This window comes from Dipodomys spectabilis, unplaced genomic scaffold (assembly GCF_019054845.1).
Source record: "Dipodomys spectabilis isolate Male_0828 unplaced genomic scaffold, ASM1905484v1 ptg000054l, whole genome shotgun sequence".
In the NCBI taxonomy this organism is placed as follows: domain Eukaryota; kingdom Metazoa; phylum Chordata; class Mammalia; order Rodentia; family Heteromyidae; genus Dipodomys; species Dipodomys spectabilis.
This window is the reverse complement of record NW_024870731.1, coordinates 30,508,263-30,652,441: the sequence shown is the minus strand read 5'-3', so window position 1 is coordinate 30,652,441 and position 144,179 is coordinate 30,508,263. Positions and strand designations below refer to the sequence as shown.

General features: G+C 37.7%; 1 protein-coding gene across 1 annotated transcript; it reads left to right on the top strand.

The window, feature by feature from the left end:
- Positions 1 to 46,209: 46,209 nt before the first annotated feature.
- Positions 46,210 to 138,356, top strand: Mdfic2 (MyoD family inhibitor domain containing 2). The gene is made up of 4 exons (XM_042680267.1): positions 46,210 to 46,381; positions 46,942 to 47,029; positions 128,317 to 128,538; positions 138,086 to 138,356. Exons 2-4 carry the CDS (start codon positions 46,942 to 46,944, stop codon positions 138,343 to 138,345), a joined length of 570 nt encoding a protein of 189 aa, XP_042536201.1. The 5' UTR covers positions 46,210 to 46,381; the 3' UTR covers positions 138,346 to 138,356.
- Positions 138,357 to 144,179: the final 5,823 nt, after the last annotated feature.

Genomic DNA, 144,179 nt, shown 5'->3' with positions numbered 1-144,179 from the left:
TTTTTCCAAGTCTTTCCATTTCCTAACAAATGGGGCAATGTCATTCTTTCTGATGGAGGCATAGAATTCCATTGAGTATATATACCACATTTTCTTCATCTATTCATCTACTGAGGGGCATCTGGGTTGGTTCCATATCTTAGCTATGGTAAATAATGCTGCAATAAACAGCTGTGCTGGTAGCTTTAGTATGATCTTCTTTTTGATTTTCTGGTAAATGTTTCTGCCATCTTAAGTTGCTTTTGCTCTGATGTCATTGTCCTCATTCAGTTACTGATCATTGTTTTTGGATTTTTAGCAAGAGATGAAACAGATACTTACATTCATCTTTCCCCCAGTTTCTTCCTTCCCATTTTTTTTCCTGAAATTCATTTTAGTAAGGATTTACAACAATTACTCTACAGAGATTTCTGCACTCCAATCACAAAAGCCATCCACACGATGATATCCAATGATTAGATATCAGTCTTAAGTGGCAAAACTTGGCACAATTGATGACTCTTCTCTTTGAATGAATTTCTTCTCTTGGCTTTCAGATAAATCTATTAGCCTTCTCAAGGACTGGGCCTCAAATACCTCAGCATGCCACATATGATCCATTTAATTGGTCAAAGCAAGTCACAAAAACAGCATAGCTTGCACTGTGTGAGTGGACAGAGAAGGAAGGAACTTTTGGCCACCGTCAACGAAGACAGCAAAATAGATCTAAAAAAAAATCTACAGAAATTAGACACGTAGAAGAAAAGAAGGGGACAGGAGTCAAGAGAACTATGTGTCATTTAGAGAAAATAGTCATAATTTAGTACAGCATGTTTCTATAGAGTATTCAGGTCATCTATTCTTCTTTTTGACAGTTTGTGATCATTCTTCCTCCTCATGTTCTTCCTTCCTAAGAAGGTATGTTTGCTATTTCCTAGGCTTTTCCCAAATGGTTCAAGATAGTATCTTGCTCAGCTCCAGGCATCATGTTAAAATTCAAAGCAAGAAGTTGAACCTAGGGAATAAATTGAACATGAGGAATGGCACAAGGCATGACTGTTTCCTTATAATACTACAATTATCTTTCATTCATACATCAAGATCAGTAGTTAGGCCAATATCAAGTCATGTGACTTTTATTAATAAAAAGGACATTGTAAAATGGGCATATAGATTTTTCTAGTTGTTAGAACAATTTAGACCATAATTTAGAAATAAATATCAGTTGAGAAGAGTGTTGGACTATTTAAATCTATAGTACTTACTATTTATTTACATTTCAAAAAGAAAAATTCAAAGACTTTTTAAAAAAAATCTAAAACAAATGTTTTTTTTGCAGTATTGGGGGATTTGCATTTAAGGCTTCATGTTTTTAAGCAGGCACTCTACCACTTGAGACACTCTGCCTATTTGTTTTCACATGGATAATGTTCAAGATAGATCTCACTTTATGCCCAGGGCAGCCTGAACTACAGGCTTCCTATTTGTGCTTTGCTTTGTTGTTAGGAATGTAGGCACAGACTGCTGTCTCCAGGTTTCAGTTTCTCAAGTAGTTGGGGACAATAGGTATGCCCAGACAATAATTAAGAAGGACTCTCCCAATTTTCATGTCCACAATGGCCTTAAACTGTAATTCTCGTTTCTACCTCCCAAGAAGCTAGGATTATAGGCTTGAGCTGGCACACTTGGCTATAAAGAAGCATGTTTGAGAGCATATGTTGGGAAACTTTGTAAAGAACCAGATAGTATGTATTTTAGGCTTTAAAGCCTATATCGTCTTTGTGGAAATTACTCTGTTCTGCCATTATAATACAAAAGTAGTCATGGGTCTTATGCAAATTATAGTGGGGGCCCTGATGATGATTGCAATAAAACTTTATTTACAAAGACAAATGATGGGCCTAAGATAACTGACAGTTTTCAGTTTTCTTAACCTGTTTTAGAAAGATAACTTCTGAAATAAAAAAAAAAAAACACATTAAGGGAAACAAAGGAGGAGGCAACAATGCTTGATAAGAAATGTACTCATTACCTTGTCCATGTAATTGTAACCCCTCTGTATGGTATTTTCACAATTAAAAGAAAGCGTTTAATTTATATATCTCCTTATACACCAACATGTCTATTCAAATCATTTGCACAGCCACCAAGAACCAAATTTCTCATTTGTAGACCAATAAGTTTAAAGAAAAAAAAGCATTCAGGGGTAACAATGTACGACAAGTAATGTACTCATTGCCTTACTCATGTAACTATAACCTCTGTGTACAGCATCTTTACAATAAAAAAACGAAAAAAAAAAAGCATTCATTAGGCTATTGTAATAAAAGTTACAGGCAAAACCAAAACAAACAAGAAGAACCAAACCCATCAAAACAAGATCAAATGTAGCAAATGCTATCAGGATTCCATTATAGAAATAAAATATATTTGTATAATGTATTTCAGTCATTTTCTGCAATAAAATTTCACATAAGCCATTCAAGCAACTTCTAGTTCTTAATGACAGTAATTCATTTGAGAGGTAGAGTGGAGCATTTACTAAAGTTCCCCTTGGACTATCACAAAAGCATTCAAACAAACATAGCCTGAAGACAAAAAGGAATGTATCCATAAGGGCTGCGGACTCGAAAACATCACTTTAAAATAATTCTAACACTAGTTTGAAGTTCTTTATGTGACCTGATTGTTACATTTTGCCCTCAGAAATTCAGAAACTCTTAACTCCAACTCAACAGAATTTTTCCCAAGTATGGTATCATCATAATAGATGAAAATGAAAACGATTCCAAAAATAACTTCAAGTTAATTGTGCAGGTGAGAAAATAATTCCACCCACACATCAGCCAGTGCCAAACTGTCTGTGTGAAAAAAATAAAATAAAACTCTAGAAGAGTGCAACCAAGCCCAAGTTAATGGAGGATTAAAAAAAAGAAAGAAAGAAAAGGAAAAGCCTAGACCACAATATATTTAAATCCCTACTTTAGCATCAGAAACACTATCGTATCAAGCATTCTATAAATCAGGGTCTCACTGTCAAGTATCCTAGCAGAAATTTCTTTATAAAGAACAAAATGATTTCTACACTATCGCCTGTCCAATAGATGATCTCTAGTTTTTCCATATATGGTAGCTAACTTTCACGATTTTATTTTGTCTTATTTCACCTTCTACAGTGTAATGGTAATGCCTTAAAACTTCAAGAGTTATAAAACTTACCATGCCAACAGGAGCTCTTTCGGTGATCTCATGAGACCAACTTCTGGACAAAGTTCTATAATCTCTACTATTTCCTCTCCTTGCCACATCCCCCTACTTGTTTCCAGAAAATCTATAATATGTAATGATTTAGAATTAATACCCTAATTCCCCAGATCTTTTAATGAATTCACTTACACTTGGGGATCGGACCAAGGCATCTGTTCATGAATAGTGGAATGATTACCAAGTCCGGATGGAGAAGGCACGCTGCCATTTTTTCCTGAAATACATCCCAGCTGAGAAATCAACTGCCTCATGCCTGGATTTTCTTGTGTGTCAATTTTTTTCCCCACTAAATATAAAACTCTTTTGGACATTTCTTTCCAAGATACCTCTCTTTGCACTGTTATATGTGTTATCTGATAGAGAAAAGGAATCAATTGATAAAACTTCCCTCCTGCATCTATACCAGAACTTTCCAGGCAAAATTAGCATCTGATTCAATTAATATCCATTGTGGCTCCAAATTTCAGAAATCATTTTTTAATTACATTGGGCATAAATGACACCTCCTAATCTTCCATCTGCCAAAAATTTAACACGAGATGAATCATGGTCTAATCCCTCTAGTTGAAAGGGGGGAAATCAGAGGGTAATATACAATCTCGAATTCATTGGTTCATTCTACACTTATCAAAGATTCTATGCGTTAACGTTTGAGTGGCTTTCATTTTCAGTTGATAACGCTTCAAACCTGACTTAAAATTCTATTCATAAAGACCAAATCGTCGATGTGAAGGTTTTTTTGCAACCAGTGCCACAGAGAATCTCTCCAGAGAATAATATTGGTCACGAACCCAAGTTCCCCTTTGAAATCAGAAAGCCAGGCAGTGCTGTTGACTTTGAGATGGTCACCATTGTGTGCCAAGGACCTTGACAATCAGTGATGCTTCTGCCGTTGTACGCCTGGCTTGGATGGAAATTCCTGACCCTGTGGCAGAACACTGAACCTCACACACACTGCCCAGGCTGTGTTCAAACCTCCTGCCAACAGTATTTTGCTACTCTGCTCCCTCAGCGAAGAGGCAAGCAGCCAACATGATTGCCCACAGAGAAGAACTTTCCTAGAACTTGCTGACCTGTCACCCTGAGTTGTGAGGCTTGTTCAAAAGCCTACCTCTTCTGACCTTGGCATTACTCTACACATTCAAAGCTCAAGATGGAAAACATTTTTGGAAAAGAGACTATTAATGATGCTCTCCCAGCATGACTAGATACTTCTTACACCTTTACCACTACCCACAGGAAGTTTCTGAAACACATACTGTGAGTCCTGCCACTATGTAAATAAATATGACATGGCTGTCTTTTAGAAGCTTAACATCAGTAACATAAATCAATAAGGAAACAGAAAATGGAGTTATTGCTATTCATTATGAAGGGAGTCTTTTTTGATATCTATCAGGTAGATCATACAAATAGTCAAAATTTTCACCATTGAACAAATCATTGACACCACATAATCACAGCTATCTACCAGAAGAACTCAGAGGACAATAGTATCTCCCTTTATTTTCCTATGGTGCCTAATACAGTGCTACATGCAACTTGATATTTACTTGTATATGGAGTGATTGGAGTTAAGTCTGATCTGTGAATAACTTTTCACACCAGCTAATTTCCCAGGAATCTGTCCATCTATCCAACAATTAACTACTCTTAGGTTAATGGCTGTGCCCAATTGATGTCTTGGATTTCATCAACATATCCATAATGATTATAAGGAAGTATTAACATGAGCACTTCTTACCTGCCAGGTCTTTGGCTAAGGGTGGTAAGAACGTTTTCTCTGTTAATCTTCTCAACCAATGAACAAGGAGTGGGACCCAGCTCTTCTTTCCTCTAAACCACTTTGCCTATTAAAGTACATAGATGGAGATTTTACTTGGAAAGAGTTGGATGCCTTCTAGGTTGGAAAAGTCTGCCATTTTAATCAGTTAATTCCTTCCATTGATGCCTCAAATCTCTCCCTAGGTGTTAGGCCCTTGCCACAGATAGCTATCATCCTTCACTGAAAAAGAAATAAAATTGAAAAGTCAGTTTCTCACCCAACCCACATTTCAGAAGTGTTCAATAAACACAAGTGACCTACTTAGCGGCGTCCATGGATGGAGGAAATTTCCCCATTGTCATAGATGCTCCATCAGATGGCCTTTGCCTAGAAGAAAAAAAAGTACTAATTTCTAGCATTCTTACTAGAAAATCTGAGATCTACTACTTCTATATGACAGGGAGAAGAATTCGTGCCCTTCATGTTTCTCATTTGACCTGCTGATTGACGTGCTGTGCCTTTCGTTTAGAATTTCGGCTGTTTCTCCCATCTAGTCAGAGGTACAAGGACTGCTTCCTGCCAGTGGGAGTGGACATGGATTTACAATAATTTGTGCCTCAAGTCCTTTGCTTCGCCCTTTACTTCTCAAGATGCAATGTGAGAGCCAGCTGCCTGGATTTATGTCTAGAGGAGATCAAAACGATTTGATCTTCTCAAGATCAAAATGAAATCACCTCAACTAGTGAAGACATAGCCTAAGGTTATCAGATTGACCCATATTTATCTCTCTGATTCCAAGGAGATGAACACCAAAGGGCTCATATTACAATAAATATACAGACTGTAATCAAGCTTTGATGATTTGGCATCATTTGATTCTCTCACTCTCTTTTTTTTTCCCCCCAGAAGGTTGTAAAAGGTGTGCTGGCCACTGTCAGATCATTTTCATTTTCCATTAAGAAAAAGAAATCCCAATGTGTTTTATTAAAATTTTTCATCATGCATATTACACTGCAATTCCTATTTTTTTAACTGAAAAGGATTGATTAAATCAGCAGGCAGCAACCGAATCGTGTTTAAGACTCAGTGTGACTGGAGTAGATTATTTTTTTTCCCTATTTCCCCCCCCCCCCGAATCTGTGGGCATGACTGGCTTTTTGTTCCTTTATTTCGTGGGACTCAAGCAGGGCAGCTTTAACCAATGGTTTTGTTGGTCACTTTGCTCCCTACCAAGGCCATGTTGTGTGAAAAAGAAATCAAAATACCTCAAATTACTTTGCTTAATAAAAATTGACAGGTAGTATTGAAGCAAGAAAAACAAATGGTCAGAGGCAGAGAACTCAGAGCCCAAAGTATGCCTGGCTGCTGTACTGTTGGGTACATTTTATAGGCTCGTTGTAACTTGCAACAAAGTTAAAATAATAACGCTTTAGTAGTAATAATACCTTACATATTGAGAATGCTTTTCATCTCCCGTTAGCCTAAGGCTTTTTGCAGACTATATATAGATACTGCTCCAACTTCCAGTGAAATCCAGCTAGCTTTGGGGTGGGACCACTCATCCTCTCGCTGCCAGCTCTATTACACAACAGTTTTCAGGAGGGAAAATGAAGAATAATTTCTCCTGTTGAAACTGCAGGAGGAATTTCTGAGTGGGAAGAATGTAATTTCTAAGTTAGAATTGGCACTGACACTAGGACTTAACACCCCAATTCATACAGAAAGTAGGCGTGGGGACTTCAAAGAACATGAGGGGTCACGGCCATAGTTTTAGTCCTCAAATGATTAATTACAGCATTTATGAAAATGAAAGCTATTTCCCAATATGACTTCTTGCTTTTACCTGTTCAGCTTAAGAGGACCAAAAGGATTTTTTTCCACCTTTTAAAGTGAAAATAATTGTAAAAATATAGCTATACTTTCAATCGTGCAAGTGGACAACAAAGGGAACAAATGTATTTTCAATTTTCCTAGGCATAGTGGAGAGACTATATTTGTCGTCTAACCGTCTATCATTTGTATCTGTTTTCTTATATAGGATTAAAGAATCATCAAAGCAAATCTATGACCTATTAATGTTTTCCTGGTTCAGAGTACCAGATTGTTCTGACTTTCATTAACCAACTCATTAATTAATCTAACCAACATTAACTAAATGCCAACAGCACCCTCCAGTTGTGGCAGCCAGAAATGATCTCCAGACATTGAAAAATGCCACATGAGAGGCCAACTTGCTCCCAGTTGACAATGACGGATACTTGACAGATCATTTTCTCTGGGTTATGAAGTAAACACATGATTGGTTAGAACTCTAAAAAAAAGCATATGCCAAAATAAAGGAAGGGAGAAGAAATGTCTATATTAAAATAAAATCTTGGCTGGCTGCTGGTAGCTCATAGCCGTAATCCTAACTACTTAGAAGGTGGAGATCTGAGGATTATGGTTCTAAGACAGCTCAGGCAGGAAAAATCAGTGTGCTGTTGACTCTGAATTAACCAACAAAAACCTGGAAGTAGAGGTGTGGCTCAAGCAGCAGAGAACCGGCATTGAATGGAAAAAGCCAAGTGAAAGTGTGAGGCTCTGAGTTCATCCCCAGTAGAAACACAAACATCAACCAACGATTAAAAAATGAAATTTCAGATAACTTTTTTATTATTTAAGTATCCAGACACATACAAAAACATAAAGAAAAAAATGAACTTTACATGCCTATCCTTGTGAATGAAGATTATTTATGTCTTCCATATATGTTGCATATATCACTTTTTAATAGAGAAGCCCTAAGCACCATGATATTTCTCCCTGTATATTCAGGATATAACTCGGAAAAGAACACATTGCCAGCCACAGAACCAATGTAATATTTAAACAATCCATGTTAGGATCATTTTATATGGTCCATAGTCACATTTCCCTAGCTGTTCCTTAGACAGTCTTGTGTGCCATTTGACTTGTATCTCTTCACCCTTACTGCTTGCAATGTGCCCTTGACATCATGACACTTGGTTTGAGTGGGTTCAACTTAGTTCATGCACAAAATGTACTATTGTCTCTCATTAGGAGATACATAAAATCTGGCTGTCCTCCTTGGTATATTGTTCTAGGACTCACCTGCCAGGCATGTGAATTTATGGGGTGGTAACTCAGCAGTTCTAGTATGCCCCTTTATTAACTTTGGGGAGATTCTTTGGCAGTCAGCAAATATGTAGATTTTTAAAAATTACCTCTTATCAGCACAAACTCATGATCATTAAATGAAGTGGGGTTCTAAGACTTGCTGTTTGTTTCAATGGGTAATCAGTTAGAGAATAATATTTGGGAAAAAAACACTTTTCTACCACCAAGTTCAAGTTCCATCCTTATTATATTTGAATTTTCTTAGCAAACAGCTTTGTTTGCTGCTTCCTAGGACAATGCTTTTTATCTTATTGATCATGGTCGTCATTTAACAGATTTTAATTTAAAGAAATGAATGCTTTTTGAGATTTTTTTTCTTCTCAATGTAATTTTTAGCTTGTTTGAACCTTTATTATTCCACATGGGCATTAAGATCATTCTACCTTTTCCTTGAATTAAAAATGAAAATTTCAGAATTACTAATTGAGATGGTAGTTTGTTCATATATTAAATTGTGGGTGCTTGACATTGGTCTGGTACATTTTGTTATCCAAGAGTGATACACCTTTGCATTTTGTGAACTACTTTTATGTACTACAAGATTCAACAAAGATATGAAATTATTAGAAAGGTATTTGTGGTGATTTTTAAATGACATTAGAAACATTTACTATTCAGCCAAGGGGAAAAAAACCTACAGAAATAAGACCCTATGGATAATATGATGTTGATTAAATTAAATTGAACAGAAAATAACTGACAGGAAATATACTATCACATTAACAATGTGATGTATCTGCCATGGAAAGTTTACAGATACTCTTTATTTGCCATCTTTTATATTGCAGAGCTTTCAGATTGTTAATATTAGGCTGGACACAGAACCTGACTGTGGATGGAAAAAGAATATAGACTCTCCAATTTTGCCTCTGAAAGAAGTAGTGAGATCGGAATCCTCGAACCAGCAGTGAAACACAAGTGACACCTATAGCTGTGTGCCAAAGTCCCATTCTGTCACAGAAGGACCTATAAAAATCCTCCCGTGACAAGGTGTCTGAAGGATTCAGTCAAATTACATAGCACTGCTATATGTGTAGAACGATTCTTTCCTTATAAAACAGAAACTCTAAAATAAGCATGCCAGTTCAGTCTTCCAACATAAGCATTATGTTGGAGTTCATGGGAAGTAATCACAATTAGTGTATGCGGGCATTTATAGCTTCATTCCAACATATAATAAATGCTTTGTGTGGAAAAATTTTGAAAGCACTTTGCCTGAAAGCACCAACTAGTCAAAAAATGAACGGGAGACAATGCTTAGTTAACTCAAAGAAAATTCCTGTGAATTCTCTAGCAAGTATTTGGATGAAGGCTAAATTGTCAATTGAAAATTGTTACCCCTGAACAAACCCTATCAACATGTTCTTGGTTGTCTCATCTTTCAATGTATGTCTTCTTTTGACTCGTTTGAAGAATAACAATGAAAGATTGAAACATTAGGAACTCAATAAACGCAGGTAAGAACTTTCTACTATGAAAATGTCTTCCTAAGCCAGCATTTCCATCCCACTGTCTTCTCCTGGAAATCATAGAACAAGATGAAGACAGAAATTCTTTTTTTTTTTTTTTTTTACAAATTCTATGAGCTCCATTTACATGAAGCTAAGATAGAGATCATATCCACAGGCATGTCTATGAGTTGCCCCAAATAATTCACAAGAGGAAGAAGTGAAGAGAATTAAACAGTGAGATCTATGTGAGGGACCAGGACTCATGCACACTAGTTACAGTCAGCAGTACCGTACTTTCTGAAGGTGAGAACCTTACTGTGTGGTGAGGAAAAATCAAATCCTGGATTAGCAATAAGGGGACAGAAAGGGAACTAGACGGGACTGGCAATAAAATTATTTAAGTTTGCTTTGTTCCAAAGAAGCAGATGAAGTGGGTCTATGCTAATAACCACAGCGATAGACCACAGTTGCATGAATGGTGCATTTGTTCCTGCAGTAGCAGAGAAGGAAAGGTCTTCAAGCTCTTAATGTGAGGGACTGCCCTGACCCCCCTCCCCTCTCAGCTTACACCAGCAGTAATCTCCCCCAAATGGGCATCTCATTCAATATAAGAATCTGAAACAGTGCCGCACATATACATAACATGAAAACTAGTAGCAAAACACAACAATATTGTATAATGGATTAAAAATCCTCATATCATAAGACATTGTCTTGAAGCAGAAAAACATGACAACCCAAACATCATTAAATGTTTAAAACCTGTGATAAAACTTTTATGAAGATCACAAGAGAAAATGCCAAAACACATGCACAAAGGTAAGAATATTTAGTAACAAATGTGGCAATGTAGGAGAGATATTAGGTGATTTATTTCACAAAAAAAGGAAATAAAATATAAGATGCCTGGATTGCACAAAAAATACCATAGAAGAATGATGAACAAGGGGCTGGGAAGGTGGCTCAGTGGTAGAGCGCTTGCCTTGCATGCCTGAGGCCCTGGGTTCCATTCCTCAGCACCACATAAGCAAAAAGAAAAAAGCCGGATGTGGCGCTGTGGCTCAAGTGGTAGAGCACTAGCCTTGAGCTGAAGAGCTGAGGGATAGCGCCCAGGCCCAGAGTTCAGGCCCCACGACTGGATCCAAAAAAATAAAATAAAATAAAAAGAATGATGAAAAAATTTTCAAAACAGAAAAAGAACAAGAGAAAAATGCTGGAGTATCAGTAAGGAAGGAAGAAAACAGATTAAAAATATATGTAAAGAAACAATTGCATGAAAGCAAAAACATTTGAATACTTGTCTTGGGGTTCATTTCACCTAACATCAACTTATTTGACCTTTTCTGCTTGTCTCAGACATATACTAGTTATTGCAAATGAGGAAAACCATGGGACCTATGTTCCTTTGGGCCTGGCTTACTTCACTTAATATAATTTTTTCCAAGTCTTTCCATTTCCTAACAAATGGGGCAATGTCATTCTTTCTGATGAAGGCATAGAATTCCATTGTGTATATATACCACATTTACAAGATGATTTCTTTGTTGCTTTGTATGTCCCTCCCCCACGGTATAACCCCTGCTTTCATTGTATTTGATGTTGGTATAATTTGTGGAGGGGAAGGGAAAAAACAAATCGTTTAAATAGGGATACAGGTGGACCCATTGCAACGTGATGTGCAAATCGTTATGTTAAAAACAAACTTTACAACTTTGAGGTAGGGGGAGATGGGAGTTAATGGGAAGGGGAAACAGAGGAGGAGGCAACAATGCTTGATAAGAAATGTACTCATTATCTTGCCCATGTAATTGTAACCCCTCTGTACGGTATTTTCACAATAAAAAAATTTAAAAAATAAAAAATATATGTAAAGAGAATACATTTTCTCATCACTTTCTAAAATATGTTAGCTGAACTCTGACAACATTGTTGATTATGGTTTGTGTAGGAATAGAAAGGCTTATGAGAAAATTATAAATTTAGGAGAATAAAGATTAATGGTATGTTAGAGTTCTACATTTTACTTGGATTAGAAAACTGATAACACTGGTAGATTGTTACATGTTATACAAATAAAATATAATGTATCAAACAACTGCAAAAATAATCAAATAAAGAAACACTAGATAAATAAAAAATATAAATTTAACTTCTTTAAAATTAAAGACTCCTATTTTGCAAGAGATCCTGCAAAACAGATAAAAAGAAAAGCTACAGAATGAGAGAATATTTGCAAACCATATGTTCTACAAAGTACTGGTGTCTAAACTGTGCAAGAGAATTGTCAAAACTCCATGTTGAAAAATAAAACCACTCGAATCTATCCACTAACAGGTTGAAGAATTAAATTTATAGATGGGTGCTGGTGGCTCATGCCTATAACCCTGCTTACTCAGGAAGCTGAGCTCTGGAGGATTGAGGTTAGAGGCCAGCCAGGCAGAAAAATCCCTGGCATACCATCATCAAAAATAACCAGCAAAAAGCCAGACAGGAGGTATGGCTCTAGCTTGAGAGTGACAGACAAGCAAGCCTAGCTCAGCAAGTAAGCTGAGCAAGCATTGAGGTCTTGAGGTTAAAAAAAAAACACCTCAATAATCTCTCAGAAAAGTAGGTATAGAATGAAACTTCTGTAATCATATTTTTAAAAAATCTACAAAAATCCTATATTTAATATAATTCTCAATTTTGATTCTCCCTTTCCTTACATTAGAAACTGGAAGGAGATATCATGTCTTACCAATCTTATTCATCAACACACTTGAAGTTCTAGATAATGCAATATGACAAGAAAAAAATATATACAAAGGGCTATAATTTGGGAAGAAAAATAAAAATTGTTTTTTTAAAATTTGACATGGTGGATTATATTGCCAATCACAAAGAATCACTGACAACAATAGCTGTTTTGAAATGATTTAGAACACATGGAGGTTTCTTTTCATATTCTAGAACTTCTTGATTTTCTTGAACTCCTACCTATGGCCTTCCATAAAGCTGACATCACAGAGTTGCACCAGCATACCTGGATTATTTGTTGGGATGGAGTTCTTGTTCATTTTTTGCCCAAGCTTGCACCAAGCCACAATCCTTCTAGTCTCATTCTCTCTCTCTCTCTCTCTCTCTCTCTCCCTCCCCCTCTCTTTCTCCCCCCTCTCTGTCTCTGTCTCTGTCTCTCTCTAGGATACATGTATTAAAATGACACAAAATATCAGTTTTTTTAAAAATTCATAAATTACATGTTAATGATGATCACTTAATAAGATGCTCTCAAACTATGCTGGTGACATTGCAAATCAAAATTACTTGGAAAGTTATGCAACAAATGTTAACAAACTTGTACTAAGACCTTAAATAATGTTCCTTCACAAATAAATGTTCATATACATGGTCCCAGTAATTCTTCTGCCAATCTTCAGGATGATAAGACCACGTTTGAACATGTGATACTACATTCATAGCTTAAATGGTACATAGTTTAACAGTTTAAGCCTCCTACTTCTATGATGTAATGTCAGGAAAAAACATAGAAAATAATGTAGGTAACATATCAAGACTATACCAAACATACGCATATTTACTTTGTGACTTCTGATACATAAATACAACATATATACATATATTATATTACAATACTTTATATGCTAAATTGTATAATGTTTACTAAAAGCTCAGCATTTTTTATATAAAACTCCCCAAATGTCTCTTAATCTAGACAAATAATAGAGATGAAGGGAGGAAAGAGAGAGAGGAAAGGTAGAGAAAGACAGACACCCAAAGAGAGATTTATGTAAGTTGATTAAATGCTTACAATTTAGAAACACATAAAATGATAGCTGACTACATACTTTGACTTTGATAAAATGTCTATGGCTTACATGGGTTTTGTTTCTTTTTATTGTTATTCCAGAGCAGAGGCCGCAGACTGGGAGCAGTTCTGCTAACTGGTCAACTAGGTGAGTTCTACTGGCATTCTACATTTGCCATGTGCTCTCCTTTCTCATTTTACTCCTATTTTTTTCTTTCAGTCTATTATTTTATTCTTCCAGTCTCCTTCATCATAGTCTGTTGCTTATCCCTGCTTCCCATAGACCCCCTGAATAAGAATTACATGGAGGTCGATGTCAACCACAGAGGCTGGACCACAGACCAAGCCCTATCAGTATCAGGGGACCTGCGTTTGACAGGTCTCCTGGGTGATTATTATTCATTCCTCTGGGAACCATTGTTGAGCCCCACACATAAAGCTTGCTGCTATGGTAGCCTAGAAGGAAAAGATCATGGACAAAAGAAGTAGATCATTTCTGGGTCCTCAAAATTCTATGGATCAGAGTACACATATGGGGGTAGAAATGGAGCTCTTTAGGCATAACTTGTGATTAAAAAGCAATTGAGGGATTTAGAGAAATGATCCGTGTGTGTGTGTGTGTGTGTGTGTGTGTGTGTGTGTGTGTGTAGGCATGTGTGGCCAAATATCCCTTGTTTTGCCAATTCTAGGAATTTTCAAACTGTATCATGTAGGTGGTCTTTTCCCTTTCCACCTTCTCTCCATTCAAGCAGATTAGCTTTCTGCCTTGACTTGTCTGACATTTAGAATTCCATGAAGGATTTCATCTAATAAACTGGTCTGCTTCTCAAGGGAAAGCATTTGAAAAACAATTGGTATAATTCTCCCATGAATCTGTTAAACCAAATCACCAGTGCAAAGAAAGACAGGGTCAAAGACATTCTAAGGACTCCATAAGGAAAGAAATGACGATCCTTCTCTTGACATTGAATGGTTACCTACCACTTCAACTTTCACCTAAAATTCCTAAATTGATGACTGCTTCTGGTTGTGAAAGTAAAGAACATCTTAGGTTTTATTTATTGGGTCAATATTTTCCAGCTCTTGATTTTGAACTTTATCTAGTATGTTAGTTGATTTCTAATTTTTCTATGGTGCAATAAAAAAAATCTGCATTTCTATTCACTAAGAATTATTTCCCCATGGGAACATTCTCTGCCATTTTCAATCATGTTCAAAGAATCCTTCCATTTTGTGACCCTATTTTATAGACATTTAACACAGGATCACACATGTATGATCATTTCCATATCTTCCCTAGACAATGGTCAAAGTGTAAACACTAATCTCAGGAAGCCCAGGCTTAACAAGTATATTCAAATCATTACACGAATCTAATTACAAAGCCAAAGATTCAGTCCTCTGCTCTAGCTAATTCTATGGTATATTCAAAACATCTTAGTAGAGTGTTACCCATTTTAAATATAGCTTTTATTTTTGGCTTTATTTTTCTGGCTTTTTGATCTTCAGTTGTTTTTTTTTTGGAGTGGGGAGGGTAAAACTGTTAAAAGAATGATGTTACCTGCTTCTGAGTTCATGTTGAGAAAGGCACTATATTGAGGTGCAGTTTGAAACGTGACAGCATATGTAAATGTGTTGGTGACTAAAAATACATGGATAAATGATGCATGACATCCACAGAGTATGCACAACTTTGTATTTATATAGTACCTACATGTAGACATTAGGATTCTATTTATGCATTTGCCAAGAAAGGGAAAAGTGTCTACATATGTCTCGTAAATATGGATCCGGGCTCATGCCCAATGCAGATGCTGCAGAGATGCGCAAGTGGGGACAGGGGCTGCCGCTCTGGGAGCAAGCTGTCTATCAGATCATTTCCCCAGAATAGGTTTCTGGAAACATGAACAAAGATGATGGCCTATAGACAAAAACAGCAAAAAGAAAATGTATCAAATACAAGGAAGATTCCTTTTCTGTGGAGCTTCAGAAGTCCTTCCCTGTAATTTTTGGAAAATTAGGAATCTAGAAATGTCATGTGTGGCTACTGTTACTAAGCCAGTAGGCTAATAGAACCCAGCAAACCCATTTTCCCAGCACCCAAAGAGATCAGAGTTTACTGCACCTTGTTTATAACCACCATAATGATTCATGAGGGAACTGCAGTGGCTCACAAAGAAAGAAAGAGCGTATCACTGATGCAATATGTGTTTAAGGGCTTTGACCTTAGAACCACAAAATCCAGGATCAGAGTCTAGGTGTTAGTACTTTGGGACTGTAAATCCAGGTTTCCAATCCAAGTTCACTTATCTCTAATATAGGAATGAGTGAGTTTCTCCCTACTATAGAGTTAAGCACAATTAAATGGTAGAATTCTGCTAACATAATCAGAACAGCAATGGGACATCATAAAATGCAAACATAGTGGATATTCATTCTGTTATGCTTTTACTAATATTTCTTTGAGTAAAGTAGGACTTATTTTTTCACTTGGGATGACATTTTATATATATATATATATTTACAATATATTTGAATATTCCTACTCTAAGATATGAATATATAATTCCCAAACAGATTAGTGCATACAACTTTTAAAGTAATTTGATTTCTTATAAGTTTTATATTTATATTATAAAGTTTTAGCATATTTGATTCTGTGAAGGGTTAGTTATTATATCTCATTCAAAACATCAGTGGTTCAGTCTTTCATCTCATGACAGTCAAAAGCTAAATCAAATTTCATGTGTATCTGCCAGCTGTAAGTTCAAATTTTCTTTGCAAATTAATACCCTAATGTGCTAGATGTGTATTCTGGGGGTACCAGAATGTAGTGCAAATAGCCTCATTTAATGAAGAAATTTCTAAAAGCCTATTACTTTCCCTTTGGTGACTGAATTTAAAATATATAACTGTCCTTATCGAAGTTGGAAAAATGACTTACTTGCATAGTTATCAGTTTTTATTGCAAAAGAATTAATGTCCATAGCCACTTAATTAGCATTGTTTCTAAGAAGGTCCTGTCCTTATTGTATACTTAAGTCATAATGTTCCACAGTGCAGAATCCGTGTCTTGAATTTGGAAAACTTGGCTCTTTGTAAACTCGACTTAAAATCTAATCCATATAAAGGACATAAAAGGAACAAAATAGTGTGGGGAGATTAGTTTTTTGTTCCTTTCTATTAAGTCTTTGACTTTGCTTCATCCTCTCTTCTCCTTCCTTTCCTTCCCTGATAATCTCCTTGTTCATTTTTTAAAATGTGAACAATGACATAAAAGAGAGATGGGGGGAAATAATAGTGAATATACCAGGAGAAATTGGTTTTGCTTACTACCTCACATCCCCACATTGAAGGATTTTATAGTTAAAAATATTTTACCACCATCTGTTCAAGACTCAGCTCCTACAGCCAGTTCATCAGCAACTCCACCTCTTATGGTTGATCTTTAGTCATCTAACTTACGAAGCTTTACAGAAATATACAGTATATGCTAAGCCCATCCCTTATTAAGTATTACATGCTAGAATCATTGTTCTCTTAAATGACACAAGAAATCTAACTCTATTAAGGAGAAAACAGCATTATCTCTCTATCAGAAATTAATAATAAATGAACCATCTAAGTATTTCCCACAAGTAAATGGATATTCTTTAACATGGTAGCCTTGCTTACTGAACAGAGAAAAGGCTCACCATCATTTTAAATAATAGTGATATAATTTTAATAAGGTTGCATTTTTTATTAGGTGCATTTAAGCACTCTTTCTGATCTCTCGTATTATACTCAGCCGTTAAGCAGCTTTTTTGTGGAGCTTTTGTAACCACCTCATTTAACATTAGGTATATCTTTTAGTTTAATTAAAGCATTTCTCTCTTTCAGTAATAGTCGATTGTTTTCAGTTCACCCATTATATATAATTGTTTTCTTTGATCCATTCAAAACCTGGCTATTTTTCATGGCTAATTAAATCAACACTTGACCACTGCATTTAATGCTTAACTCAGTTTTATTTCTAATCTTGCCTACCTGGGCTTCCACACATAATACATCTTGAAAAGACTGCTTACTTTATTAAGTTACATACCACCTACACCTTGTTCTTGTAGTAGAGTCAATGTGTATATTTCAAGAATTCCAGCAGAGGGCAGTCAAGCAAGAATAATCATTCCTATAAGAGGAGAAATTGATGATGATGTTCCCTGATATTTTTTTTTCAAATCAGAATAACATTAGTGTGTGTGTGCGCGCTCTCTCGTGTGTGTGTGTGTATGTGTGTGTGTGTGTGTGTGTGTGTGTGTGTTGGAGATTGAGCATTGGGGGTGGGTGGAACAAATCTATCCTTGATGAGCCAACTGATTTCTCACTTAACCTCTCTCACAGCTGAATAAGAGCCACTGTGAGCACAAGATAAGAGACAAGATATTTTCAAAACACTCCTAGTATTAAAACCAAAGCCATAAATTCTGTTATAAAAACTGACATCTTTATCACTCTCGATGTTGGCTTCTTTTATATTTTATGGATTTTATGAATAAGTTCACATCGTTGAGGAAAATAATCAAACTTTTGAAGAATGCTACCACTTACCCAAACATTGTTAAACAGATTTTAATTTAAAAATAATCCTATAAACAAAACCAAACTGGTCTCAGTTTTCATAGGGGAAAAAATATGAGGAGATCTATTCTATGAAAGAGAGAGGAGATGGAGTTTCCAAAATGAATACCAGATTGTAGGAAGGTGAGGTATTCTTGGGGGGGGGGGGGGATGAAGCCAAGAGGAAGAGAGTAGACAAATGAAGAGGAGAAATGTTGGAAAATGCAGTCATACTCTTTAACGTATATATGTGAAAATGGAGCTAGGTAAATTGAGGGGAAGGGTGGGTTGTGAGAAACAGGGGAGAACAATGAAAGGGGTGACACCGGTCAAGATGCATTGTAGTCAGAAACTGACATGTAGAATTGAAAGCCCTTTGTATACCTATTTAATAAAAAGTACATATATTAACTCATGTCATCATAAGAATAAAGCTATGATATATTAAAACAACAACAACCCAAAGAAAGACGGAATTTTTCATCCCTAGAGCACATTGTCTAAACAATAATCAACTCTCTCTACCATTTCTAATGACTCTCAGATACTTGCCATCTGATTCTTTCTTTCCAGAAAGGCCTTCCACCGTCTGTGACCAGAAACATTGACTAGATTGACTGTCTAGGAATATGGATATTCCATTCCTTTACCTCTGGTGTGCTGGCTAATGTTCAACTGTCCACAGGGAAGGAAACCTAACTCACAGCTTGTGCCAATTTCCAGAAGTATAAACATTCACACTATGATTTCAAACTAGCAATGTGAAGTCAGTGAACTTCATGGGAGAGAGACACACTGTGACACATTAGTAGCTGATGTTTCCCAGCCCCTGGCTACAGAAGACATAAACAACATCAAGGGTAAAATGCAGGGAAAACACAGAAGGTTCTGTTCTGAGTATTTATTTCTGACTAAATGTCATTGATTTAGCTGTGCATTTGCATAATTTAAATTTTGATGATGGCTATCAAAGTACTGAGCCTTTGACCATGAGCTTTTGGTGTTTCATAGGAAGTGACTTCAGCACACCATAAATACAATAGACTGATAGAACACACTCTGGAAGAGAAGCAAGACAGGGAAGGCCTGGATGTCAAGAGTAAGAATCAATGATCTTTTCATTGAGGATATTTCATCATCCTTTACACTTGAGTTTTCTAAGCACAGAAAATTGTATCATGTTAATGAATTGTTCTCTCACTTGCAAAATTAATTTTTCTCCTATTAGGCTCATGCTTTCCTAGTTAATCATTGATGTGCCATTCTCATTCTTTCATCTGCCCAATCTGTAAACCTCGATTCGCATATAACTTGAGAAAAATCAATCCAGCATATTTTCTTGGTGGTAGTGGAGTTTCAACTCAGGGCTTTGAGCTTGGTAGGTAAGTACTCTACAATTTGAGCCATACTACACTCCTCTACTCTTTTTTGCTTTTCTTATTTTTCAAATAAGGTCCTGTGCTTACATCCAGGCCAGCCTAACCTGTGAATCCAGCTTTTGTTGGTTGAGATGAGGTCTCATGGATATTTGGGCCCAGTCTTTGATTTCCATCCCTCTACTCTCTGCCTTCCAGATGTGAGGCATCAGGCCCAGCTGAGAATTCACCTTTTTAAATAAATAATGGTATTTAAAAAGAAAATACATTTATTCATATAGGGCAAATCATTATCATTTAAAAGAAATAGGCATTGCCTTTATATACAAATGATAAAAAGAAAATATTAGAAAATATCTGTGAGACATTATAGCTTACTGAAACATTTATAGCTTTGGTCAGCTCACTTTTTGTCAAAGAAGTCCTGGAGCAGATTTTGAAAAAGGATTGAAAACCTATGCTCTCCCGTTAAGCATTTCTACTTGACATACTCCAAGAAATTGAGACTGAATTAAAGAGATTTCCTGGGCTGGGAAGGTGACTCAGTGGTACAGCGCTTGCCTTGCATGCATGAGGCCCTGGGTTCGATTCCTCAGCACCACATAAGCAAAAAGAAAAAAGCCGGAAGTGGTGCTGTGGCTCAAGTGGTAGAGCGCTAGCCTTGAGCTGAAGAGCTGAGGGACAGCGCCCAGGCCCATGACTGGACCCAAAAATAAACAAATAAATAGACTTCCTGGGCCCGAGTGTGTAGTAGAACTTTCCTAAAACATCAAGGCTCAGGTTTCCATATGTAATATGCATAGATGACAGATAGATAGACAAAAACACAGGCAAGCAGGCAGCCAGGTAGATAGATGATAGACTGACAGACTGGTTGAATGACAGATTGATATATGGTAGATGGACAGACGAGAGAGAGAGAGAGAGAGAGAGAGATGAAGAAATAGAGACAATAGGCAGATAGATATAAATAAAAGGGGATACCCTCATGCTCAATGTTTGTTTTTGTGCTGGTCCTGGGCTTTGACACAGGTCCGGGCCCTCTTCCTGAGCTTCTTTTGTTCAAGGCTAGTGCTCTACCACTTGCACCAGAGCTCCACATCCAGCTTTTGGGGATAGTTTAGTAGAGATAATAGTCAAAGGACTGCCTGGGCTGGTTTCACACCACAATCCTCGGGTCTCACACTCCTGAGTAGCTAGGATTATAGGCGTCAGTCACTGGTGCCTAGCAATTCAATGTTGTTATTGTTGGTTTTTAATTTTTCTGCCCACAACCTTGTACATAAAATTCTTCAGTGTACACTCTGAAATTACCTTGCCTTTTATTTGAAATGAACATGCCTAGCTTTTACTAGCACAGCTATCCTACTAGGCACCCAGATTATGAGCTCTATCTACTGCGAAAAGCAGATGTTTTACTTTGGTCTTCATCAGTTTCTTATTTAGCAGTTAGGAAGATAAGCACCAAGTTCAAACCCCAGTACTACCAAAAACTATATATACATATATATCATATATAAACATACATATATAGATAAATCATATACATACACATATATATTATGCATTATATATTCTGTTTGCATATTATCAAGCTATTTGGTTGTACTTAGCAGAAAGGAACAGAGAAAATAAGCATTACCCCACCTTTCTGGAAACAGAAGTACTTAACACTTTGTTTTGAAACCTTCTCACTCTCTACCTGGAATACCAGATTCTCTGGCTTTTCTGCTACACACCCTAATTGAGAAGCCCGTTCTTCCCAAATTGCTTATCACTAAAGTAGCCTACACTATCCAGGCTCTTATCCATAATGGGTTTTCTCCATCCCCCATTATCATCATGCTCATTCTTAAGAGTCCTTCCCTTTGTTTTTGGATTAGAGGAATTGTTGATCTGAACAGAATCTGGTTAATGTTCCCATGTTTTTCACTTTTAGAGAGGGAAAATTTCCTCTCTAAAACACAGGAAAAAGGAAATTTTCCCTGTGTAATTTAAATCTGACCATGTGAGTATGCTTTCATAATGTAGCCTAAGTAAAAGGGCTATTGCAAATTATTCACAATACTTTACCCAGGTTATCATTTGGGTATCTAATAGAAGTGCTACTCGAGTCTTATTTCTGACCTTTTACCCCGTTGAGATCATCTCCACTCTAGGGGTTGTCTTGACTCTCCCTTGTGCTTGACATCTTCACTGGACTTATCATTCAAGTCTCAACTCAATGTCATGCCTCAAGAATGCTGTTTTTGTCCTTCCATGGATTCTTGTTTCCTCTGTCCAACAAGATTTCCTTGATATTTGACTATCTTATTAATTCATTTGCGTACTTTATATGCAATTTCTTTGTTCTCCCCTTAGGACATTAGTTTGATGAGAAAGAGGTAAGTGTGAGTGAGTAAATGAATGGATGAATGAATTATGATTGTGACATATATCAAAACCAGTCATATTTATAACCTGAAACTTTGAATTTGGGTGTGAAAATGTTGAAAAATGACATGGAATTGTCTTTCTGACTCAGTTCTTAGCTCATTGTATCAAAATGGGTTCATGATAGTTCCAATGCAAAAATCTATTTAAATACGCAGTAAAGAAAATAAATTTGTATCAGAGACATCAATACTAACTTCAGAAAATAATGAAAAATAGGGGAATCCCTGAACAATTTTAGAAAGTCTTAAGATAAAGCTTTTATATATTGTATTCAAGACAGAAATACCCGAAAATAATTATTCTTTAGAATTTCAATATAGCTGGCAACTTCAGTAAAGAAAATGATAGTTTTGAAGGTTAGATTGTATCATTGATACAGAATATTTGGAAGGTCAAAAAGATCCAGAAAACAGAAGTGTACAGTATTGGGGATATTAACTATAAAGAGCTCTGTGGAGATTTTAATCACCTAGAGATTTCCTTTTGTCCTTGTGGGATAACTTTGCTTCAGGATGTCTGGCACTGTTTTTTTTTTATTTTTTAACTTTAATTTTATTTTCATAATTTGGGTTCTAGTGTGTCACCAACATTCATGCGCAAGTTCAACTATCCAAAAAAGAAAAAAAGAAATTAAGGTGCAAGTTTTCCATAGACCTTCTAATAGAAGAGTGCCGTGAGAATTCAGTGAAACAATCATGTTCATAAAATAATGTGTTTCTCAGTGGCATTTGTTCCCAATACCCTTCCCTTTTAGTATGTGTGTTGGGGTGCAGGAGAGGAAGATGTGTTTGCTGAGGCAATTGCCCATTATTGTTGAATGGCCTAGCCATCCCCCGAGAAAACTCATGCATAATTTGTTTGTGCATAATATACTGTCTGCAGTACTGAGCAGAGGGGAAAACACTTGGGGCTTCTTGCTCCTGTTCTTTCTTCTATTTGAACTGACCTCTTCTTCCACCCAGCCTCCACCCTCATCTCCATGTGGTCCAATCCAACCATCTTTCAAACTCAAGTGCTTTAATAACCCTTGCAGAAAGTGATGTTTCTTCCTCTCAACAATCCCTCACTTTATTGATCCTCTCATTAGACAGAAAATAAAATACTTAGAACACATTTTATCTCGTTAGGATATAACTGTCATGGGGTGAACAGCTAATGGGTTACTGGCCTCCTGACACTCTTTTTGAAAACTGCTCTTTCTCTCTCTCTCTGTCTTTCTCTCTCACTCTCTCTTCTCTCTCTCCGACTCATTCCACCCTCTCATCTCTCATGTACATGACGCATGCAGAAGCAAATATACTCTAGCAGCAATCAGGAGAGGATCTCCTAGCGAGCCATAGCACCTCATGGAGTAAACTTGTATAGGGTGGACATAGGGCTTACGCTAAGGTAACAGGACATGAAATGAAGGTGTGTGTGTGTGTGTGTGTGTGTGTGTGTGTGTGTGTGTGCTGGGACAGGGGTAAAGGATTAACCATGTTCCAATCTCTCTCTCCATGTGGTTTAGACAGCAAGACCTAGTACTGAAAGTGAGTAATATTACTCATCAACACCCAACTTTCTCATGTCTGCCACTTTCTCGGAAAAAGGCAACACTGCTCATGATAACCAGGAAGATCCCCCATGACTAAAGGCTGCTACCTCTCTTCATTCTCTCATCATGTCGGCTTTCATGCTGTTCTGCAATACTCCAGAATGCTCTACATTGAGCTGAATGTTTATGCTCTACCACCCCGGATTCACCTGTTGAAACACATTCTGTAATGTAATATGATATTTAGTGGTCAGGCCTTTGGGAGGTTGTTAGTCTTAAATAAAGCCAATAGGATGGATGCACTAAGACAGGATGAAGGCTCTAATAAGGAGTTGAGAAACCACAGCTAGCTCTCTCCACCATGTGAGGATACAATATAAAGTCAGTCATCTGCAGATTAGGAAGCAGGTGTACCATGACCCCAAATACTCTGCCCTTGGGATTAGTATCTGTTATTTAGTCTCTTAGCCTGTAATAATTTATGGTTTTCTACAGCAGCTCAAATGCTCTCAAATAGGACCTTGGTCCTGAGTGGTTTTTTTTCTTTCCATGACTCCTCTCGCCCAATGCTGGTATGACCAACGTTCTCACTTTGAGTTTTTCAGCAAGTATCTATTCTGACATTCTGTTTAAACTTGTAACCTCCCTCCTCCTCAAGCTGTTTATTTTTTATCTTACCTGCATCACTTCATAATATTTTTCCTGTTTATAAATTAAACTTCTTCCTTCACTTAAGCTACTTCCTAAAAATTGTTATAGCTTGAACTAAGACACCATTTAATAAATTCAAGAAGGCAAAAGCCAGGTTCATTCATTTGCACATTGGAACCATCCTCTCTTGCTTTGTCATACTGCCTTACATACAATGCACATTTATCTTAAATGATTGAATGCAACTGTGTTTAGATAAAATCTGACTTACTGAGGTTTTTGCTCCATGGTAAAACATATTATTGCATGACCACTGCATACGGTTATAAAATTGCACTGATGATGTATTTATTCACCTGTTGTTTTATGCCACTGGTTGTTAAATTGATTCCTGTATATGCAGGTCATTGTTTGTGTATCTTATTTGTCAGGTTACGATCATCTAATCACCCAATTCCTCTGGTGGGTGGTGACATCTAGTTCTCTTCTGCTAAGATCTACAATCAGTGTATGATCAAAGTGCAATCAGCACATGTCTGGCACAGCAGTGGTGCATTAATTTCCTTGCAAGGTTTGTTTTCAGAATTCTGGAAAGGAGTCAATGACTCAAAAGTAATGCAGAACACAAGAGAGAGGACATTTCAGCCCTCATGAAGGGATGTTCAACAATACAACAATTACCCATACTACACTGATAATGCCCACAGAGACCCTTAGAAGTCCCTACTGAGAATTTCAGAATTAAAAATTACATTACAAAAAAACAGCTTCTGGAACATGAGCACTAGTGGTACAGGGGAAGGCAAACATGGTCCAAAGACTTTATGGAGAGGTGTGAAAAGGGAACAATGAAACCACCATAAATGGAAACTTACAGTTTAAAAATTGAACGATAGTGTGTGTGCTGTAGTGTGAGTCTGTATGCAAGACCTGGTCCCCAGTTTAGTGTTCTGGGGACCTCCTTTTAGGAGGTTTTAGGAACTTCTAATAAGAGTTTCTTAGGTCATTGAGAGTGTGCCCTTGAAGGGGATTAGGGGGCCCCATTCCATTGTCTCTTTTCTCCTTGGCCTTGAGTGGCTTTGTTCTGTCCCATACTTCTGCCACACTGCTCTGCTTCACTATAGACCCAAGGCAACCTGGCCCACCAACCATGATCTGAAACCTCTGGGAGTGAGAGGGGAATAGGTCTCTTCTCATCCCAGGTATTTGTTAGGGTGACAGCAGAGTATCCAACTTCAAAAATAACACAGGAGGTTGGAGAATCAAAGGAAGCAATCCCAAGTTGGAAGAAAACTAGCTGCCCATGTACAGTGACTTTATTGAATTGGATAAGGAAGGAAAAGGTCTCACTTAAATAACTGGAAATTTCTGGAACCTGTAAGGTGAAAAGCCACAGAGGAATTGCCTAAGAAGCACCAAAGTATACTTGACAAAGATGTTTGCTCTGGGAATATGAGTTTTCATTTCTGAAAGAATTCTATGTGTACCCAAGTGGAGCATTGTATGAGTGGGTGCCACGGGAAGGTTTCTCCTGGTGGAGTGGGGGAGAGGCTTAGCTCACTGAGGGGAGGCCGTTAGTATGATCCAATTAGGAATGGATTAGAGATGATGACCTCAGGATGAACTCCTGTCTCATTTAGTAGAGACATAGGTTGTGACAGGTAGAACTATTTAACATGTGAAACTATTTATCAATATACGTATACACATGAGTTGTGTTTACACACATTTTTTCTGCACAGTCAACTGGGAAGGTCTAGAACCAATGACATCCTAGAAGGCGATGTAACAAACACAGCAACCAGACTGTGGCTTTTGCTATCAGAGGAACTGGAGATCCTTGGAGAAATGACTTGAGGCTTAGAATAGTAAACATAGGAAATTAGCCCTGCTGTTCAAAGGAAGTACTCAAACCCACCACATCATAATGGAGCTGTGTAGAAAAAACATGGTAGTCAACTTGGAAGTTCCCAATGGCCTAAGAACAATATAGACAAGAAACAAAGTTGTATTAGATGGTAAAGCATAATGCTGACATCACTGGGCCCATAGAAGTAAATAAAGGGATACATGCACAAGTGAGTGAGAAGAAGCAAGGTCTAAAAGCAGAGAAAAAATTTAAAAATTTTATTTAGATAATTTTTGGCCCCTTAAGTGTAAGGCATAGTGACTTCCTTCCAAAGAGTGCAGTCTGGAAAGGCAGAAAGAAGAAAAATTCACAGCAGAAATTCAGTGAGCATTACCTTATCCAGGTGTTTACCATCAACATTGATAAACCACATATCCAGTGCATATTCCTGGATAGCATGAGGGGATACCAATTGATTTGTGTGGCTTCCTTCCCTGAGACTTATAAATCAAACCCACTCAGGAGAAAAATATCAGAGAAATCCAAAATATATCTAACCAGTGCTCCTTAAGTCATCAGAGTCATTGAAAGCAATGGAAGTTTGAGATCTAGTCGAGGGGCCTGAGGAGACAAGCTACCGGTGGTCATATAGTATCTTAGATGGAATCCTGGAACAGGAAAAGTGAAGGTATACAAGCTGGAGAAATCTGGGCCAGATGCAGTCGAGCTCACTTCTCTAATCCTAGCAGAAGAGCAGGTAGAGATCTACAGGAAGACTTCATCTCAAAAACAAGCCAGTGAATGGATCACACATGTTATCTCAGATAGAAGGGAGACGTAGTAGGAAAATCACTATCTGAGGTTATCTTCAGGACAAAAAAAATCTACCAAAACCCCATAAAACTCTATTCAAAATACTATTAACTAAAGCAAAAATAAAGAAAAGAAAAGAAAAGCTAGAGGTTGAGATCTTTGGAAGAGCACCTGCATAGTATACATGAGACTCTGATTTCTAGCCCAAAAGCAAGCAAGCAGGAAAGGAAGGAAGGAAAGAAGAAAAGAAAAAGGAAAGAAAGAGAAAGGAAATGATAAGGAAAGGAAATAGAAAGAAATGAATAGAACAGGAAAGGAAGGAACTTAAAGAAATCTGATTAAAATAGGAACTATAGTTAATCATGATGAGCCATATTGATTAACTGTGAGAAAAGGATAAACAAATAATTATAAAATATGAAAGATAACAATAATGGACAATATTAGTTTGCAATGATGAAAACACCACAGTACTATGAATGATAGAAGAAACTCTGTGGATATCTAGGAGTCCTTTCTGTCTTCCTTTGTTTTTTTTTTTTCCTGTAAATCGAACATAATCCTAAAATAAAAAGTTTATTTATAAAAAGTAATGAGAAGTTGGCTTCCAGTCCAAATCTGCCTTCCTTAAAAGAGTAACATCTCCACATGTATATTTCCTGGCACTTGCAAGTATTTAGAGCATCTTATACTCACTAGTAACTTTCCTGACCCCTAATAGCTTGCATCCTAATATAGATAAGCCAGCCCCCTCCTTAGTCTTCCCTGTCTCAATTCAGACACTGGCTTAAGGCAAGGGAAAGGAAGAGCATTAGCTCATAGAAAGTTATGCTGGAAATGGCAGAGCCACTCATAATGACCTCTTGCCTTTCTGAATAGCACTCCTTATTGGGCACATCCTTCTGCTAAGATAATGTTTCTGGCTATATACTCTCAGTAGGAGGCTTCAGTTTAGTACTTCTGAGCTGCTTGCAATTCCTTTGGAAAATTTATTGACCATTAATCAATTTGGTGAAAGCAAAGTGGCATTTTATTCCTTGGAAGTTAATCAGACACTGAGAAAATTACTTTGGAGGCAGGTGCCTGTAGCTCACACCTATAATCCTAGCTACTCAGGAGACTGAGATCTGAGGATCGAGGTTCAGAGCCATCTCAGGCAGGAAAGTCCATGAGATTCTTATCTCCAATTAACCACCAGAAAACCAGAAGTGATGCTGTGGCTCAAGTGGTAGAGAGCTAGCCTTGAGCTGAAGAGCCCAGGGACAGCGCCCAAACCCAGAGTTCAAGCCCCATGACCAACAATGACAACAAAAAAGAAAAAAGAAAACGAAAAAAGGCTTTGGGAAGAGATTACTGTATATCCAACTATGCCGGTGGGCTTCCCTCACTAGATGGTAAGCCAAAATTGGCAATCAATTATTCATGAACACTAAGCTACCTGAGCAGTTAGGCTAAGCTGTACATAATCTCCACCTTTTGCCCTTATTAATCAGCAGCATCAAACATCACAGCAGTTGTTTACTGAGGCTATGGAAGATCCCAGTCTCCTGAGGTTTCCTTCTGTGACTGTCAGGTGACCCTTCTGCAGTTTTTGCAAAGAAAACTATGAAAGGTCCATTCTGTCACCATTATTTAACATCTGCCACAAACAAACTGACCGCGAGCACCCAATGGTTAATAGCGGTTTACATGGAGAAATGACATCGGCAGAATAAAAAGAAAATGCCTATTAAAGGCTGTATGTCTAGCAACACTTTGTTACTCCAGCTGTAAAAAACATTCATATTTTTGCCATTAATAATCCAATAAGAAATCGGTTTTAAGATAGGGACAAGGATGGTCTTACAGCAGGTTCTGCTGACAGCTATACAAAATATAGCCATATCTCCACATCTGTAGATTACATGTGGACCACCAATCAAATATGCTTGAAGAAAATCCTTTATGTGTAATGCACATGCATGGGTCTTCTTTTTCACCTTTATTCCCTAAATAGCAAAGAACGACTTACATAGCACTTATGATTGCATCATGTATGATAAACAACCTTAAAGTATAGAAAAGGACATACCCAAGTTATATACAAAGCAGCTTCATTTTTTATAATCAACTTGAGAAGCATCTACAGTCTTGGACATCCACTGAGACCAGTCTCCAGCAGATACTGAGAGAAAAATGTATTTACTTTGTGTTTAATATTTCTTTGAGGTTCAAAGATATATATATATATATATATATATATATATATATATATATATATATACTTTATGCATTACTGATGGATCATAAAAATCTTACATAAAAATCAAACAATATTTTAAAAGTATTGTCATGCCAACGTATGCTGAGTGCGGGGCCTTATGAAACCCTGTGTTGCTCTCCACAAGTTATGCTTTTCTGCTCTGACATTTCATCTGTTGGCCTATAGCCACATGGGCCCCCAAATGTCCATTGTACCTCCAGTCAGCACATTCATATTCTATAACAAAAAGGAGGCAACATTCAAATGGCAAGAAAAGGCCTTTTCATCCTAGGAATTCATATCTAGGAAGGTTAACATCCCCAGCCAAGCTGAGTATCTTAACTCATAATTCAGAACATTGCCACCTGTCCACTCTTAAACCAATCAGTGGTCCAGGGAAATAAGAATATTTCTGGTGGTCTCTTTTGACCCACCATGGGATGAGATGTTATTATTCCTCCATGAAATCAGCAGCATTCTAGCCAGGTGGAGGATGTACCCCTGTACTGCATCTACTCAGGAGACAAAGATCCAGAGGATGGTGGTTGAAGGACCAGCATCTCAATGTATTATCTAGGTTCAGGGTCACACATCTGTGCCCCAGATACACAGGAGTCCATAGGTAGGAAGACTACAGTTATTAGTGACTGCAGTTTGAAACTGGTATCTGGAAAATAATACAAAACTCAATCTGACTGATTAAAAAAAAAAAAAAAACAGGTGAAAAATTGGGGGCGGGGCAAATCAGATACCCTTCATTCAAACCCCAGTACTACCAAGGAAATAAATAACAGGACAAAAATAAATAAATAACATAAATAATGGAAACTAGGGTTCCAATTGGGGAAGGAGGCTAATGTTAGCTGAAACAAGGAAGACAACAAATGGCCACAAGTTAAAATTAAAAAAAAAAAATCAAGACCTGGGGCTGGAAATGTAGCTCAGTGGTAGAGTGCTTGCCTCACATGCATGAGGCCCTGGGTTCGATTCTTTGGTATTACATAACCAAAAAATTAATAAAATTTATAGTAATAAAAAAATCAAGTTCTGCCACATAGTCATTGATCCTGGGGAAGAAGGAGAGAATCGATGGCTGAGTGTGCAAGTCCTTCTGGCTCTAACAAAGTCAGTGGAACCACGTTAAGGAAGGGCAATGAGTTGGGTGCCTCTCCATACCAAACCCATGGCACCTATACCCAAGCCACAGCGGGGACCGTGCTGACTGCAGATGCACTACCTCACACAGGCCTGGAGCTTCACCTGATGCTTAGTATCACACATGGACAACATACATCTCATCAGCATCATTTACTTTCGCCAGAGGATGGTAGGCTCAGCTGGCTCAAGATCGCTGTGTCTCCAAGTCACCTTAGCTTCTGTGCACGCTCAAGAGCACTCTCAGACAGCCCAGAGCGTGCCTAGGCTGTGTTTCACCACAGCAAGGAAGAAGTGAGCAAAGGAAAAGGACCGTAGAGAACATATGGAGAAGACCAGAGAAAAACCTCCCAAGTGCCTTTTCCTCCTTGGTGACCCCTCCAGCCTGTGTTCAACTCTACTGGCCATGAAATGAACCACGATGAACTGTGGCAATCACCGTCTTCCAGAGAAACTCACTGGAGAATCCATTCTAAAGGTTCTTCCTTGGGGACTAGCCTCAGAGACACAAGATTCTTGGCACACACCAAACTTCCAGCTTCCCTGAAGGACGGAAGGGACTCTGCCTATGCCACATTGCTTGTCACAACAACTGAGAGGCAGTTACTTTTTTCAATCAACGTGGTAGGAAGCCAAATCCAAGTTCACACGGGTAAGCCCAAGGCCCACTGCACCAGGACAGTAGTCAGTGCTGTGCTGCTAACTCCTTTCTACACAACCTCCTATCTAGCCTCTCCTAAAACCTGCACCTGGTCTTCTATGCCCTATTCTACACTCCTCCTTTACTTTTCGTGGCACTGAGGTTTGGGCTCAGAAACTCTCCCTTGTTAGTCATGGTTTTGCTAAACCATGCCTCTAGTCGTGTTTGGGGCTCATTATTTTTGAGCTAGTGTCTTGTTTCCTGCCCAGGCAGGTACAATCTCTCTGTTAGGCAATCATTGTTAGAATAACAGGCATGGGCCACTGCCTCCAGCTCTCTGTTGAGTAGAGGTCTCATGATCTTTATTTCTGAGGCTGGTTGTGAACCTCCAGCTTCCCAATCTCATTCTCACAAGTAGCTAGGATTATAAGTATAAATCCATTGGTGCCTGGCAGAGAGGGAATTTTAACTTGAAAGGGAAGAGAGAGAGGCTAAAAGGTACAGTACATGCTGAGCATATACAAGGTGTTGGATTTGATCCCCAGAACCGCTCCCCCGCGTCCCCCTCCCCGCCAGACATGGAGGAATAGGTATAGGGCTTTGTGCACCTTAGTGTGAGCATGGAGAAATAAATGACACATTTACAATTCTTGCCCCAAATCACAAGCAACTTTTCTGAGAGCGCTACAGAGCTATGATCCTAGTACAAACTTGTCCAAATGCTAAAGTCAAATTTTCTTCCTTAAAACACATGGCATTATAAAATTGATTATATAATAAATATATTTAAAATGCATTATAAATCTTGGTCAGTAAGTAATAAAATACGTGACTACCCTCTTTACGTGTTGAGAAGGGTACAGTCAAAGGGTTTAATAACGTAACCACAATTTTCAGTATCTGTAAATTAATACATTTCAAAGGAACGAGAGGAATGAAATGAAACTTAATTTATATTTTAAAAAACCCAAAGCATTAAAGATTAATTTAAAGCTGTAGTAATATACTGTGATCTATGGGAAAATATATAAAAGAAATTATTAAATGAAAGCTAATGTAATAAACATTACAGCTTTTCATTTTATGTATGTAAATTTTCTTTGAGCACATGACTAGCAAAGTGCATACAAAGAATTGTATTGTTAAGGTCAGCTAATGAAATACACCCTTCCTTATTTAAGTTAGTGCAGAAGTCTGTAGCCTAGTAGAGATACAGGCATATTCAAATATCGGTGGCAGCTAAGATTAAGTCCCAAGATGCAAAGCCTTTCTTAATAAGGCTTGCAAAAAGTCTCTCATCATTGTTTCAAGAAATTATAACAAAGTGTGTTCAGGTATGATGTTGAACATTTGTTTGTTTTTTCAAATCCTTTGCTTGTTGCTTTTTCCTTGGCAAAAACTAAGGCTGAAGCATAGCCACAGCACAGAATATACAAGAGGGAAAACAATTACTTTAGTGGTTAGTCACTCTCCAGTCACTCTTATGAAAGGAACCAGTGGCTCACGCCTGTAATCCCAGCTGAGAACTGAGAATAAAATTTGAAGACAGCCCAGTCAGGAAAGTCCTTGATTCTCTTATCTCAAATTAATCACCGAAAAGCTGGAAGTGGAGTTATGACTCAAGTGGTAGAGCACCATCCTTGAGACTTATGGATCCAAATCCTGGGACCCAAGAGCAATTACTTTCAAATACACTACTTTCAAATAAAAAGAAACTGATATTGTGCAACATGAAGAATGGTTGATTGATGGAGGTCCAGGAACAGATAGCAATAAGTGAACTCCCAGTACTGAGTCTGGATTCTTCAATGATCTCTCTTTCTCTGCGACCCACCAAACAACAGCAACAATAGCTATAGCAACTCAGCCCCATTATGTTTAAAGTCTTGTCTTAAAACATCACAAAGAATGGTGATTTTCTCAAGAAAGATTCTTCAGCTACAGATCCTGCAGAAAAGAAAATGCTACTAATAAACTCAACTACCAGGTTTCTTCTAGCAAGAAGTATCTCGGGCATCTGAGGGCTGTGGTTTGCTTAGGTTTTTACAATACAGATGCAGAACAAAGGTTGCTCATAAGGAGAAGTCCTTAGCAAATCAAAAGAAACCGTTTCTTGTTGCTTGACTTTTTCTGACTCCCACAAGTTTCTCCCACAAACCTCACAGATTGACAGGAATGTCTAAGTGGGAAAGGAAAACTCAGTATAACACAGAAAACTCAGAGAAGGAAGCAATTTCTCCTATAACTTCAGAGCTAACTTAACCACCATTATATGTTGATGATTCAATCTTATAATCACCAGTATAAAAGAATACTTGTGGAGTAGACTGCTTCCAAGAAAGGTATATCGAAGTTGTAAAATGCTATCAGATTGGTCCTTGCTTTAAACAAATTCAGGACATCTATCTATCTATCTATCCATCCATCTAGCATATAGTTCTTGGATATTCAAACAAATCACTTACCATTTTCAAGCAAAAGTCACCAACTATATATTATTGAAAAAAATTGCAAAGTTGAATAATGTCCAAGGTCAAAGGTGTTTCTGGTGTCACGTATTATTTCATACAAGGATTGTTTGAAGCATAAACTTGACCTTGATTATGTCTGTTTACAGTTTTTATAACCATATTTCCCCTTAAATATATCCTTCTATTCTGGCTTGGTTTTCCTCTCTCAGCTACTACATTAAATATCACCAAATATCTTTCCTTCACCATGACCCTGGAATTCTTAACCTGTTTCCTGCATCTCATAGCTCCGCTCCTTCTTAATATTATAACTGGGAACTTCCTCCAGTAAATGAGAAAGGGTTCAAGAGAGAGCTTTTTAATTTGGGCTGTTTTTATTAGCCTGCATTAATAACACATGGGAGTTTCACTGTGATAATTCTGTAGATGCGCAGTGTGCTTTAAACAAGTTCACCTCTTCTACTAAACTCCTTTAGCTCTCCTTCTCCCTTTTCAAACACATTTGCAATTGGAAGGTTCCCTTTTTAATAAAGAACGTTGGGCTTTCCAACTCCTAATACCAGCCTGAAGCTATTATTTACTAGGAGAGCAGCTACACTGTGATTCCCTATAGCTATTGAAATCTCTTTTGCTTTCTAATATAGATCCCCATAGTCTGATACAGCAGAGTGGCAAAGATTAGCTGGTCACCAAACAGTCTATCTTAAATCTGTTATTTCAAGAGGCTGAAGCCTATGATTCCTATCATAAGAAGTTAGAATAAACCTTGTTACCAGTTGTCAAAGCCATAATAAGACTATTATTTTCTTGGCATAGTAAATCCAAATTTTATTCTCTACAAACAGTGTATATACCTAGGATATTTGTCTAAAAATTATCCAGACAGCAATAAGTACAATATCAAGTAGTTACAGCATGTCAATGTAATGCACAATTATAGCACAAGAGAGTTTTACAGAGACTAAAGGAGTCATCTTTTAAAAGCAACTAACCACAGGATTTTCAACTCTAAATGAACTTTTTCTACCTCAGAAGTATTGTTTGTGAGCCAGGCACTGCTAATTCATACATGTTTTGCTAGCTACTCAGGAGGTGGTGATCTAAAGGATTTTAAGGCCAACCTGGGCAGAAAACTTGGCAAGATTCCATTGTCAGTCAACCAGCAAAATTCCAGGCAAGAGGCATGGCTCACATGGTAGAGGATCACCCAATCAAGCAAGCCTTGTTCAAATCCAAGTACTGCCAAAACAGAAACATGTACAAAACTTTAAAAATAGATTTGAATAGTACATAAACTTTTTAAAAAGGAATGCAACCTGAGTTGCTTATCACAAGTAATCCCACACAAAACAAAGGGACAGATATTTGATGAACCCCAGGAGCTCAGCATAGTTACTATGTCTAATGCACATGTACAGCTACGTACAGATCACCGTGAGGGAAACAGAACAGAAAAGCATCTGCAATCTGCTCGCGGGAGCCTTGCAGTCCAGCTGGAGATGGGACATGCTGTCTGCTGAGAAGGTGAAGCTCACAAGTGGCCCTGTGTATTCTGCCTTGTAAAAGTTACTTGCTGACTGGCTGTGCCTTTCTTCCCATTCTACATAGGAGGAACCTATGGACTTCCACCCGAAGTGACTCATGAATGGATGAGTCATGGATACTAGAGTTCAAGTTACCCTAGGATCAAATCCGTTTGCCTCCAATTGCAATCCAGGTTCCTAAAAAATGTGGCAAGGAAGGATACAATTAAGAGGCACCATATGTGACCAAATTTCAGAAGGAGGAGAGACTCCAGTGGCATCGATAAGAAGCTTTACAGTTTCTTTATTAGAAGGAGTAGAGGGAGGGAGCATGCCAGCTGGCTAGCTGGGTTACCAAAAATTGCTAATTTAGAAAATGTTTAAAATAGCTAGCAAGTACTCCGATGTAGTTTATCAGCATTCCTATTTACTTCTAAAATATTAATTTGGTGTCACTTTCAGCAGAACAAAGGAGTTGAGGAAAAGTTAACAGGCTTGTTTAGAGCAGGATTTAAGGTATAAACATAACCTAGATTCGAGCTGTGTAATTTAATAATAAAGTAGATCGTGGAAACTTTTTAAAATTTTAGTCTCTTATTTAAAAAAATGGAAGAACAAGATTTAGCTACAGGGTTTCTGGGGGGAGGTATTGAACAAAATAAATACCATCATGCATTGGGCAATACAACAATGTCAGATATTCATGGAAATACTTATGTACAATAATTAAAGATTAATGCAGAAAACCAAGCATAAATCAGACATAAGCATCTAGTAATAGCACCTTGTATGATTTTCCTAAAGTATCTTCTGGGTTGACTTCCATTCCTGCTCTGAATATTTGGGCAACAAAAGAAGAAGCAACTCTCCCAAAATGTTCACACTTATCTAAACAATAGAGGTTTCCATTTCCAGATAATTCACAGGATCCATTGCCATCAAATTCAGAAATGCCACATTTCCCTTTGTCTACATATACAGTAGTGACATAGTAATTTAATTGTGAAGTTACTGTACCAAATCTCACGAGATTACTCCAAATCCCACTCTAATGCCATTTTGTTCCATTAACTTTTATAATCTCCTGGCACTTGATAAATTCTGAATTGTGCCATTATCTGAATATGACAGCCTTTAGTGAAAAGAAGCAAATGGAGCTTTATTTGTCTAATATTTCAATAATAATATAGATGAAGGACAAAGGTGCTTTTATTCTATCATTTAAATAAACAGACTGTTTAGAAAATTTTAAGTAGGTGAATTATGTTTTATTATTGTTAAATGTATTTCTCTGGGCAGGATTTGTGTGTGTAGATATTTTATTTGCACCTTCTGTGCTTTGAATTTTCTACCTTATCTACTTAAAGCTACAGTGAGGCGTTGAGAGCTATGCAGAATGCTTATGCCAAAAATAGACTGAATAAATTGGATTTGTGAGGATGGTAAAATCTGGGGTCTGGAATCAAGAAGCCCCCAGTCTTGTCCTGATAAGAAGGAAGTGGAAAACACATATTTCCCCTTGGGGGCTCAGGATGTGATAAGTTGTAGGTGTCTTCCAGTATTAGATCTTCCACCAATGCCAATCACGTCATGGGACCAAGTTTTGATTGAGTCAAGCATGAGGGCTGACAGCAGCAGGAAAGGAAAACATATAGAAGAGGGACAGAAGTAAACCGTGACGCTCTGCAAGGTCTTCCTACAATGCTGGATGACATCTGCTGGGCACATTTGAATAACCTTCAGCCCTCACACTTTGAGGTGTTCCTGTTTTGCTGATGAGGAGAAGAGATTTAATTTAGGGATCTGGAAATTCTCAAGTTTCCTGTCAACATAGGTTGTTTATGTATGTTATTATCCACAGAAACAAAGCAAAATTATTAGAAGTGCATACAATTTTAACTCTAAATGAAGCGAGAGGTTTTTACATGTATTATTCTCCTCTCACTCACTTTTAAGTGTATGTAATTATAAATGAGATGAATGATGGGAGCTTTATTTTTTATTTATTTCACTCATTCATCAGCTATTCAACAAATGTCTCTTTTTTTATAGTTTTCTGTATACAAATTAAATCACTTGTGTAGACTCTCTTTGTTATGTCCCATTGAAATAGAAAGGAAGCACAGCATTGAATTAGCTACTCAGTATAAATGGCTTTTCTGGACACTGGGGATTGAACCTAGGACCTTGTGCTGGCCTTAGGTTTGTACAAACATCTTCTTACAAATGAGAAATGCAATGCAAGGGAATGGTTTGCAATATTAGCTACACATATTTTATTCTTTTGAAAGGGAGTGTCAGGACAATACACAGATAGGGAGATGGCAAAATTCAAATAGTCATGAATTGCAGAGGAAAATGTCCCAAAATTTCTCTCCATATTCAACTACATGAGTTGAAATGTGTTAATATATTTTATTGAATATATGTTAATATATGTTTTCCCTCTCAGTTAGTTACACTCTAGACTTGGTCAAATTCTCATTTGAAATGTTACATGAACACTGGAAAGTTGAGCCTTATTCAACCTCTCAGCAATAACTTTTATCAGCTAATCAGATCCACACCTAGTTGAGATTATACACACAGCTCACATGAACGAGATGACTGGAATGGAACCTGCCAGAACACCTTCAGTATGTTTCAGTAGAGAAGCAACTCATATTAGACAGGCCTGTTCATTATTTTGCAAGATTGTCCATACCTAACAGACTATTTAGCTCTCCAGGCTCCTATCCTCAAGGGACTGGCACAACTGAAGATGCCCCTTTCCCACCGGAGGCATGTCCTCAGACCTCCCCCCACCCCCTGCCCAGGGCATGCCCCAAAGTTCTTTGGATATGATCAAGTCCTATGTATACTGTTTGTTCCAGTACATACAAACCTGTGAGAAAATTTGACTTATAAGTTAGATACGGCAAGAGATTAACAACAATAACTTTGCTTCTTTCTCTGTCAGGATGGCTAATTGTTGCACTCTGCAGGCTCACCATCTTCCTGTGGTATGAGGTGATGCAGAGCCTACCTACTGAAACCAAGTGAGGGGAATGGCACGGGAATTGGATGGAATGGCAGGCTATCACTTTCAGAAGCCCAGTCATGCTCTGACAGTGAGAGCATTAACAAACAAGTCTCCTAAGTGACTCGTTGTAGAGAAGTAAATCAGCCCAGAGATGCTGGATAGAGGGCTGATTCCTGTTCCAGCTGAGGTGAATTACAAGGTTCTGTCAGACTGCTCAGAAGCAGGCACAATTTTAAACCTGTGATTTGCCTGTGGAATTCTCTATGCCACCAAAACCCTGGATAAAAGAATCATGGGAAGTCACAGACTACATGGAGGCATGACCAATGTCCTCCAATTATTGTTACTATGGCCAGCCAAGGGCTCTTTCTGTGAGAACTACTGCTTGATGTGCTAAGATAAAACAGTGCATCAAAAGTTAGCCTTGTCCACCTAACAAAGTTGTCTGGGTGAGTCTCCTAGCAATAAATATGCCCTGAAAATTTCTCATCTACCTGTATGGTGCAAGTGCATGTGGCCTGCTCTAAGTCTAGTTGTATTTTTTTCCCATTTCAGTCAAGGCTTTTCAATCTCCAAGTCTAATGCTTCCAGATCGCCTTGCCTTTCTTTTCCTTGCTAGCCACATGTTCACCTTTCACTCTTTGTGAAGAAAGAGGAATAGACAGGGAAGAAATGTCCCCTCTCTCCATACTTCAGATCATCACAGAGAAGGACACTGAACCTTTCTCAGGTCACGATGCACTTTTGGCCACTGGCCTTTCTTCCATGGGTCAAGAATGAATGACACAGCACAGTGGTGAGCCTTGTTCTGCATGCCTTCTCAATGCCACAGCGCCAGGTGGCATGGAATTTGACAGGCTAACTGGGATCTTATGTTACATAAACTCTGTACATTGGTAGCACTGAGAGATGATGAAAGTCAAATGTTAAATGTATGGAAGGGACAACATTTTCTTTTATCATCTCCACTGCTCCATCCCCATATCCATCTATAGATGTGGTTTTTCTGGATCTTTACCCACTAAAATGCTCTCATCTCCAGAAATCTCTTTTTTCCCCCTTCTTGATTTGTATAACACTAATAATTCTGCATTCTCAGAATACTTTGACATTACCTAGAAAGGTCTCGAGTGATTTTAACTTTATTAAATTCATAATTTAGGGACATACTGAGATTCTTTTCCAATTAGTCTCTATGTATCTTCAAAGAACTATTTTATCTCAGATCACATCAAATAAAACTGCTTACGACTTTTTTGTTTGCTTTATAGTTCTTTAAAGGACACAAAGACATCATTTGTGAAGAGCTGATCAAATGTCAGAATTTTCTTTTGGATCCAAAGGCTGTGTTCAACTGAGATTGTATTTGAAGTTCAATTTATTTAAATATCCTGCTTGATGACTGACTCATGAAAGTAGTTAGAGAGAAAAGACTGATGAGGATAACATATTGTTGTTTTTGTTCTTTTCAGTTCCTTAGGTTAAAAATAATTAAAAAGATATTTGTCACTGATGTAGACAGAAAACCAGGTAGTGTATGCAAAATTTTTGGTTGTCTGTCTTACTTGAAATAGAAGATTTTAGAATTACAGACACTAAAGATATGGAACCAACCCAGATGCCCCTCAGTAGATGAATGGATCAAGAAAATGTGATTATATATATATATATATATATATATACATATATATATATGTATATATATATGTATGCCTTTAGAAAGAATGGCATCGCCCCATTTGTTAGGAAATTGAAAAGACTTGGAAAAAGTTATATTAAGTGAAGTAAGCCAGGCCCAAAGAAACATAGGTCCCATGGTTTCCTTATTTGCAATAACTAGTATATGTATGAGACAAGCAGAAAAGGTCAAAAGCTATGTACATATGACTAGTTAAGATGATATTAAGTGAAATGAACCCCAATATAAGGACACAAGTGGTTTTCTTTCTTGCTATTGTTTTTAACATATTTAAAATGTACTGTGTGAGTTTTTTTTTGTTTCTCTTGTATGTTCCTCCTCCACGGTCTAACCCCTATTTTCACTACATTTGTTGCCAGTGCCTGCAATCTTGTATATACATTTTTCTAATTTGGGGAGGGGAAGGGGAATAACAAAATGCTGACATAAGGATTCAGGTTGACCCATTGTAACAATGAGATGTACAAGACACTATGTTGAAAACGAACTTTACAACTTGGGGGGAGGAGGGAGGAGCGGTCAGGTGGGGAGGGAAGGGATGGTAGGGGTAAAACAAAGGAGAGGGTAACAATGCTTGATAGGAAATGTACTCATTACCTTACTCATGTAACTGTAACCCCTCTGCACAGTATTTTTACAATAAAAAAACATAAAAAAGAATTACAGACACTATCACAAAGGTGACAAAGAATTTGACCTCAGACTGAAATATAAGGAAAACAACCACATGTAGAAACCAATCTGCTTCACCAGGTGGTGGTGGTGGCTCACACCTGTAACCCTAGGTAACCAAGAGGCTGAGATCTGAGTATTGCTGTTCAAAGCCAGCCTGGACAGAAAAGTCTGTGAGACTCTTACTCCAATTAACCACTACAAAACCAGAAGTGACACTGTAGCTCAAAGTGGGAGAGTACTAGCCTTGAGCAAAAGAGCTGAGGTCAGTGCCCAGACCCCTGGTTCAAGCTTCAGGACCAACAAAAAATTAAAAAAGGAAAACAGTGTGCTCCTACAAAGGAAGAGACATTTTCAGATATTAACCTTTAGAGTAAATTTCACTGATGTGTTACATTGATTCAACAGGACTTTGTTTTAAGAATCATTATAATAATGGTCAATAATATCTATTAGTCTACATAATTGCTTTAAGTAATTATTGAAGACTCATCAAAAGATACTCTAAGGCAAGAATATTATCAATACTTCTTTATAAGTAAATAATTTTAATTTGTTTTATTATTTATTATTTTATTACATATTTAATTATGATGCAAATTCAGTCATGCACCTTTGGAAGAGAGAACAGTTAATTACTATCTTGCGAATATTTCAAAATATCTAAATTTGGGATTGGGAAACAACACTGCTATTTCTGCAACTTGTTTGTGAAATAAAAAGGAAAGACAGCAAACTCCTGGGAAGGTGAGCAAATAATACCTAAAGATCCTGTTATCCTAGTCTTCAAGGAGTATTTATAAGATAATAATATATCAAGTCCTCTCCTTTTTGATTCTTTTCAACTGGAGCAGGGTCTCATTAAGTAGCCCACGTTGGCCTGGAACTTGCTATGTAGCCCAGGCTAGCTTTGAGCTAAATCCTCCTGCCTCAGCCTTCCAAATGCTAGGATTACAGAAATCTTTCACCATGACCAGCTCCAGGTCTCTTATTAATGAATATCCTATATCTTTTTCAAATTTTCATTCCTACTCAGATGTCATAGTTTAATTGGGTAGGATGGTTAGCATGATACTACTTTTAAGAAGTTTATATTCTTATCTAATATATAATGGGAATTCAGCTCTTTGGTAGTTATTATAAGAAGGACTTGCTTTTAATATTAGTGACTATTTTATGAACTCCAAGTGAAATTTGAGTCTCAAAGGCAAAGTGCCTTTTGTTCAATGATGTACTTAATTTAAAAATTTCTCCTATTAGTCCTGATGAGATAAATGGTACTAGATTTGCATCTGTTCTTCCAGAGATCTAAGACCAGAGGAAATACATAGGTGGGAAAAGTTACCAAGTTCTGGACAACAAGGAAAAGAAGAATCTAATTTTGAGAGTAGAGAAACACAAAAGATGAGTTTACATATTTGTTCAAGTTTTAGGAGCTCTTTCTCCCACCAATACAGAAACGTGAAACAGAAATACAATGGCAAAGTTGTTGAACAAATACAGGGACTGGAGCTAGAGCTGTTGAAAAGGGTAGGATTTGTAGTACAGAGTTAAGGGGAAGATGGAGCTAATGGTACAAGAAAGGGAAGAAGCAGTTTTCACCACGAATGCGCTTGGCTAAGGTTTGAGTTGTGCAGGCAGAGGCTGAAAGTCAAGAAAAGTGTTTCAAAGTGTGGGAAGGCGGGTTAAGTTGGTGTTGGGAGCCAACTTTTGATCAACTGGATGCATGGTATCTCCCCAAGCATCATGGGTATTTAATTTATATCTAAGGAAGGGCATGATATGGACATAGCATTCAGGTTCTAGAGCAAAACTGCCTTGTAAGACTAAGAAGTGAGATTACTCACTATGAAACAGTGCTAATACCAAACTGCAAAGGATTGAAAGTTTACATTAGCTATTTGTTTGCTAGAACAAAATTCAATACTCCTTGTTAAAAAAGAATATGGATAGCCTACATAGCACATCATCTACAATATCCAGTGTACAATTAAAAATATACTTAGTTGAAAAATCAAGAAAGTGTAACTCATAGCAAAGAAAATAGTTGATAAAAGCCAGGATATCAGCCTTTCCAGGGAATAAAAATGAAAACCATCCTTACGTCCAGTAGAGTCAAGTACAGCAAAAAATAAAAAAGAAAGAAAGAAAGAAAGAGAGAGAGAGAGAGAGAAAGAGAGAGAGAGAGAGAGAATGAAAGAAAGAAAGAAAGAAAGAAAGAAAGAAAGAAAGAAAGAAAGAAAGAAAGAAAGGAAGAAAGGAAGAAAGAAAGAAAGAAAGAAAGAAAGAAAGAAAGAAAGAAAGAAAGAAAGAAAGAAAGAAAGGAAGGAAGGAAGGAAGGAAGGAAGGAAGGAAGAAAGAAAGAAAGAAAGAAAGAAAATGTAAATTGGAAGCCAGGTGCTGGTGGCTCACACCTGTAATCCTAGCTACTCAGGAGGCTGAGATCTGAGGATTGTGGTTCAAAGCCAGCCCAGGAGACTCTTATCTCTAATAAACCACCAGAAAACCGAAAGTGGCTCTGTGGCTCAAATGGTAGAGCGCTAGCCTTGAGCTGAAGAGCTGAGGGACAGCACCCAGGCCCAGAGTTCAAGCCCCATGACAAAAAAAAATGTAAATTGGCTAGAGAGAAGGAAAAAGATATATGAGGCATAAAAAAAAAAAAAGAGGAGCAAAAAGGAAGAGAGAGAAGAGGGGAAGAAAGAAGGAGGGAAAGGGGGAGGGAGAGAGAAGACAGAGGCAGCGAGAGGCAGAGAAAGGAAGAGAGAAAGAAGAAAGAGAGTTTCCAAACGACTTGTGCTCTAAGAAATACTGAAGAAAGCTCTATAGGCTAAAGAGGGATGGAATCAGATAGAAATTTTCATCTACCTAAAGACAGCCTGTGAGTGAACATAAAAGTGACTTTCTTCTCTTAATTTCTTTATAAGACAACCAATTTCCTCTCTTCCTTCCCATTTCATTCTGTTTGTATCTATCCTCTATCTATGCATACAGACATAGGCACACACATGTACACATTGCTTATGAAATTATGACAACTATAAATACAAGAATATAAAAATAGTATAAAGGAATACATAACTGACACTATGCGGTTAAAAAGTGATTTTCTATCTCATGAAGTGGAACCGTGGACTACATCAAGCTAAGAATGCATTTTGCAACCCCTAGAGGATCTAAGACATTTCATCATAAACTCACCAGCAAGGGTCATTTCAATGTTTATTTTCATATCATTTCTCATTGGCAACCTAAATTTAAGTGGGTAAAAATAACTCCATAGAATATAAAAATAATTGATTCAAGGTAAACATATATTGGTTATTAGAAAAGCTATTGAAAAGATTTTACTAAATATTAGAGATTCCATACTACCACAGAATGAATACTTTCAGGAACAATTTACCTTGCTACAGAATTTGATATGTATTTGGATTCAACCCACTAGTTCTTCAAAGAGCTATATTCCACAAATTATAGTCTTCAACTTTAATGACCTCAGTTGGCGACATATCTATATTTACATATTGATTAGTCTTCCATTTTACACGTATTTATTGTTTTGAAACATCATAAAATAATGTCGAATTTTTAAACAAATAAATAAAACAAATAATCAAGTGTGTATTATTTGTTAGGAAGCCCCTAGCTTCCTGAATTCAATCCTATTTTAACTAACAGAAATAAGAACATGAAATATGATAACCTTGCAGGCTTTTCTCTTGGCTCAGCTTGTCTTCTGCTTTCATGGTAATTCGCCCATTAAAGATTCTATTTCTGGACCAGATTTTGATCAGGAAGTAGAGATATTGAGACATAAGACAAGCAATGTATTATATATATATATGTATATATATATATATATATATATATAGAGAGAGAGAGAGAGAGAGAGAGAGAGAGAGAGAGAGAAAGAGAGATTGGGATTCTAAAGTTTGAAATCTAATACTAGGCTTCCAATAATCATCTTCTAGTCATTGTAAAAGGAATAAAAGTAGAAATCACCTACAGTTCAAGAATCACAAAGGGATAAATTATAATGAAAAAAATCCATAATCACCAAATGGAGAAATGCCTATGAAGATTTGAGGAACTGGGATGCTCTTGGGAGAGAAAACTGGAAGCTAGTCCGCTTATATGGATATATAACATACATGAAAAATATCACAGCATCTTGCAAAGGCTTCCACGGGGCCGGGGGTCACCCCATGCTCAAGCAGCAGCCTGACTTCTTTGTCTGAGGGATGATTTTTTTATATCATTCAGAGATCCAAATCATCTTGGAGATGAAAGCCAACATCATTTCTAGTGATGAATACTATTAGGAATATGGCCTAATATTAAAACAGAACTGCAAATAAACTAGAGAAGATACTATGTTCAGAGATGTCTGTGACTCAGGATTTGATTCTAACACCTATTGTTCTCTCCCCATTATTTTCAGCTTAGATCTCCTTTAACCCCTCTGTTATCTTTGATTTACTCTTGTTATCTTTCTCCTCCAAGAATATGTACATTTTGGAAAGGATTGCTTTTCCAAAGGACAATGATTAACCTGCTGAGATAATGAGATGATGTCCTCAAACATGGGAAGAAGGACATAAAAACACTAACTGTAGGAAAGGGGCAAATGGAAGGAACATGGTGATCAAGATACTCTATGGTTTGGGAGCAAAGGAAATCACTATCCCCAGTTTTCTGACACCGCCTTCATTTTGGGCAATCAGGTCAAATGCTGAGCGAGATCCATAACATACTGCCACAGAAGTTGATCCGTGTGTGTGTGTGTGTGTGTGTGTGTGTGTGTGTGTGTGTGTGTGTGTGTGTATGTGTGTGTGTGTGAAGAAAGGATTAAGTGGAAGATCCTGGTGAAGAGATGCAGGTGGAGTCAGAGAAGGAAAGGTTGATTCTAAGTCAGTCTTGACGTAGAGATGAGGCAGAATTTTGAGAAAACATTTCTAAGATTGTCAATGACAGGCCAGCAGATCCAGTACTTTGGCTGGAATTCCCACAGAATCTTGATTGGGGGTGGAAAATACTCCACAGAGATCTGACTATTCAAGAGCTTGCACGGCTATTAAGGCAGGAGGACGTTTATCTTACTCTTTACCGTGGGAAGGGAAGGTTGTTTTCACACGGAAATTGGCTGATCGAGGTGATAATTCTGGCAGGAAAGTACAAGAGGAAATGAAGTTGGGATGGGGAGGAAATAAATACAGGGCAATCAGATGATGACATTGGTCAGACAAAGACAGTGGAGGAAGTGAACCATTGGGGAAAAATAAATAAACATTTTTCATGAGGAGAAAAATGACAACTTTTAGGAATAGTGAACATGTCTACAGGTTATGCTTTTTATTTTTAATCTTTCATTATAAAAATTGATTAGCTTTTCCTGAGTACCTAATGCCAAATGCTTTTTGGAATTATATTTTATATCCTTTTTGGAATATCTACAGATAATCAAAAGAACTTGAGCTGGCCATTGATGGCTCATGCCTATAATCCTAGCTACTCTGGGGGCTGAGACCTGAGGATTACAGTTTGAAGCCAGCCTGGGTAAAAAAGTCTATGAGACTCTTATCTCCAAAAAAGCTGACAGTGGCACTGTGACTCAAGTGGAAGAGCTCTAGCCTTAAGCAAAAGAAGCTCAGGGTGTGGGCCCAGGCCCAGAGTTCAAGCCCCAGGAACAGAAAAAAAAAAGAATAATAATAATGAGAAGAATTTGAAATGTTTTATTGTTATTACCAATGTTACAAAAATGCTTTTCAAAGTAACCGCTACAAAATGAACTTGCAGATAATGTAGCTTACAAAGTCTACTTTCTCATTTTTGTTGTAAGCCAAACAGTCCATATATATCCTTCAATATATTTTTGTACATCTTTTAAATATTAATCCCAAGTGATGAATGGCGGGTGTGGAAGGAAGGGAAGGAAGAAAACTTGGTTCATTTGAAAAGAGTTCATTATTTTCACCCTATGATAAATAAATGCTCGCCTGGAGGAGGTTTTATTGTTTTGAACCACAGGCTTTATATTACCTTAGAAAGAAAAGAAAAGAAAACCACAGCTCTCCTCTGCAAGTTAGATGCTCCTGGCAGCAATACAAATCTAGCACCACCCAGGGAGGGAATGTGTTTGCTTCTTTGCTTACTTCTGTCAGGGTAAAGGAATGCTGGACACCGAGAGACCAGGGAGACTACAGCTCACAGCACCCCAGTCCCACACCTTGGCTCTCCTCTTTTTGGAACATACAGGTAAGCACTTACCTCCATGGCATTCAATGCAACATCCATGGTAAGCAAGCTTTGAAAGTCAAGTTCATTGCTTTGAATGTTTCCTCAGCTCCTCTGGGAGCTCAAGTTGAACTGGCTTGGGAAGTAAGGCTCTTCCAGAAAAAAAATATCTCTCTGGGTTTTATTGTTGTTTATATCTTTGTATATTATTTTGCTGCATGTATTCCTACAAATTATGCTTTAAAAAACACTGAAAGAGCAATTGATTATTTGTTTGCTACAAACCCAGGTATTGTTAGTTAGTAATCTGTTATTCTTTCACATTCAAAACCTAAAAATTGTATAGCAATCTTTGCTGCTGAACAATGAAATGTTATGTTGCTATGTCATACAGACTTTAGTTCTCCATGTCAAGGTTTTAACAGAACACAATGGGATAAAATGCAACTCTAAACAGTAAATTGAATTATTATAGAGAATTTTTTTCTAAAAATATGGCAGCTGTCTTTAAATATAAAAACCAATGTGGTAAATTAGAGTTCCTAGTGCATTTTTATATCCCAAATTCTGCTTCCCCTTAGATGTCAGAAACTGAGCTGGAAAAGATAAAAGTAAGAACAGCTGAACACTTTGAAAATGACAAAAATAACATTTCTTGGCTAAAAGAGGGTAAGTCTTTTTGCTCTTGACTTTTTTTTTTGTATCTTGGCATAAAATTGTACATTAGTTGATAAGTAAGAGATAACATGTGGAAAGGAGGGAAATATGCTCCAGGAGTTCAAATGATTTTTGGAACTTCTCATTATCTTTTTATTTTATGCTCCTGTGGTCTGAATGTGACTATGTAGAACCCAGAGTATTTGGTGTTGAAGTTCCCTATTCTCTATGTTACAGCAGATTTCTTTATTGGTAAGACTTACTACCCATTTTCAATTCAGCTATATCTCCCCTTTGAAGGTCTTATAACACTGTAGGTATTTCTCCTTTATAAGCCAAGAAGACGAAGTAATTCTGAAGTGAAACATTTTTAAATGATTATTTAAATGATGTGATTACAGAAAGAAAAGCAGATAATAGGAAAATGATGTCTACAAATAGAATCACCATTCACTGCATTAGAGAAGCCACTTTCCCAGGGGAGAGCCATGTCCGCTGGGGGCAACAGCATGCATAGGCAGCTGCTTGAAATATACACAGAAATCAATATGTTCTCCTGCGATGAGTACAAATTCGGGCCCTTTTCGAAAATAGGTTTAAATGTGTGATTATCTACTAGAAGGCTTGGTTTTATAATCTTTGGATTTTTATGAACACCATTAGTGTCTCTTAAAGGAAACCGATTTGATCTTTTATCTAAATAAGTATGTTGTGACTTTTTTTTGGCATGGCAATAATCTTAAATTATAACGAGTGTGTATTACAGAAGTACACTTGATATAGGATACAGTGTGACAAATGCATAGTAAAGCCCGCCAAAAGCACTCGCCAAAACCCTCTTCTATTAGTTTATGTTAATATTTTTTAAATTTAAAAAAAACATTGCAAAGTGACTGCTTTTGAGTAATTGAAATCTTTAAAAGTGTTTTGTAAGGTCATAGAAGATTCTAATAGCTAGATCTATGAAAAGTTATATAACTCCCAAATAATAATAATATATTAACAACATTTAGAGTGTTTAGTGACAATTATCTATGACTATGCTGAGTCATAATGACAATGTTCTTATCATTAATTTGCCAGTGGGAAAATAAAGCCTACAAAGAGTTCAAGTAACTTGCCTAAAATGATAAAAAAAAAAAAAAAAAAATAGGCGGTGGAAGAGCTGGGGTTGAACCACAGGTTGTGTAATTCTCATCTCTTGAATTTAATCATTCCCTTACATGTTCCAAAAGAAAAGATAATTCAGTGACTTCTCCGGACACCATTTGCTAAAGAATTATTTCCCTGCAGTGTTAAGCTTACCACCTCCAAATTCATCATACCATCAGATCCACTCATATTCTTTTTTTTTTTTCTTTTTGCTTATGTGGTGCTGAGGAATTGAACCCAGGGCCTCATGCATGCAAGGCAAGCGCTCTACCACTGAGCCACCTTCCCAGCCCTCCACTCATATTCTTAATGCCATCTTACTTCTACTCTTATTTTTAAAATTTTAACTTAACAAAGTCATTTCTTCTGCCCACTTGCCCAGCAGTTAAATGAAATAGTGAGAACTCATCTCCTTAAAAGATTTTGTTTCAAGATACAAGTAGATACAAAATAAAGTGCTGTCAGAATGATTTCCTTCAAAAAGCTATAGGGCTACACAATCCTCTAACTTCTTTTTTATCAAGAGATATTTTAAGTAGAATCTTCTTAAAACAAGAGAGAAGAAAAAAAGTGAAAGTGAATTAAAGATCCTTCAGTGTTTTCCTTGTTGAAGAGATCTATTTCCTAGAGTGAAGTTTATGTTATTTATTTTTACTTTAATTACTCCATATTGTAGTTTCTAGTGTAGAAATAATGATAAAAGTGATAGACTAATCATTTCCTGAAGAATTTTTTTAAAAAATTATGTCCATTAGGTACAACTTAGGCATTGAATTCTTGTAATCTATAAAATCTAATTTCCCAGGTGACCTGTTTTATCTCATTTGGACACTTCATTTAAGCTACACTCAAATTATGTTTATAATATTTCATAAAAGGAAATTGAGCCAGATGCTAGATGACAACATCTTAATTGGGAATTATCAGGATGAGTTAGTTTCAAACATAAATGTCTTCCATTTTGTGCTGTTAAGAGAAAAGTACATGGGTTGGCTTATAAAAAAATAAAAAGACAAACTGGTATAGCAGATGACCACAGCATGAGCAGCCAGGCAGACATGGTTTTAAATCTCTGCTCAGCTAGATATCAGCTATGTGACCAGAGTATTTACTCCACTTTCTGATGCTTGGAAAATAGGCTACCGGCTTTGTGAGGTTATAAGAATGACTTTCCATTATTTCTGTGTTTCTTTACTTCTTCAAAACATGACTCACGCTAGCAATATTGTTGAGAGCTTAGTTTCTACCTTGGAATGTTTTGATAGGATTTAATGCATTTTTTTTCTTTATTTGGGTCCTTCTAACAACCTGGGGTACAATAGAGCTGTCCTCATCTCACACATGAGAGGATTGAGACTGAGTATTGTCCCTTACGGGATTTGATATGGAAGAGAAACATCAGCTAAAGGGATAGGAAGGAGCCCTAAAACCGTTGCCTATTACGGTTCAAAATGACAGCATCACCAGGGTCTGAATTGCACACAATTGTTCTTCTATAGTATCTCCTGATTTTCAGAAGAAAGTAGAAATCTGGACTTCTATGTGAAATCTTCCAAATGTTAAAGACTAAGTAACAATCAAACATAACAATAAAAGAAAGATAGGTCCCATGGTTTCCCTTATTTGCAATAACTAGTATATGTCTGAGTCAAGCAGAAAAGGTCAGATAAGTTGATGTTAGGGAAATGAACCCTAAGTTATGTATTCAAATGTTTTTTTCTTTCATGCGATTGTTTCTAACACATTTATAAGATTGTTGCTTTGTATGTCCCTCCCCCACGGTATAACCCCTGCTTTCACTGTATTTGATGTCGGTATAATTTGTGGAGGGGAAGGGAAAAAACAAATCGTTTAAATAGGGATACAGGTGGACCCATTGCAACAATGAGATGTACAAGTCGTTACGTTGAAAACGAACTTTACAACTTCAGTGCAGGGGGGGGGGAGGGGGGGGGGGGAGGATTGGGTAGGGGGGCAGGGGGAGGATGGGAAGGGATGGGAAGGGGAAACAAAGGAGGAGGGTACAATGCTTGATAAGAAATGTATTCATTATCTTGCTCATGTAACTGTAACCCCTCTGTACAGTATTTTCACAATAAAAAACAACAATAAAATACCATGCAAGATAAACAAAGCCAGGTTCTGTGGGTCTTTTGCAGTCTGCAAGCTGTCAGCATGTAGCTTCTGCTCTAGGAGTTTGCATCTCTCAAACATCATCCAATAGAGTTTCCAGAAAACTAGTTTTCCAAAAGCAGTGCTGCATTGTCATCCAGCTTATCTCTCTAAGCTTAGCTTATCGATTTATCTTTTGTCTGTCACTTATCTGCCCTGGATTTGTTTCTCTATCTGTCATCTGTCTATCTACACACAAATACACATAGGTATGTTTATTTAGACATATGTGAAAATTCAGGATAACAATCATTTGAATTAAAGATGTGGACTTAAGAATAGTGAAAGAGAAGTAATTTATCTTTTGAAAGACTGCCTGTCACAGGCAGGAAGTGAACACAATTATCTCCGTGTACCTTTAGTGCAGCAAAGTGGTGACTTCACATCTTGAATATACAGGTTATAATTTAGCCAAAATTAGTAAACATAAGCAACGAATCATCCAAAATACTGGAAAAGAGCCTAGCAACTAAGGTCCCATATTCTTAAAGTTTTCCTTCATATCTCATGCAGAGATTGAAGTGCCATCTTGTTCCTGATCTCCATGCTTACAAGGAGATGGGAAAAGCAAGACTCTTTCTTGTATTTATTGACATTCATAAATCTACTGGACTTTGCTTTAATGCTAGGCAAAGGCCATTTATTCACTTGTTCAAAAATTAATTTCATGCCATGAACATTATAATAATTCCAAAATATTCCTGTGTTCAATTTATAAATGAATGAGCTTTCCCCCCAACCTCCCCTCCCCTCCCCACCACCTTGAACTCAAACACATGCTAGGCAAAGAAACCAAGGGGCCAAGGAAGGAAAATGTTGCTTTGGAGGAGCCTAGGTCTGCAAGTGCTCTATTACAATGCGTGCATATGAATCCATGCAAATGCTGTCACTCAGATGATTCTCACTTCTAAAAGGGCTTTTGTTTAATGTCTAGCTTAAAAATTAAGCCACATTAATGCACATTTAAAATTGTTAATTTCTATGACTAGCATAGTTTGAGAGTCTTTTTATTCTGTAAACATAGGAAATTCCTGTATGTTAAGTACTAACCAAAATGAAGTTGGGAAAAGGTAACAACTAGAATGATATTTTGCTTTTTTTTGTTTTTGTTTTGGTTTTTTAGTTTTGTTGTTGTTGTTTTTTTTTTTTGGTTGTGGGCTTGAACTTAGGGCCTGGGCATTGTCCCTGAGCTCTTCAGCTCAAGGTTAGTGCTCTACCACTTGAACCACAGTGTCACTTCTGGTTTTTTGGTGGTTAATTGGAGATAAGAGTCTCATGGACTTTCTTGCCCAGGCTGGCTTTGAATCCTGATCCTCAGATCACAGCCTCCTGAGTAGCTAAGCTGACAGGCATGAACCACCTGAGCCCAGCTTGCTTTTAAGGATACAAAACATGGGGGTGGGGTGGGGGAGGCTGGGAAGGGATGTGAAGGGGAAACAAAGGAGGAGGCTGTAATGCTTGATAAGAAATGTACTCATTATCTTGCCCATGTAATTGTAACCCCTCTGTACAGTATGTTCAAAATAAAAAAACAAAAATACAAAAAATACAAAACATGCCCTCAGACGTTATATAAAAACACAAATAAGGGCACAATCTTAACCTACTTTGCCTGCCTACCATGGAGTACCATAAATCAGGTCATTTGTAAAGAAAATATGTTTATTCCTTATACTTTCAGATAAGTTAAAAAGCCCATATTTACTATGGGCCTTTCTGTTTTGTCACCCCATTCCTGCATGTGCTTTTGGATGGAAAACGACTGACCATAAAGAACTCATCTCCACGCTAACAGCCACAACTTAGACCCATCCTTGCTGCAGACCACCTTGACTCATCTCCCTTCCCCTTTCCCCTGAACAAATGCCCCAGTGATCTGGCAAGAGAGCCTTGAGACCAAGGCCACATCGGATGCAGACATCCCTGATAAACACAGAGGCTCTTGAAAACTCCAAACATCTCGGTCAAAATAACATCGCTCACCCACCCTGCCTCCATCTCACCCCACTTCCATCTTCCTCTACCCCTGACTTCACACTTTCTGCTGTGTATTTAAACAGACCCTAGTGGTAAGGGGGAATGCACCGTCTCTCTTTCAGCAAGGCTGAAGGAGACTTGCTTGCCCTTTCCAAATCACTCCCTCCCTCCTTCACTCCCAAATAATGGTGTATGGAGTTCGCTTATTTGGATTCTCTCGTGACTCGGTTTCCTTACATTTCTAGGGCAGAGGACAGGCTCTACCCTCAGTAGATGTTAAGAAGAAAAGTTGACAAGGGTAATTGCCTTGCAGCTTTAATGCAAGATACTGGGATAGAGAACGGGGTGGAAACTCTCCCTTAGAATCACCAGTCAAGGATGTCTCTGAGGAGGAGATTTTTGAGCTGACTAAAATAATGGAAAGAAAGCAGGCCTGCAAAACCTCAGAGGAGCATTCCAGTATGGGGAGTTCACTGTGCTAAGATTTTATGGCTTTGGAAGCTGGACAGGAAAGAAGGATGATAAAAGTAAGAGAAGGAGGGAGGGAAGGTGATTAATCTGGAAATAATACAAGACCTTGCTGGTCAAGCAGGACTCTTGATTATTTTCTCCTTGACTGGAATGAGCAGCCAGTGGAGATTTAAGCAAGGGAATATCAATAATTAATGACAGTGTGAATGACCTATGAATGTTAGGAGAGAGAATCAGTTGAGAGAGAATTGGATATGGAGCCTTTGACAAACTGGAGCCAATAGAACTGCCTGGTGCCTTGCTGTTGAGCAAGAGAAAGAAAGGAATCCAAGACAGAATTCCAGCTTCAGATTCCTTCATGGAATTGCTGGGTTGAGATGAATGAGAAACTGAGTCAAGAAAGGAGAACCAGAAGATGTGAATGGACAGGTCAAGAGGAAAGGGCCTCAGAAACAAGAAAATTGTCACTTGGGCTAAAAGTTATATGAGATCAGTTGAGATATATATATATATAGAGAGAGAGAGAGAGAGAGACAGAGACAGAGAGAGACAGAGAGACAGAGACAGAGAGACAGAGACAGAGAAATGTATACAGGGAAAGTGTCCTTGAGATTTTGTTTAAATTTACTGTATGAAGAGGTATCCATGAAATGGTGAAAAATTAAGTAAAAAAATCTTGGTATAAGCAATGGCAATTGTGAAGGTTCTGGGCAGGACAATAATGCATCATTCTCTAAAAAGGGAGAGAAATGAAAGGTGACTGGAACATCTTAATCCAAGAGAAAACTGGTGTTTCATGTGAATTGGAGGAACCTTCAGCCAGGAATAAACTTTAGAGCCATTTCATAGGCCTTCGTCTGGATTTTACATTCCATTAATCTCTTGATCCTTAGAATGTCTACTCTAGATTTAGTTCATATTGTAGTGAAATGTATCTTGCATCTTATTTTAAAAAAAAAAAACATGTAAGGAAGAGACAGAACTTTCCAAGGATAGCATGTTACATTCAAAATAGAGCAAAATTTTAAAAAGAACTTCATTAGCTCTTAAGAGAAAAGTTACAGGCACTAAATCTGGTCGTGTTAATGAAAGGGGGATTTATTGGAAAGTGTGAGAGTGGCTCCGAGTGCGGAAGGAAAGCTATGTGAAGAAAGAACTGACCTAGCTCTCATGTGCATGAAAACGAGACTGCATATCCAGGAATAAATGAGCCTATCGGTTACATAGACTTTCCTGTCCTCTAGACTCCGAGTCCCTAGGAAGAAAGGTTAGTGTCAACAGCTTTGTTCAAAAGTCTATTTCCATGACAGGTAAGGCAAAGAACCTTGACAACAACATTGCAAGGCTACACCCAGTAAGAGGTGGACACCTCTCCAAAGGCACCATAAGCACTACAGAGCAAAGACACCATGTGGTTGCAAACTAACATCTGCTCCATTACTTCAGTCATGACCCCACTTCCAGCACTTTTCTCCACCAGAGATAATATTTTCTTAAGAATCTGATGAAGTGCTAACCATTTCAGGAAGGAGAGTACTTATTTTAAATGTATTAGCCTTCTCCTAAAGTTCAAATATCAGAATCATTTTGACTATATGACAATGTTATTTTATGTTTAGAAAGTTCAGAAGATGAGATGGTCTGTGTCTAACAGGACAACAAATTAAAATCCAGTAGCATATGCTACAGCTGCAATTTCTTTCCCAATGAAATTTCTCTCCCAGCCTATAAAGAAGTAAGTTCATTTCATGTAAAATGATAATGTTGATCCCAAAGCAATGGAAGACCTAGAAGATGCCATGTCAGCCTCCAGACCATGACCAGATGAATTAATCAATGCAAAGTCCCTACTGGTTGTTAAACAGCAGATTTAAAGACTCTCTTTCAATGATGATAGGGTAGTAGATCAAATCCAGAATGATCTTAGCTCACCATTATTAATTGCAATTTTATGAACTAGGAGTGAAGCAATCCATAGAGACTGGGAACCAATCTATCCTATCTCAACAGGAAGAAGAAAATTGTAGATAACTAGAAACAGACATTTTTACCTTTCAGCAGAGCTTTGCAGTGGAATCATTCATTTTCCTATATGTCACAACAGCCGTTGATGTGATACACCTAATCAACATTAGTATAAAGAGCAATCTTATAGTGAGAGGGAAAAAGTCTCTTATGTTCTATGCCTCAGGGATAAGGACATTCCATTTCTTGTAAATTCTACAAAGAGATACTTTACGTTTATATGATTATGGCCCATTTCTTTCGTCTTTGGAACCGCATTTAGAGGGAATATACTCTCTAATAAAATGCACCTACATGAGGTGTTCACCAGACCATTAGTGGGGAAAAAAGAAGAAGAAAGGATGCGAATAGGGGAAATGAAGACATCACTCTACAGCTATAAATCATTTCAACCATTTTTGCCATTATTTAAGCCTGTCGAGAAGTAAATGTATAGCAAAGACAAAACAGCAAGGGCAATGGCAGTAGTTTTGTCAGGATAGAACTTGAAGAAAAAGTACAAAGGACAAATCATAGAGGTGGAGATTAAATAAGACATCAGGATATTACTCCTCCCAGATAGCATGTCCACACAAGCCAGCGCTGAAACAAAATAGCTGTAGGCGTGCTTGTGACTTCTAATGTTCAACAACAAACAACAGAAAGAGACAACCTGCACTTTGGGCTCCTCTCTCACTCTTTCTCTTGCCATATTTTTCCCCTGATTTTTTTTTATAGTTCAGGGTGGTTTTTTGTTTTCTGGGTTTTTTTTTGAGATAAGGTCTCATTATATATTCCCAGGCTGGCCTCAGATAAATGATCTCCCTTCTTCAACCTCCTGGGTATTGGAATCACAGGTGTGTGTACATCAGACTGAGCTTCAAACATTCCCCTTGTATATTTACAAATTCAGCATTAAAGATAAGAAGCCATCTTCCTGAGATATATCAAAGAAAGTAAAATATCTGAGCATAAATCCTGTTATAGATAGATAGATAGATAGATAGATAGATAGATAGATAGATAGATAGATAGATAGATAGATTCTCCTGGAGGATGAAGACTATAGCAAATTCTATAATCAGACCACAAATTAATATAAAAGAAATGATCTTTTTACATGTATATTAAAACTAATTCCTCAGACCAATGTATTTTTATACTGTAAAAGAGCTCATTGTTTTATACAATAAATGTAAAACTGAGTAAATTAGATCAACACATGTTTACATTTCTTGTAAAGCACAGACTTATAGCAAAGAATATATAATAATTCCCATGCTTGAGGCACTTATAATTCAGTTGGAGTCTTGCTTTCCATGAAAGTCAGACAATCACAAGCTCTTCAGCTGTATTTGAAATACAATAGGATACGCAAAATTAATTTGTATGGAATTTTTCATCATCAGATATCTCACAGACCAAATCATATGGGTATGTCCAAATCCTCAGATAGATGCAGATTTCTCATAAAATCAGAACTGTGTATGTGTGTGTGTGTGCATGCACGTGTGTGTATTTGTGTGTGTGTGAGTTATTTTTAATGGACCTAGCAAGTTTAACCTAACCCTACTACATTAAAGAGTCATTTCGGAACAGCAAAATTAATTTAAAAATACTAATTCAGGTAGCTTTCATAAACTTGTTAAAAGACCTTCAGTATATTCTTTATCACCCAATCTTTTTACTTTAAAAAAGTATAAAACCACTATTGTCTTCTTTAGAAATGAGGGAAAATTATAATAGAGCTAGAGGTCCTTGCTAGCTGGTAGGAGTTTACTTTTTCTGAGGGAAATCCCTGAGTGAGTCATTTATTTAGCAATGAAAGAGGAGAGGAAATTATAGAAAGGTCCTTACTCTTTTCTTCATGGTACAACTACAATGTTCATATCCAAAACATCGTTAAACTTCTCAATGCTGTAAGGCTGCACTCAAAAAGTAAACAGCAATTCTATGGATTTTGAACTCCAGGTCCAATAACCAAGTACAGATTGTATGACTTATTTCACAGAAGAAAATGGTTGGACTTCAGTTTTACTTAAAAAAGTCAGTGTCATCTCCCAACTCTCCTAATTGTAACCATTAGGAGGAATAACTAATTCTCATGACTTTAGAGAATCAGTTCAAATACTAATAATAAATCAATTATTAACAATAGCCAACTGAGATTACATGCCACACAACTATATTGCTAGAAAAAAGTATTTTATTACTGTCCATCCTCTCTCACCTTTTAGCAATATATATATTAAATATCTACCACTTGTAAAAACATATGATTGTTTCCATGAGAGAATCAAACATGAGTAACACAAAAGGTGTCCTCAATCAGTATATGTATGGTGAGTGGCAGTAGGTAAGAAATGCTCACACGTGAGTCAACAGTATAAATAAAGCAAAATTACATGAATGGGAATATTAAATTCCTCAAGGGCAAGGATTTGTCTGGTTTGTTGATCTCTCTGTTTGAGCCACCAGATGAGTCCCTGCACCATAGTAAATGTTCAAAAATAATGTAAATATAAAAAATCAATAAACTCCAACAAAATCCAGGATTGAAAATTGGAAAGAGAAACCCTAGAGATCAGACAAATGGGGCATTGAAATGGATAATAAGTCATGACTAGAGTGCTCTAGGAGCAGCCAACACTGGGTGTGTTCTGTGAGTGGGTAAAATCTATGTGTGGAACCTGGCTTTTCAGAGCAGGCTGAGGAGCATACATGGAAAGTTATGCAACAAAGTGAAGCTTCTGTATGCCTGAGGCTGGGGTTAAAAAAAAAGGCAGGAAGGACCTGAAGAGTACAAAAGCAACTCTGTGCTTAGACTGGTGACTGGGAGATCATGATGAAAATATGTTAGAAGAGAAGAGGCAGGGAACAAAGTGATGGTTAGAAGCATGTTGTATCCACAGATGAGAAGCAATATTCTCTGCATTGAGATGTGTTTGTTATGATTGCTCTGGCAATGGAACCCGAAGGCCAGATCCTTAATTGAATGCTGACCTCAGGACCTTAGTCATGGATGAGAGAGAGCGAGACAGAGAGAGAGAGAGAGAGAGAGAGAGAGAGAGAGAGAGAGAGAGGAGTTTTCAGAGTGAAGAAATGTCTGCATTTAATTGGAATCTCTAACATATGTCTGTGTTTATGACTTTATCTAAATTGCCTGTTTATTTCAGAAAGATAAGAAAGAACAAATGACAAAAATACTCCCACTGGTAAACATTGCATGTCATAGATTAAAAAAAAAAGATCCACATTTGTGTGTAAAGACAGACACATGTGTGCTTGTACTTCTAATATGATCTGATTATACAATGTACTATTTAAATAACACGTTTTCCTGAGTGACAAATGGATAGGAATGCTTTTCTAACTCTGTAAACACAGAATTACATAGATCAGAGATTACAGTACCAGGCCCCTAGCTTAATATTCCAATCCCAAACCCAAGTATGTTTCTGTCCTAAAATCTATTCTGTAATATAGCTGAAGATAGATACAATAAGCTCCTCATTTGTACTCACTCCAAAAACTGAAAATTAAAGACTGGCAAGTTTGGAGAAATCTCTGAAAAGTGAATAGTGTACCTCTAAGCCTAGTATTTGTGTGGTTGGATTTTCTAAACACCTATTTGCAGCACAATCCTAGGGAAATGAATGGGAACAAGAACTTATTTATGAAATTAGGCAAAGATTCAGCAGCTGACTTATCTGTAGATTGTATGATTTAATAGTGCAGAATGAATCATAACTTTGTAATATTGCTGCATTTATATTTCAGATAAGAGTTGGAATTCAGCTCCCACAATAACCAGTCATTTAAGACACAAAAGTAATTTTATGGATTAATCATTTTAATATCTTCCCTTTGACGCTGGCTAACTAAACAAAAACATGGCTCAGGGAGGAGGGAAGTGGGAATCTTATTTTGTTTGCTTATCTTTGTGAAACAAGCACTTGAAATAAAAACTATCACATCAAAGCATGGGGGAGCTCTGGTGGTTGAATCAACTCTGATCAGATTAAGAAAGAGCAATATATTTTTGCATGGTTAATAAATAGATCAAACCCTTGCAAACCTGAGGATATGTGGATGCCAAATCTGACTTTAATTTTCAAATATCCCCATCCCTCTCCCTATCTCTAATATCATCTCTTCAGCAATAAAATTGCATTGTATTGGTTTATCATATTCAGCAACGGTAGTTCCTTTGCCAGCCTTGGACATATTCCTGAATTTTCTTTGTATTTGTAAAATTCTTTTTAAAAAGTCTCCTGAAATCTTTTAAGTAGTAGGAATTACCAAAGACTAAGAGATACCACTGTATAGAAAATTTTAACCAGAAGCAAACACCTTTCACAGAACCTCTGTGGATCTATAAAATGATACTGTAGGAAGTACCAGATTTCTTAGTGGATGCCACACCAAAGGGAAAAAGCAATTATCAGAATGCTTATGGAAGGAAGTATTTAAACCGCTTGTTTTATGCAAGAGAACAAACCAAGTCAAGCATTTCTACATCTGCAAAGAAGCAGTTTAATGTGATTCAAACCATTCTGATCACTCTCTCTCTCTCTCTCTCCACACCACACACACACACACACACACACACACACACACACAGAACTTAACAAGGTACTAAGACTTATTTAATGCTAAGCATTTGTATTTCAGTCAAACCAATTGAAACCACAGTAATTGTATGAATGTGTCATAGTAAGACACAAAAGTAACAATTCGGTGGGATGAGATTTCGGCACCTGAAACATCTAAACTTTTAATATCTATAAAAATATCTAGCTTTGTTTTATTTTTAAAATTTGATCAATCATCTATTAATCATCTATCTGTCCATTCATTTACACATCCATCCATCTTATCATCCCTTTGTCTACCTACCTATTTATTTTTATCTAGTCCAAGGCCAGCATCATTTTAAGTAGCACATACAAGTTCTTTCAAGCCTTTGGTTTTCTCTTTTCTGTGAGGATTCCATATAAAGCTATGCAAAAAAATCACATGTACAATCATTAAAATTGTCCAACATCAAATCTGACAAGCAGAGTATTGTCCTTAAGTACAAATTCATTTTGTTTTCTTTTTCAAAGTAAGCAGGATCAGACAGAGATTGATTTCTATCATTTTCAAAGGACCTTTTGGAAAAAATAATATATTTTTTAATTCAGCGATCAACACACAATGGTTAACCCTCTTACACAGACAAAGAGATAGATCACATGCAACTTATTATCCACATAAAAATGTTTACTCTGAGGGGAATGGGAGAACATTAAATAATATGAAGTACAGAGAAGGCTTAACTTTATTAAAAAGATCTCTGGCTGCAGGATGTACTGGAGGGGAGAAAAAGTTGATTGGTAGTAAATGGTGGCTAGGCTTGCAAAAGTCCAGTCTGAATTAAAACAATGACAATGTGAGTTATATTTCATAATTTCCTGGTCAATGGACTGAAAAAAATAATGAGGACTGAGCCCAAGTTGCCGGGTGAATCGTCACACTGTTTCTTCTAAGTAGATTCCATCCAGTGTGAATTAAAATATTAAAGTTTTTTCAACTACCTTATTTGAAAATGTGTATTAACCAATATGTGTTACAAATGATGAGTTGCAGAAACCAGGTCTCCAGTTTTAGAATTTTAGTCACCTAAAATTAGGTGAATTCTATTTTCTAATGGATTCTAAAATGTGTTTAGAGCTTGTCTTACTCTCTTCAGGGATACAGTTAGCTAAAGATTTGAAAGGGAAATAAAACCTAGGGTTCATAATACCATCACTGGCCTGAGTTACTTGAGGGCTTATGGACTAAAGGAAATCTATGATAAGTAACTAGTATAAAAGATTCATTTGTTTAGTCTCCACCTCATTACAAAGTGAAGAAAATGAATATTCTGATGAATGTGGCTTTCTGTCTCTCCCCCACCAATCAGAATGCTAGTGTTGTGAATTAATCATAAAGCTTAAAGAAGCTTCAAAATTCTGTTGATGGCTTAACAACTTGTTAACATATGATAGACAGAATTGTGTATGGTGCACAGGGAAGCAAATTCCACATGTGGTTTAGTGTTGCTATTCTCCTAAAGAGAAAATAAGTCATGAGAAGGTATGGCAGACAAGAAGAAATGAAAAGAGATATATTTCTATGTAACCATATTGTTTCATTAAAAACAAAACCTCATATAGAAAGCAAAATACAACACCTTTTACTGAGATTTAAACCAAAAGGTATCATTGGATGAAAAGACAGAACATGTGAAAATATTTCCATTAAAGTACAGATGACATTGGAATCATGTGGAGTCTTTGGAATTCTATCTCCATGTATTGGAGAATAGGGTCTACTAGTGATGAGATGTTGACCTTGGTCAAATTACTAACATCACTGAGTGATAAGCCAAAAATAATGATGGTGCTATAGCATACACTGTTGGAGGTCTCCCTAATGTTCCTCAGACTTCTCCATAGGATTCTAGCCATGGTCATCAATCCAGTGGGCCTGGACCCATCACCAATCTCACGAGAGTTATGGGTGCTAATCAGTGTGTCTCAGTCATGGTAATGTTATTGTACCTACCAATGGTGGCTTTAGACACTTGGTGAAATCATTAGGCACAATGAGAGATGAAAGGTCATTCCCTGAATGCTTTCATGATAGTTTTACTTTATTTCATTTGCAGGAAGGCAAATTGGTTGTTTTACTTTGCGTCCCTATTCTTTTGCGGTTTCTAAGAAAGTTCACAAAATAAGAATGTCAAGTCTCTTTTTTTGCAAATGCTTGAACTTGAGAACCTCGTCTTAAAACCATCTGAGAAGCCACAGTGAGCACAAAGTTACATAGCTAACTTAAAATACCATAAAAATAGGGGGGATTGAGAGGGAATCTGAATTTTAAAAATACTGCTGAACCATGGATTTCATCTATCTTTGAGCTGCCTCACTTCGAACACTGAGAGGTGAGTAATAAAGGATGTTATTTTTAAGCTACTTCGGAGTTAGAATGTTCTATTCTTTGCAGTTAGTTGGCCAGTTAACCCTGTAGCATGAGTAATAAGGAAAGGGGACCAGATACTTCACACCTGTAATGATAGCTATTATTTTACCTCTTTCTCTAAGGCATTTTTTTTTTTGGGGGGGGGTCTGGTCATGGGGCCTGAACTCTGGGCCTGGGCGCTGTCCCTCAGCTCTTCAGCTCAAGGCTAGCGCTCTACGACTTGAGCCACAGCACCACTTACGGCTTTTGCTTATGTGGTGCTGAAGAATCGAACCCAGGGCCTCATGCATTGCAAGGCAAGCGCTCTACCACTGAGCGCTCTACCACCTTCCCAGCCCCTCTCTTAGGATTTTTTGAGCCTCTTTCTTCTTGCATCAGGAAATGGGTGATTTCTTATTCCTTGTTGTATTCTGCACACCTACAGCAATGTCTGTCAACAGGGGGTGCTTACAAATATTGTCAAATTGAAAGAGCACAGAATCTAAACATATGCACATGTTGTCCTACAAGGGCTGTTTGTGAGCTAGTATGGACAGATTGCATTAGCAAATGTTCCATAATGAACGTTATTAGAAAAACCAAGGTAATTAACGTAGTTTTCATTCTAAAGCAAAAACACAAATTTCCATAATTTTAAACACTAGAGCAGCATTATTTTTGAACAACTTCACATTTCTACAATACCGAGAAACAGAAATGAAGATGAAAAAAAAAAGAACTCAAGCACACAACAATGTGTTCATAAAACTAAGCTTACTTCAAATAGAAATAATACATATTAAACCTTCCTTCTTCTATTTCTCAAGGTATGCCTTTAGCCTGATATTTGCATTCTTGAGTCATAGCTAGGGCTTGCATTTGTTTCTGTCACCCATCAGAAAACTCTGCTCATTCTTTTATTCCAAGAGTCATTTCAGGTTTCAATGGACAACACAAGGAAAACTAAGCAATGAAATAGTAAAAGTTACTATTCATTTATTTGACCAGGACCAGAAAACCAGGCCCAGAAAAATCTTTATTTTTCTTTTTGATAAGGTTTATAGACATACGCACACACACACACACACACACACACACACATACACACACACACACACACCATCATCATCATCATCATCACTTTTTCCTTAAGGATGACTTAGTGTAGCTTTTACAAGTCCCATTACTTCTAGTGAAGCAAAACATTGAGAAAAGGGACAGGAAAGGAACAAAAAAAAGGTCTCATCTGGCAGAAAAAAAGCCACACCAGCATCATCTTCTATTACTGCAACACTCAGCGAAAGCATAGTTATATATTTTTAATACCCACTAACTACAATTTAGAATTTACCTCACTCAGAAATGTAGGCAGCTTCACAATAGTTAAACCTGCTATATTTGTGATTTTGTCACTTCCTATCAATGTCATACAGCACATTATCAGCATCACAAAATGCCAATCATTTTCATCCCGACATTAATTATTCAACTTTTAGGTCTTGTTACTTAATGTGCTGATAAGTATGCATGCACATATGTTACTACATCATCTTTTTAAATATTTTGATAACTGTTTGCAATTGTTTACCTTTGTAATACCATAATGGGGTTTTTCTCATTTGTTGGGGTTTTTTGGTCTCTTTTTCCCTAAGGGGAATTGAACTCAGGGCTTCGATGTTTGCTACAAAGTTCCTCTACTACTACTCTCCAACACTAGTGTGATACTGTGAATTTCATTGTATATTTTTGAGAACATTTTTCTGAAAAGGAACCCTGGGCTCTACCAGATTCCCATGATGTAAAAACTGTTAAAGAGATTCATATATAAGGTATATAAATGAGCTGCATGATAACAGAATTACAAATCTGATGTTTATGAGGGTGTGCCAACACCTTTGCATTTTACTTTTATTTTCATTTGATTCAAACCACAAACTCCAAGTCCTACTAATAGCCTTTCCTTCTTTAAAAATATACATTCTTTAATATTTTTATTAATCAATTATATGTATACTTCTTTTATTAGGTAACTTTAACTCATTATTTTAAGAGATGATTATATCAGAATTCTATCGAAGTGATTATCTTCACAGAAAGCATCAAAATAAGACTATTTTTATGTGAAAACAAAAAGAAACATAATTCTTTCCTTTTTCCATAAACTATGCATATATGTGTCTGTGTGGAATCAAAGCCATAGTTTTAAATATTTGAGAAAAACATTTGGAAATGAAAGTGATTTTTTTAATGTCATATTATTAGAGGGCTATTTCTCAAAGAGGAAAACACAAATTCATTCTATTATAAGATAGACAGATACAAAAGAGTCATCTAAGGAAAAGAAATCTCAAGTTCAGAAACTTTCTTTTCCTCAATGCTTTTTTGAGTTAAATTGCGCTGCCAGCACCAGTGAGATGAATAGCACTGCCCCAGGGGAGCTGAGCTGCACATGCATGTCTATGGTGTCAGTTTCTTTTCCAAATGGGGAGCTTAATGCCCAGCTCACTGATCCAATACTGGGGATCCCTTACATAGGATCACAGGAAACTCAATTACACTGACCAAGAGTCACATGACATTTTTTAATGCTTGTCCTGGGACTTAGAATCATGGCCCTGGTACTGTAGATAGATTATTGATTTGCATGAAGTCAATACCTAGAATGTAGAAGAATGGGTTTTTAAATCCTAGATGCTCTAATTCCATTATTGTAATATAGGAAACTACTAAAATAAGGGGGTGGGAAATACCCTTTGATGCTAAAATTGACTCACGAATATTCTTTTCTTCAGTAAGAAACAAATATTTTGGAATCACATTGATTTCAGTTTAACCCATATAACACTGGCAAGTGGAACTTCAAATAGATATGGATTAGCTACAGGAATTCTTTTCCTCAGGGTATTTGTCATCCTTCAAAGTCAAAGGTTGGGTTTTTTTGTCTGTTTTTTTTAATTTTTTTTGCTTTTGTTTTCAGAAAGGTTAATAGAGTTTTATTGGAGATGTATGAACAATCAAATGCAAATTTGTCTAGATAAGAATTCGGAATAGGGCTCATTTCATTCTATAAAATTGTAGGGCAGAATTATAGAAATAAATCATAGGGATTAACAGGGACAAATATCCTAGCCTTATCGTGGTTACAATGAACACTTCTGCTAGTTAATGCTCATTCAGTTTCTTATGAGATAAAAACCCATCAATGAAACACAACACAGCCCTTGCTTTTGTGGAACTCTTGAATAACATAACTAATTCTAAGAGTTGCAATTGCAAAAAGAAAAAAAAACAGTCTAACTGGTCCTCAAAACCAAGTCATTTTTGAGTTTTAAAATGCCAATAGCCCATATCTCTGCTACCCAAAAGCATGGAAATACCTTTTGTATGATGATGGTGTAGGTGTCAAGGAAAGACCAAGAATTAAGCATCAGAAGTAAAGTTAATATTTTGCTTAACATCATCTTATCTGGTCATATGTACATAGCTTAAAAAAAAGAAGTAGAGTTAATAATGTTACAAGTTTATTAACGGGATATGTATTTGATTTCTGGTTTTTTACACATTCTTTGGAAAAATATATTATGTACATACTATCCGAGAAAACAGATGTAAACATATTTTTAACAATAAAAAATTCACATATTCTTTATTATCTCTTACACTGCATAAAATGAAGGTTCTAACTGAAACCCCTTCAGCATGTGGACCACAACTAATATTGATATAAATATTAATAGTTGTGTCTATATTTTTATTAATATAGACACAAGTATGAGTCACTTCTTTCACCTAAACTGCAGGTGTGTTGGGGACACAATGGAGCCCACTAAAACAAAATGAGGTAATAAAATTTGAAGTAGGATGGGACAAGTAAGATTTGAATCTAGCTCTGCCCTGTTCTGAAGCTAGTCTATGCAGCATGTATCACCACATGTAAGATTCAACTCTTCCTTCATGGACCTTCTTTGTAGCAGTCTACAGCCACTGAGAAGATGACAATATTCATTAATTTGGACAATACCCCTCTAGTCTCAGCTCTGCCAACTCAAGGTCTTACCCTCAGCCATTACTGAGCATTCACTATCTGCTAGGCACAGTGCTTTGAAACCACATGATAACCAATAAGGGATCAGTCAGTCCTGGACTGAAGTGATGTTACTAGGCTCCCACAAATCAAGTCCATGGTTTCCTATCAATTGACAAAGAGATTTAAAGGCATCCCTGTCTCGGAACTGTTTATAGACTCAGCCAGTAAGTGCTGCTTGTGATCCCCAAATGAATGCATTCTACTGGCTGATTTCTATCATTCCCCAAGACATACTGGCAGAGAGAATCACTCTAGGGTTTCCACACATTCGCTTTGAGGCCTAGACACTGAGGGGCAATCAATTGCCCTTTAGGTTGCTGCTCCCGTGGATGGCAGGCCTGGGCAAACATTCAGTGGCTACAGGACTCAGCTTGTTCTCCTTTTCGTATTGGTAAAAGATTCATTCATTCTACACATCTGTGCTTAATATCACCTCCCCCCACTCTCCCCCCCACACTTCCAGGCACTACTCTAGGCATACTTTGAAACACATAAAATATAAAATAGTGATGATATTTATTTTTAGTGGAGAACAGCAGCCATTAAGTAACCAATTAGTACCAATAAGACTGGTAACCAGTACTGAAGATAAGGAAACAAACAAACAAATAAGGGACTTAAGGAATCCTCTCTTTTTTACTAACATCTGAACAGGGATAAGGATGGAAATAATAACAGGGTCATACTCACATTTGAAACAAAAGTATCTCCAGGGTAGAAAATGACAAGTGCAAAGGCCCTGAGTTATGAAAATGAATGGTATACCCCAAGCCAATGAAACAGGATGAGTCAGGCTCCGGGCTAAGGCCAAGGAGGTTTGGGGTCTGCTCATCAAAGATCTCCCTGTCATGATATGACTTTAAATTTTAGTGCAAGAGAAAAGGGAATGCATTAGTGTATTATTTCACATGTTGGAAGTAACCGCATTCAACCTATAGGCAGAGATGTGAGCACCTGGAAAATCAACAGAACACATGAGATTGCATGTGCAATCTGGCACCATGGTTTATGGCTGCCTGTCCAGGGGAATGTTCTTTCCAAGGACTTGCACAGGCCCAGGGATAGTTTAGCAGTGTGCAAATACAATCCGGAGGCCACTGCATTAGAATCACCCACTGTGCCTGTTGAAGAAGGCTCCATCTGAGTGGGAGCTCTCCAAGGCTGCCCGCAAAGATGACAGTGTGCAGTTACATTTAGCAAGAAAGATGTGCAGGTAACTGCAAATGTGTGAAGGTGCATATGAGATATGGAGAGAAGGGAGATGGAGATGAAATAGTTCAGGGATCTGTAGGAGATACAAATCCAAAGGATGTGCTGATACTTCGATTTACAAAGCTGTGGCTAATTGAATGGTCATGAGAGTCAAGAAGATTTGGTTCTGATTCTTAGTTCTAACACCTACATTAAATGTGATCAAGGATAATAACTTAGATGTCTGAATCTTAAGATTTCTGCCCACTTGTGAAATAGGAACAATGATATGTACTTTGCAGGTGTCTGATGAGAAAATATCTGTACAATATTTATCACTGTGTTTAGCACACGGCACTTGGCACATTAAAAACTGGAATAGTACATGTGGTTGTCATTATTCTATGTAGCAAGTGATAGAGGAAAGAATCTAGGGTGACATTCAGAAATCTAGCTCAGACACCTGGCAGGATACTAGGGAGGAACAAGAGTAAAACATCAGGAGCTAGTAGGCAGCTACCTCGATATGGATTTTATTATAGCAGCCTCACTATTATTTGCAGATATGCAGACCATTGAAACAGGGAGAAAGGAATATTTGTGGAGTCTCAGCCTGGTATTAAACACTAGCTCTTTAATTTACATGTGTTATTCCATGTGCTATCCCAATTCTTTAAGGCGATGTGTTTTGCAATGCTTTTCACAGGAAGAACAGGGCACATGCAGAACACAGATGATTATATGAGGCCTGTCTGATTATTGATGAGTAGTATGGAGCTGCCAGTGTAGACCTCTAATTCCAAAACCCCTGTTCCTGCCACTTTCCTGGGGCCCAGTTGATTCAGCATCACAGATCTGATCAGACAGAAAGAAAAACATATTCCATAGGCAATTGAATTTTCTTCAGTTTCCTGTGCAGGTACTATATACAATGGCATTTATGTCTATTTAGAGTGATGATGCAGCTGACAATATAAAATGTTGATAACCTCAAAGAGAAACTGGAATCCTCAAAGGCTGGTGGTAGATACAAAAACTAATACCTTGTGGAAAAAATCCTAAGCAGCATCTCCCTAAACCTAAAACATACCAGTACCTAACCCATCGTCAATTCTACTCTTAGGTTTATATGCAACAGAAATAGACGTTTATGTCTAACAAAACACAAACATTCCAATTAGCGTCATTCATCGTGGCTGTTGATAATTAGCTAAAAATCCTCCAACCATACAATAGGGGACAAAATTTGTAGTGTAACCCCTGCAGTAGAATACTATGAAGCAGTACAAAAAATAAAACGCTAGTAAATACGGTCATGAATGAATCTTGCAGATACAATGTTAAAGTATTATAAGCCTACCGTATTCACAGATTTATTAGATGTCATTTTCACCAAGCTTAGTAACAGAACAATAATTATAATAATTTAAAATAGAAATAATATTCAGAAAAAAATATTTAAGTACTGGTGTGTTCATTATGTAGTTCAGTTGATGAAGAGAAATTCTCAGTCAGTCTTGTATTATCATCAATTTTGTTTAAATCATGTGTGATCCGCTGAGTTGATTGTTGGCCTGCCCTTAAGTTTGGACTTACAAGGAACAAATGGTGTTTCCCAAAGCAAAGTAAAAGTTACCTTCATTTAAGTACGAAAGTTATTTGTATGGTGGAGGTATGGGGAAAATAAATCAGGAATCCACTGTACAGTTCTGAAGTCTATGCATTCTAACATTCCAGAATTCCCTCAGCGGTCATCTACCTGGGGATCACTTCATGTTTAAATTTAGTGTTAGACTTCACAAGTTAGACTTCACAAGTGGGCTATAGGTGCTGCCCCATTGGGAGTGAGGGTGGGAGGCACGAGAAGCTGTCCATGGTGCTGAAAGGGTTGCTATGTTGATGGGCAGTATTTGCACAAAGTATTCACTTAATGAATGTAAAGCTCCATCAAACAGTATACCTAAAGCATCATGCACTTTGTTTATTGTAAGTTTTACCTTGGTAGGAAAAACTGAAAATTAAATTTTGAGTTCCTGAAAACTTACAAGCGGAATTTGAATCCTACACTTCTGATTATGAGGGAATTCTATCTTCATCACACCTGTTTCCCCTGTTTATATGTGTACCTGGCCTTTAGTAAGAATTAGTCAATGTTTCTGTAACAGACAAACACACCCTCCCATGGCATTAAATGAATTCCAGCTTCCAGGACATTCTTACTTGTCCCTTAGGTAAGTCACAGGCAGTAGTGACGTCTTGCTGTGCAGTTGAATGAGTGGGGGACCCTGTCTATACCTGGCCATCGTCTCACTCGATGCAATAAACCATAAACCCAAGCAGCAGTTCTGCAGTATGACACAGCAGTATTGCTTGCATTAGACCAATTTTCCACTTATGACAGCAGTAATAGCACTAAAAGCCAATAAAAGCAGTCTGTTCATTCAGAGATCAGCTTTTATGGCTTATTCTAAATATTATCAAGTGAATCAAGAGCCGTCATTATAGTGTCTAAAAAGCCTTCATACCTTGTAAGCAAACAGTGTGACTTTGACAAATAATCATTAGCATGCCTGTGTGAGGCCAGAGCTGGGGGAAAAAAGTCAAATAACAGATATTTCCTTTTACATAAGTCATTAAAGTAATGTTGGTTAGTTTCCGAATAAACAAAATGGATTTCCTATGTAAAATGATACACTATCGCTTTCAATAATTCCAGCACTATTTGGTAGTTTATTTCCAGGCAGCTGAAGATATTGGCTACCCTAGTTGTTCCAGCTTGCTTAGTCTTTTGCAATATATAGGGACATTTTGCTAAAACTGATGAGGGCTCAGCCAATGACACAGTCTCAGCCAACGTTTCTTACATCTCACTGAAAGTCAGTCTCAATCATTCAAACTCTACTAGTTTAGAATTTGTTGACTCATCCTGAATGCCACACTAAAGTGACTTGTTTATAAGGAATATCATAAGGGTAAAAAAAAATCCAGTAGTGAGCTACTATTGGTCCATGGCCCATAGCTTAACAGCCTCCGCTCTAGATTAGCATAATATCTACAAAAACAGGGCTATATTATTTTTACCAGTGTGTCCTCAGGCAGAGAGCCAAATACACAGCATAGGTTAGATATTTGGCAAATATTTATCAAATAATTACTGATTGATTATAAACCTTAAGAATCAGTATTATTGATTGACCAGTCCTCTTCTAGGTGTTATCTTAGGAAAATAATCAGAGACAGAAGTCAAGAATTTTCAGTATGTACTCATCACATTTTTTCCATATAACAAGAAAATTGAAGTAACATAAATATCTAGCAACCTGGCAGTAGGTGAAGAAATACATCTGTGTCAGAGGGAATGTCTAATGTATAATCTTTGGAAAATAGTGATTAAAGACTTTAAAACATTTTTAAATACATTGAATATATTGAACAAATGTTTACTGAACACATATTATATACTAATCACTGTTTTAGACCCTAGAATAGAACAGGAATATAAACAGCAAAAGTTCTTGTATACATATAGCACTTATATGATCATATTATCTTTATTCAGTATGGTTGTATTTTTATTAGAAAGAGAGATAGAGTGTGTTTATGTGCACACACATTTTTTTCAGGCAGAAAAGAGTTTCCTATGGGGAAAGCAAACCGCCAGTCCTCATGAGACGGAGGCGTGTAGAGAGAGAGGGGAAAGAAAAGGAAAAAAAGAAAAGAAAAAGCTGCACACACATTTTTAAACCTCGAAATCTTCTTCATCAAAATATTTTTAAACATTCAGGGTAGGGTAATAAAAACAAAAATGGATATTATTTACTTTATTTTGATTAGGGACAATAACTAAAGCTGATGAGCTACCTCAATTGTCATCAATTAATGAACAGTTTGAATTTAAAATTAAATACTCCTTGAGTAAGACATAAGTTTCAGAAGATTCTAGCAAACATTCCTGGTGTCAAATAAAATTTATTTTCTAACTCTTCATATAGTCGTTATTATATGGTAGACTGTACTCTACGTATGTCACAAACAACAGGTGATTTAATCTTCACAACACTTGTATGACAAGTGTTATTACCACAGAATAGCAGAAGTGAGGTACACAAGACTTACTTGTTCAAGGTCATCACAAGGTGAGTCAGAGGCAAGACCAGGCTTCCCCAGGCAGTGCATAGCAAGGCCCCTATTCTTCATCATCATGAATACTGTTTGCAAATAGAATATTTAAAACAGGTATAGTTCATTAATACTAACATTTGGTAAGTGAAAACATCTAACATTAATTATCATTATGAGAATTGCAAGTCTGAGAGTGAAGCCTTTCTTGGAACCATGGGAGTTTCTGTGTGGAGGGCATAAATCACAGTTGCAAGTTTATGTCATCATTGCTGAAGTCAGGGCCTGTTTTACTTGTTTGTTCTTAGAGACAAAGTGCTCAAAACAGTAATTCTCTCAAGTAAATAGTATCAACTAATAAGAGACGTTATTAGTAGATGTTATTCTCCCTATTAATAGAAGTCATTTCATAAAACTGGTACAAATCTTTAAAAGAACTAATGCACATTTAAGGATGTAGGTTTTTAAAGTTCCATCATTATTAATATCTAATAATTTTATAACATTTCTTAATGCATATTCAATTTGGAGGCTCCATTGTACAGTCTTCAGTCAGTTTAATATTAATTACTTGGAGCAAGATGCATTGCAAGTGCATCCCTTAACACTAAGTTGAGCAACAATGTCATTTTAAAAGTGCCTATCAGTGATTATTTCTGTCAGCTACTTGCTCTATAGTTCAAAGGAATTAAGTTTATTTTGTTAAATATGACTTTTCATTTTCATAAACAATAATTTATCTGTAGTCAAATGTACCAAAATGTTGTGTTTTGAATTATCCAGTTAAATTCTCTGAGACTGATTATTCTTGTCTCTCCATCTACACACACACACACACACACACACGCACACACACACACACACGCACACACACACACACACACACAGAAAGGGAGAAAGAGAGAAAGAGAGAGAGAGAGAAAGGGAGGGAGGGAGGGAGAGTTCCACATCATTTCCTGAGGGATTTCTTTGTACAATGTACACACAGAGAGCAGGTATTTTTCACTCTCATTTGTGATGTTTGTAATGCTTTGTTTTTGAAAAGTAATAAAGTTTGGTGTCAAAAAGCAAATTCTGAAACTCACTGTATACTTAACTACTGAACAAATCTGAAAAAATCTACCCTTTGAAAGACTGCAGTTGATTAGTAATGCCTGCAGTTGGCACAGAACCTGCGAAATGGCAGCACACTTTTGCCAAACACATCTGGACCTGGCTTTTTTTCCCCTCTATGCTACCCAAATATTCCCATAAGCCAAAAACAAGACCCACATTTTTTTAATGGCCTCGTAACTCAAGACTTTTCACCAGGATCGACCTTTTCCCAGTTAGGTGATATTACTGTATTATCTTGAGCTCCATGTTTTAAAAAGAAATTTTCTTTTTCTTTTTCTGGACCATGTCCCAGGTGATGGCACTGATCCCAAAGTACTCCTGGAGAGAAACAATTCTGTGATCTCATTCTGCAGCTTTTAAGACTTTCTTTTGGATTAAAAGTCTTAGCATCTCATTTTTGACAAGGAAAAAGAGGTGATAAGTACTATATAAACACATATTTTCTTTAGAGTAGTCTTAAGAGAGTTAGTTGAGTCAAGTAAGTTTTAATGAACCAGCCAGGCTTAGCACTCGGGTTATCTCACCTCTGGGGACAGGCGTTCACGTCGGCATGAAATCTCATGCATATCTTTCAAGCCTCACTGAGTGAATCTTAGATCTGACAGTCCTCTTACAATTGAGGTCATCTTCATTGTGCAGAAAAGCCTCTCTCAGACAAAGCATGGGTCTCTGGCAGGAATTCCTTTGGCAACAAAGAAGCAGGAAGAGTGAATATGGAGGTCACGTGGGGAAGGCAGCCACCACAAGGTGCTCATTACAGTGCACACAACCACACGTGACCCAGCAGACAGGTCCCATAGCATGGTAGTTGTGAGGCTGTCCCCTTTTCTCTTTTAATTTTTCTTTCAGTGATTTTTTTCCTCTATTTTTTGTTTCTTTACCTTCTAAAAATCTTGCCCAGAAATAAAATCTAACTCAGTGACACAGCAAATATGCTGTTTCAATGTAAAGCTGGAGGCTAGCATAGGGGGAAAAGAAAAAAAAAAGATAATGGAGCTTGTACATTCTAACAAACATGTTGTATTCAATCTACACTTAAAATTCAGAATTTAGTGAACAATTTTTTTTAATAAAGTTAAACATGTACTTACCAGGCAACCCAGCAATTCTACTCCTGGACATTTACCCAAGGGAAATAAAAACATATGCCCATATAAATTCTTCTATATGAATGGTCAGAACAACTTTATATGTTCTGGCTAAAAACAGAAAAGTATCCACTCAGTTGAAGACAATGAGCAAACCAATTGTCATGTGTCCCTTTAATGGATTATGCCTCTGAATTATAAATGAGTCAAACTCAACAACACAGATGAGTCTCAAAAACAGGACACTGTGAGAAACAAAAACAGACACGACATAGTGCATAGAGAATCCCTTCAAAAGACACATTGAGTCCACACAGACAGAGGTTTCCTGCAGCTGGCTAGAGAGGGTAGGGTGGTCGAAAAGAAATATGAAGGAATTCTCTGGGGAGATGGAAATGTCTCACATTTGCCAAGATTGCTGTTAACATTTGTCAAGATCCCAATATAAACCCTGATTTCGTATGTTTTATTGTCTATAAATTCATACGTTACACAAAATGGCACAAAATATACGACAAGCAATCCTTGGCTCCTTAAATGAGGATTGACATTACCCCCCTCCCTGAGTTTTTGTTTTTTTTTAAGCATCACAGTTTTGACCTCTGTGACACAGGACTAATGTGTCAATTTGAGCTTTCATAAAGGATTTCCAGTCTAACATAGTCTTGGGGATTGTGAGTCAAACTTCTTAGACCCCAGACACAGCTGCTCCCCAACCTCTTTCTGAGACCTCTTCTTGGATTTCAGTATCTTCAACTTGAAGGTCAGGGAGCCAGGGCAGGATTTTCAAGCTCAAGACCCAGGGGTCACATGTGGCCAGCATGTGTGAGGACAGAGCAAGGTTTGTTACCTATTTGCACTAATTTTTATTTAAAAATCAGAAGTGGTTCATAGACATTCCAGACATCTGGGTTCCTTCCCGAAACAAATACCTGATGATACCAAATCTGCCTACAAAATGACGCCACTTGGCCAGAGAGGAGAGGTCATAATTCTTTACCCAGCCATTGTATTCTCCAGCTTGTCTGCTCCCTTCCAGAACCTTCCACCCTTTCCATATGTGCCCAGACCCAGTCATTTTGAGTTTAAAAGCTCAAAGTTAAATTGATGATGAATAGCTGGGATTTTTGGAGATATAAATAATTTCCAAGCTTTCATAAATGGCCTATAGTATAATTTTACAAATAAAAAAAGAGAATATTTGTTTATTTATATAATCCAGGTTGGCCTTGAGATCATGATCCTTCTACCTCAGCTTCCTGTGTACTGGGATTACAGGCAGACACAACCCCACCTGGCTACAAGTAAATTTTGTGTGTATTAAAGATCAGCGTCTTGGTCTAGAGGTATGACTCAAGAGGCAGAACACCAGCTTAGCAAGTGTGAGGCCCTGAGTTCAAACCCCATTACAACCAAAACAAATAGCCAAATCAGTGCCTTCAAGGGTTCATTCATCTGACAGACTGAAACATTGTCAAGCTGTGAAATTTCAGCTCACCATTTCCAAACACTAGCCCAGAGGTAACAATATGGTCTGATAGGTACTAGAAAAAGTATCAGTAATTCAAGTGTCCTTCAACTTACAATATGACAGACTTCAGCAGTAAATGATTTAAAAAAGACCCTGAAACACATGTATTTATATGATTGATCTACATTTTCTTGTTCTTTATTCTTTTAGTTCAATATCGTTGTAGGGCAGCAAGATTATACATGCTTATTAACCTACTTTTGGAAACTGTTTACTTATTCTTCATGCTATGAAATGTTTGGTAATGAGCTCAAATTAGGTGTACCTTAGAAGCTTGAAAGAACTCATCTGTAAAAATCAACTGAAATGTTAACCACTTTTTCCAGTGCTGCTACACGATTCCACTTGTCTAAATACTCCAAATTTCAAAATAATCTAAAATTTCTAATTTATTTGGCTAATTCTGTGGTTTGCATTATTAGATTTCCCAGAACTCTATATTCTTGGTACCTTTCCTTCCCTGAAGGAAAAAGACATTCAGATTTATTTATCCTTTTATGTTTGTCCAGATTTTTAAATTTCTGCCTCAACTTACATTTCCTTTCCTGTACTTTTTTCTTAAGACCATTTTCTGTTTCTTTTTTTGTTGTTGAAAACTTATTTCAGTCAATTTCAGTGAAGAGAAAGGTTTTTCTAAATTTGTATTTCCCTCAGGCTTAAATTTGTGTATTTAGTATTATCATTGATTTGTTTCCAAATAGGTAATTTTGCTTTGATCTCTTTCTCTCCTCTCTCTCTGTCTCTTTATCGCTGTCTCTGTCTCTGTATGTTTCTCTCTCTCTCTCTCTCTCTCTCTCTCTGGCATTTTTATGTAGTAGCTGAGTGAGGAATCCAAGGCCTCATACACACTGGTCAGGTGTTTTATTGTAGAGCTATACCTCTTCTGCTTTTGTCTCCATAAAAGTTTGGAAAATATTTAAATTTCAAGTTGGTCATGACTTCCTTTTTAAGATTGTTATAATTAATTTGATAGATTAATGCATGGCAGTAAAATATGGGCTAAATAATTTTATCTTTGTAGAATATATTGATTGGTATTTACTTTTGATGTAACATGTGACAGGTGATTATTATTTTTGGTGAATACAAAATGTGAATATTCCAAATAAATATTTCATTGACTTTAAAAATAATATTTTTCAACCATAATTCAACCATCTGGTTGCTAGTAATTCATGCCTAGAATCCTAGCTACTCAGGAGGCTGAGCTCTGAAGACTGTGGTTCAGAGTGTAACCCACCCAGGAAAGTCCAATTAACCACCAAAAACCAGTAGTAGAACTGTGGCTCAAGTGGTAGAATGGTAGCCATGAGCAAAAGCTTACGGACAATGCCCAGGCCCTAAGTTCAAGCCCCTGGACAGACACACACACACACACACACACACACACACACACACACACACACACACACACACACACACACACACACACAGTGTGTGTGTGTCTGTGTGTGTATACACATTCATATAAATTGTAGCTTTCTAAACTTTATATAGCAATGGTAAATTTTTTTGTAAATTTTATCAGATTGATAAAAGGGCAACATGAATACTCACTAGAATTGTCTTTCCTGAGTTTTTGTTTATATTTAACCTTTGTGATGTACAAGAAACTGAAGACATTTTCTAGATCATAGGAGAGTCTCCTTAGTAGTGAGTATCTATGATACATACTCCAGGAAAAAATTCTCATAAATATCTTGCAAACTTTTTGATACAAAATACTACATAATAAGAGTTTAATTTTTGTAAATGGAAAAATATTTTTCTCTAAGACAAAGATAACAGAATCAATAAAATTTTAAGAGAAAGCACTTTTAATAAGCGGCCAAAAATGGGTTATTAGAATTTTAATGGTTTGAGAAAGCTGTACATCATCTTATACTTGCAAAAAAATGTATACAATGCAATTTCTGAAGATGAACCCTGGCGAGAAGAATAATTCTGGGTAGATCCTAATTCCTACCTAGTACTGAATGTGATTTTATTGAGAGTTGCACTAATTAATCGAAGTCATTTATGAAAAGAGTCCAATATGGTTGGTGAACATGGAAGAAGATGACAACATGAAAACCTAGACAACATATATTCCTTGTGATGACCCAGAGACATGCATTCCTTGTGTACAGGCTTTTACCTCCTTAAATCTATTCCTCAGCATTTTGTGGATTTTGATGCCTTTTAGATGTTATACTTTTTCTGATTAATTTTCCAATTTTCTTTCTCTTTTCTTGACCCTTCCCTTCCTCCTCTCCTTCCTCCTTCTCTTTCCATCTTTCATCTCTGCCCATCTATACTACCATACCTTGTAGCTAACATTCTCTCCTAGAAACGGGTTTCCTTTCCAAGAGGAGCAATGGCCACTGATATTCCTGTCCTAACTATTTAAAGATGCACTGTTACCTACACAGAGAAACTCCCAAACTTCCCCTTCCAGCCAAATGTACCAAGTTTTAACAAAGTGGGAAGAGTTTGTCAAAGCAATTCCTCCCCAATAGTGAAAGCACGTTTGGAAGAGACAAAATCCCATGCATTATCGTGATATATAACACCAAAGCACTTTTCTAGGAAAGAATTTGTGGACTATATACATTCTCATTCTTTTTTCATCATCTATTTTCTTATACTAGTTCTCCATCCAATCTGTGATTTATTATTCTGCTGACTAAATATTCTCTCCACCATTAGCCTTGCTTTCCTGTCAATCATTTAGTCTATATTCTGGCCTTTCCTTGGCTTTCACAGTGAGGAGAAATTTTAATCCATTTCCCAGGGAACAGAAAACATATGCTGAAATTCCAAATATCCATGTAAAATATGTTTATGTAAGCCTCCAGTTGCAGACCTAGGGGAAAGAACTCATCTACTTATAATAGTGTGCTAAATATGTTTAGAAGACTCTTCACTTGGAAGTAAATGAGTTGTAAAGGAATTTCTCACAGAATAAACTAAAAGACATAATCATTGTTTAGCCCTTACCATTATTTCTGTATATTCTGAGTAAAGGAAGACACAATGTTTGGCTCTCCGTCTAATGTGTCATTCATTTTAGTGAATGAGCAATACGTATGTGAGTTTCCTAATACAGCAATGATTTCTTTTGTCTTTGTTGTTCCTTAGTGAACACTTAGAAAACATACAGGTCTTTTTGAACAGTTGAATCCATGATCCTAAAGAGTTAATGCAACTTCTTAAACTAGAAGTGAGAGCACAGGTTTTATTAATTGCAACTAAGCATCAGTATTTTATTTTAAAGAAATCACCATGTACTGTCATTGGGAAGATTGGCAAACAGGTAAAACCATGACTCACAAATTACATTTCTCTCTCTATGGCTCAGAAAACCCAGAACACAAATATGTTTTAGTTTGATTCCCTGAAAGTGATTTTAATTCTATTGGAAACAAACAGTTTTGGGACTTGCCTTAAAGAGGAACCTCACTAAAATTATTTGATTTTCTTAGTTCTTCCCCTGTTAAGAAGAACACAGAATGTGTTGCACTGGTTACTAATTGTACTAAAAAGGAATTTCAGGTGTAGTATTCCAAGTATAAATTGGTGTAATTCTAGGAAAGGGGAGAAGAAGGGGTAGATTCTGATTTTAAATTACATGTTTGCAGACATTTTACAAGTTTTCCGTAATTAGCAATGTTTCTGGTAAAATTCCCAGAATCTTCAGTTTGCACATAATCAAGGCATTAATGAACTTTCCAGTGGGATGGAGGTCTCTGTCCATCTATGCATTGTGTGGTGGCCAGTTTCCAATGTTCAAAGAGCACATGAGCCAGGGCTGAGGGAACAGGCCTCCTTCTCTACCCTATCCCATATCCACTCATTACGAAGCAAACATCAAGGACAACCCAGGCTCATCTTTGGCATTTTTATGCGTGTGCTTGCCAAGCCTATAAATTCAATATAGGCTTTGTAAAATAAGGATTTGGCTTAAAAAATCAGTTGTCATTGGTCTATTTTATTTCTTAACCTATGGTTTGCTGACATTTTAAATTCCTTTTACTATTTTTCTAAATAATATAACTCAACTTCCTTGACACCAAAAGGTCAATAGAGTTATAGAACTTCACTTGTTCACTGGTTTTATTAGTTGTACTATATACTTTTGATTTTTTTTTGATGCCAGTCCTGAGCCTTGATCTCCGAGCCTGGGCCCTGTCTCTGAATTTCTTTTGTTCAAGGCTAGTGCTCTACCACTTGGGCCACAGCTCTACTTTCAGATATTTGGCCCTAGTTTATTGGAGATAAGAGTCATATAGCAAATCAAAACAACATTGAGACTATACCTCACCCCAGTTGGAATGGCCACTATCAAGAAAACTAGTAACAACAGATGCTGGCAGGGATGTGGCCAATAGGGAAGGCTACTCCACCTTTGGTGGGAATGTAAACTTGTTCACTCACTCTGGAAAGTAGTATGGAGGTTCCTCAAAAGACTAAACATAGATCTTCCCTATGATCCAGCAATTCCACTCTTGGGCATCTACCCAAATGACCACAAATGCCACCAGCACCATTATGTTTATTGCAGCATTATTTACTATAGCTAAGATATGGAATCAACCGATACCCCTCAGTAGGATGAAAGGATCAAGAAAATGTGGCATATGTACACAATGGAATTCTGTTTCCATCAGAAAGAATGACATTAGCCCATTTGTAAGGAAATGGAAAGACTTGGAAAAAATTATATTAAGTGAAGTAAGTCAGACCAAAGAATCATAGGCGGCATTGTTTCCCACATTTCTAATAATTAGAATGTGTCTGTAAAGCTACAAGCTAATCCAATGGATAGTAAAAGACAAATAATTATACTTGGACATGTTTAATTAAACAGCATTAGAAGCATTTGCACACTGAGAACAAAGGAGGATATTCTTAGGAGAGGATCAGAATGGCTCAATAGCTATGTCCATATAACAAATGGAAACAAGAGGTTTTCTTTATTGTCCTCTTTGTAGTTATTTCTTTTTTCTTTTTCCCCGTTTATTCCCTATTGTTACTGTTTTTGATTTCTATACCCTTCGTCTTGTATATGTTTATCTGATTTGAGGAATGGAAGGAGAATCACAGAAACAGTGGGACAAAGGGTGAACCAATGCAACAGTGATACTCACTAGACACTATTTGGAAATGAACTTTACAACCTGAGGGGAAGGGGTGGGGAAGAGGAAAAGTGGGAGAAAATGCAGAAGGGGGTAACACTGTTCTAAAAGAAATGTACTCATTACCTGACTTAAACTCTTTGTACATCACCTTTACAATAAAACTTAAATTAAAAGAGTAAATAAAACTCTAGTCATAGTCACACACACACAAAAGAATCTAATGGACTTTCCTGCCGTGCTTGCTTCGACCTGTGATTTTCAAACCTCAGCCTCCTAAGTAGCTAGAATTATAGGCATGCACCACTAATACCTAGCTACCCTTTTGATTTAATCACAGCTTTCACTTATACACATCTCTTGTTCATGTTTATTATTAAGCTGGGAATGGCCCAGTCATGTCATCCCAGCTATTTGAGAGGTAGGAATTGGAAGGATTATATTTTAAGGCCTGAGGGAAAAGTTAGCAACATCCTATCTTAAGAAAGCTGGGGCCGGGTGCCCGGTGGCTCATGCCTGTAATCCTAGCTACTCAGGAGGCTGAGATCTGATGATCACAGTTCAAAGCCAGCCTGGGCAGAAAAGTCTTTGAGACTCTTATCTCCGGAAGTGGTGCTGTGACTCAAGCGATAGAGTGCTTGCCTTGAGCTGAAGAGCACAGAGATAGCGCCCAAGCCCACAGTTCAAGTCCTATGACTGACAAAAAAAAAAAAAAAAAAGAAAAGAAAAAAGAAAGCTGGGTATGATGGTGAATACTGCTATTTCAACTAAGCATTACTAAGAGGATTTTGTTCCATATTGGTCTGGCTCAAACATGAGACCTTATTTGAAAAACCTTAAAGCAAAAGGGGTTTAGGGATATGGTTCAGGTAGAGCACCTGTCTATCAAATGTGTAGCCCTGAGGGGACACCTCAGTGCCACCAAAATATTATTATTATTAGTAGTAGTAGTATTATCAAAAACAATCAGAATGCCCATCAGATTATTACGAGTTATACATAATGTGGCATGTTCAGAGTATGAATATTAGAATACCATTCCAGAGAAAAGTTAATGTGGAGAAAGGAAAAATAAGAACTTCCCTAGATATGTTCCATATTTTTAATTTTTTAAAAAAGAGTGATGCTATCTAAGTAGAAATCATTGCATAGGAGAATGTGGTAAAACTGCCAAGAGTTGAACTACCATAGGGAGGTGATTGAATGTCTGTATGGAGAAGGTGGGATTGTGCATAGGATTCTTTAGATATTACAGTCTTGAGAAAAAGATGATCTCTTTCTTCACTGTGATAAAGTTAAGCATTCAGTATTTCTTGAATTCAGAGAGAGAGGAACCTGTCTTTTACCCTGGATTTTAAGACATAATACCTTTACCACCTTACTATTAGGGAAAATAAACTTGTTATTTATGGTTCCAAAAGTTTCCTAGGTGAAAACTAATTTTCTCCAAAGTTAAGAAGAAGAAAAACCCCAAAGAATGTCTATTTTTGCTTTCATACCCTTTGTATCTAAGATGGATTATATTATTTCAGTTCATGCTCACATCTGTTTATAATAATGTGAGACTTGTACAAAACAAAATAATAATTGAGAATAATTGCACAGATTGAATAAAAATAAGCAACTTTGGAATGTTTGGGTTTGACTATTTTTTAAAAGATTCTTTTAAGTAGTCTTAAAATATGACTTTAATTTATCCATTAAATTCAACAAGCTTCAAATACAGACTTTGTACCTGTTAAAATTAGGCAATTGACACTAATGTTTCATCATTACTAGTTAGCATACCATTTTATTTTTGTAATTGAAGCTGGGTTTTGTTATGTACAATTATCCCCAAGTTTTAATGGTTCAGAAAAGAATATTGAAAATATAAATATGCCTACTAAATAGCTGTTACTTGAATCAAACTAGATTGAGTCATAATTAATCTTACGTCTTCATTTGTTAACCTTTATGTTGTTGTTCTGCTGAACAAAATGAATTCTATACATGACCACACTAGAGAAAGCCTCTAGATTTTGTTTTGTATTAGCAATGATTGTATTTTTTATTATTGTTGTTGTTGGTCCTAGGAGTTAAGTCCTCAGGAATTCAAGCTTACTAAATAAGTGTTTTATCCCTTGAGCTACCCCTCCAGTCCCATTTAAATACTTATATATTTTAAAATAGTTCTATCTTCTAAAATAGTATTTTTTCAACTTGTGATTACTTGTAGCAAGAATTTCCATGTCTCGGCATGGATTTTGTCATAGTCCTACTGGGGATTTACTAAATGTTTAGAGTTCAAGGTCAGCATGAAACATAGTGTGGAAACAAGGCGTCCGCCAGAGCAGATAAGGTTCTGGGCATTCTAAAACCCTACACTAACCCCTCTGTAACTTTTCACTGGTTCCCACTGGTCACCAGGCCTCCCCCGCCTCTCAATCTCTCAATCTCTGCACTGACTACTCACTCCCCAAAAGAGGACATGTTCCCCCATCCAAATGGCTTACTCTGATTTCACTCAATTTTGGGTTCGTTCCCCTAAGAGACACCCCCTTAAGAAGGCCTGGGCCTTGCTGTCTTTCCTAAAATTTTAGTCATATAAAATCTCTTTCTAAAATCCCACTCCTATGATCTGATTATTTTTTCTCCTCTGCACTAATCACAATCGAAAATACTTTCCAGTATTCGTTTTTGCATGGTTCCTCTTAGTGTAGTTTGTTTTGTTACACCGTTGAATCCATAGGTCCTAGAACAGATCCTGGTAACTACTAGGTCTTCCAAACACAGTAAGTAACAAATAAAAGACAATACATTCAAAACATACATTCATGCGTGACAAAAGCAATTGGAGACAAGAAGCTCCTCCTATAATTGGGATATATGTTCTCCAATTCACCCCATGGCTCTATTACTTGCCCAGCTTTACTGGTTTCTATGTTTTGACTGGACTAGCTTAGCTTTGGAGATTGTATAACTTTTATTCATGTCCCTAAACTACTATTCTCTTGAACTTGCATTACCTGAACCACTTAGCTTATTCCTTCAGCTTCTCTCCTTGATAGAGGCTCCAACTGCTAACCATCAGCAAATAGCCATCCTCTGCTGCATGTAGGGTGGTACCAATGAAAGGTTTATGACACACTGGCAGGTCATACATACCATGGCCCAGTGGAAAATCAGAACATCCAATAGAAATATCTTTAAACCTCAGCAAGATACTGTGAAAGAATTCCACTGATGTGATAAGTTTGCAAAATCCTTCCATTTTGTTTGATGTCACCAAGTAATAGATTTGGGGCATTGATTAATTACATACTGATCAATACATTGCTTTATTGAAACTATTAAGATCTACATAAGCCAAAAATCAAACTGCAGCTTCAGAGCTAGTATTACATCAAAGACATAATTGATAATAGAAGGGATCACTCCCTGTACCCCTTCTTGCAGACTGTCATTTGTGTGTGTGTGCATGCACTTACACGTGTGTACCAGTTCTGAGGCATGAACTTAGGGCCTAAGCACTGTCTTTGAGCATTTGTGCTCAAGGCTATTGCTCTACCAGTTGGGCCACAACTTGACTTCCAGCTTTTGGATGATTAATTAGAGATAAGAGTCTTGCAGATTTTTGTTACCTGGCCTGGCTTCAAACCATAATCCTCAAAGCTTAGCCTCTTGAGTAGCTAGGATGACAGACATGATCCACTGGCACCCAGCTCCAGACTGTCCTTCTGAAGACTAACTAAAGAAGTAAAATGGAGCACTCTCTATTAGTTTAGATATTGGCATGACAGTATTCTGTCACAAGTCCTCCCACATTTCAAAGCCAAATCACAAAGTGCATTCATTTCTTGCTTGTGTAACCATGAGTTCAGTGAAGTGTGGCTCATCTGAACAAAGTGCCAAAATTTGGTTAATATGGCACAATGTGCCTATCTCAAACCTGAGGATGTCCATCATAACCTTACAACATTGTTCATCTTCATTGGACAGCAGCAAATTAGACATACTATTCTCAGTACAAGAGGCAGAAGAAGGAACTTGTAAGCCCCCTGCACTTACCATATTCTGTGTGGGTCAAGTGAAGTCCCTAATTCATCCCTAAAGGAGCACTAATGTACAGTCAGTCTACTTTGATGAAGCCAGAGCAACGCAAACAGTGAAAGCTTGAGTGACTGAGGGTTATTGCTCTTTCTGGGTTTGCACTCAGGGCCCTGTGTGTGCTATGCAAGGCTCCCACTGAGGCTATGCCCCCCAACTTTAGGGGGGTAAAAATAACATAAAATAATAGACAATGTTATAGAATTAGAAAGAGACTTGATAGGTATACAATCTTAGCCTTTGGATTGCTTAGTCAGATAAGATTAAATTCAGATGATGCCAAATATCAGGATGGGATAGGTGAACAAGAAACTGTAGGACAAAGGATGAACCAATTCAACAGTGAATACTCGCTGGACACTATGCTGGACCTTTACAACTTGGAGGGGAGGAGCGTCAGAAGGAGGAAAAGTGGGAGAAAATTAGAGAAGGGGTAACATTGTTCAAAAAGAGGTGTACTCATTACTTGACTTACATTACTATAACCCCTCTGTACATCACCTTGACAATAAAAATTTAAATTAAAAAAAGGAATTAAAGGCTGAAGACTACAGCTCTACCTCTTGGATACTAAGGTCTCAGAACTCAGATGTGAGAACTGAGATCCCACTCAAACTCAGAAGCAATAAAAACCACAGAACTTGAGGCCTCACTTTGTCACTGAACACGTGGGCAGCAAGCACCTTCCTGCAATTTCTCCAGTGGAATTACTATCATCCATGGACTTGTTGTGGAGTAAGATTTCACCCAGTATGGCAAGTCAAATTTAATGAAACCACTCAGAATCACCCAGTACATTTAAATGGTGAATTTATACAATGCTACTTTTAATCAAATCACATCAGGATGTCATTATTGAATAGTTTGTCTTTCTTTATATAGATTTCATTTTTATTGAAGGTCATTTTTTTTTCATTCAAATGGTACTATCTCGTTTGGATGAGTCTTCTACTCTTGGAAGGTCTGTCCAGGAAACCTGGCTTTGCCCTGAAAAAGAACTTTACTGAGAGAGAAATACATACGTTTGTGCCTATAAATCCAAAAGGAACACAATATTTTCTTGGTCCAAAATTGCAAGACATTTCCAGGACAAACGAAAGAATTGCCAGGAGAAACTCTGGATATTAGTATTTCAAGTGTTCTGGAGAAGCTGGAATTTTTTGTGAAATAAAAACATACAGTAATTTGAAATTACACACATCCACTGAATAAACCTTTGCCAAACTGGCTTCTCCTAAGTCATTTTCCTGCCCAGTTTAATGGTTTTTATTTTAAGTATTAGTTGAAAATATTTACCGACATAACTCCAAGGAATGTCCTGGAGCTTATTAAAATCTCATTGGAAAATAGTCTGAGTTTTTTAAAAGTAATTCATGATGAGGAAAAATAAAATTAACAAAAAATACTGTTGTTAATCACAGCAAAAGAACAGAGGGTGTGACTTCTTTCTGATTATGTAAAAAATGTCATTAATGACATTAAAGTTATAATTAATTGGTCAATTATGTGCCAAGACAATAGTATCAATAAACAGAGCTTGAGAGATTTAGTGCTATATATACTCAGGATGAGAAAGACAGATATGGTTCAAGAGGTTGTACGAAAGTGTTATAAACTCCAAATCCCTCAAAATTCTTATTGAACAGAGAATAACTAGCAACAGATTGAGAAAAGAAATACTCAGGCTCCAACCACTAAAGAGGAGGCATAAAATTTGCACCATTTGACCACTCCCTGTATTTAAAACAAAAACTTAATAAACAGCCCAAAGTCAGAAGTTCTCCATAGATTTTCAAGCAAAATAACTCAACATCAGCTATGTAGGTAGATTGAATTCTGTCCTATAATATAGCCCACTTGGTGTGCTGTTTTTTTTTTTCTTCTTATGCCAGAAAACTCCCTGGCCCCCTGAAGAATTTTTTTATTAGAGTTAGCAAATAAAGAGATTTTAGTACTCTTATTTTATGACCACTGGCAATCGTGGTTACAATTTGAAATAACTACCGTATCTTAGCAACTGTAATCTTAACCAAATAAATACAGCAAGGAGCAAACAGGTTTCAGACTTACTAATATCTCACCAATATCCCAAAAGGGGAAGATGGGGGGGCGGGGGGAGGCTGAATGGAGGATGTTCTCTAATACTGTGAATTTGGCAATTCTCCCAAGACCAAACACATTACATTTTTTCCCCATTTTCACAGCAGGGCACCTGCAATGTGATTTTTTTTAAAAAAAAATAACTAAAAAATCACTTAGAACAAAAAAGGGCAGGTATGAAGCAGGGAGGGAAAAGGAGGATAATGAAAAGGATTTTAGAAAAAATAAGAAACACTGAAACTAAATCAGTTTCTGCTTCTTTTCCTTTGCAAGTTGAAGGTTGAAGCAACAGTGGCATCCATTCATTGTCTCCATACCAAAGCCCATTCCTGTGCCATGTCTTATGGTCGATCCTAAGACACAAAGGCCTCTTGAAGCTCCCAATTATAACTATAATAAGACAAAATGTTTGGATTATTTGAGACAGAATCTAGTTCTGTCGCCTGTGATTGGTGGTGATATACACCCATAATTCCAGTTACTCAAGAGGAGGACATGAGGAGGATCACAGTTCAAGACCAGCCTGAACCAAAAAGAAAAATACAACTTATTCGACCCCATAGCAACAAATAAGTCAAGCATGGTGATCTATATTTCTATTCTATAATTGTAGACACAAGGAATCAAAGGGAGGAAAGAATGCAGACCCCAAACTATAAGATCTTCTCTGAAAAAATAACAAACCAATCTTTAGGTGATAGAGGTAAGAAGACATTGTCTTGTTGTATATTATTAAAGAATCCTTACTTTTGGATTTTAAAATAGCTTTAATGTTACATATTAAATTCTAATGACATGGTGTTTTAGTTTGGATTAAGGACAAGCACTGGTGGCTCACACTTGTAATTCTAGCTACCCAGAAGACTAAGATCTGAGGACTGCGGCTCAAAGCCAGTCTGGGCAGATAAATATTAGAGACTCTTACCTCCAATTAGCCAGCATAAATAGAGAAGTAGAGGTGTGCCTCAAACGACAGAGTGCCAGTCTTAAACGAAGAAGCTAAGTAAGCGCACAAGGCCCTGATTTCAAGTTCCAGTACTGCAATAACAACAGAAATAATTGATAAATGCCAAAGATAAAAATGTTATATATTAAAGTATAGGAAAAATTGCAATGTATTTATATAATAGACTATATATATTACATGATGGAGAACAAATATGAAGTAAGAGTACATTTAAGTTTCTATTATTTGTTTCCCATAATATGTTTCCCATGGGTTTAAAAAATATTTTTTTACCAATTCTTCCCAAGAAACTCTTTAACACTCCAAACCACCTCTGTTGCTTTTGTTGTGAGTCAGAAAAATAGTGCCTTCCCACTACCAACTTCGCTCTTTGTAAGTTGAAGGAAGTGTAAAGGGAACATTATTTTTTATGTCTGGAAAAGGAAGGAAATGGTGAATGTTAGAAAAATGAGAGAAACTGAATCCAGTGGTTAGAAAATTCATCCATCAGCTGGGAATGTGGCTTAGTGGTTCAGAGCTTGCCAAGCATGCATGAAGCCCTGGGTTCAATTCCTCAGTACCATATAGACAGAAAAAGCAGGAAGTGGAATGGTAGCTCAAGTGGTAGAATGCTACCCTTGAGCAAAAAGAAACTCAGGGGTAGTGTCCAGGCTTTGAGTGTGAGCCCCAGGATTGGCAGAAAGAAAGAAAGAAAAAGAAAGAAAGAAAGAAAGAAAGAAAGAAGGAAGGAAGGAAGGAAGGAAGGAAGGAAGGAAGGAAGGAAGGAAGGAAGGAAGGAAGGAAGGAAAGAAAGAAAGAAAGAAAGAAAGAAAGAAAGAAAGAAAGAAAGAAAGAAAGAAAAAGAAAGAAAGAAAGAAAGAAAGAAAAGAAAGAAAGAAGGAAGGAAAGAAAGAAACGAAGGAAGGAAGGAAGGAAGGAAGGAAAGAAGGAAGGAAGGAAAGAAGAGAATTCATTCATTCAAGTAACATGGATTGGTCTTTCAGAATGTCTTAGGCATTTAGATAATAAACCAAAAGAATAAGACATGAAAACCTCCAACTTTTCTGGGAAGTTGGGGGAATCCCCCTAGAAAATCAAGGTATGTCCACCTAGAACAGTCATGGATTATTGGCAGAGCCATGTCTGACTATAACACAGGCTCTTGTCACTCTGTGAGAAGGAAACTAAAATTTCAAATATTTAAAATAGTGGGTTCGTGTGGAGGGTACAGCTGGCTTTTTTTCTAAACAGGTTTATCATCACTTTAATTATAATTAAGTTCCTAAAGACTATAAAAGAGTGTCATGTCAAATACAGAATGATCAATTGTATGTAAACTTCAGACATAGAATACAAACATCTTGATATTAAGTGTTTCCCAAATATCATTATACAAATGTAAGCCTACTGTCGGCTTCTATATTATGTCCTCCATATTGCATGAGGTTGTATTTATACTCAACTGTTCTTGGGGATTAAGTCATTTACTGGTGTCTATCCAAACCTCAGATTCCCCATTTTGACTTCACTATACATATATATATTGGTTTGGTGCTGGTACTGAGGTTTGAACTCAGGGCCTAGATTCTGGTCCTTAGCTTTTTCACTCAAGGTTAGTGTTCTACCACTTGAACCATAGCTCTACTTTGATCTTTTTGCTGGTTAATGGGAGATCAGGGTCTCATGGGCTTTCTGCCAGGGCTAGCTTTGAGCCATGATCTGTAGATCTCAGTCTCCTGAGTAGCTAAGGATTACAGGTGTGAACCACCAGTGCCTGGCTCACTACTCATAGTTTCAACCCATATAACCAAAGCAAAGGTGCCTGAGCTATCTCGCAGCCTGCTTTCGCGTGTCTGCAACAGCAATGTTCTTCAAGCCTGTAGATTCTGACACTTTCTTCCTAGCTTACTTTCTTAAACTGCCTGTGGTTTACCGCACAAGGAACAAAGTGTGACCTTTATCCTTTATGCCTCTTGGAAGAAAACAGAAATTTTCTAAGGGAGTAAAAATATCAGAAATTTAAAATGATGATGAACAGTACTAAGAATCTCAAGGCTGTCAATACATTGCACTTTTAAATAGTTGCCATCGCTCACCTCAGTAACATCTGCATATACTGTGGAATGAACTTTGATATCACCCGGGAATAAAAGAACTTTTTATCTGTCTATCTACACATATATATTTAACAATGCAAGTTATTGTTACATAAATGTAGGCTGTTGTCAATTTCAGTTCCCTGCCATATCAGAAGAACAAAGCAGGCAGGAAGAGTAAGAGGATGATCTAATATGCCTACGCTCATAACAAAGATAGTGTCCTAAATTGGCAATGGCAGCCCTCTTCTGCAGAGATTGTTTTTAATACCAGCCGTAGACATTAAAAAACATTACATGGTGACAGGAAGAGCACATTTTGAAGTGTCAACCTTTTGGATGTCCTTTGGAAGAATAGCAATTACATAACTCAAGGAGCTTTACTTTGCATTTGAAATCTGTGTGTGCGTGCGTGTGTGTGTGTGTGTGTGTGTGTGTGTGTGTGTGTGTGTGTGTGTACAGTTCTCAAAGTGTTATGCAAGACGCCATATTCTGAGTTTCTTAGTTTTTAACTCTTATCTTTACCCTTCTGTTACCCAGATACTATTTCAGTTAGTCATCAATATTGACATGCCCAGAATTAAAACTGTTTTCTGTTTAAATTATGAACAAATTCACTTCAAGAGATCATCCACCACATGGGATTTCTTAAGTATACTCAAAGTTCAGCTTATAGTTTTCCAAGGGTCCAAGAGTTTTTCCCAACTAGTGAGCATTAAAATATTAGAAGACTTATGCTAATATTTTGTTAAAGTTTTAAGCTGTTTTTCTCTTAGGTAATGTGTGTGTGTGTGTGTGTGTGTGAGAGAGAGAGAGAGAGAGAGAGAGAGAGAGAGAGAGAGAGAGAGAGGAAGAGAGAGAGAAAGAGAGGAAGAGAGAGAAAGAGAGGAAGAGAGAGAGAGAATGTTATTCAGAAGTAACTTTACATTACCAAATTTTTGTTTGGGCTTTTTTTTTCTAATTTCCATTTTCTTTTGAAATAATTTTAGAAAATAAAACTCTGTAAAGAGACAGGAGCATGGCAAGTACCCTAAATAGTTAATATTATTTTCTAAATGAATGATTTAAAATAGCTATTAAAGGAGAGGAAATGAGCTTAGGTTTCTAGTAATGACTTCTCCTCTTCAAAATGAAATCTGTAAATCCCTGATTGCAATTCCAAATCCTCAAAGGACCAGCATTTCTGGGACCAGGGCTCACTAGCTTTATGTCTAATAGCACCAGATAAGTAGCATAATTTTTTATATATGTAATTTGGAAGAATATTCAGAATTTATAGTCCTGGAGACAATTTATGAATGAATTTCCTTTTTCAAGTACATTATTCTTTTTTAAAAAAATCGACCTCTCCACCCAAATTATAAGCAGACCCCATAGGAATGTGGAAAACATGAATCTATATGTACAGAGGCATATGTGTATGTTTTTATATATGCACGCACACACATGAACCAAGTGTAAGTACCATTTTATTCATACGAGCATAATGAGTCAGCCTGTGATTGTTAATAAAAATGCATTTCTACCCATCAAATTTGAGTCTATTATTCTAAGTTAATTGCATTTGCCCTAAAGAGACTTACAGCTGGCTGTCAGCCTGTTTGTGTCAGTTTCATTTTATTCGTCACTCAATCTTGTCTCCTCTTCTTCTCCCATCCTCCGTATTGATCAGATAGATTTGTGAGTATACATCTACTTTCAGAGCATTAAAAAATAATAATAGTAACAATAAGTTGGGTACAGTGGCTCACACCTGTAACCTTACCTGTTCAGGAGGCTGAGATCTAAGGCTCTCAAAGCCACCCTGGGCAGAAAAGTCCATGAGACTCTTATCTCCAGTTAACCTCCAAAAAAACTGGGAAGTAGAGGTATAGCACAAGTGGTAAAGCCTTGAGCAAAACACCTAAAAATCGGCAGCCAGGTCTTGGGTTCAAGCCTTAGTATCAGCAAGAATTTAATAACAACAACAACAACAATAATCTCATCATGAGTTTTATTTGATTACTTCATTTGATTGCATGTTTTTAATTGCTATTGCAGTAGCAGACCTATAAACCTGTCATTAAATACAAATGAAAGCCCCTCACTCAAAGAGACATTAAGAAAAAGTTGCATCACAGTAATCAACAGAATCTGGGCTTCAGCAGTATCAGCTTGGGACAGAGAATTCTCATCAGGGGAAACATGAGTTCTTTACTGGAGAACATTCCAGATGAAGGAAGCATCTTGTTAAAATTGGTGCTCAGAAGGGAATGTCTTATTAGACGGTGAAGTGGATTAAAGAAATAAATGGGCACCCTGTTCCCATTTGAGCCAAAGAAAACCAGGGGGAGAGACAGAAGAGCAAAGAGGTTAGGGTTGGAGAGTAGTTAAGGAGGAGCGTCTGAGAAGAATTAGAATCTTCCTTCAGTGAGTCAAGTCGCGTGGAGGGGAGATAAAAGGTATCACAGGGTGAGGAGATAATTAGCAGATCAGAAGCAAAGCAGTTAAAAGGCGACCCTTACCTCCTCTGTTACTCAGGCTAAGAAACTCCAGACAATTATCTCAGTGTTTTCTCCAGAGATACATGATACACTGCCTCCTGGTATCTTACAAGACTCAAGGCCTCTTGGCATTGTCCCTGCTTTGCTCTAGTTAAGTATTTTAAATGGAAAATTCTCTACAACCACATCTTTCAACCTGGCGTTAGGTCAGTGGTTTCCAGCTGGGAGGTGATGTCAGCCTCCAGGGGATGTTAAAATGATCAGAACACAATGGTCAAAGTGCTACTGGTACCAGTGGGGAGAGGCCAGGGATGCAGCTACGCAAGGCACAAAGCACAGCTTCCCCCAAGAGAAATTCCTTCAGTCCCAAATAACAGCGCCCACATTAGGAAACCCTGCGTTTAGATGAGTGGCTAGAATACACCTAAGGGCTAAAACTAGAAACTATATCCCAGTTCAGCTACAGCCCAGTGAGAAGGAGTTAAGCAGCTCTGAGGGCTAGAGAATAGTACAGCCCCCTCTCTTACCCTCAGAATTCTCCATTTGCCAATTAAATAAATATAATTCACGACCTAGTCCCCAGGAACAGTTGAGCACCAATACAACCCCAAGTTGGAAGAGAACAAAGAAAAATGAAAACCATTGCTTGAGAGAAGACATTTCAAAGACCTCCAAGACAAATCAATCAGCTGAAAACCCCACCAAATAAAAAGAGTCAGCAAGAAAATTGTGTCACGGCCTCTAGGCCTCAACAGACCTTAACAAGATGTTCATGAGTCAGAGACTCATGTCTGCCAAAGACAAAAGATGCAGGGAACAATGGTGTCCACAAGAAGATTCTCATAAAAAGCAGGAGAAAGACAAAGCAGAGTGTTCACACTTACAATTAGAACTCCTGAAAAGAAGAACTTAAACTGTGCTAAAAAAAAAATGTCACAGTGCTGTGGCTTTCTGCTCTTGAGAAATTAATATTTAGGTTAGGCCTGAGGCAGTATGTTTTAAATCTGTTAGGCTTGGGGCAATAATTTTTAAATCTGGTTTTATTTTTTAATAGATATTTTTCTACTTACCTGACTAGACACCCTCCTGCCACCAAACCTCTCCCTGGCACAGATGGCCAAGACATTTGCTTTTTCAAATACTCCATATTTCCACAGCCACCCACCAGACAAAAATTAGATTACCAATGCTGGTGTAAACTTTCCAATCTCTGACACAATAAGATTCCAGGAAATGTACATACACAGCTAAAAGCAGCATTATACATAATGCACTGTAATTCCAACAGACAAGTTGCTATCTTCCATACATATACACATTTCCCATGCCAAACACATGAACGTCGATACATTTTTCTCGAGTTAAAATGGAAACCATTTAACAGATATAATGGGCACAATGAATTTCATTCTGCATTACTAATGCAGCAGAGAAGGAGGGAAGTTTTGGCAGGGTTTGCAATGAGGCCAAGAAAAACAGGAAACAACTTTGAAGCTAGTAAGCTGGTCTAAGCATTTGCCTCAAAGAATGGCCTATGGAACCAAAACAAAATTTCTACCACAGGGAAAAACAGTTTAAAGATGGACAAAATCACAGGTGCAGATTCTGGGGGGGTGTTTATTTTAGTTTTTTTGTTTGTTTGTTTAGCAAAAAGATCAACAGTGTCACTGTATTTTTTTTCTGGCATTTTTGAAGAAATGATCTGGCCCAAGTTGGTTTTAGAAATTGATGGCAGGCAAATCTGTAAGGCTAGTCTGCTGCTCCAGAGACCCAAGAATCAGCCTCCACTTATGCTGGAAACACATCCTAAGACTCCTTTTCCTCACCCCATAAATATGCCATGTGTGGACAATTGGCTTTATCCTGACCAGGAAATTGTCTCAGGTCTTTCCAGCATCAATTACTGCATATGGAAGAACTGAGTTGATAACATCTTCTGGGATTGGATACTCTAACTCATAACAGTGCTAAGGAGTTTAAATATTAAACTACTATGCACAACGTAACTGGAATCGGGTACGTCTTTCTTTGTTCTATGCCTATCTCCACTTACAAACTGTGTAAGCTTGAGAAAATTCCTTGGTCAAAGGTACAATTTCTCCACCTGTAAAATGCGTGTAATATCCCCAGAATTTTTAAGAAGATTAAATATAAAGCATTAGGTGCTTTAATGGCTGTAGTGCCTGAGAGCAATGGGAACAAGTTTGGTTCAAATCCTTTCTCCCATCATTTTTGACTCTGTAGACTTGAGTAAGCTATTTAGCACCACTAAAACTAATTTTCCTGATCTCTAAAATGGAATAATACTAATAAGATAATAAAAATTAAGGGCTCAATTCCTACCATATATATGACTTACCACACTCTAGCTCTAGTAAGTCCTTCCATTATACTTACAAATGAAGCCCAAACATCTTTAGCAGTAGGCATCAAAATAATTGATTTTTAAAAACTCAAAATAGCTGGGGCTGTGGTAGCTCACGCCTGTAATCCTAGTTAGTCAGGAGGCTGAGATCTGAGGATTGCAGTTCGAAGCCTGCCCAGACAGGAAAGTCCATGAGACTCGTATCTCCAATTAACCACCAGAAAATCAGAAGTGGTGCTGTGGTTCAAGTGGCAGAGCACTCGCCTTGAGCTGTAGAGGTGAGGGACAGGGCCCAGACCCAGAGTTGAAGCCCCACAATTGAAAAAGATAGAAAAGAGAAAGAAAGAAAGAAAGAAAGAAAGAAAGAAAGAAAGAAAGAAAGAAAGAGAGAGAGAGAGAGAGAGAGAGAGAAAGAAAGAAAGAAAGAAAGAAAGAAAGAAAGAAAGAAAGAAAGAAAGAGAGAAAGAAAGAGAGAAAGAAAGAAAGAGAGAAAGAAAGAAAGAAAGAAAGAAAGAGAGAAAGAGAGAAAGAAAGAAAGAAGAGAGAGAAAGAGAGAGAGAAAGAGAGAAAGAAGGAAGAAAAGAAAAGAAAAAAGAAAAATCACTCAAAATGTGAATGCATATGAGAGATATACTGTCATTAGTGAGGCTTGACAGATTTATATTATGAGTTCAAGCAATAATTTGCCTTTCTTTGATTTGGGGATTGGTTTTGGTTTTTTCGGTTTTTGGTTTTGGATTTGGGGTTTTGGTTTCTGTTTTTGGTGCCTAGGAAACAAAATCTAATTTCTACTGAGTGAAACTTCTGATATATAAATAGGACCATATACATGGATACCAGTCTCCCAGTTCTCCCAAATTAACCCAACTGGCAGGAATTAATAACTTTTTGAATAACATGTCATCAGCGTTACCTCAGAGAAGTATGGAAGTCAGTATCACAGAGGCATGCCACTGGCTGAAATTTCATGCCAACCAAGGGGCTATGAGGTGCAAAAAAATAAAGAGTATCTTTAACTGTGAAAGGTCCAGATGAGTTAGGAAGCTATTAACTTGACTCGTTTATCAAATGGCGAATCTACTCTTATGTGAAATATTAAGTGTTTTCCAACTGTTCAGCAAAGATCCAAATTCACTAGCTCTATCACTGAGATTTTTCAGAACGCCACTTTACATCCTAACTGCTAAATAACAGTTGCGTGCCCTGGTGGATGAAAAGAATTCCAATTTGTAGCTTGTTTCAGTCTATGCAGGATAAACTTTTCAGAGTGAGGGGCTTTGAAAGTGTACCATGTTTAGCCAGATGAAAAATAAGGCAGATTGAGACTACAGTCAGCAATATAAAGGGAAACAAATTAAGTACTTATAATTGAAGCTTGAGGAATGAAAGAATTCACACTTTCTTAGAGCTATTATTTCAGACAGTCTGGTGTCAGAATTAAAAGCCAACCAGTGCATCTGTTTATATTGCCAAGGATTTTCACAGTAAGAAGGGCTAGGAAACACATATTTTTTAATTAGGGTCCAAATTCCAAAGAATGCCAGAAAAAATAGGAATGTCAAAAATATATTTTCTTATGATTTTTATTGTCCAATGTCTAAACAAAGACAAGAAAGCAAGTTGCTTACTTCTCTTTCACAAATACAAGTGAACGGATTTTTTTTTAATGTAATTCTGTTGGTTTGGCCATAGACTCTGTTTTTTCTTACTTTCTTTTTCTTTCCTTCTTTCCTTTATTTCTTTTCTTTCTTCCTATTTTCTCTTTCTTTTTAATTTTTCTTCCTTCTTCTTCCTTCCTTTCCTTCTTTCCTTCTCTTTCTTTATCTTTCTTTCTACCTCTTTCTTTCTTTCCTTTATTCATTCTTTTTCCTTCCTTCTTTCTTTCCTCATCCTTCCTTTCTTCCTTCCTCTCTCTTTTCTTTATTTCCCTTCCCTTCTTCCTTCCTTCCTTCCTTCCTTCCTTCCTTCGTTCCTTCCTTCCTTCCTCTCTTTCTTTCTCTCTCTCTATCTCTCTCTCTCTTTTTGTTGCTTATTCTTATTCTGTTTGTTTCTGGCTTAGTGACTGCTTTTCTTTGTTTGGATGGATGACCCAATATAGGAAAAGCCTATTAAGGAATGCTTCATTCACACAGAAGGTTCACCAGGATGGTTTTTTAACAAATCTTAAATGTTGAATTACAAATGGCTAAGAACCAACTTGAACTTAAAAATGTATTTCCTATTTTAAGCATTTACATTGACTCTTGATTATCTTGCACCTCTAATGCTCCATTATTTTAGTTCTCTGTTGATGTATAGACCATTTTGTGTTGAAATCTACCATTCATCTATTTTGTATAACTATCCAGCAAAATTAGAGGGATTTTTCAATCATGTCCAAGATCTTCTTTGATTAGTGAAAGAAAAATAGAAAATAAATCACAAAATAAGTAATATTCTACATGGAAGAGTAAATTGACCTCATTGCCTCGTGTATTTATTTAACAAATTATTGATGGTTGAATATTTTGCCAGATATCAAGCTCATTGTTGGGGAACACTGACTTGAGCAAGTCAATTGACCAGCCTACTTAACATGGAATCACACCAAGAATGCCTTATCTACTTGAGACTTGAGTCACATTGACACTTCAAAAATGTTTCACTCTCATGCCTTATATTTGATCAAAGAGGAAACAAAGTCTTTTTTTTTTGTCGGTCACAGGACTTGAACTCTGGGCCTAGGCACTATCCCTCAGCTCTTCAGCTCAAGGCTAGCGTTCTACCACTTGAGCCACAGCACCACTTCTGGTATTCTGGTGGCTAATTGGACATAAAAGTCTCACGGATGTTCTGGCCCTGCCTGGCTTTGAACTGCGATCCTCAGATCTCAGCCTCCTGAGTAGCTAGGATTACAGGCTTGAGCCACCAGCGCCTGGCTTCAAAGTCTTAAAGTATTGAGCTTCATATTTACAATGCCCTCTAGTAGGAAGAAAACAATTACAGTTCATATCCTTATATACAAACCTCAGCAACGTGCTTCTTTCTGGAAAATTGTTTTGGTTTTCCCCAAAATGAAAATGGTCAAGCTGTGAATGCCTAAACTTGGGAATATATTCTGAGAACAGAGGTAAAGGTGAAGAACCAATCAACCTCATGGTATCCTAAATGGCAGTAAGGGAGTGCTGAGTGGTCAAAGGACCTTGGGCAAGAATGGAACTCAGACTCATTTTAAAGACTCTCTCCCATTGAGAAGATAATAACAATAAATCAATCAATAAATAAAAAACAATAAATCGGGCGAGAGTTGAGTAGATCCTAGTATAGATAAAGTCCCAACTACTCATCTATATTGTAAACTGAACGAATAAAAAGATGAAAGACGAGGTGAGAAGCGGAAGCCGCATCTCGGCTCTTTATTTCTTCTCCTATTCATGTTAGCATAAGATTCAGCCTCCAGTTTTAAGCCATTTTGGTAAATCATTTTTGGCATGCCTTCACACAAATATTTCTACTCTGAATATTTTGGGAATTAGAAAATAGAGGCTAAACAATTAGATTTTACAGCATCTAATCTACATTCTTTAAAACAAGATGGGGAGAAAAACAGAAACAGTTAAAATGGATTAAACTTCTATAGAATTCTGTAGCTCTTTCCATTGTTTACCACTAGTAACCCAACCAGTTTAGATAAAGAAGGAATTTTTAGACTCTGAGTTCTACAAAGCCCAGTAGTAGATAAACTTCTAAGGTAGTCAAGAAGTAACTAAGTCCTACCTCTGTCCTCCCCCGCATGCAACCCCTGCCCCTCATCTTTGTCAAGCTCCATTCCAGATCATCTTGGAAATCCTAGTGAGTTTTATTTTCTTTTCATTTTGGTAGCTTCCTATATTGCCTGAGTGGAACTTTAGGGACAACATATTAAGGAAATGACTCTGCCTATGTCTACAAAAGGGCTGCAATTACACCAGCACACAAACAAACATCTTTTCATATGATTCAAAGCATGGTGAGGTATGATCTTACATTAGCAGTACTTATAGCCTGTATTTATACCTGTGTTAAACAAGAAAAGGTTAAAGTAATTTACTAGTCTTAGTAATACATGGATGCAGAGTCTACTATATCTAAGACAGTAGATTTTGCTCTGTAGGGGTAAAAATTCCTCAGTGGCTGGCCTGTAAAGATAGGGAAGGGCATCAGTTGCTGGTGGCTCATATCTATAATCCCAGATACTCAGGGGGCTGAGAACTGAGGATCAAGGTTTGAAGCCAATCCAAGCCAGAAGTCCATGAGACCCTTATTCCCAATAAACTACAAAAAAAAAAGCTGGAAATAGAGCTGTGGTCCAAGTGGTAGAATGCTAGCCTTGAGCAAAAGAATGTCAGGGACAGAACCCAGGCTCTGAGATCAATTCTCAGTATCACACACACACATACACACACACACACATACACACACACACACATACACACACACACACACACGAGGAAGAGAAAAGGGTGTGAGTTCACCTTTTAGCATGGTGAAGGATTTAAGTAGATATCTCACTGAATACAGGGAACAGGAGGAAAATAGTATGCACAGAAAGGCCAGGAGAGTGTACAGTGTGTTCTTAGTTGCTAAAATATTACACATAGGAAAAGAACAGGAATAAACATAACATGGTAGCTTTTAAGCATTCATTAAAAAAGGGTCCTCTGCATATTGCAGTGCATTGTACGATGAAGGACTCATACATAATACTTCTAAAAGATAAGGCAGATCCAAAGGTCTCACCTCCAAGATATATCAATGAGGCCCCATTGACATTAAGTAAAATGTAGGATTCACATTCACCATCAGTGAGTTGAAAGAGCTGGAAAAGCAAGCCCTGAAGCCAAGGCCTTGGGGCAGGTGGGCAGGGGCAACATATTGCCCATTAAGAGGAGGGGAATAATACATTTGCTCACTCACTCACCAATAATATTATTTGGGCACCTTATGCCAAAAACTATGTAGATTTGAGGCCAAAATCAAACATGTTTGAAAAGAAGAAATGACATGGAGATTTCCCAGAGGGAGCTGAGGGCCACTGGAACATGATGTCTACTTGCATCTCCTAAGCATGAGGAGTTGTAAAAGCTCTGTCCAACAATACTTTTTTTGTTTTGTGGACAAAGAAATGAGGCTTTATGAAATAAGACTATTCCAAAATCGTACAGTTACAAGGTGCCAGGGACCAATCAAGTGTAGATTTCAAGTTCATTTGCTACCATAGACCTTCCTTAAATACTGTGCAACATGAGCCTTTGAAAATTGAAAAATGATCACTGATAGGGGTCATAGAAAATTATGCAGAAGAAGAGCAAAACAAGGATTCCATAGTACAGATGAGGGCAGACAGGGCCTGATTGGATGTGTATTAAGGAAGACAGACACTGATTGAAGATGATTGATTTGGTAACCTTAGGCACGTATTCATTCATTCATTCGGGAGTCCTTTTTTTGTTTACTAAGTCATTGTTAAGCACCTGATGTGTAATATTGATGATGACTGAGCTTTGAAACATCAGTCTATCATCCCAGCTATGATGAGGTGGATCATAGTCTAGGTGTGTCCTGGGTCAGGAAATGAGGCCCTGTCTCAAAAATAAAGAAAGGAGTGGAAACATGGCTGAGTGGCAGGGCTTCTGTATGGCAAATATGGGTCCCTGAGTTCAAACTTCAGTACTGCAAAAGATAATTAACAACACCGATAATAAAAATAAATAAATAAATCCTTTGGTGGAGGATAGGAGGATATGGGAAGAGGAGCTTAGGCTTGGCTTGGAAGAGCCACTATAGGAAATGGAACCAGGGACACCCTTTGGGTTCTCCCCTTGTCATCCTTGTTTCCAAATGTTGATGCCCAGACTGTATTCCAGACCAAATAAATCTGATTAATTCAAGGCAGGTGTCGAAAGGCACTGGCAAGAATTGAGAGGGGTGCTCATTTTAGCACCCCCAACGTTGAAATTATGTTGTCAAAGCACAGGTCAGGCATTTAACCTCCTATTCCTTATAAGCTCCACATTTTTCTGGTCCACTATGATTTTTTTCTGCTTGCTGTGCAAAGGAATGAATAGGAAAGGGATTAATGGGAAGCCTCCAACCTGATAATAACAAGTGACACCATTGGAGGAATGAGCTGGTTGTCTGCAACACAACACATACCCACATTGACTGTGGTGAGTCATCTTGGCTCTATGGATAGGGGTATCCAAACAGATGCCTTAGTGGGGCGCTGGTGGCTCACACCTGTAATTCTAGCTACTCAGGAGGCTGAGACCTGAGGATTGTGGTTTGAAGGTAGCCTGGGCAGAAAAATCTAAGAGTCTCTTATCTTGAATTTACTACTAGAAAACTAGAAGTGGAGCTGTGGTTCAAAGTAGCAGAGTGCTAGCCTTGAACAGAAAAGCTCAGGGTTAGCAACCAGGCCCTGAGTTCAAACCCCATGACTAACCACTCTCTCCCTCCTTCCCTCCCTCCCAGCCCCTCTAACCCCTCCATCCCAACCCCATCCAAAAAAAAAATGATGACTTCAAATTTTAGCCAGGTATCCATTCACAAGTAGTGTGAATGCCCAGGCACAACAACTGTGCTCATCTTGAAACTAAGGGTAATGGCGAGACACATACCTTATAGTAACCATTGTCATAACAGCTAATTTGTATATCCCAAGCATTACCATTCCATCTTCTCCAAGCAGATCAATATTTATCCATCCAAGTTGTGCTGTGTACCTTCAGTGAGGCACCTCAAGGTAAACCACTGCTTGCCCTGTTAGCCTCAAAACTCAGAAATCCCATCTCTGGTTCATTGTGTCAGGAGAATAAAGTGACCCTTGCCAGGGTCACACAGTCATTAGTGGTGATGTGGGAGATGGGTAGATGAATAGATAAGAGTCACAACACTAAATAGTCATCAAGAAAAAACATGACAGCAGGAAAGTGACATACAATCCCCCCATATGCATAGTGACATGCATGCACATACATGAAGCATATGACATAGACAAAATATTTACTTGTACGACTTCTTCCCTATGCACCAATAGTTTCATTGCTTTTCATTGTTAAGGTTGAGAAAAAGAGGAGAATTGAACTTCCTTTTGTTCCTCTTTCTTTCTCCCTCTCTCCCTCCCTCCCTCTCCTCTTCCCTCATCCCTTCCCCTTCTTTTCCCTTCCTCTCCCTCTCCCTCCCCCTCTCTCTTTCATTCTCCCTCTCCTCTCCTCTGCTCTCCTCTCCTTTCTTCCCTGACCCCCCTCTCTCTTCTCTTCCTCTCTTTGTCCCTCCAGTACAGATGTGTGTCACACTGATCAAGCAAAATGACTTGAATTCATAACTAACCAGGCAGGGACTCAAGCAGGTTTAACTTAACAGCACCCAAACTACCCAGACATCTCCCAGAGCCCATGAAGAGGTAATCAACCAGGGCAATGAACAAGTCACTCAGACCAGACTTTTGGAATTCGCCTCTTTTGTTCTGTCAGTTTGAAGAGCAGGATGCATGTGTGATGCAATTTAGAAGGGAGCTCATTCAGAGCTTTCACGCTGGCAGGCGGGAGCTCTGGGGGACCAGCTTAGCTCAGAAAATGAGGAAGAATGCAAGTTTGCATTGACAGCTTGATCCCAGCATGAGAGAGCTGGCTGCTTGTCTAGCAGGTCCCCTGGGTGTGGATGCGCCAGGGGTGGGAGCCCATGTCTTAAGGGAGCCTGAGCTGGCCCTGGGAAGGGAACAATTACCTGCCTCTTTCTTTCCTTCAATAAAACCTCTTTTCACTTGTCAATTGGAGCCTGTCAGGCAATATTTTTTTCATGCATGATACACATACTACAATGCCCTTGTGTGTTCTTAATACGTTTACCACTGATAACAATAGGGCTGTTTTGTCAGGAAAGGTAGGAAGGTATTTGTTGCAAATGTAGACCAATGGCAAAAATAAAAAGAGAATCCACAAAGGCTTCTGTGCTTCATGGTTGCTGAGCCCATCAGAAGATACTCCAAACCCTCTTGTGCAGAAAAATGGAGCCAAATGCAATCACACTGGGGTTTTTTTATTCGAAGTGAAGGTTGTAATTTTCATGAAGAACTGTTGGTAGAGATTTGGTCCTTGCTCTCATCATTGGCTACTGCCTCAAAGCTCAAGGAAGAGGGAGGATGGGATAAAGAGTTTCATAGGCAAATCACCACTTACAAGACAAATCCAGGCAAAAATCTAGAAGCCTTGAGTAATAAATGACAGCTTTCTCTCATCACAGATCAAACTTTTTTTGTTCTTGTTAAATGAAACTAGATATTAAATAATAAACAATAAATAGACTCCTGTTGAGCCAATTTCTGTTATTCAAGCATCTATTTGATTAGAATTTCCAAAGTATGTAGGTAGAGATAGGCACTGGTTGCTCACACCTATAATCCTAGGTACTCAGGAGGTTGAGATCTAAGAATTGTAGTTCAGAGCCAGCTAGGGCAGTCAAATCCGAGAGATTCTTGAATTTAATTAAATAGCAAAATCCAGAACTAGAGTCATCGTTCAAGTGGTAGAATGCTAGGCATGAGTGTAAAGGCCACAATGAAATAGCTTGAGGTCCTGAGTTCCAGTTCATGTTTAAGAAACCGTATAATAGTCGAAATAAGGTTTCGAAGACAGTCTACAAACAAATACAGATTTGTCTAAAAGGATATACTGCTGAAAACAATTTTTATTACTATGCTGAGTGAAATGCATTGCCAATACTGGTTTATGGATACCATACTGGATATGGAACTATGCTGAAAGGAATAATATGAGATGCTAGAGACAGGACACAGGTAAGTGAATGGATTTGTGTCTGACAGCATGGATTTAAACTCTGACTTCATCATTTTTAATTCTATGATCTTTATTGTATTGTAAAGGTGATGTACAGATGAGTTACAGTTACATAAGTAAGGAAATAAGTGCAATTCTTGTCAAACATTGTTACCCCCTCCCTTGTTGTCTCCTGCTCTCCCTTGAGCCTAATTCTAAGCTCTAAAACTCTTTGACCTCCACTTTCTTAACCATTGTAACATGGATGGCAGTAACAAAATCATTCACTTTCCCATTGTGTGTGTGTGTGTGTGTGTAGTGGGGGATTAAAATTAGTAAACATGGACTTTGCACAACTCCTGCAGTGTAATAAGTATCAAACATTTCTGTTACTAGAATTCCATAATGGATACAAATACATATTCTTATTAGTTCATGTATGATTTGTATTCCAAATAAGCGTGTTATTAGCCAGAGTGGTGAAGAGGGGCTGTGATAAATAACAGCCTGTGAATTTTATTGACCTAATTCTATAACAGCTAACTCTCAGTGATGGAACCTCAGTGCAGATAGATAGGTAGGCTCCCTACATAGCACAGTGACTCTGAGATCCACGCTTTCACAATCGTGTGGCTCAGATGTCCCAGAGGGCTCATCAGAGTCTTCCACCATACTCTGATGTCTGCTGAGGGGTCAGAACCAAAGGCAGAGAGGTATGTGGAATACTCTAGTGACCAATCATGGGAATGAGGACACATTATCTCTGTCCACATGTTTCCAGTCAGAAATAGGTATAGGCCCCAAACTATGCACCCCCCCAAAAAATAAAAGAAGAATGTTCAGCTAGATGCGTATTTGTTCAGTTTCCTTCACTAGCATACATCTTCATGAGCAAAAGAGAATAGAATCCCAAGAATCTTTTATGCACTGGATGCACTAGCATATTCAGTAATGATCTTGCTGCGTATTTAATGTTCTAAGATACTACCACAGGTAGCCACTCACCTTCCCAGGATGTCTTAGTTTTTCTCTATTTTCCAGCCACTCTTCTTTGTCCTCCTTTCCTCTTCTTCCATGTATAATGGAATGCTGCTAATTGAAAAAAAAAAAAGATAACATTGACAAAAAAGTTTTGTGCTTTTTTTTTTTTGTACAAGAGAAGATGCATCCTTTGTACTGAATCTTAAGTCAGCTCCTAAGTTTTGTGCTTTTTTTTTTTGTACAAGAGAAGATGCATCCTTTGTACTGAATCTTAAGTCAGCTCCTCGCCCTCCGGCTGGAAAGATTCCAACTATGGTGACTCAGCTTGGCCCTCTGCTACAGTACCCCACACCTTAGTCATGGTGCTTATTATATAGTGTTCTTGGTAGCTCCATGCTAGGCTCTGCTGTGAACTAGAAGCTCTCTGAAAGCTGAGGAAGGTCTTTCCTCTGTGTTTCTCCTTACACAGTTCAATATCTGCCACACAGACAGTACCATTCACCAAAAGACTTAAGGTATTTCCAAGTATAATTGTTTAATGTTAGAAGGTAAAGCAAACTAGAACATAAATTAATTTGGGAGACTGCCAATCAAAAAATAATCTGTGAGCAAAACTGGTGAGAGGGAATATACATTTTCCTTTAAAGCACTCTAAAAAAACCTCTGGTTTCATTTTTGTTGTTGTTTAGTTTTCAATTGTCAACCATTAGCACTGTAATTAAAGGATGAAATTAAATATTCAGTGTTTTATCCAATTTCAGTGATTGGACTTTGGAAATATTTTCCTTTGACTTGCATAATGCAGAACACCTTAAAAAAACACACACACAGAGTGAGCATAGAACAATTGAAACAAGGACCTTTCTTCCAAAACTTTTCATGCTATAATGAAAAAATCAAATCCATCTACAAACCTCTGTCAATGCAGCATATGGGTTAGTACCCTATTCTCACTTATAAAAGTTAGAAAAGGATAGTCATTATGTTTAATTTTTCTAGTTAAACTTCAGTTAAAAGAGTTATTTTTGCCATGATTTTTCTACTCACAATGGAACATAAAAATAATAGTGTTATATTTTCTTCAGTATTTTGGCATTACTGTAATGTTTTAGATCTTGTTACAAATATTTATCTGGAAAATGTCTTTCTTTGTACTGAAATATTTGAATTAAGGTTAATAAAGGCTACTGCTCACCTTCTATTCAGTTCTAAATATTAAATATTTGGAACTGTCTTCCAATGATAGTCTATTCAAATGTGACATCATTATAGTTTCTAATTAGCATATAATTTATATCTTATACTATAATACTACTGTACTATTACTTATAATATATACTACTATATAGTATTTACTACAGTATATACTCATACTACTATACTTATACTATTACTTATACAATACCAACTTATACCGCAATAGGTCATACATATCCTTTCTGTGTCTGAGCCTTCTCATTTGTAAAATGTGGATAAAAGTAGTGCTTAGCCCATGGGGTTTTATGAAGACCACAGAAGGTTATTCATTGAAAGCCTTAACACACTAGCACATCAAAAGTCTCTAGAACTCTTTAGCTACTCGTACCTGTTGAAAGAGTAATAATATCCAATATTCCTATTTCCACATACCTACCTCATCCCATTCAGCTGACTCAATCTGTCCTCTAGCCTGGTAACCAACTGAAATCACTCTAGCCAAGGCTATCAATGGCCTTCATAATACCAAAGTTAAGGGCTGCTCTTCCATTCCTAAATACTCTTGTCTTCAGTGCAACCCCGGATCCATTCAGTCCTACACATTGTGTTGGAATATTCTTAGCTCTTTGGGTAAGATGAAAAGTATGGTTCAGGAAGAGCAAATAGAGAATGGTATTACAGAAGGACAAGAGAGAAAAGGAGAATTGACTGACAGGTGAACTGTCAACTAAGACTGGCCAGTCCATTTTCCTCTCTTCTTAAACCTCCCTGATAGGCAGATTTCATTTTGTTTTGTCTTGTTTTCATGAGGGATTTCTGTGGTACTGGGACTTGAACCTATAGTCGGATATATTACACTTCTAAGGGTTCTACCATTTGAACCACTTTCCTAGCCATTTTGTTTTATATTTTGTAGATACAGTCTCACTAATTTTGTCGTGCTTCAGCTTGACTCGTGACCTTCTGTCTCTGCCTTCTGACTAGACATGATTACGAGCAGGTACCAACGTAGTGGACTCCCGGATGACATTTCTAAGCTAACCTGTGATCTTCTTTGACTCTTGCCTAGAACCTATTAAACAACAGTTAAGGCTTGAGTATAGTTTGTGTCTCCACTGAATAAATGAATAAATTACTAATTGTTCCCTTACTCCTATCTAAGTATAAAGGGGTAGTGAATGGTATTTTCTAAGGAATATGATCAACTATTATCTTTTTAAAAGTGCATGTTGAGGGGCTGGGAAGGTGGCTCAGTGGTAGAGTGCTTGCCTTGTATGCCCTAGGTTCGATTCCTCAGCACCATATAAGCAGAAAAAGCTGGAAGTGGCGCTGTAGCTCAAGTGGTAGAGCGCTAGCCTTGAGCTGAAGAACTTGAGGGGCAGCGCCCAGGCCCAAGTTCAGGCCCCATGACCAACAACAACAAAAAAAGTGCATGTTGATTAATCCATTCTGAAATCTACCCCTCATACTCTTCACTATAGAGAAAAACTGAATAGCAGAGCCACATGGTCCATTCTTTCTATGTTGCTCATAATGTAAACAACATTCGTCTAAATGGAGCTCCCCTAAAATTTATTTCAACACCACCATCATATATTCTGCACTACAGAAGAGCCTTTCTAAAGAAGACAAACCTTAAAAACATGTGCTCTAACATCTAAAATATATTTTTACTCCATTGTTTCATCTTTGTGGGCTCAAGAAACACTAAGCCTCTTTGGATCTGGAGAAGGAACTATTTATTTATTTTTGCAACTGTTATAGGGAAAACTTAGGAGCAGGCACATTTTCTGCCATCTTTACTTGTACAGAGAAAGGGATTTCCAAGCAGGCAGGGAGAAGATAAACAGTATACTCTGACTCTTGACACACGGCTGCTTTCTTAAACTAGAATAATAAAACTTTGCAAACGAACAAAAGAGTGGGAGGTAGATATCTGATTTACAATGTTTTTTGAGATAAAGCACACTGTAAAAAAAAGATCAACGTGAATAATACAGCATTGTTAACTGAGTCATGACATTCTTATTCTGGTGACGACTTGAACGACAGAACTAGGCAAATGAGCACCTTGTAACCACTTTCAAAGCAGGGGGAAGACATATAATTATAATTCTCACACTGACGAGAATTCAAGAAAATCTAGGGAAAAGTTTATTGAAAAACATATTGACATATCAGTGTTATAAATTACTTTCTCTGATTAAACCAAAAAAAAAAAAAAAACCTTTCTTTTGTGGGCTAGCTCATCAGAATACAAAAGGTGCACCACAAAAAGACATACCCACTTTGCAAACCCTTTCTTACATTGAAAATATATCTACCATACATTTATTCTGTAACTTTCCCAACACCTAAGAGAGAGAGGAGAAATAGATTTCCCAAATAGCTTCAACCTCCATTGTCTTCAGAGGGCCTGTCAACATTGTCAAGTCACCTGCTGGAAACCTGGTATTTAATCAAAACTAATAAATCTGTTTCCCCACCATTCACAGATGTAGAAGGAGATGTAATATTATGTTTTTATGTAATATACATTTCCCAGCCATTTCCTTTCTTTGTTGGATGGCTGGGGGGGCATGCAAAACTTAGAAGGATATTCTCAAGTACCCTGTTTTAATAGCAGAAATCACATGCTCCAAGGTGAACATCTACATGAATAAGAAAACGGTAGGGGTGAGTTTTCTCCTAATGTTTAACTTCACTGACCCTAGAAGCTGGATTCTCAAGTGCTGAAGGAAGCTCTTGGGCTGACCCCATTACTGCCTGTGGCACTTGAGAAGGCAAAGGGGCAGTTGTAAAGTGACACACTTAGTGAGCACTGCAGAAATTATAGTGTTGTGTTCAATGTTGGCTCTGTAGGGAGCATTCCAATCTTCAGAGAGGATACTCATTAAGAGCTGCCAACAACAGAATGGAAGGATTTTCCATGGCATTGTTCTGTTTGGTTTTGATTTCAGTGGCACCTCTTATTGACTCTTTCTTTTATGGAATGCCCAAAGAGCTTCCAGAAGAGACAGAAAGACACAGTGAAGCAAAACAGTGCAGCCACGAAGGTCACAATATCAGCTGTGGCAAGGAAACATCTTTACTGAGATACTGGGGTTATTTATCTACTAGCATAACGTGCTTGAAGATCAAGTACATTATAGAGTTCATTTTTTTATACTATCTGGTGTTTTTTGAGTGTTTTGATAAAGAAGAGATAAAGTTACTGGGGAAATATAGAAGTACTATATATACTGTACTCTTGATTCTAATCTATGAGATTAAAGAAACAGAACCACAAAGCAGGGTACCCAGTTTAGACTAATAGCCAAGCAAAGTGGCACAGGCCTGTAATCCCTGCTACTGAGGAGACTGGTGCAGAAAAGTCACAAGTTTGATGTGTGTCTGGGCAAATTCATGAGACCCTGGCCTCAAGACAAAAGAAAGTCAGTGAAAAAAAGCTACGAATGTAGCTAAATGGTAGAACACTTGTCTAGCCTGCACAAGACCCTGGGTTCAATCTACTACTGCCAAGAAAGAAGAAAAGAAAACTAAAGCAAAGAAAGAGACAGGGAGGGAGGGGGAAGAAAGAGTGAATTAGGGAGGGCAAAGAAGAGGAGAATAGGCCAGAAGAAGGGAGGAGAGAGCAAAGGGAGGGAAGTTGAGGAGAAAGGGAAGGGAAGGAAGAAAAGATAGGTCAGTTTGATAAAGCAGCGTGAAAGAAACAAGCCCGTGAAGGTGGAAATAAGATGAAGCCAAATTTATCTCTGAGAAAAGCATCCAAAGACCCCAGTGAGCCTTGTGCTCCCTGGCATATGCATGACACCGATTGCATGCAACCTTGGAGTTCACCTGGTCCTATTCTCTGATAGTCTACAAATTACACAAATGCTAAGAAAGGATACCACTCAAACTTCAGTTTTGGATCTCAACGTGAGCCTGGACATACGAGACCCAGCATATAGGATCATTCTGGCAGCCCAAGTCCAATATCTTTTTTTTACAGATTTCTCATTTTCTAAGGAACAAAAACTTTAACCTCTCCAAATTGAAGCACTGTATCCATTTCCTTGAAATCTAGAACAACTTATTCTAAGAAAGGAGGGATGCAATCATTCGCAATTCCCTCAAGGAACTGGCAAGTGTCCAATGCTTTTCACTGATCTCAGTTAATATTAAAGGGTCATTACAGAGATGGGGGACAACAAGGCATAGGACTTGCTCTGAGGTCAAAACCAACTAGGTTGGTGTCTTGGCTATGTGACATAAGTAAGCTGATTTATATATCTCTCTCTTTGTTTGCCTTGTAGCTCTGAATAGGTGTCCAGTGGGGAAAGGTAGCTTTGGCAGAAAGGTAGCTTTCACATATTAATTCCTTATAGCAATTAATCAGATTAAAAAAGGAGAGGGCAGAACAAGGAGAATCATCTGAAGCAAGTGGCAGAAGTTCAGCCATAAGACTTGCCATGTTCACCTTGGTTTTGTGTAATGTAGAGCAACTTGAAGGCTGCTTCTTACTCAGATTTCACAGAACCAGGACTTCTAAAGTTGGAACAAGCATCCCCACCATACAAGATTCAGGTGAACTTGCACCAACACCTACACTTATGCCACATTCCAGCTCAACTTACCAACTGGCTCACCTGTAAAGGAATGCCTCCCAGATGACAATGAAAATAGCCAGTGTGATGCCTATATGTCAACAGCAGTATCTTCAGAGAACTTCTAGTACTGTCTGAGGAGCAAAGTAATAATACTACTACTAATAACAATAAGAAGAAGAAGAATCCTAGAAATCTACCAAAATGATTGAACTCCAGTCACCTGGTATTTATACTTGTGGGTTTCAACAAGGGATAACATCAAACCAAATATGGCTGGCTCATTTCAGGCTGAACTATGCCATTAGCTAAGTGGTAAGAAAGTTGCTGCTACCCAGGAAGCACCACTGTTTCATCTTAAGTGTTATTCCTTTGGAGCTCCTGTTACTGTTGTCGACCTTTTGAGCTTCTAGAAATGTACTTGGCATTCAATTAAAGAGAGGCTGGTGCAAAGCACATTGAGCAATAGTAAAGAATTGCTATGCATAAAGGCTACACATCCCAAGAACTAAATTAGGAGCACATTGACACAAACAAATCCATACGTATCAATTATTTAACTTGATTTGGAATGCACAGTTTCATATAACTCCCCTCCAAAAAATTTAAAATACCAACAAGCTATTAACAATGAACTAAAATAGACTAATCTATATGGTAAAAGTAATTTGGGAAGTAGGGAAATTTTCAGAGACTCATCTCCGGTTGCCAAGAACAACTCGGAATTTTAGCCAAACCTCCAACTTCCTATGTTTGATCTCCTACCTTCAATTTTCAGAGCAATCAACTAGGAGAACTTGTTTCAAACTGAAGCCTGCATGGGAAAGGCCTGGGACTACTGGAACATAAAACCCTTGAAGAAACCGAAAGTCAACAAGTGGGACTAACTGAACTCTTTTTTTTTTTATGTTGGTACTGGGACTTGAACTCAGGGGATAATAAGCTGACTTTAAAGCTGATTTGTGGATGATTCAATAAGCAAGTGTGGAATACAGCAAAGGCTCACTGTATGGTAACATTATTCCTGATTCTACATTTATTATGCATATTTTTGTATACATTTTTATCAGTCATGGGTCTTGAACTCAGGGCCTGGGCACTGTCCTTGAGTTGTTTTTGTTCAAAGCTAGCATTCTATCACTTTGAGCCACAGTGCCATTTCTAGTTTTCTGGTGGTTAATTAGAGATCAGGCTCATGGACTTTCCTGCCTGGGTTAGCTTTGAACAATGATCCTCATATCTCAGCCTCTTCAGTATCTAGGATTACAGGCGTGAGCCTTGAATAACCTTTAAGTAGTTGTACAGGAGTTTCAATTCAACAAGTGCATTTATAAGTACAATGTATCTTGATTAATGTCACCCTTTCCGTTGCTCTTCCTCAACTCTCCCAAACCCATCCATCTCTGGAAGTGCTAGGGATGGAACTTGGAGCCCTGCTCATGCTAGGCAAATGTCCCACCACCCATACCACCAGACTGCTAGGCTTTAGTTATTTCTCAGATAGGATCTCGGCACTTTTTAAAATCCAAGGTCACCCTTGGATTACCACCCATCTATCTCTGTTTCCTTTGGAACTGGGAGTACTGGCTTGGACCATCAGGCCCAGGTTGTTTGTCTATCTTTGTGCTGGTAGTACGGCTTGAATTCAATGTCTCATTCTCTCACTTGGCATTTGCTTTCATTAAAGCTGGCACTCTAGCACATGGGCAACACTTCCACTTCTGGTTTATTGCCAGTTAATTGGAAATAAATGTCTTAGGGACCTTTCTGCCTGGGCCGGCTTAGAACTGTGATCCTCAGATCTCAACCTCCTAAATAGTTAAGATTATAGGTGTGAGCCACGAGCCCCCCAGACTTACCAACTCTTCATAGTATTCTCATTGCTGTTATTTACTTGGTCAGACAGAGCCAGAGAAAGCACTCAGCCACTAGGCATTTGGGATTTCAGCCAGGTTCAATTGTTCTTTTTCTATGACAATCTAATTGACTGAGGCTCTAAAAGGGGAAACAGATGATTAATCTGCCCAACTGATGGGATGAAAACCAACACTCATCATCTAATTTACCAAGGCCCAGTACCTTTGGAAAACTGCCTAACAGAGATAGCTGGACATAATCATAGTCAACAGACTCCCAAGGAGCAGGACAACAGCCAAATTGCCTTAACTCCCATCATACAGAATCTAATCCAGTCTCATCTTTACCCCTTCATTTGAGTTGACCTCATTGGGAAATTCTTAGTCCTGAAGGAGAATTATAATGGTTCACAAAAATCAGGTTAGAGATGGCCTAGCAGGGATGTCTGTGAGCAATCTTGGTTGTTGACATGCCTGCCTGATTTAAATAGCACAGCTAGTCTCCAGAGGCACAGTGTGCCTCATTCATCTTTGTAGCTCCTGCATATATCACAGTGGCTAAGGGGAAGTTCTGTAGACTCTAAACACCTAAATTCAGATTCCCATACAAGCCTGTATTCTTTTAGGAACAACAATGTAGGTGGCACCCCCCCCCCCCCACTTTCCTCTCCAAGGTATATTTTCCTCACTAGGAAAACAGAGCTCCTAATAACTTCCTCCTTGGGTTATTGTGCATATGAAATAAGAATGCACTTAAAGCACATTAGCCAAAGCAGCTCATAGTGTGACTGTTAGCCACCATTATTTTTATTAGTATTATAGCAGGTACCGAAGATGGATGGGTAGATGAATGGAGGGGTGTGTGGGAGATGAAAGAAGGTGACATCTATGGTTTATTCTGCATTTGAAATGCTACAATTCTGTTCATTTTCTAAAGAACTTCTTCCCATCAAAAAGCTTATCTGAAAATATTCCACTAGTATTGGCCATTATGGTGCTTATTTTGGATGCAACATAAGAGAGGAAAAGTAGATTAGACTAGCAGCCAGAGAACTAAAACCAAAACATTCCATCACTCAATCAATATGGTACTATATTATCTATCTATACTGACCTATCTATCTTAGCGCCACGGACACATATCTATCTACATTCATACAATCTTTACACCAAAATTTGTGCCAGTCTCAGGAATACTAAAGTATGGTCCCTTCCTTTATGGTAGGACAGACATACATATAAAAGAATGCCATAGAAGCACAGAAAATGGAATCAAGGCAACTCAATTAAGGACTCTGAAAGACTAAGCTCTCCATGAGGATGAGAAATGGGTTTTATTCATCCTAATATGTTTAATACCCAGCAGAGTTTCTAAGCACAGTAGCCATCAACAAACATTTGTTGAATAAACAATGTACCATGTGTGTTGAGTCTTTAGTGATGATTAGGAGTTCAGGAAGATGGGACTTGAAGAGGCAATGCTAAGCAGAAAGAGTGTGTATAGCAGGTTCAAAACGATCAAGGATATAAATGTGTCAGTGTGGGAATGCCACCAGGAGAGACCATGGATAAAGGAGCTAGTGGCTATGAAAGTACATGGTGGATTGGAGGTGGTGTTCCACCTCTCTGTTCTGACCACCATGGCTTCCCCATAAGGTCTTACAATACATTCCTTGTCAAAACATTTACCCCCTCTCTTCTCCAAAGTGTTTAATTTACTCTTCCTCTTTTTTTCTGAAAATATTTTAAAGAGGTTAAAGAATAAACAAATACACTCACTGAAACATGGCAAATTCAACGGAGAACCCAAATAGCATAATTCCTTAAAAAGGCAATGCCAAGCCAGGTGTCGGTAGCTCACGCTTGTAATCCTAGCTACTCAGGAGGCTGAGATCTGAGGATCACGGTTCAAAGTCAGCCCTGGCAGGAAAGTCCATGAAACTCTTAGCTCCAATTAAAAAAACAAACAAACACCAGAAAACAGGAAGTGGCACTGTGGCTCAAGTGGTAGAGCGCTAGCCTTGAGCTGAAATGCTGAGGGACAGAGCTCAGGCCCAGAGTTCAAGCCTATGACTACCACCACCACCACCAACAACAAAAAGGCAACACCAAAGTTCAACGAAATAACCACCAGGGAATAGGTACTTGAAAGGGGTAGGGTGAGGTCAGGGGGTGAGAAGTAGACAAATGAAGAGGTGGAGGGTCAAGAAGTCAATGTATATCCTACAAAATTAAGAAGAGTGAGGGAAAGTCTAGGTCAAGAGGGATGGGTGGGAATGTTGAAAGGAATGGCCTTGATCAAGATGCATTATATTCATAAACTGCCCTATTAAGAGGCAACTCCTTTCTACAACTACTCAAAGAATAACAATAATAATAGTAATAATAAAGGATAAAAATATACTGGACTTGCCTTTTTCATTCCTTTCACTAAAAAGTATCTATAAAATTTTCTAAAGAATAAAATTGTCAACATATGTCATATTTGCAGTGATCCCTTCTAGCCACCAGGATTTTTGTAATCTGTCTATGTTGGTTCCTAATTTATAACATCATATTAGCACTTTACAGCACTCATTTTAAAGATTCCTATGTGGTAGACTTTCTAAGCCCAGACGCAGGCAATGAATAATTCTAAATGTTGCTACTCCAAAAAGTAGTCCTATTTGAATGTCTTTTCAAAAACAGGAATATTTCTTCACTGGCAAAAATATTTTCTTAGTTTTCAATTGAAACCTTTTGCATTGACACGGTCACTTAAAGACCTGGAAAAACTCAGAAAAATGTGGGAAAGCTACTTTGGGAAACTATTTGGGAAATGCAGGAAATGTTTTGGTGGGAAGGTTTCATCTAAGGATTGTCTCAAGTGATTTTTCAAATCCTTGCTATAATGAAGGCTAGAAACAAATTAAAAGGTAATTGAATTGATTACACCTAGAGACCAGGCTAAATGAAGGTAAACACGACTGTATGCTTTCTGCGTTCTGGCTATCTTGAGCCCATTCACAGTTAGCATTGTGCATTGAGATTCATCTCAGTTCTGAGTATTTCAGTTTTATACCCATTGGTAGTTTCTTAGCACTTGATTTCCTAATCCTTGCTCTCTCAAGCAGGAAAAAGTACGAGATTTTTAAATAACTTTTTTTTCAAAGAAGACTCTTAAGATAGCATATTTTCTTTCTTGTAATACATGTGGAAACTATTATACTTTCACCCAGAAAAGGCAAGTTGATTGAGAATAAAATTATTGGGATATAATCTTTCAAAAGATTTTATATGTGACACCAACACTCTCTGACAGCTTTCTATTAAAAAAAAAAAAAAAAAACCTTTGAAGCCCTACTCAGGACAGTTCTTTCTTTTACTATCAAGATTTTCTTGCCTGGATGCTTAAGTGAAGTAAGTCAGACCCAAAGAAACATAGGACCCATGGTTTCCCTTAATTGTAATAAATAGTATACAACTAGGATCATCTTAGCAGATGAGCAGAATAGCTCAATTGCTATGTACATATGACCATATAAGATGACGTGAAGTGAAATGAACTCCAAGACATGGACACAAGAGGTTTTTCTTTGTTGTTGTTGTTTTGAATCTACTATGTGATTTCTTGTTTCTTTTGTATGTTCTTCACCGTATGATATATCCCCTGCTGTCATTGTATTTGATTTTGGTACTGTGGTATTGTATATGCGTTTATCTGAATTAGGAAAGGGAGAGGGAACAATGAATGTTGAGACCAAGGACAAGGGACGAACCAAGGCAACAATGATATTCACAGGACAATATGTTGCAAATGATCTGTATAACTGGAGGGGTGGGGGAGGGAAAGTGGGAGAAAAATGAGGGAAGGGGTAACAAGTTTGGCAAAAAATGTACGTATTACCTTACTTTTGTAACTGTAAGCCCTCAATACATTACCTTGACAATAAAAAAATAAAAAAGAAAGTAATAAAAAATCTTTATTTTTGTAACTCAAACTATTTGATAGGATTGTAAGACTCCTTTTATTAAATTTGAAACGATGGGTTCCAAATTCAAAACTTATTTTGCTCAAGGACACATAGTTTGGGATCACCTTTGAATAAAATGTACTTCAAAATAGATTTTGTTTTGTTTTTCTGCTCATATTTGGGCTTGAACTCAGGACTTTGTGGTCTCATTTGGATAATTTTTCTCATGGCCAGCACTTCACCATTTGAGCCACATTTCTACTTCTAGCTTTTTGCTTATTAACTGGAGGTAAGAGCCTCATGAATTTGTCTTCCTGGGATATCTTTGAACTGGGATTCTGAGATCTCAGGCTCCTGAGTAGCTAGGATAACAGGTATGAGCCACCAGTGGGTAGCCACGCTAGATGGTCTTGGTTTCTTCACTAGGAACCATTCTGACCACTGTAACTAACTTTTTTTAACCTTCAGAACTTTAATTCTTTGTCTTATTTTTTGGAACTATGGGAGAATGTTTAGGTATTTGCTCTCTATACTATTCATTATGTTTTCTGTGATTTCAATTCTATTCTTTATTTCCTCTAAAGGAGATTTAAACCCTATAATGATACATTTGATATCCTACCCCTTTTTATTTTGCACATGTCCCTTCGGATGTATTGATTTCTCATCTCAATTTCTTTGCTCTTTATGGTTACTTCTCTTTTCTTAGATATAAAACTCTTCTCATAACTTAACGAGAACCATATAAAGCTTGTGGAAATTTTCTTCCATTCATGTTGGCTTGGTTATGACAACCAGCAGTAGATCTCTCTTGGCCAACTGAGATGACAATTCAACAATCTAGTTGCCATAAAATAGGGTTCCTGATTTCAGAGCAAGTAGAAAACAGTAGTTTTTGCTTTCAACAGAAGCTCTATAAGGACTACACTGATTGAGTCCTTCAGTTCAATTCTAATGGACTTAAAATATGTGTAAATTTTTCCAGACATCTCAATCCCAAATCTTATTGATGCAAACAATCAGAGGTGTTTAGAAGTTGAAGCTGTATCAACTATTGCTAACATCTTAAGCTTAGAAGCTTTGACAAAGATGACTTTGACCTTTAGAAATGATTCTTTAAACTTGTCATTATTAATAAATGGAAGACAAGAGAATTCTTTTTTTAAAAAGAGACTCTTCCCCCCCCCATTTCCCTTGAAATGGCCCAAACACTTCATAAAATTGTCCTGTTATTTTTAAGACCTGCATTTTAAAAAACTAACTATGTGGTAGCTTATTTTAACATTCTAAAATATATTCAGAAAGAGTTCACCTCGACATGCTTAAATGCTGAATATTTTATGCTTGGACAAAGAGCAAACTGTAGGTCTTTCGCCAAGCACAGTCAATGCACTTGAGTATGGGTTACCAAAAATGCTGAAGAATTTTTTTCTATTTATTGTTATAGCTCAAATCCTTGTGTCTCTTGTAGGCTTTAAGTGACATAAATATGCATTTCCATCTGCACAAACTCGTCAGGAATAGTTCTGCTGGGAGGTGTTATGCCACCCAAGTACTTCCAGAATAGAGTCTGTTAATCCTGTTACCACTATAGAAACGCAGAGGAAAAGTCTACCCCGGCCACTACTGCAGCTGCTGTGCCCGCACACGCTCCAGCAGCCACACCCTAGGTACTAAAAGGAAGCCGGAAAAAAATGGCATCCCTTAGATAAGAGGGTGCTGACCTCTCACCCTCTGTTTTCCACCAAAGACAGTGATTTCCAAACCTTTTATTGTAAGCACTGCAAAGCTTTAATAGTTAATAATAATAAATTTGGGGAAGATAGCAAGCCCACACAGCATACACACACACACACACCAATACTCAAATACATTTGGTATATCACTTGCTCATGCCTATAACACTAGCTATTCACGAGGCTGAGATCTGAGGATCACCATTCACAGATTCACATTGGGAAGATAAATCCATGAGATCATATCTCCAATTATCCAGCAAAAAGCTAGGAGTAGTACTGCCAGCCATAAGCAAAAAAGGCCAAGTTGGAGTGTGAGGCCCTGAGTTCAAGCCCCAGTATTGGCAAACACACACACACACACACACACACACACACACACACACTCACAAATGCACAAATATCCAACCACAATGTGTATGTATGTAATCATACTAATAGTAATATACATTATAAAACATGCAAAATAGTTGTTATATTAAAAGTTTTTAAAGGGCCATAGCAGCTTTCACCTCATTGGATAGATTTGTGCTTCTCTCAGATATACATATCACTGTGGAAACCAATGGATTAAAAATTCTACCAGATGGGACACCGGGAAAATAGATCTTAAGTTCTCAGTTGAGGAGTTTGATCAACTTTATAATCCAATTGGGTCTAGAATGGACAACAGGACTTGTGAATAGCATGTGGTTGGCTCACATCCATTTTCTCCCTCCCATTATCTCTTGCCCTTTGCCAGTGTGGCATGGCTTCTGGTCTTTTCAGAGCCTCTGTGTAGATCTTACTTTGAGTCACTACTTGTGTAGGTACATTATAGATGGAGACTAACCAGTCAAGGGCTATGCATCATTTGGGAATCTTCTAATTCCATTAACTGAAACATCACGTCCTAACCCTCATGACACAAAGAAAAGAATCAGCTACCAACAAAACAAAACAAAACAAACAAAAAAAAAACCCACATCCAAACATCAAGAATGCAAGAAATAGTTTTGACAAGAACTTAATGATCTATAAATATATAATGAATGTTTTAAAGTACCCAATTTCATAAAATTCAAGAGTTCTCCATATTGCCCAGAGTAGAGCAGAGGTGCAAAAATTCTACAGAAAAGCAGTGGCTAAAGGAGAAAAAAAAATTCACTACTACCCTGGTTTGTAGTGAAACAATGTTTGTTCAGCTGTAAGAAATGAGGCACTTGAATCCAAATTCCTTCCAAATTGATACAAATAAATTCTTTTAATGGTAAAAATCTAGAATTGGCTGGAGATCAGCAGACAAGCTCTTTCCATTCACTGTTGGTATGAGTAAAATTTGACACAATTTTTCTGAAAGGCAATTAGCAAATTATATTAAGAGCTTTAGAAATTGAACAAGCCCTTCACTATGTATTTTAACTTATGGAAACAAATAGGTGACAAAAGTCACAAAAATTAATGTTTGTTTCCAGAGTATGTATAATAACAAAAGTTGGAAACAATCTATACTTCTATGGAATGGGGGACTTAGAAGCAAATTATGTTATATCATGTAAGAAATGTTATGCTTGTGTGGAGTACTTACTATATTCAAGGCACTCATACAGTAATTAAAATTACATAGGCAAGGCTTTCATAAAAGTTTTCCCACCCTTAGTCAAGTAAAGCAAACTTTGTCAAGTAAACAAACTAATAAATATTTTCAGGATGTTGAAGAGCCCTGTGAAGAAAACGAAACAAAGAGATATACTAGCAACAGCTGGTGATGAGGTCTATGGATGAATTTCTGTAAGAATCTCTTACCCTATCAAAAAAAAAAAAAGATCTCTTACCCTTGGCTCTATTGGTATTTGCAATCATACTCTTTGTGTGTTTTCTGCTAGGAGGAGTGAGATCCTTTGCACACTAGAATGCTTAGCAGCCTTCCTGGCCTTTGACTACATCATGCTGGTAGCACCCATTCCAGTCCTGACAATAAAAAATATCCCAGTCATTGCCCCCTATCTCTGGAGGGAGCAAGTCTACTTCAACTGAGAAACCACTGTTTCAATTTTAGCCAAAGGAAAAACTTCTCTTCGGAGGTGACACTTGACTTAAGACCTGAGTATGTTTCTCAGAATTTTTAGAAGGTAGGGTAATATTTATAATGTGATTCTAATATAATGTGTACAGTAAATCCATATATATATATATATATATATATGTACATACATCCCTATACACACACAGATAGACAGACAGACAGACAGACAGACAGACAGACAGATAGATAGATAGATAGACAGACAGATGATAAACTATATTGGTTAACTGCCTTGTCTGAGAGCTAGGCAGCTTTAGTTAAAATCCCAGCTCCACTAATACTGTGACCTTGGGCAAGTTACTTTATATCCTGGTATTCCTGAGCCCTCATGGGAAAATGAAGATGACACTAGTAATAATTACCATGCAGAACTGCTGGGTATTACTGCTGTGGCAGTAACATTGTTGTCAACTTCAAATGTAATACTCAAATGGTTGGAATGAATGAACTGAGATAGATTTAACACAATAGCCACATGCAGAACTCTTAGAAGAATAAGTGATGTATCTGGAATTATTATGTTTATATATGAAAACCAGAATATATAATACTAATTAGATATTCATATATAGATTAATATACCTGTATTCTGTTTGGTATAGTAACATTTCCTAATAAGAATAAAGTATCCATTCTACTTTATATACTGTAATTCTAATTAGCACACATATACATGCACATACATTTTTGTGACAGAAATACATAACGATGTATATAAAATGGCATTATTTGCTTTGTATCTTTTTTATGTTCTTTAAAGTCTTTCATACAAAGGAAGTGGTTAATAGGTACACATTTGCTTTCAAGATTGCTTTAAATCAAAGTAAATTTTAATAAGTATTTTGGCAAAAGATAGAAATATGTAGACTCTGACCAGAAACAACTGGTGTACCATTGTAGTAGAAGAGAAAGGCCAATGGGCTATGTTCAGAATATGTTCAGAATATCCTGAAATCTGAGATGCCCTCCCTTAATCTATCAGTCAGCTCATCAGCCAACTGCAAAGTATTAACAATTTCTTTCTACCAGACATTGTGTCAGCTTCTGGGAAACAGCATATGAATAGAACATGCATTTCTTCAAGGCACTCACCACAAAAAGGACCGTCCAACCACAAAAATTAATCACAACATAAACTCAAGAAAGGGCTCCAATGAGAATATCAACTCAGACCTTTGTGGCTTTCCAAATAGAATAACTTCTACTGGATGCGTATATAGGAAGCTTCATGCATGGAACTTTAGGTTCAGTTTGGACACTGAAATCTTTAGTTATCAAATGGGAGTTCTGGCTTGAACATATATGGAATGTGCTTCCTAATCTCATCCTAGCCACATTTCAGCACAACCCCTAAACCTGGAAAGAGGACAGTCTAAAGGAATAAGAATCCAATTTCAGAACAATAGTCCAAACCCATAGTACAGCACCTGGATTCTAAAGCAGTTTGAGAATGCAAGCTTTGGCAGCCAGAGGAATTGAAAGACGGGTAAGTTCAAGTCCCAGCTTTGTCTTTTACCGTAAACCACCAAACCACAGGGAACTTGCTAACTCCTGTCAACTGTGGCAGTAACATTGTTGTCAACTTCAAATGTAATACTCAAATGGTTGGAATGAATGAACTGAGATAGATTTAACACAATAGAAAATATCTTAAATCATTTAGAATGTAATTTTAACATTTATAATTCATCCCTAATAGCTGCACAAAATCAACTGTATCTGTGATTCTAATTATGCAGAAGTTTACAGGCTCCGTACCTTCCTTTATTTGCCATTTCATCCAAGGGCATCAAACTATAAACATCGCTAACCAATTTGTCCTCCCCCCACCCTCCGGGTAACATAATCTTTATTTCCTGAGACAAACATTAAACTGAATGTAACTACATAAAAATGACACAGAGACTCATAATTGCAAAATGTTTTCATGTCTGAAGAAGCTTCAACCACCTCTTAGGATTGAATGGCTTTTTTTTTTAACCAGCATATGATCTGACTATGAAAATATTATGTCTCGGTACATGTGCCAAGTTCAGTGGTAATCGAAAAACAAGTAATTATCTGCAAAAGTTAAACAAGAAAGAAACAAACAACAGCCACAAAACATTTCAGCTGAAAAACAAAAAGATTCAAGCTTCTCTGAAGTCGGAAGGCTTGGGAAGGAAAAGGGAGGAACTATGTTCAACTTTCCTTACTTCATTCCTTCTTGCCCATAACGCTTTTCACCTTGAACACTCGCTGCTATAATTTCTGGAGAAATAATATACATCTTGCTCTTTGTTGATTTTTGAAAAGAATTCCAAAGGCTGAGGAAAAGCTTGAAAATGTCTTCTGTCATAGCCCTCAATAAACATTTCATCTAATGTGCTTAAGACGGAGTTACACTGGACATGCTGCCGAAGAGAAAATAAAACAATGATACCTAAAACTGCTTCTTTCACTCAAAAGTCTTTAAAGGACATCATCTACCCAATGCTGCCATTTGAAAATTAAAGAGGAAAAAAATTCACTTATTTCCCCCCCAAAAGACAGACTTAATGAACTTAAGGCTTTGTTTTATCCAATTTAGCAGGCTGTAGCCATTGAATTTTCCAGGCTTCTTTATGCTCATTCAACTCAAAAGGTGACAATATTTTACAAAGACTTCATCTTTCAGATGGAAAAAAATTCTCCACTTAGCTTCCAAATAAAAGTATGATTTTCTTAAAAACCAAGTCACTTTGAGAATCCATCCTTTTTTTTTTGTCAGTCATGGGGCTTGAACTCTGGACTGGGCACTATCCCTCAGCTCTTCAGCTCAAGGCTAGCACTCTACCACTTGAGCCACAGCGCCACTCCCATATTTTCTGGCAGTTTATTGGAGATAAGAGTTTCAAAGACTTTCCTGAATGGGCTGGTTTGAACTGGGATCCTCAAATCTCAGCCTCCTGAGTAGTTAGGATTATAGACTTGAACCACCAGTGCCCAGCATGCTGGCTTTTGTTCGTGCCAACAAATCCTCATTTCCTAACATGGTCCTGTCTTTAGCTGTAGTACTGTTTCCCAATTTTAATCAATGTAAGACTTATAGTAATGGGTGTGGTGGCACAGGCCTGTAATATAAGCTTCTTGGGAGACTGAGGTAAGAGGCTAAGAACTTGATGTCATCATGGGCAATAAATATAGTAAGAGCTTGCTTCAAAAGTTAAATAAATAAGAATAGTCATCTATATATGTTGAAACTTTTATTCCAACTCTAATAATTTTCACCATGTTTAATATACCAAATAAGTTCCTTATTTTATATATTGTATTGGAAACTGTAGCCACATGTTCTTTTTTAAAAAAAAATTCTAACATTTGTGGAAACTTCATAAAATTCTCATCATTTTTTTTCTGCACAATGTCACTTCAGTAACTATTTTACTAACCACAGTAATTTGTTAATGGAGTGGTGGCTTATACTTTGAAATGCCACTCATTTGCCTTGATCTGATTTCAACCACAGATAATTACCATACTAAATTCTAAGCCACCTCACAGTTCAAATCCAAAGAAAAATATAATTCGCCATTATAGCTTTAAAATGATCTATACATCTGAAATATCCACTTTAAGCATTTGAATCTAGAACTGAAATTAAAATCACTCTGCCTTGAAGGCTTATTTAACATTTTCCATCAAGTTTTATGGAGTTTACCACTCACAAGAAAACCTTCACTATGATCTACCTCTCACCAAACTGAACAATAGAATGGAGATGTTAACTGAGACCAGGAGAATAGGAAATCATTCAGGTTTCTTATTATGCATGTCAATGATTCTATGCATATGTCTTGATTGGCTTTTGTTTCATGCTTGATGTGATGAGAAGATAAGAGTTTATCAGAACATCTTTTTATTATATTTTATAAGGTGCCATAGAGACAGTTGTTACCACAGCAGAAAAAGATCCCTGAAAGAGAGGAGACAGGACAGTAGAAAGGATCAAATTTGTGCCACCAATGGGCCGGAGGGTTATTTACTGGGAAAAATAAATAAGAAATTGGATGAGGATGAGGACAAGCCAAATAACTGTTTTAAGCCTAATAAATGAAAACAAAATGACAATAGAATGAAAAGAAATCAAATTTTGCAATCCTAAGCAATAGCCAGAGCTACCCAGTTTGAGAAGAGAAATAAGAGCTTAGTTGAAAGAGACAGAAAATTGAAAGGATTTGGCTGGTATCCGAAAGAAAATATCCAATAGCCAGTAGCAAGTGTGACAGCAGTTTTTGTGCTGACAATGGGCTTCTTAAGAACCAAAAAAAAAAAAAAACTTAGTCATTTTTCTGAGAATCCCCCTGTGGTTTGTTAGTACAGAGCGAGGCATGGCGTTGATGCTCAGTAAATGTGGCCTGATTGGTAGCTGGCTGGAAGGCTAGCTGCATAGAGATTTAGAGACCAACTTCACAAAAATTAATGGAATTTGAATATGGGCAAATGTGATCTTTGAGGGGAGGGAAGACAGGGAGGATGGAAGAGGAATTGAATAAAAGAAACAAGGAAGGTCTATCAAAGAATTAGATATTAAAAAGGAAAAGAGTAGAAATTAAAAAGGGAAAAATAGGGGGAAAGGAGGGGAAAGAATAAGAAGGGAAAAGAAGAGAGGAGGTACAGGAGCTGGAAGGAAAAGAGAAAACAAAAAGCATAAATAATAATAATAATAATAATTAGAAGATCCAAGGCAGAAGAGATGACAAGAGAGAATATATGGATATGAAAATTACCAAGTCATGTTTAGTGAGCAAAAATGAAGAGCATTAAAATGTTTCCTTAATAACTTAAAGTAAATAAATTAATAGCTCCTGTCACATTGATTCATTTATTCCATGTGGGTACTCAATAAATGTTAATTGAATTAAATTAATAACATTTACTCAACAGTAATAAAAAATTAATTAACTGTCTATCTTTCTGTTCCTTAGTTTATGCCTACCGATTCTCGAAATTACTCCTAACCCAAACATGAATTTTCTATTCCACTGACTTTGAAGATACCCTTTAATATTTTTTTTCAAAGAACTATCAATGAGCTCCTATTTTTTGTTTCAATTTTGTTTTTTTCTAACGTATTTTCTTCAAGTTAATGTCAAGAACTATGTATAACATCCCAAATATAGTTTCACGAGTTCCTTATTTAATTCCAAAATAGTTCTCTCTACAGAAAATGTGATACCACTTTTTATATGTGCCCTACCAGCTTATGCTTACTTTATAATACTTCGGGTACAAGGTCAAGGAACGTTGTAGAGGACAGGATATGGGGAATTATTGTTAGCATTTTAATCTATTAAAAAGGAGGTATAATAAGATGATTTCTTTGTTGCTTTGTATGTCCCTGTCCCTCCCCCATGTTATAACCCCTTTTTTCACTGTATTTGATGTCGGTATAATTTGTGGAGGGGAAGGAAAAAACAAATTGTTTAAATAGGGATACAGGTGGACCCATTGTTGCAACAATGAGATGTACAGGATGTTATGTAGACAAACAATCTTTAGCGCGGGGGGGGGGGGGGGGGGATGGGAGGACAAACAAAGGAGGAGGCAACAATGCTTGTTAAGAAATGTACTCAGTACCTTGCCCATGTAATTGTAACCCCTCTGTACGGTATTTTCACAATAAAAAAAATAAAAAACAATAATAAAAAAGGAGGGAGAGATGTCAGTAACATTCACCTCAAATTGTGATTCTCTTCAAATGTCAGAATTCAGAACTAAACAGGCCAATGTGTGTATGTATGTCTGATGATTTTTTTTAATGAGCAACATATAAAAATATAAACAGACATATAATTAAAATAACTTTATGAATGGCAGCATAACTCCTCCATAACATCTCTCAGTAAAAAGCTCCATGTGCTCCCAAATGGTTATTTAATGTTGCACACCACTTACATTTAAAATGACATACTTGAAGTTACTGCAAAACTAAAAAGAGACACGTATATAACTTGACTATGTAATATAGTCTCAGCATCGTCTTACATTCCAGTAACCTGTGCTCAACTTTTTTTGTTGTGACTAAATTATTTTGTACAAAAGCAATTTCAATTACATGCAGCCTGACTATGTGTGATAATTTGAACCGATAGTTAATTAATTTTGTTAAATAAAGGCTGTGGCAAGCTCTGTGCTCCTCAGAGGTTTGCCTACTATTAGCTCTGTTTGTGCTTTTCTCCAACCTATATTACAAAGCAGCTGGAATTGAACATATAGGTGTGTAAGAAGCTGGTTCACAAGCCCTGTGCAGGAATAGGTGGGTCCGATGCACTGTTATTTATGAGGTTGGATTTGGCATACTAATGCAGCTCAGAATTTAGGGTATAGAGGACTCTGCTGAGGGGAAGTCTTAGCATTTAGAGAGCCAAATAAAAGCTAAGCACAGTTCAGAGATGTGTTGTATAATAGAGGCGAGACCAGGATAAGAGCAAAGCTTTGGAAATCCACTAGTCCTCAGTTTGAATCCCTGTTCACACATTGACCTTAGACAACTAACCTGAGTGAATTCTCTAAGCCTTCATTGTACTCATTCATCTGTTCATTGAAGATAATAACAATTTTTACTTTTCCCATCTGCTCAAGGACACTAATAATATCTATTTCCTCAAGTCTTTAAGATTCTTAAGTTCAGTAAGGTTTACAAATGGTAATACAGAACTTTATAAATTCGTGCAACTTAGTATGTGTGTGTGCACGCTATTTGTTCTATATACAATATTGCTCTAGGTGGTCTAAATCATTCTTTCAATATCCATCAGGTTGTGAGAGTGGCTAATAATATATAATATAATTAATACAATTGGTAGACTCCCTCTTGGGTTAGAGAAAACCTGGAGTTTCTGAATTGTTTCCCAATTCTATTTCAATATTCAATGTTACACTACTTGCTAAACTTGCTAATGTCTATAATGGACGTTTTCCTAAGCCTCCATTTCTGCCATTTCTTCTCAGAGTGAATCAAACTGGAACCCAGAGATTTAAAGCTAGCAGCATGTGTGGGAGGGGATAAAAACTAAACATTGCTTGAAAACAATGTTGTTTGGGAAATGAAAAAGAAAACTGGTAGAGCCAATTGCAGGTGGCACTGTTTGGTCCAATGCAAGTGACCTTCAGACAGAGATCTCATGAGTAGTTTCAGAGAAATACTAGTTCACAAATCTATGGGATAACCTGTCTTTCTTCTACTCTCAAAAGCAGAAGTTCCCTGGAGTTCCCAAATTTGTGACAATGTTGGATTCCCCATGGGGTATTTCAAAGCTTCCTTGCGGATTGTGATTTAGTGGATCTGCCATGAAGGAGGGTACTTGAATGGGTTAAAATTCCAAACTTTTAATTGCCCTAGCAAGCAGACCCAAACAGAGATTTCCATTTCCTCCTAATGAAGAAGAAACTTTGGAATGGACAAAAAATAAATAAAAAAGGTGGAATTGGCAAGAATTCATTTCTTGCAGTGTATTAGCATGGTAAAAGTAAACCAGGTTTCCCATTCTGTTACTCATAGTAACACTTAATAGTCACTACCTAGTAAGCCAGACACTGGCTAGCCATGAATATGCGATTTCCCAGAATGCTTCTCTACCACCTCCCAAAAGGACAGCCAAGTCACTTGTTAGGTCCAAACATTTCTCTCGAACTCAACCTGGCTGTTTGTTTAATAATATTTACTTTTTCTCTTCGTTGTAAATTTTAGAGCTTTGCTTAACGAGATGAGTTAAATGATAGATTAATGATGCCATCATTCAGACTTGCTCTCTGGCACAGGATGTATTGAGATGCTTTTCTTTCAGATGCTCCTACAGTACTCTAATCAATCTGGCTTTTGCTAGCTGGTTTGGTGAGGGTGAAAAACAGACCATGCATGTTGTTTGAGAAATAAAAAAGAAAAATGGTAGAACCAATTGCAGTACACCCTAATATCCATCACCATGCCCGCTATGTGAGATACCTCCCCCGATAATTATATGCAATGAGTGGATGAACACAGGAACTCTGAACACAGGAAGTGCCTGTAGTTCTCAGCCTTCTATCTATGCCTCTTTAAACCAGAATCTTCATCAGGGACCTCGCAGAAGTCGTTCAAACATCTCTAACAAGTATGTCAGTTGGTTCTATGGAATAAAGCATAGGTTCTTGAGAAAAACAGTACCAAAGCCAGATAGAATGTGTAAGCTAACCAGGAGGCTTAAAAAGAAGCCAAGTCAGAGAAAAGGCAACAACTGATCATCTTTGAGGAAAGAATGCAGGAATAAGTTGTATATTATCTATCTCCATTTTTCTTTCAAAGGAGGAAACTGAGAATTAAAAGCAAGCAACTAAACACAGTTATTGGACTGAAGCAAGGTGAATTATTCAGCAGAACTATCTAGCATTTAAAAAACTTGCTCCTGCCGGGCACAGGTGGCTCATCACTATCATCCTAACTACTCAGGAGGCTGAGATCTGAGGATGGCAGTTTGAAGCCAGCCCAGGCAAAAAAGTCCCCGTGAGACTCTTATCTCCAATGAACCACTCAAGTTGTAGAATGCTAGTCTTAAGCACAAAGAGGCTCAGGGACAGTGCCTAGGCCCTGAGTTCAAGCCCCACAACAGACAAAAATAAATCATTCTTGTTTATCAGAACCATAACATAATATCAAAGTACATTGATAACATACTATGAGATGAAGGAATTATTAGCAACTGAAGGAATTATTAGCAACATACTATGAGATTCTGTGAAGACAACTGAAGGATTCTTTGTCTTTTTCTTCTTCCTTCTTCAGCAGAGATTTCTATTCCAAATGATTGTAATAGGTAAAATTTGCAACATGTTCAAAATTTTATGAGTATGTTCTGTTATTCCTCCTCTAATTTTCAAAAGCATCCTGCTCAGCGAATACTTCATTCTTTTTTCATGATTTTATTCTTATCAGAGTCTACAGTGTGCATTTTACTGCCAATGTCTATTCTCAGATCCCTAGGTAAAACTATAGTGGGTTTGTGCATGTGTGTTTTCTTTTATATTTTTTTCATCTAGATACGCAACTCACAAATGAAAAGCGTGCAGACGAGAAACCTATTAATGCTATGGTTATAAATTCAGTATCCGAATTCAATATCACAGATGGACCAGCCAAGGAAAGCCCCACAGAGAAAAACCTGTCAGAGTCCAGCATATCACTGTCCTCCCTTGAAGAATGCCAAACAAGATTTTCCTACCTCCAAACTGATACTTCAGCTCATCAGAGAGACACGAATGGTATGTTTCTCAGAATTCAACCCATCTCTAAATAAAGCTCCCAAACCCCCAACCCCTGTAAAAGCATCACATATGCTGTTAGGAAAAAAATCTTTATGAATATTAAACAGGATGATTTAGATTTGAAAACCCTACTGAATGACATGTGTCAAGGTCACTTTGCAATTATGAGGTGCTTGGCAGATTGTTTGCTCTCAAAGCTGGGAATCAGAGGCAATATGTTTTAAATAGCTGGGGTGGAGTTTCACCCCATTCGGATATGGGACTCTGAGGCAGATGAAGACAATAGTAAAGCCTCCCTTTGTATCTATGAGGCTATTCAGCCTAGGTTTCTAGGCAGACAGGAAGAAAGAGGCAGATTGGGAGAACACTAAAAAATTGCTAATACAATCTGTATAGCATATTGTGATCCTTTCTTCAGCAATCTGCAGAAAGGCTGGCACTTCTGGGTAAAGTCCCTTCCTGGCCATTCTGATCTGTTTGACACTAAAACAACTTACAATCAAATTCAAAATCAGAGGGTGTCCAGGACAACATATAGAATTCAACTTAGGAGAAATACTTTGCAATGACATTTGCAGGAGATATATGTCACCCAAGAGTTTTGGAACCTTCAGTATCTACAAGTGAGTTGAAAGAATTTTCAGCATTTCTCAAAGGCAATTGTAGTCATCGAGTATTGTTTCTGATTGGGCATTGATATTCATAACTGATTTTTGAACATGATGAAAAATAGATAAACTTTGGATAAAATCGGCTTTGGAATCACATTAGTTTAACCCTTGCATGCATATTAATGCATAAAAGTGGACAAGTTTTGTTTTCGATTTTTTTAAACCATCTCTTAGTTACCTAGTAGGACAATAACACACCAAGAGGCATTCCAAGGACCAAATGAAATAACACATGTAAGCATCTAGTAGGAAATCTGTCACAGAGCAGAAACTCAGTTTTAGCTTTTGTTATACTTACAGTTTTCAACAGCAAGGAGAGAGAAGACTTGTAACACATGGCTACAAGTGAAATGTGGCTCTGTGAGCAAATGTTGACATGGGTGCCCTAAACTAGAAACTCCAGACTCGATTGTCTGCCATCACCAGGAGAGAAGGTGAAGAATAACATAAACTGAAAGTATAACAGAGGGAATGGTGTGGACTGGGACAAACTGAAGAACCCCCATCTCATCTAAAGGTCACTGCTTCTGTCCAGCTTTAGATGATGGTTTCCATAGCAACTCTCAAAGTTGTCCAATCTTAAAGTTTTCCAAGAATAGCTAAAGATTTAGATTAGCACGCAAGCTAGACGCAGGTGGTTCACATCTGTAATCTTAGCTACTCAGAAGGCTTAGAGCTGAAGATTGCAGTTCAAAGCCGGCCTAGGTAGGAAAGTCCTTGAGATTCTTATCTCCAATTAACGAGCCCAAATCTGGAAGTGGAACTTAGTAGGGCACCAGCCTTGAGTGAAAAAGCTGAGTCAGTGCCCAGGCATTGAGTTCAAGTGCACACACACACACACACACACACACACACACACACACACGGAGATTGTTATGTGAAGTGTCTAAAATTCCCAGTGTTGATACCTATTCTTACTTATTTTAGATAACTCCAAACGTACCCAACAATGCATCTTTGGACCTCACTGTAGGATGATGTTCAAATTTCTAGCTTGAGTAACCATGAACACTAAGTCAAGGGAACAAGCAATGTAGCAGTTCTCTGCAGAGGCATCCTAATAATAGAGCATTCATGGAAAGTACTGGAAATTCATCAGTGTTGCTCATCACATGCTGGAGGAGCATGATCCTAGGATTTGCCATCACACAGAGGCAAACACACATATCCCCAACATCACTTCCATCTATACCACCAATAATGCTGTGAGAAGGGCAAATGAAGGAGCATATCTAAACCCTTGGGCTCCAAAAGAAGAACCCCAAATGACTGCTCCATTAAAATGACCACTGAAACTCAACTGCCTCATGCACAAAAATAACAGATGGCTCTTTGTTCTGTAGAGCAAAGGAGAGTCGCAAGCATGGGTCAATCAGGTTGATTTCTTTATCTTTTTTCTTTGAAAAATTATTTAGTGATGTTCTGAGCGCATCTCATATTGTTTTCTAATGAAGCCAGTCTACTCCAGGAAGTTCCGGTTTTAAGCTGCAAGTGTCGGACATGGCCCACCCATCCAAGGCTCCCTTTTGAAAAATCTCCCATCCCTCAGGATGTGAGAGCTTTTGGTACCTAGATAAAATAGAAAGTAGAAAATCCCACACACAGTGCCAGGAAACACCACTCGTTATCCTAAAGAGCAAACACCAAGGAAATCAAGAGTTAAGTCCTACTCAATTCATTTTAGAGAATTTTTGATAGTAATTAATTTAAGGATGCAGAAATTGAGAACTGGGGTCATTGTTCGTACTGAGATAAATACAGAAATATCTTTTAGGAACAGCAGGGAAAACAGAAGGGAGAAGAAAAGATTGCATCCACTTTTTATGTAGTTTGTGGCTAATTTATTTTCAAATGTATAAATGAATGCATAAAAATGGATGCTTAATTGCTAATATCTATTATTTATATACATTGCCCCGCTTAAAACAGGATGGAAAAGGCTCACACATGCAGATTTGGTAAAATGTGTTGCATCCATTAGCACAGTTCATGGTGTGTGCTCTGATGGGAATTTAAAAGGATCTTTACTGAACATCACATGCCATGTGCTACAACATTACTTTATTACTAAATGGTGGTTCATCCTGTGTGGCCCCTTTCTCCAATAAAAGAGAAAAAGTCCAAAGAACTTGCTGCACACCTGCTTCTATTTCTACATTCTTCTGATTGCAAAAGCATCTCTAAGGATAAGAAAGAGCGAGGGATATACATCACATTAGAGAGCAGGACTCCTAAAAAAAAAAAAGAAGAAGAAGAATCTTGACAATATGCCTAATTGATATATAACTCTGAATTTGAGACCTGTCATCCAGGTGGAAGAGGAAAATCATAAATACAAGCTACCTCAAAAGAATAGTCTTAATTATACCATGGACTACTGAATAAAATGATTACATTTTCCTACCCTGTAAATCTCACACAATTAAATGTGGTGGTGTCACCTTATAAAATGTTTCAATTTTACAATTATTTCAGTTCATTTGCTCAGAAAAAAAAAACATAAGCACAAATTTCCCGTGTATCACCCAAATCCAGTCATTCCACTTCTAAAGAACTGACTTAAGATGTTAGCTGTGCTTGTCTGAGCTCAAATAGATCTTGACATATTTAAGTAGCTATTAAAATTGATAACATCAGAGATGATAGCCCCACTAGAGAAAAGCATTCAGTTACACTTTATTTATTCCCATTCTATGTTACAGATGTATTTTTCTTAAGAACTTCAGGTTGGGCCAAAATCATGCAATAATCCATCAGACCTATTGGTTCACAAATCTCAAGATGAAGGCAAATTTCCTGTGAAAGCACAGGAATGCATTTGAAGATGGGGTGGGACCAAATTGATTTGGCTTCTTCTTCTTCTTTCTTCTTCTTTCTTCTTGTTCTTGTTCTTGTTCTTCTTCTTCTTCTTCTTCTTCTTCTTCTTGTTCTTCTTGTTCTTCTTGTTCTTGTTCTTGTTCTTCTTCTTCTTCTTCCTCTTCCTCTTCCTCTTCCTCCTCCTCCTCCTCCTCCTCCTCCTCCTCCTCCTCTTCCTCTTCTTCTTCTTCTTCCTCCTCCTCCTCCTCCCCCTCCTCCTCCTCCTTCTTCTTTTTATTATTATTATTATTATCATCATCATCATCATCATTACTATTATTGTTGTTGTTATAAACTTATTTTAGGAGAGAAACAGGAGGAGTTATTACATGTCTGGGGTCATACCTACAGAAATCATATTTTTGCTACTTCATGTAAGGATGTGCAAGGAAATAGAAGGTGTGTTTTAGATGTTGGAAAAAAATGTTTTAGGAACTACAGTTGGCAGCTAGAAATGCCTCTCATCCCTCTCTGTAATCATGGGCGTCGCATGACAAGACATAAAACTGAGAAGACAAAGGAAAAGGAATGTGTCACCATGACCAGGCTGACTTCATATCCATGTGTAGAACTTCCTTCCATTGGTGTCTTTTCCCCTGTAATTAAACATGATCCTTTCTAATGAAACAGTCTCTCCCTTAATTACTCAATCCCCATTGGGGCATTTAGCTCCTCTGGAAGCTGCAGTCATTCTTCAGTGTCACTAGGGAATTGCCACTCAGCACATTATAGGCCTGGTGCCCGAAAGGTACCCAAAGGGTGGTAAAAAGGAAATGAAACAATCTTAAGTCATGGCTTCTTGCTCTCAGCTAAACACCACTGTGGGATGGATGGCTTGTAGGTCTCTGATCCACCTTACCCACCTTTGTTCCAGGTTTAGAATGTGGGAAAGCCAGATGGGCAGTGATGATAGGAGGCTCCACAGAGTGTTTCCTATATGGGGAAACTTGTTTAAAAAGGTGTGAGAAGAGCTGAATACTCAAACACAGTGACAGAACCAACCACCACAGGAAGGCTCTACCTGACTTTCCTGTGTCCCTCCAGACCGTTAAGGATGGCTAATACTGTACCTAGCTTACTAGCAAATGACCATTAAAGAGAGGCTATTAATGGCTTGAGCGAGAGCCACAAGAAGAAGGGTTGTCCAGAGATTCACAAATCTAAGAGAAGACCCAAGTCACCACTCACAGCAGAGAGAAAGCAGGAGAAAGACCCCAAGTTTCCCTTCCTCTCAGACTCCCAAGAGCCACTGGCTGTCACCCGAGACTGAATCCAGACAGAAATCAATAAAGAAGGGACCCAAAGGGACCCTGGACAATGGACTTTGCCAGTCTTGGGATTATAACACCGAGCAGGGACAGGGGAAGGCAGGCCATTAGGAAACTGGCAGTGCCTGAACTAAAGCATGTGGCAGGAAGGGAATAGAAGCATGTGACCAGAGAGCCTGATGACAAGCTGGGTCCATGGAATAGCTCTGCCTCTTGCCATATGTCCTGGGGTACTCCTCTTTTTAAATCCTCTGTTTCCTCATCTATGAGCAAAGTGTGTAAGGATCCTGAGCTATCCATCATTTCTAGGCCTGTGTACGATAGTATAAATGGCGCTGAGGACTGCAGGTATGTTTTAGGTGCATACAACAGGGAGACACAGAATGTAGGCTTTGGGGGGATGAAAGGATTAGCGGTAAATCCCAGCTTCACCACTTCACAGCCAGGAGGGCATAGGACACAGAGAGACAACCAGTCTCTCAGCCTTAATCTGTTCATCTGAGAAAATGGGATGACTCAGAATCATTCACTGATTCATATATTCAGTAAGAGATATGAGTTCAGCTACCTCCTGTTACTTAGATTCTAGTTGGAGGAAAAATTAACTAGGTCATTGCTACCCTGTGATAAATGATATGAATTAGAAATGAAGTCAGGTGCAGTGGTGTGATTTAGAGGGAAGATGTTGGAAGTAGAAGGCCTAAGGATTTGAATAGGATTTGGGGAAGATGGGAGTGGGGGGGGGCGGGGGGGGAAACGACTGAAGTGGGGGAGGGGGGGAGTTGTGCATTTCAAACAGCAGACACAGCCTATGTGTAAGTCCTGAGCTAGGTTTGCTCCAAATACTGAAATTCATCCAGGGTGGCTGGAACACAAGGAATGAAAAGCAAAATAGGGCCAGAAATCACAGTCCTGGAATGGACTACAGGAGCTTATTGGGCTAGGGCAAGGACTGGGGACTTAAAGGGATGGGGCCTCACTCTTATTTAAGAATGGAGGTAATCACAGGATGACGGATTAGACAAGGGATGATGTAGCAACAGAGCATCCTCAAGAGGAAGCCATGTGGAAATGGCTCAGCAGGGCTTGCAGTAGGATCAGCAGGCCTCAAAGATGAACTGGCTGGCAGAGGAGGAGGAGGGAAAGGGACATTGCAAAGCATGGCTCCCAACTTGCAGGTGAGTGCATCTGAATGTGGAGGAGCCATGGCTAAGAAAAGTGAGAATGGACAAGTGTGGGGCAGGGTGAAGAGAGACTGGCCCAGAATGCAACCTGATCGTGAAAGATATTACAGGCTAGACAAGGGAGGAAGCTGGGGATTGGATACAGCAGAGGAACATTAATCATGTGATACAACTCTGAGTATCATATGGATGAAGTGTTATAGTCCCGGAATACAGACAAGAGAAAATAAACTTGCTCAAGAAAAGGGGAAGTTCAGGACTCTTTGTAAACAATTGCAAATATCCTTCCTGCCCCCTAACTGCTTTCTGCTACATTTCTGCAAACAAAACAAAACAACGATTGGCCATAGGCAGAAGAGTTATGCCTGTTTGGGTAGCATTTAATATACACCTTTTAGGAAAAGTGTGGAACACTCTTGAAAAGTTCAGGGGAAAAAAATCTGGGGCTGGGAAGGTGGCTCAGTGGTAGAGTGCTTGCCTTGCATGCATGAGGCCCTGGGTTTGATTCCTCAGCACCACATAAGCAAAAAAGAAAAAAACCGGAAGTGGCACTGTGGCTCAAGTGGTAGAGCGCTAGCCTTGAGCTGAGAGCTGAGGGACAGCGCCCAGGCCCAAAGTTCAGGCCCCATGACCGGATCAAAAAAAAAATCTGTTTTCAATTCATTAATGTTACCATGGATTTGGGGGGGGGGGGGGGCAAGATAGTCTGCCTTTTATAACCAAATAAAAAGGACTGACTTGGAAACAGGAGAAAATGAGCTCTATTCTCAAGTGAAAAATAGAGAGGCGGAAACAAATAAATACAAATTTGGCCAAAGAATTATGCCAAAACTTTATTTTCTCTTATACAACTGAAATCTACAACTGGCTGAGATCTTTAGAGTCTGCCAAGTGTAGGAAATGTTGGCAATTACAACTGAACCAAAAGGTGAGATATGCCCTCGGGAAATTATAAGGCCATTTTATAAACAGGTTCTATCTATTGCAGTAATATCAGCAGCAGCTATTCCTACTGCTGTCTTGTAGCCTACCCTACTCCTGTCAAGACTTTCAGCCTGCTATATATAAAGGACAAGATCCACTGGGGTCATGTTCATATGGCCATAAGCCTGAGTAAGTCTTCTGAGCCTCCAGCCCAAGAGTGACCCCTTAGAATATTTCCTATGAAGAACTTCTCTGCCAGGAGCTGCTACAGAAGCAATCTTGACACTGGTAAAACTTGATGAAGTTGTATACCCCACATCTTTAACCACCAACATGCTCTCTTTGGAAAAGCCTACATGAAATAGAGTCTGTACTAACTTACTCTTGAATTTTTGTGGGTGTTCTGTGGTGACTTATAAGATGAGTGAGTTGGCCATATGCTAGAAGCTGTCATTAAGTGAATAAAAATACACCCAGTCTGGCAAAGCGATGAGTATGTATACCACAGAGGTATTATGGGGTATGCTGCCTAAACGATAAATACTGAGCAATGGCCACAGCACCTGCAAAAATATATAGTGATTATAGTTATCATAAAAGTCGTGTGTGTGTGTGTGCATGCGTGTGTGTGTGTGTGTGTGTGTGTGTGTGTACTACCATCCTACCATTCTACTGGGAAAAAAAGAAAGGGAGAGTCAGAGGAAAGGAAAGAGCAAGGAAAGAAGATTGCTGCTTACCTGCATTAATGAGTCACTTTGGAAATTCAGTATTCTTATAATCAATCGAAACAACTTTCTTTAAAATATTTGCTCCTTTTCAGAGACTCTTCCAAGTTTTCCCTTCTCTTAAAGATTACTAAGTATATGCATGATAAAAGAAAAAAAAATATGACCAGGCACTGATGCCTTACAACTGTAATCCTAACTATTCAGGAGGTTAAGATCGGAGAATCATGGTTCAAAGCCAGCCCAGGCAGGGAAGTCTATGAGACTTTTATGTCCAATAAATCACCAGAAAACTAGAAGTAGTGCTGCGGCTCAAAGTGGTGGAATGCTACCCTTGAGCGCAAAAACTGAATGAAAGCACCTAGGCCCTGAGTTCAAACCCTATGACTGACCATAAAAATACAAATATAAAAATATATTTCTGGAAATAAGTGATTCAGGATAAATGAACACTCACACTATAGCATAGAACGAAAGCTTCTGCATTTGTTCTTTTGTAGGGGGGAAAGGTCTCCATAGGTAGCCTGGGCTGTCCTTGAACTTGTGACCCTTCTCCCTCAGGCTCTCCTGTAACGGGGGCAATTCTAAAAGTCAAGAAGTTATTAACATTTTCTATTAGAAAAAAAGTAGATCCTTATGAAAATCAAATCTGAATCAATTGATAAGCCTATCTAGAGGGGTTGTCCTTTTCTTCGAATTTGTGTTTCAGACATCAGCAATATTCAAATTGCTCATTTTAATGAATTAGATGGCATATTATAGGAACACTTACCTACTGTTTTATTTTTTTAAAAAAACCTCACACTTTTTTGTAAGCTTTTAAACCTGAAAATAAGTTATAATTGTAACAAGAAAACTGCTACATCTTCTAACTAATTCCCTTTATAGAAGCAAAAAGTATAATAATCTATAACCCATCCCAGCTGCTTGGCTAGAATTACCAATTACTTTCAATGCCTTAAAGATACTTTCCAGATTTTTACAAGTCTGCATAGTAAATTTTTAAACCAATTTTCTTAAAGAAGACTGATAAGATTTAAAACCTCTTAGGCATGTGATGACGTATTTCACTTAAACAACTTGAATATAAAAATCAAAGCTTTGAATAACTGGAGGGAGGGGGAAGAGAAGGCAAGAATTAAAAATAAAACACAACCCAAAAAACTGGGATTATTTTTAAAAAAGCAAGCATATTAAGTTTGGAAATGTGCTTTTTGCTTGCATTTGAATATGGGCGTGGTGGATTTATGGGAATCGGTGATGAACAAAATAACAAAGCCTGGTGGCAAGAAGCAGGACATCTGTAATCTCTTCTTCCCCACCCCTCCCTCCCCCCCCCCCCAACTCCTGAGGCTGCTGCATTTGGGAAGGCACTGCTATTACTCAGAGAGCTGTAAGGTTTCCAGATAGGTAGCTAATCATGTGCCTTCCCAGCACCTCCATAGGCAAAGTAAATAAAGGGGTTTAGAAAAGTGACAGCACTTTAAATAACCAGATTAGTGGAATCAATAGGAAATGCTCAGGAAGTTAATAAAGCAATTACTTAAGTAGAGTGAGGAGTGGCCTGGGGAGGGAAGAGCTGGAGACAGTAAGAGTGTACATTACCCTTGATGCAAATCCATCTTTAAAAGTTAGCTATCAAGTTATCAAGTACATAGCCATCCTTACCTGTCCTTCCCTGTGGTCCCCGGGGTTACATTCTTGCTCACGCATCATACTAGCTTCCATGATTACTTTAACTGTATGTATTTCTGGGGGAGGGCGTGTTAATCAGGGACAGGTAAGCAAAACACAGCAATGATTCAGAGTCCTTAGCAAGTTAACTACTAACAATCTAATCTATGTCCTCTCTTTAAATGTCTTCACCCCCGGGGCTCGGATGCCCACACTGTAATGGCTTCTTTTTCTTTATGCAGAGGTGTGTGCCTCGCTCATCCTCACCTGTCTGTTTTGCCAGTTTTGGGACTGTCTCCTGATGCTCCCCGATGCCTGTGAAACAGTGTGTACCAACCTGTGCTGCCCTTCACGCTGGTACTACCATGCCTCGGATGAAAACCACCCTCGCAGTGACTGCACCTGCAACTGTGACATGGACTGTAGCCTGTTCGAATCCTGCCATGAGACCAGTGAGTGCCTGGAGCTGGCCATGGAGATCTCAGAAATCTGTTACCGCTAGTGTGACAAAGGCACCACGTGAGAGCAGGCCTGTTGGCCACTCTGGGAAATTCGATTACAATGCAACCGCAGTTTCCATGGGCCCAAATGCAAGGCCTGCACACATTTCTTGGATGCTCTAGGCCATTTTATTCTGCACCTGTCTTGGAAAGCTCATATTGTCAACTCAGTGGTCTTATTCCAAATTTCACCACCGCATGGCTTGCTAAAAAAATAAAAAAAGTACGATTCTTGATCACCACACGTGATGAACCAATTCATAAATACCTCTTAAATGCCACAGGTACAAGATGTTTCTTGACTACCAAATAGCATGCTAAAACGGCTCTGCGTGCTTGCACTCAGCAGCTTGCATCGTGAATTCAACCTCATTCACAAATTCAGGACAAATTAGCGCTATCTTTTAGAATTGACATACATTAGCTTGTCTTTCTAATGGACTCATGCATAAACATTATGCATTGTTGGTTATTATTAATAATGTATTGTATAACATCATTTTGTAATTAAAAATTTATTTATACAGTCTCTTAAAATTCACTTATATGTACAGTTTAGGTAGGAAAGGGAATTAAATGAATTAGAAACCATGTTCCTGTAATTACAACAGATGTCTCTAAATCCTCTCCAGTGAATTTTGAATCTGGTATATTTCAAGAGAGGACTACAATTCTGCATCCTACTATAAATATATATGTATATATATGTCTATGACTATGTCATAAATGGTTATATATATTCTCATTTTTTTACAGGAAGGCTCCCCTTTATTCTAATAAGCATAAGTAGGAATAATGCACAACTTTCAAGCAAATGATCTTTGATAATCCATTCTTCATTTTCCTCATTTCTGTTTGTCAGGTACAAATAGCAACAGGAGAACCCATTCATTTTACTAACCGACCATTCATATAAGCACCCAAAATAAATACACATGTAGATACTTATTCAGCCCTAATACAGCATGTGCTTTGTAATTTTTCTTTTTTCTTTTTTTTTTTTTGGTCGGCCGTGGGGCTTGAACTCTGGGCTTGGGCACTGTCCCTCAGCTCTTCAGTTCAAGGCCAGCACTCTACCACTTGAGCTACAGCGCCACTTCCAATTTTTCTTTTTTCTCATAATTAAAGCAAGTAGGAACTACACTGAGCATTTCTGTATGCCTAAAATATTTGAAAACAATAGGATATAAACTAAAAGGCAATTTTCAAGACTAATGAATTTAAACAAGCAACTTCTGGAAAACTCTAACGAGGCTGAAGTCCTTTTGGAATCTTTAGGTTCTATAGGTATAGCTCCATAGCCAGGAAGGAAATACATTGTTTGTTAATTTGTGTTTATGCATTCTTATGGCATTAAGTCAGTATATTCAGATTTGTGTGTGTGTGTGTGTGTGTGTTGATAATGGGGCTTGAATTTACAGCCTTGCTCTCACGTGGGTTTTTCACTCAAGGCTGGAGCTCTACCATTTGAGAAAAAGCTCCACTTCCAGCTTTGCTGGTTAATTGGAGATAAAAGTGTCATATAGTTTTCTGTCAAGGCTGACTTCAAACTGTGATCCTCAGATCAAAGACTCTTAAGTAGTCAGGATTGCAGGCATAAACCACTAGCTGAGAAGAAATTTTTATAATCTGGGAAAGGACTAACAGCAACGAACTCTAAAATATCTGGTGTTTTTTGCTGTCTCACGTAATGTGAGACAAAAGCAACATCTGTTCATTTGTGTCATAAATGATCAAATTTTTAACCTGCAATAAATGTCCACAAACTTGAAATGTTTAAAAAATTTTTTTAAGTTTAAGCTGTTTCTACAAGGTGGCTCTTGGTTTCCTCCCGAGAGTACAATGCATTGTGGGTAATGCCTGCTCCCTTCCCGTTTGAATGTCAAGTTATTCCTTAACCATGGGGCATGAGAGAATGAGAGGACCTTGCACACACGTCTCTTGAAGCCTTTCATCCTCTTCACTTCTCAGAAGCTCTGACATAGGTCTGTACTCTACACATACATCTTGCAGATAATTTTTTACCAAGTTGAAACAGATTTGGAGAACAGGAAAGGGAACCTAAAACTGATCTTCAAATACAAGGAAATGGAGGCTCATGACCTGACTGATCCAAGACCACACAGTGAGCTAATGACAGTGCCAGGGCTTGGGCTCTAATTTTCTGACTACACCGTTCTTCATTTCTTTGTGTTAGTGGATGTACAGTGGTTCAACAGCCCAACTGTTAAAAACTAAAATTCTGGGTGAGAAAGTACATGAGACTCATTGCCACTGAACCACCAAAGAGGCAGAATTTGAACTGTGGCTCAAGTAGTAGAGCACTGACCTTGAGTTAAAAAGTTCAAAGACAATACTCAGACCCTGAGTTCAAACCCCAATACTATATCACACACACACAAAAATCCTACCTGAATGATTCCTAAACAGTAGAAATTTGGTCCTTCTGTTTCTCCACATCTGTCACTAAGCCTCTATCCAAGTAGCTTTGCTAATGGCCTGGTTGATCTAACCTCTCTCAATAACATGATACCTGTAGTCATTGATCAAGGCATGCTCTGTTAATGCTAACTATTTTGATCATCATGCCCTTATCCTTTAGACTCTCTAAACCCTGAAATAATGCAAAGACAGTGCATTTCAAATGTGAATTTGATGCTTGTCAATTACATACATAAAAATCACCACATCTTGTTTTATAATGTGATAAGAAAACTCCAAGATCTTTCTGTGGCCTTGCTTTCCACGGTGTGTTAACTTGTTCCTCACTTTCAAAAGTCACTGTGCTGTAACAGAAAGGTTTGGTTATACAAAGTGTGAAATTTCTTCTCTTTATAACCAATAATAAAACATCATCCTTTTTGCAAACATGAATGGCTGTTTCAATTGAATTCTTACACAATAAAACATACATAGCTGGGAAAATACAGAAGCAGGGGTAGGACAGATCAAACATAAATGTGGTTATTGATTATTTACGAATATGAAGATATGAAGGCTCAGATATTTTATAAAATGATGAGGCATGTGAGTACAGAGAAAGATGCTGGTGTTTATTAAAATGGGACCTCTTGGAGCACAGAGAATTCTGACTTCAGGATACACATGAGAATAAAAGAGATTTGAGGACACAGAATTTTTCTAGAGAATGGAGAACAGAGATTCCCTTCCCCACCTCTGTCCCCCCAATGATATAACCAAACAGTTGCATTGTCTTTGCTTGGCTCAGTGGATTTTCATAAAACCATTGCTTCTCTAAAAGCCAACAAGATATAGAAAGCAATGAAGAAACCAAGTTCCATTTAACTTGCTAATGAAATCATCCCAAATACATTAACTGATAGGCCTACAAAATTAATTATCAATGCTGGGACAATCAAAGTTAATAGAGCAAAAGTCACTTCAGTTTTTTTTATTATTATTCTCCAAGAGAATAAGAAAACACAGCCAGTCAGGGAAACTTTAGAGATAGGAAACATTGCATAAAGGCACTTCAGAATCTTCTTCAAGGATACACACGAAGAAAGAAAATGGTGGAAAGGCAGATTTCATTAGCTAACATCACTATGTCTCTTATTCCACCAACTGGAGAGAAAGAATCATACTTGCTTTGATAGATTTCTTTACTATACCAAATACCCTGAGATAATCTGCTTATAAGGAGAAGAGGTTTATTGTGTCTCATAGTTTTGAACATGCCAGCCCAGAATGAGTGGCTCCATTGCATGAGGACCTGGGATATGGCAGCCCCATCGTGGTAAGGGAAGTGCTACAAAGCAAAATTGTTTTCCTTATGACCAGTAATTGAAACCATCTTTTGCAAAGGGCATGACCCCCATTGACAAGAAGACGTTGTACTAAAGGCTGTAGCCATCAGTGTTTCTCAACTGGGAGTGATAAGTCTGGAAATGCAGCTGATTGTCACAATGGAATAGCCATTACCCTTTCCATCATATAGCTTTTTCTGCCAAAAGAGTGAGTGGCAGGGTATGATGGAGACACCTCCTGGTCAGAGACTACAATCTATCTACTAACACCAAAAATTTACCTTGTTCTCTTGTAAATAGTCAAGGGTGGATCAGAAGGGCTCATGGGTTCCCTTCTTATGTTATTCTTACGCATGTTTATTTATTTTATGTGAGAAAAGTATCACAGTATTTACATGCTTTATAAACATCATTCTATTCTGTGACCAGCCCTTGAAATAGGTTATCTCATTACTTGCTTTTTTTAGGACCTGAAAGAGATGAAGCTATGTGTCCATGATCACACAGCAAATAAGCAATTGCCACCAAGTTTGAAGCCAGGTCTGTTATTCTAAAGACAGTCCTAGGAATTACTCAGACTAAAAGTGTTTTTTTTTAACCTGTGAAAAAACGATCCAATTGAAACAAAGCGCAAGTATTCCACTTACAACACAATCAGTAAAACGTAATGGCATATCCACCAAGGGGCCGTGGGGACTCTCACTAGTAGTGAACATCTTAAGGGTTGCTATCCTAAGCGATGATTCGAATTTGGAACATCTTCAACATGCTTTTAAGACATGGACCCAAGGAGTACTCAATGCAAAGTCAATGTATTGCAATTTAATCCTTATGTCAGTAGCTTTGCCTCACTATTGCTTCTCAGCTAGGGTTACGAAGACTTACCTTTTAGTGGTCCATTTTAGCAAAGCATCTTTGCTTCTCTGCTGCAAGAGAACTCATCTCATATACAGCATCCAGGCAAGCCTCTCATCAGTATTCCAGCGGAAAGTTCAAGGAGCCTGATGGTTTTTAATCAGTGAACAACACTATGGTCAACCAAATGCATTCTGATACTTGGACCTTTTATCTCAAAAGCTGTGCAGAATCCAAGGTCAGGGTAACCTCTTTTATAGTTTATTGTTCCTCAAATGTACTTAGAGTGAATTTACAAACCCACAACTTATTTTGTGGATACGGAGTTTTCATTAGGTTCAGCACTCCCTACCACCCGCCTTGTTTTCTCTCTCAGCGCTTTACGTCTGCAGATACTCGCTTAATAGCAAGTTCCCGTAATGTTTAAAAAAATTAAATAAAATAGGAATATTGAGCAAGATTCAGCCGCTGAGCTACTGTGCATTTGTCATTGAGGCTCTTCAAAGAGCCACATTAATATTTCAAGTGACTGTAAAGCTTTGAAACGCGAGGTGCAGGGTCTAGCAACTGGAAGGAAGGCAAGAAGCCAGAAAAGTACCAGGATTGTCTCACTACAATCATTACCAGCACAGGGTTGCAGCGTGGGCATGGTAGTAACACACCCGGACAATCAGATGACTTTTTGGAACTGTCTGCAGGGACAGAAGGTGGAAATGGAGTTATAGTATTTATAGGCCTAGATGGATCCAAGGGTCACAATGAATCTATAGATTTCATGACTGTCTTTCACTCCAAACAGTAATGTGCATGAATATGTGGTTTTGTTTTACAAATTACATTTTGCAATAATGTAATTTAGAGAATAGAGGTATCCATGTAGCATCACAAATCACCCTACACTCTCCCAATGATACCAATGATAACAGTCATGGAAATAATAGGTTAAGTCAAAGCAAGAGTGAAAACAAGGAGGGAGCCAGTTAGGTGCTATTGCTTTCTCATAGAGTCCTGGATAAGATGGTGGTTGTGAAATGAGTCCATAACTTATTGAGGAGTACAAGCAACACTACTATAAGAATTGCAGGGGAAACCAGGCGCTGGGGGCTCACGCCTGTAATCCTAGCTACTCAAGAGTCTGAGACCTGAGGATAACAGTTCGAAGCCATCCTGGGCAAGAAAGCCTATGAGATTCTTATTTCCAATTCATCACCCAA

What these genes read in the sequence shown, in the direction of transcription:
- Mdfic2 (XM_042680267.1), top strand. Translation starts at nt 46,942, where the DNA reads ATGTCAGAAACTGAGCTGGAAAAGATAAAAGTAAGAACAGCTGAACAC. An exon ending in CATTTCTTGGCTAAAAGAGG is followed by an intron (nt 47,030 to 128,316) that starts GTAAGTCTTTTT and finishes TTTTTCATCTAG; the next exon opens with ATACGCAACTCACAAATGAA. An exon ending in TCATCAGAGAGACACGAATG is followed by an intron (nt 128,539 to 138,085) that starts GTATGTTTCTCA and finishes TTCTTTATGCAG; the next exon opens with AGGTGTGTGCCTCGCTCATC.